The 135,100-nt window shown below is 51.4% G+C and overlaps 10 protein-coding genes and 1 long non-coding RNA gene across 33 annotated transcripts in view; 5 read left to right on the top strand and 6 right to left on the bottom strand.

The window, feature by feature from the left end:
• The window catches only part of SEZ6L2 (seizure related 6 homolog like 2), a 27,550-nt gene extending 15,689 nt beyond the window's left edge, over positions 1-11,861 (bottom strand). For all 3 annotated transcript variants that reach the window (XM_032243151.1, XM_032243152.1, XM_032243153.1), the window contains exons 1-6: positions 11,241-11,861; positions 10,167-10,298; positions 9,126-9,425; positions 8,338-8,477; positions 7,877-8,078; positions 326-511 (exon numbers count right to left, since the gene is read on the bottom strand). In XM_032243151.1, coding sequence (XP_032099042.1) covers positions 326-511; positions 7,877-8,078; positions 8,338-8,477; positions 9,126-9,425; positions 10,167-10,298; positions 11,241-11,319 — 1,039 coding nt within the window. In that variant the 5' untranslated portion in view covers positions 11,320-11,861. The remainder of the gene's footprint in view (positions 1-325; positions 512-7,876; positions 8,079-8,337; positions 8,478-9,125; positions 9,426-10,166; positions 10,299-11,240) is intronic.
• A 798-nt stretch (positions 11,862-12,659) lies between these two features.
• On the top strand, positions 12,660-18,237 carry ASPHD1 (aspartate beta-hydroxylase domain containing 1). The gene is made up of 3 exons (XM_032243154.1): positions 12,660-14,199; positions 17,059-17,172; positions 17,976-18,237. Exons 1-3 carry the CDS (start codon positions 13,365-13,367, stop codon positions 18,083-18,085), a joined length of 1,059 nt encoding a protein of 352 aa, XP_032099045.1. The 5' UTR covers positions 12,660-13,364; the 3' UTR covers positions 18,086-18,237.
• A 272-nt stretch (positions 18,238-18,509) lies between these two features.
• KCTD13 (potassium channel tetramerization domain containing 13) lies at positions 18,510-37,665 on the bottom strand. Of its 3 annotated transcripts, none has more exons than XM_032243156.1 (7): positions 37,215-37,665; positions 34,661-34,830; positions 32,130-32,192; positions 23,941-24,030; positions 23,798-23,850; positions 22,655-22,850; positions 18,510-19,281 (listed from the first exon to the last, which is right to left on the bottom strand). In XM_032243156.1, exons 1-7 carry the CDS (start codon positions 37,456-37,458, stop codon positions 19,045-19,047), a joined length of 1,053 nt encoding a protein of 350 aa, XP_032099047.1. In that variant the 5' UTR covers positions 37,459-37,665; the 3' UTR covers positions 18,510-19,044. The 3 variants fall into 3 exon arrangements, with proteins under 3 accessions (XP_032099047.1, XP_032099048.1, XP_032099049.1); XM_032243158.1 differs by lacking the exon at positions 18,510-19,281 and adding an exon at positions 19,300-19,592; XM_032243157.1 differs by lacking the exon at positions 32,130-32,192.
• A 13,458-nt stretch (positions 37,666-51,123) lies between these two features.
• Positions 51,124-77,562, top strand: TMEM219 (transmembrane protein 219). 6 transcript variants are annotated; one of them, XR_004258225.1, is made up of 7 exons: positions 65,240-65,347; positions 66,305-66,503; positions 66,605-66,794; positions 72,863-73,092; positions 75,615-75,782; positions 76,575-76,679; positions 77,463-77,558. XR_004258225.1 is itself a non-coding variant. In XM_032243145.1 (6 exons), the coding sequence occupies exons 1-5, from the start codon at positions 51,160-51,162 to the stop codon at positions 75,747-75,749; spliced, it is 846 nt and encodes a 281-aa protein (XP_032099036.1). In that variant the 5' UTR covers positions 51,124-51,159; the 3' UTR covers positions 75,750-75,782; positions 77,463-77,562. The 6 variants fall into 6 exon arrangements, 5 of the variants coding, with proteins under 5 accessions (XP_032099036.1, XP_032099037.1, XP_032099039.1 ...); XM_032243145.1 differs by lacking the exons at positions 65,240-65,347; positions 76,575-76,679 and adding an exon at positions 51,124-51,251 and having other exon boundaries at positions 77,463-77,562; XM_032243146.1 differs by lacking the exon at positions 76,575-76,679 and having other exon boundaries at positions 65,238-65,347; positions 66,302-66,503.
• Positions 57,542-65,170, bottom strand: LOC116526643. Its single transcript, XR_004258226.1, has 2 exons — positions 64,714-65,170; positions 57,542-57,828 (listed from the first exon to the last, which is right to left on the bottom strand). It is a non-coding gene; the product is annotated as an uncharacterized LOC116526643 (long non-coding RNA).
• Positions 77,563-78,355: 793 nt separating the features above from the next.
• On the top strand, positions 78,356-96,589 carry TAOK2 (TAO kinase 2). 5 transcript variants are annotated; one of them, XR_004258222.1, is made up of 20 exons: positions 78,359-79,155; positions 82,256-82,422; positions 82,596-82,667; positions 82,757-82,858; positions 83,303-83,348; positions 83,471-83,567; positions 83,718-83,831; positions 83,937-84,028; positions 86,136-86,229; positions 86,330-86,411; positions 87,206-87,373; positions 87,544-87,804; positions 87,975-88,136; positions 89,606-89,971; positions 90,052-90,255; positions 90,575-90,814; positions 93,884-94,096; positions 94,842-94,946; positions 95,083-95,265; positions 95,361-95,541. XR_004258222.1 is itself a non-coding variant. In XM_032243130.1 (19 exons), the coding sequence occupies exons 2-19, from the start codon at positions 82,291-82,293 to the stop codon at positions 95,781-95,783; spliced, it is 3,051 nt and encodes a 1,016-aa protein (XP_032099021.1). In that variant the 5' UTR covers positions 78,359-79,155; positions 82,256-82,290; the 3' UTR covers positions 95,784-96,589. The 5 variants fall into 5 exon arrangements, 3 of the variants coding, with proteins under 3 accessions (XP_032099020.1, XP_032099021.1, XP_032099022.1); XM_032243130.1 differs by lacking the exon at positions 94,842-94,946 and having other exon boundaries at positions 95,361-96,589; XR_004258223.1 differs by lacking the exons at positions 95,083-95,265; positions 95,361-95,541 and having other exon boundaries at positions 93,884-94,743; positions 94,842-94,886.
• A 707-nt stretch (positions 96,590-97,296) lies between these two features.
• HIRIP3 (HIRA interacting protein 3) lies at positions 97,297-100,367 on the bottom strand. Of its 2 annotated transcripts, none has more exons than XM_032243132.1 (7): positions 99,857-100,367; positions 99,658-99,778; positions 99,415-99,529; positions 98,204-99,153; positions 97,935-98,103; positions 97,754-97,852; positions 97,297-97,666 (listed from the first exon to the last, which is right to left on the bottom strand). In XM_032243132.1, the coding sequence occupies exons 1-7, from the start codon at positions 99,919-99,921 to the stop codon at positions 97,503-97,505; spliced, it is 1,683 nt and encodes a 560-aa protein (XP_032099023.1). In that variant the 5' UTR covers positions 99,922-100,367; the 3' UTR covers positions 97,297-97,502. The 2 variants fall into 2 exon arrangements, with proteins under 2 accessions (XP_032099023.1, XP_032099025.1); XM_032243134.1 differs by having other exon boundaries at positions 97,944-98,103; positions 99,857-100,005.
• A 95-nt stretch (positions 100,368-100,462) lies between these two features.
• On the top strand, positions 100,463-109,905 carry INO80E (INO80 complex subunit E). Of its 5 annotated transcripts, none has more exons than XM_032243144.1 (8): positions 100,463-100,704; positions 100,852-100,922; positions 101,117-101,169; positions 104,776-104,854; positions 104,946-105,057; positions 105,444-105,560; positions 108,696-108,785; positions 109,491-109,905. In XM_032243144.1, the coding sequence occupies exons 1-7, from the start codon at positions 100,624-100,626 to the stop codon at positions 108,762-108,764; spliced, it is 582 nt and encodes a 193-aa protein (XP_032099035.1). In that variant the 5' UTR covers positions 100,463-100,623; the 3' UTR covers positions 108,765-108,785; positions 109,491-109,905. The 5 variants fall into 5 exon arrangements, with proteins under 5 accessions (XP_032099035.1, XP_032099034.1, XP_032099033.1 ...); XM_032243143.1 differs by having other exon boundaries at positions 109,344-109,905; XM_032243142.1 differs by lacking the exon at positions 108,696-108,785.
• DOC2A (double C2 domain alpha) lies at positions 109,888-116,720 on the bottom strand. 5 transcript variants are annotated; one of them, XM_032243137.1, is made up of 12 exons: positions 116,232-116,720; positions 115,011-115,062; positions 114,106-114,383; positions 113,630-113,709; positions 113,362-113,436; positions 113,155-113,264; positions 111,330-111,456; positions 111,169-111,228; positions 110,923-111,086; positions 110,734-110,815; positions 110,544-110,640; positions 109,888-110,462 (listed from the first exon to the last, which is right to left on the bottom strand). In XM_032243137.1, exons 3-12 carry the CDS (start codon positions 114,368-114,370, stop codon positions 110,317-110,319), a joined length of 1,206 nt encoding a protein of 401 aa, XP_032099028.1. In that variant the 5' UTR covers positions 114,371-114,383; positions 115,011-115,062; positions 116,232-116,720; the 3' UTR covers positions 109,888-110,316. The 5 variants fall into 5 exon arrangements, with proteins under 5 accessions (XP_032099028.1, XP_032099029.1, XP_032099026.1 ...); XM_032243138.1 differs by lacking the exon at positions 116,232-116,720 and adding an exon at positions 115,452-115,610; XM_032243136.1 differs by lacking the exon at positions 116,232-116,720 and adding an exon at positions 115,617-115,639 and having other exon boundaries at positions 109,910-110,462.
• Positions 116,721-126,353: 9,633 nt separating this feature from the next.
• On the top strand, positions 126,354-130,809 carry CUNH16orf92 (chromosome unknown C16orf92 homolog). Its single transcript, XM_032243128.1, is given in 5 exon segments — positions 126,354-126,592; positions 126,894-127,052; positions 127,167-127,259; positions 130,198-130,274; positions 130,709-130,809. Coding segments are annotated over 5 exon segments (591 nt in total). The 5' UTR covers positions 126,354-126,408; the 3' UTR covers positions 130,787-130,809.
• Positions 127,598-134,394, bottom strand: TLCD3B (TLC domain containing 3B). Its single transcript, XM_032243127.1, has 5 exons — positions 133,514-134,394; positions 132,536-132,619; positions 129,729-129,963; positions 128,869-128,964; positions 127,598-128,634 (listed from the first exon to the last, which is right to left on the bottom strand). The coding sequence occupies exons 1-5, from the start codon at positions 133,636-133,638 to the stop codon at positions 128,350-128,352; spliced, it is 825 nt and encodes a 274-aa protein (XP_032099018.1). The 5' UTR covers positions 133,639-134,394; the 3' UTR covers positions 127,598-128,349.
• Positions 134,395-135,100: the final 706 nt, after the last annotated feature.

Raw genomic sequence — 135,100 nt, 5'->3', positions numbered from 1 at the left:
GAAGCCCTCTGAACATGAACCCTAAGAATGGCTTTCTCTAGGATGAGGTCGCTCCCCCAGAGGGGACCTCCAGGATGGTGACTCCCAAAATAAAATCTCCAGTGGGAACCCTGAGATGGAGACCACCCAAAGATGGAGATACCCCAAGGAGAGAGACCCTCTGTATAAAGAGTTCTGGCTGGAGACCCCAGAATGGGGGCTCCACAGGGTAGATGGACCCCTTTCAGTATGGGTTTTCCCCAAAGATGGACACCCCAGAGATTGGACCCTCCCAATGGGGTTACCAGGACAGATGCCCCCACCTACTGTGGCAGGAGACTCTCACCCATGCAGCTGGGGGTTTCACCATTCCAGGATGGGCGGGTGCCATTGAGGCAGATGAGGGTCTCCTCTCCCTGCAGCTGGTAGCCCGAATCACAGTGAAAGGTGGCAGTACCCCCAGGGTGCAGGTCCGTCACACTCACATCCCCATGGGCTGGCCGGGGAGGGAAGCCACAGCTCAGGAGGTAGGCTGCACCAGACAGAGCAGAGGGGAGCAGGACTCACTTTCCCATGCCACTCTCTCGTACCAATCCCCCAGCACTTCCCCACTCTCCTTCCAGGCCAGCCCGCCAGGGGCACACACTGGCTCTACACTGGCCCACATACTGAGGAATGAGAGCTCCTCACACTGGCACCTTGCCTCCCAAAGAGGAGATTCCAACATCCCTTATCTCCCCTACTCTTTGTAATTTACCCTTTTTGGCCCCCATTTTATAGATGAGGTATCTGAGGTTCAAACAAGTTATTCTAGACCCCACTACTCATTTACTGTGTGACCTCAGGCAAATGAATGAACTACGAACTACTGTACTCTGAACTTCAGCCAGCTCTAATAATAGCAGATGGTATCTATGGAGCTTTTGAGGCACACAGAGAAAGATTATATGACCTGGCTGAGTGCAGTGGTTCACGCCTGTAATCCCAGCACTTTGGGAGTCTGAGGTGGGTGGATCATGAAGTCATGAGTTCGAGACCCACCTGGCCAACATGGTGAAACCCCATTTCTATAAAAACACAAAAATTAGCTAGGCATGGTGGCAGGTGCCTGTAATCCCAGGTACTCAGGAGCTTAGGCAAGAAAATCGTTTGAACCCAGGAGGCAGAGTTTGCAGTGAGCCGAGATTGCACCATTGCACTCCAGCCTGGGCGACAAGAGCAAAACTCTGTCTCAAAAAAAAAAAGATTATGTGGCCTGTTTTGCAGATGTGGACACTGAGGCTCCAAGTTATTAAACATCTCTTTGCATTTCTCCCCCTTCCACACACACAGCAATTCTTCCACCTAGGTAGCCGTGGTATACCCTCAGCTTCCATGCAGAAGAAATCATCTGAAATTTTTTTTTTTTTTTGACACAGGGTCTCACTGTGTTGCCCAGGCTAAAGCGCAGTGCCATGATCATAGCTTACTGGAACCTTGAACTCCTGGCCTCACATAATCCTCCTGACCCAGCCTCCCAAGTAGCTGGGATTACAGGTTTGTACCACCATGGCCCACTAATTTTTTTTTTTTTAATTTGAGATGGAGTGTCACTCTGTAGCCCAGACTGGAGTGCAGTGGTGCGATTCTGGCTCAGTGCAACCTCCACCTCCCGGGTTCAAGCTATTCTCCTGCCTCAGCCTCTGGAATAGCTGGGACTACAGGCACGTGCTACCACGCCCACTTTTTGTTTTTTTAGTAGACATGGGGTTTCACCATATTGGTCAGGCTGGTATTGAACTCCTGACCTCATGAACCGCCCACCTCTGCCTCCCAAAGTGCTGGGATTACAGGCATGAGCCACTGTGCCCGGCCAGCCCCACTAATTTTTAATTTTTTGTAGAGATGATGTCTCAGTAGGTTGCCTAGGCTGGTCGTGAACTCCTGGCCTCAAGCAAACATGAAACTTCTTGAGGAAATTTGACTATTTTGTCTTCACTTGTTTATTTTTTTTATTGAGGAGGCATCTCACTCTGTCATCCAGGCTAGAGTGCAATGACACATGATCTCGGCTCACTGCAACTTCTGCCTCCTGAGTTCAAGTGATTCTCTGCCTCAGCCTCCCGAGTAGCTGGGACTACAGGCATGCACCACCACTCCCAGCTAATTTTTGTGTTTTTAGTAAAGACAGGGTTTTACCATGTTGGGCAGGCTGATCTTGAACTTCTGACCTCATGTGATCTACCTGCCTCTGCCTACCAAAGTGCTGGGATTACAGGGGTGAGCCACTGAGCCCAGCAGCTATTTGGTCTTTAAACGCCTTAATACTCAGTGGCCTCTAAATGAATCCCCCAGTGAAAGTAAAGTGCAAGGGAAAGCTTTGCTTTTCTTGAGGAACTTGTTTACCTTCTCCTTTCTTTCAGTGAGAACTATAGGATTTCCCTTTTTGCACTTGTTGCCAGGAAGCTTGGAACCAGATGAATGTTTGTCCCTAGCAAAAATGGTCAAGTTTTTTTTCAACTCTGATAAGCATTAGAGTTGGTGCTATTTTTTCTTACTTATTCTATATAATTGCATTGCTTGCCTACTTTTTGAAAGCCTCCTGAAATTCTTGTAGAAACAGATGGGAAATGTCAGGCGTGGTGGCTCACACCTGTAATCCCAGCACTTTGGGAGGCTGAGGTGGGCGGATCACCTGAGGTCAGGAGTCCAAAAACCACCCTGGCCAACATGGTGAAACCCCATCTCTAGAAAAAAAACAAAAACAAAAACAAAAAACACAGATGGGAAACAAGCAAACAAACAAACAAAGAGTCACTTGTTAGTAAACGATTTTTTTTTTTTTTTTTTTTTGAGACAGAGTCTCCCTCTGTGTCCAGGCTGGAGTGGTGTGACCACAGCTCACAGCAGCCTCAACCTCATGGGCTCAAGCGATGCTCTCACCTCAGCCTCCTGAGTAGCTGGGACTACAGGCATGTGCCACTACGCCCCAATACTCGAAAAGAAAATTAGGCCAGGTGCGGTGACTCACACCTGTAATCCTACCACTTTGGGAGGCTGAGGCAGGTGATCACCTGAGGTCAGGAGTTCGAGACTAGCCTGGTCAACATGGCAAAACCCCATCTCTACTAAAAGTACAAAAATTAGCTGGGTGTGGTGGCGGGCCCCTGTAGTCCCAGCTACTCAGGAGGCTGAGGCAGGAGAATCATTTGAACCCAGGAGGCAGAGGTTGTAGTGACTCAAGATCATGCCACTTCCCTCCAGCCTGGGTGAAAGAGTGAAACTCTGTCTTAAAAAATAATAATAAAATAATGATTTCACCATTTTGCCCAGTCTGGTCTCGAACTCCCAGACTCAAGCAATCCTCCTGCCTTGGCCTCCCAAAATGCCAGGATTACAGGTGTGAGCCACTGTGCCCAGCTAAGCTGTGTCTTGTAGGACGGGCAGGTTCTGGTTAGCAGAGGGCTCTGGAGACACTGGCTTGGCTGGGCCTTTGCTTTTTCTGTCTCTCTGGCCCTCAGTGATTCTGTAAGAGATCTGGTTTCTCCCTATGTCAAAATTCAACAAATATTTCCTTGGTTGGGCCCTGAGGACAAAGAGGTGAAAAAGACCCAGGCCTTGTCCTCAGAAGTCCATTGTCTACTGAGATAGACATAAGAACAACCTTCTGGAACACAGTGGTTTCAATACATGGTAGCCTTTGTAATGGCTGCCCATGGTCAACAGAATCAAGTCTGAATGCTTTAGTTTGACATTCAAGTCCCTTCCACAGTTAAATGCAGCCCAGCACATTCTACTTCTTTTCTTTTTTATAAATTTTTTTTTTTTTTTAAAGACGGGGTTTCACCATGTTGGTCAGGCTGGTCTTGAACTCCCAACCTCAGGTGATCCGCCTGCCTTCGCCTCCAAAGTGCTTGGATTACAGGTGTGAGCCACCGCGCCCAGTGCTCCCAAGACCAGTATAGCCTACACAACACAGTTTTGTGACTCCTCAAGTTTCCACCTCCATATTTTTGCTTGTCCCCTCCTCCCCCTACTTTCTCATCTTTTAAGAGATCAGATTAGGGGGCTTACGTACCACCTCTTCCAGGAAGCCTGCCTGACTCTACATCTCTCCAATAGTTATTTGCTCTCTTATCTATACACAATCCTGCATGCATGATTTTGTCATCACATTAATCACTGTTTTGTTATTGTTGTTGTTGCTGGTGTTTTGAAACAGAGTCTCACTCTGTCACCCAGTCTGGAGTGCAGTGGCTTGATTTCGGCTCACTGCAACTTTTGTTTCTCAGGTTCAAGTGATTCTCCTGCCTCAGCCTCCTGAGTAGCTGATATTATAGGTGTGCACCACCATGCCTGGCTAATTTTTATATTTTTGGTAGAGACCGGGTTTCACCATGTTGGCCAGGCTGGTCTCGAACTCCTGACCTCAGGTGATCCACCCGTCTCGGCCTCCCAAAGTGCTGGGATTACAGGCATGAGGCACTGTGCCGGGCCAAACCATGGTCTTTTACCACTGGCCCAAGCCTTATTTATTTTGTGTCCTAAAAGGCTAGTTATGAGGTCAGGAGTTTGAGACCAGCCTGGTCAACATGATGAAACCCCATCTCTACTAAAAATACAAAAAAATTAGACGGGCATGGTGGGACACACCTGTAATCCCAGCTACTCAGGAGGCTGAGACAGGAGAATCACTTGAACTCAGGAGGCAAAGGTTGCAGGGAGCCGAGATTGTGTCATTGCACTCCAGCCTGGGCAACAGAGCAAGATTCTGTCTTTAAAAAAAAAAAAAAAGGCCGGGCGCGGTGGCTCAAGCCTGTAATCCCAGCACTTTGGGAGGCCGAGGCAGGTGGATCACGAGGTCAAGAGATCGAGACCATCCTGGCCAACATGGTGAAACCCCGTCTCTACTAAAAATACAAAAAATTAGCTGGGCATGGTGGCGCGTGCCTGTACTCCCAGCTACTCAGGAGGCTGAGGCAGGAGAATTGCCTGAACCCAGGAGGCGGAGGTTGCGGTGAGCCGAGATTGCGCCATTGCACTCCAGCCTGGGTAACAAGAGCGAGACTCCGTCTCAAAAAAAAAAAAAAAAAAAAAAAAAAATGGCTAGCCTGGCTGATCAATGGGTGTAGCCGAGAGGCAGCATGGAATGGTGCAAAGACCACTAGACTTGTTGTCAGGTAGGCCCGAGTTCGTTCCAGCTCCAGAACTTACTAACTACATGACTTTGAGCAGGTGACTTCATCTCTAGGGGCCTCTCACCTATTAACAGCAATAATAATTCCTATCAGTGAGGATTTGGCCTGAAAATTAAATAAAAGAAACACGCAAAGCACCTGGCACATAGAAGCTGCCGAGAAAATGTTAATCACCCACCCCTCAGCCTCAATTAATGAATGACTGGGAGCCAGGGACTCGGGGATCTGGTGTCTGGCTGCAATAAACGTGCAGGTGGCTGAGCAATCTACATAACCTTTGAGTCTTTTTCTTCCTTTGAGAGATGCAACCAACAATGGCCACTCTCCAGGTTGCTGTGAGAAGCAAATGAAACAACGACTGGTGAAAGGGCTTTGGAATGGGAAAGTTTGCTGCACTTGGGGTGAGGGGTGAGGGAGCCTTTGGCTTTTCAGAGAAGCTAATGAGGCCACTCTGGACCAGAGGCCCCAGCTAGTGCAGGTTGGAAAGGGCTGAAACAGGGCCTCGGTCCCAAAGGTGCCCGGCACAGCTGCAAAGCAGGAAAGACCGAGCAATGAAGGCCAATTTATGCAATAGCCCTGCTTCCCCAAATGTTCCACTTAGCCTAAGGAGTCCTATTTTCAATGCCCTGGGGAAGTGGCTGCTTAAAGGAGCCAGTGGGGGGCCATATCTTCAGATATCGCAATAGCTGAAGTCCAGCACTCGCCCTGGCCCTCCAGGCAAGCTCTTGCTCCACAATAACCAGGTCCCTACTGCCAAATACGTGCCCCAGCTCCCTGCCCTCCCCCACCCATCACGAATAGGCACCTTTGCTATGCGCGCACACACACACACACACACACACACACGAGCCCCTGGGGCAGGTCCTGAGCAGAGGCCTCAGGAGAGGCTGGAGAGGACGTGAGAACAGGATTCAGGGTGTATCCCGGATGAGGCAAACAAGGCATCTGCAGTCAGCAGAGCTTGCAAGGAGGGCAGAGTGCATGACAGCAGCCAAGGCCATGCAGTGATGTGAAGGGGACACTGACCCGACACACTGTTCTTGCTGTCTCCATGAAGCGTAGGAAGACAACAGTCTCATGCACACACGTATGCTAGAACATACCCAAGTTGCAAATCTGAGGCTCTCACTTTCCTGCTTAAAACATTTCAAATTAGGCCTGGCGCAGTGGCTCACACCTGTAATCCCAGCACTTTGGGAGGGTGATGCAGGTGGATCACTTGAGGTCCTGAGTTCGAGACCAGCTGGCCCATATGGGGAAACTCTGTCTCGACTTAAAAATAGAAAAATTAGCCAGGTGTGGTAGCAGGTGCCTGTAATTCCAGCTACTTGGGAGGCTGAGGCAGGAGAATCACTTGAACCCGGGAGGCGGAGGTTGCAGTGAGCCAAGATCATCACCACTGCACTTTAGCCTGGGTGACAGAGTAAAACTGTCTCAAAAAAAAAAAAAAAAAAAAAAATTCAAATGTCTCCCTGTCACACCTGCAGGTTGAAGTAATCTGAACTCCTTACTGAAGCAGATAAGGCTCTTTATGGTCTGAAGCTGACCTGCCTCCCAGCCTGCTCTCTGGCCTGTTTCTCCTTCATCTCTTTCTGTGTTTTTACGGTAATAGCAGTGACTGACAGTTTTGAAGTCTCTCTGTGTACCACGTACTGTTTTGTTTTGTTTTTGAAACGGAGTTTCGCTCTTGTCACCTAAGCTAGAGTGCAATGGCACAATCTTGGCTTACTGCAACCTCCACCTCCTGAGTTCAAACGATTCTCCTGCCTCAGCCTCCCAAGTAACTGTGATTATAGGTGCCCACCACAATGCCCGGCTAATTTTTGTATTTTTAGTAGAGATGGGGTTTTGCCATGTTGGCCAGGCTGGTCTTGAACTCCTGACCTCAGGTAATCCATCTGCCTCAGCCTCCCAAAGTGCTGAGATTACAGGCATGAGCCACCACACCAGGCCACACACTGTTTTAAACACTTGATACGTATTAATTCATTTGATCTTCCCCATAATGCCAAGTATTGTTATCCCTATTTTTCAGATGAGATCATGAGGCACAGAAAGGTTAAGTAACTTGTCCCGGATCACACAGCTAGGACAGTTCTTTCATGCTGAACTCCTTCACCTCATCTGGGGGTCACAACTTCTCTTGCTGGGTCTTGGAGTGTGCTTTTTCATCCACCTAGCCATCTGCCTCCCTCCTTCTCTCCCTCCCTCACACCCTTTCCCTGGCGAATTTATCCTTCGGGTCTCAGCTTAGTCATCATCTCCTCCAAGAAGATGTCCCCATGTTCTTTGGGAGAAATTTAGGTCCCTTAGCTATGTGCTGCCCCCGCTGGTGTTTCCTCCATCATATTCCTTATCTCCTTGAATTATAACCACCCTGCTGACTCTTCTGTCTTCCTACCTAGATTGTGTGCTCGTTGAAGCCAGATTTATACCTGGTGTGTTCGTTCCTCCCCCAAGGCTAACACAGGGGCTGGTATGAAGCCAGCAGTCGATAAACATTTGTTGGGTTCAGTGGATGAATTGCCCCTTGGACATGTGCACGGATCTGTGAGTGTGTGAGATAAATGTGCCTGGGTCTCCTCTGAGGGCCCTGCCCCCCAGGGTTGCAGAAATGAGGAAAAGCTCCCCTCAGCACCCCGTGCTTCCGTGGTCCTTGGAGATGTCCCCTGTGTGCAGTATGGCCCCTGCCCTTCCAGCAGCACCCTCAAACTCCTCACCCTGATAGTGGATCCTGAAGCCACCGCCCCTTGGGACCCGTGGGCTCTGGAAGTGCAGAAGCAGCCGGTTGGTTGGGCTCCGAAGAACTTGTCCTTCTCCAAGCATGGACGAGTTGGCCAGGAGTCGGGGGGCCAGGCCTGGGGATCCCCCACCAGCCAGCACCAGGAGCTCCTCCTCCTGCGACAGGTTCAGTGTCTGCACCTAGAGAAGCCAGAGACAGACCCACCAGGGCAAGTCAGCCAGGGGTCTGCCTTTGAAGCCCCTCTCCTGTGCCTTTGCCCTGTGTGTAGCAGCCAAACGGCACCGTGCTGCTGCCCAAGTTGTAGAAATCTAGAAGAGTTTCTGAGGTCACCTGAATCATCAAACAGGTCCTTTGGCTCCCAGGCCAAACCTGTGCATACCCACAGGCCCAGAGGAAAAGGCTTGGAAGCCACACAGTCACATGCTTTGGTCCAGTTACCTGGATCTCAATGCCGTAGCCAGGGTAGACATGGATGCTGTAAGTGCAGTCGAGGAGTCCCAGGGTGCGGCTGGCGGGGCTCCCCAGATCTGGAGACTCCACATACCCTTCGCCCTCGGAGATGTTGTTATTACACAGAACTGAGGAGATACAAATGGCCGGGATGGAAGGAAGCTCTTGCCCTCCCAGCCAAGCAACTCTGAAGGCCTTCATCTGCCTTCCCCTCAGCATCTCTCACCATTTTTTGTTTTGTTTTGAGACAAGGTCTTGTTCTGTCACCCAGACTAGAGTGCAGTGAGGCAATCATGGCTCATTGCAGTCTCAAACTCCTGGGCTCAACTGATCCTCCCGCCTCAGCCTCCTGAGTAGCTGGGACCACAAGTGCGCGTCACCACGCTGAGCCAATTTTTAAAATTGTTTGTAGAGATGGAGTCTTGCCATGTTTCCCAGGCTGGACTCACACCTGCCTCAAGCAATCCTCCTGCCTCAGCCTCCCAAAGCACTGGGATTACAGGTGTGTGCTGCTGCACCCCCTCACCATCTTTAAGCAATGCTCCCTCTCCCACCTGAGCCAGAACTCCCTTCCCCAACTGTAATATAGCTGAAACACATGGAACGCTGTCTGCTATGTAGTAAGGGTACAGAAATGCTTCCTTTGTTATTATTAATCAGAAGTCCTCCCGTCTGTACCCAGGACTCCTTCCACAGTTCCAGCAGCCTCTCTCCCATCCTTCCCTAGCATGTACCTCACTGGTGCTCCCACCCCCATCCCCTTGCTGTTGCCTCACCTGGGCTGGTCACTGTAGTGGTAACAGTTGTCGTGGTGATGATGGTGGTTGTGGTCTCCTCCTCTCCTCCCACAGGCCCAAGGGGAGGCCCTGGGGAGGCAGAGCTGGGTGGGGGCGGGGCTGTGGTTCCTGGTGGTGGAGTCAGCAGCTCTGGTGCGGTGGGTCCGGCCCCCCTGACTCCCTTAGGGGTGACGGCAGTTGTCAGAGGCCCTGTCCCTGGCTCAGTGGCCCGTGGCAGGGAGGGCACCGCGAGAGTCTGGCCGGCCGGAGGGGTGGCTAGTGTGGGGTCCAGTTCAGATCCTGGGACAGTGGAGGGAACGTCAGAGCACAGGAGGAGCACATGGAGGACCTTGGGTGGGGAGCAGGGCTAAGGGAAACTAGGGGTTCCCCTGCCGTACCCCCAAAGCCTCCCCTACAAGGTACAGCACCCCACTTTTCCCTTCCCCACCCCAACCCCTCACATCCTCCCAAGGCTTCCACAGCCCGAGTTCCCCCTGTTTCTATTTCCATCCCTTCTCTCCACCCAGCCCCTTCCACCCTGATGCTTCTCTCCATGAGCCTCTCTCTGCCCCCTGGTCAGATCATTCAGATCGGGCTCTCTCTCTGGTTATCTCCTCTCTCCTCTGTCTCACTCTCTCTGGAACTCTTTATTTCCTCGTTTCCCTGTTTAGTATTCTGATTGCAGTCTGATTTCATGATTCAAGATCCACTAGTTTTTGTGTTTCATTCTCTCTCCCTCTGTCTTCCACCATTTCCCTGACTCTGGTTCTCATTTTCCATCTCCCTTTCTATGTGTCTGTTTTTCTGTCTGACCATCTCTGAATCATTCTGTCTCTGCTTCTCTGGTTCTGTCTGTGCCCAGGTTTGACTTTCTCTGACGGTCTCGTTCTGTGTCCCCTGAATCTTACCGGCCTTCCTGCAGGCTCTTGCCTCCTCTGCAGTCTCTCTCTGCCTGCTCTTCTCCAGCCTGGCTCGCCATCTCCCTGAACCCATGTCCCTCCCTCCACCTCTAGGCCACTCCTGCCACTCTGGGGCCCTCACCCGGCAGGTAGCCCATCTCTGGTCCCTTCCTCAGCAGGGCCCCATGGAGCAGTTCAGCCAGGGCCTCGGAGGCCACCGTGGGGGTCTCACTTCCAGGCTCTGGCAATATCTCCTCCTCCTTCAGGGGCAGACCTAGGAGGAGAAGTTGTGTGAGCTTTTCCACTCCCCCACATCCCTTCCTTCTCCAGAGAGATCTTTTCTAGAACTCTCCCTCCCTCCTCCATCAACTGGGCCTGCAGGGGCTCAGAGGGTCCCAGGCTCAGCTGAGAGCCAAGATCGGAGGAGGGGCTCCCAGCTGCCCTCACTCTCACACTCCCACATCTCTTCTCTCCCCTCCCCTCTCCTGGGGCTGGGTGAGCCTTTAGTGAACACCTTAGCGCTTATGAACCCTGGACAGCACCAGCAAGGCAGAAGGGGTGCTGGTACTGCCTTCCCTTTCACCTCAGTGGTGATCTCCCCCAAGCCCTGGGGCTCTGCAGAGGGTCTGGCAGCACCTCCCAGCCCTTGCTTCCGCAGTGCCCGGCTTTCTCTCTGGGCTTCTGTCTCTGCAGTGTGGCTGTCTTTTCTCTCTCCCACCCCACCCCCTCACTCTGTCTCTCTCTGGTCCTCTGCAGTCTCTGCCTCCTTCCCTGGAGTCTCACTGGGGTTCAGAGTGGAGGACTGAATATCTGGCCTCTGAGCGCTGCCTCTGCTAATCTGTCTTTGTCCGTACATCCAAGAACATTTGTGTGTGCAGAGCCTGGCATCTCTCTCAGCACCTCCATCTCCCACCCAGGTCCCTCCGTGCTTCTGCCACCTCCGCAGACATCCCCCCAACTTTCCCAGCCCTCCTTCATGGATCTAGCCCCTGAGACGCTACTAACAGCTTATCTCATTAATTTCCCTGGCTTCTCACTATTGAGGGTTAAGGGGCTTCGGGTTCAAGCCAGAAATCTCTGGCTTGCCCCTTTCCCAGCAGCTGTGCCTCTCCCCTCCCCCATGAGCTCGGAAGACCCAGGATGTTAAGAGAAAGGAGGGTGGAGGACCCCGCTGGGTGCCTTCCTGGGGCCCACCCCCACACTCTCATGTCCTTACCCTGGATCCAGGGACAGCTCAGCAGAATTAGGAACAGCAGCTGGGGAGGCGGCGGGTGCTGGACCCTGGGAGTCCCCATGGCGACTCACCCCGATCTCTCTCCTCTGTGCCTAAGTAATGTGGCTGCCACCTTTCCTCCGTCTCCTTCTATCTTTCCCTTTAAATCTTTTTCCCCCCCTCGGTAGGAGTCAGCAAAGAAAGACAATTTCTCTGCCCCTTGGGATGGAGGGGCCGAATTGGGCAGGGGTCGCCTGGAGCCCACCCCCCTTTGCTCAGTCTCCTCTGTCCTCTGCTCCAGGCTCTGTGGTAGAGGGGGCGCGGCTCCGGCTGCAGGGGGTGGGGCTGAGAGGGCCGAAGGGGCCGGGTGGCCTGGGTTACCCTCCTGTTCAGGCGCCTGGGTCCACCGGGCTGGCTGGACCCCAAGCTAGGGGACTGAGGAAGAGGAAGGCAGCTTCTGGGGGCCTAGGGTGGGGTCGAGGATTGGGGGGGTCCCCACTGGGCTCTAGCGGGGCTTGTCGGGGAAGGGAAGGGGTGGGTTGGGGAACTGGGAGAGCCGAGGCTCGGGCACTGGAGCTGAGGGAGGGAGAAGCTGAGAAAGGTATCGAGCCCACGTCAGATCCTGGGGACGGGCGAAGGGAGGGGCCTGGGATTTATTTGACGGGGAGGGAGGAGGAGGAAGTGCAGATGGAGGAGGGAGGGATCACACGAGCCAGGGCTGTAATCCTCACTCCCGCGGCCCCTAGGGGAGGCAAAGGAAACTCTCTGGTCCCAGCAGTAATTAGCCCCCTCCCCCTGCCATTCCAGCACATCTGGAATCTGAATCTCTTCTTCCCAGGGCTCCGAGGGGCTGCAAAGCTTGGTTCGCCCCTGCTCGGCCCCCCATTATGCCCCCTGTTCACATCCAGACTCCCCACGGGGCTTCCCTTCGCCTTTTATAGCAGCTCGGGTGGAATGGGCTCTCCTTCCCCCAGGAAAATGGCCAGCTTCAACGATTGTGAGAAGTCTCGTGGGTGACTGTCCGGGGTTTGGGAAGGAGAGTTAGACCCCTCCTCTTCCATACACCGTGACGCGGGCCAGCTAACAGGCGGCCTCGGCTCTGATTTTCCCTCTCGAGCACTCTTTTCAGCACCAGCGGCGCGCGGACAGCTCCCCTCGCCCAGCCGGGGCGGGTCCGGCCCGGCGCCGCCCACGATTGGCTGAGGCCGCTTTCGGTGTCCGCCGGGCTCGCGGGCTCCCGGACTGGCCCAGGGCCAGCGGGAGTCACAGGCCGATCGACCGAGGGACCGGCTGCCCGACGGACTGGACTTGGCGTCCTTGCCCGCAGTCCCGGGCGCTTGCCCGGCTGTCAGCCCGAGCTCGCCCCGCCCCACGGGCCCCGCCCCTTCTTTCGCACTGCGGGGCGGCTGGAGGATGGCACCGTGGCCCCTGCGCCCCACGTGGCGCCCTTTCCGGGCTGGGGGGGCTGGAGACACAACCTGAGACGACTCTCCCCCCCCCCGGCCCCCGGCTGACTTGCAGCGCCACTGGGAGGGGTCGGGGGTGGCTGAGCTGAGAGGGCTCCGGGAAGGAGTGACGTCAGGGTGAGTGGGAGCCAAGGAAGGAGCGAGTAGGAGAGAGGGAGCGAGAGCCAGGCAGGACCGCAGGGTCGGGACAAGTGAGGAGCGAGGGCAAGGAGAGGGCAGGAGAGAAAGAAGCAGGGAGGCAGGAAAGAAAGAAGCTGCCACGGAGGAAGACAGGCTGCGGGTTTTCGGGGCTGCAGGTCCAGGAGGGGTAGGAACAGCTGCCCAGGGGAGCTAGGAGGAAGCGGGGAGGGAGAGAGCGAACGAAAAGCGGGGGCGGGTGGGGGGAGAAGGAAAAGGGGAGACTGAGAAGGGAGAGAGAAGCAGAGGGAGAGAGAGGAGGCTGCTGAAAGGAAAAAGAAGAGGGAGAGGAGGCGACAGAGGGAGAGGAGGAAGAGGTAGAAGGAGAGAGAAGAGAGGAGAGAAAGGGAGCGGAGGGTTAGGAGGTGCATGAAGGAGGGGAGAAGGAGCTTCAGAGTGGAGAGAGGAGAGAGGACCGCGGAAGGAGAGAGCCCAGAGTGGAAGGTGGAAGGGAAACAGCCCAGCGGGGAGCCAGGGGACAGCCATGGAAGGCACAGGTGGGGACCTGGGAGGACAGAGGAACTGGGGTCTGGAGGACGCTCCAGGCCTCTTGGCCAGGGCCTCCCTGACAATGCTCCCGTGGCCACTGCCTCTGGCCTCCTCGGCCCTCACCTTGCTCCTTGGGGCCCTCACTTCTCTGTTCCTCTGGTACTGCTACCGCCTGGGTTCCCAAGACATGCAGGCCCTGGGGGCTGGGAGCCGGGCTGGGGGTGTTCGTGGTGGGCCTGTGGGATGCTCGGAGGCTGGCGGGCCAAGCCCAAGGGGTCCTGGGGAGCCCGGGGAAGGACCTAGGACAGAAGGCCTAGTGAGCCGGCGGCTTCGGGCCTACGCCCGGCGCTACTCCTGGGCTGGGATGGGTAGAGTGAGGCGGGCAGCTCAGGGTGGCCCAGGCCCCGGGGGAGGGCCAGGGGTCCTAGGCATTCAGCGCCCAGGCCTGCTTTTCCTGCCAGACCTGCCTTCAGCCCCCTTTGTGCCGCGGGACGCCCAGCGGCACGACGTGGAGCTCCTGGAGAGCAGCTTTCCTGCCATTTTGCGAGACTTCGGGGCTGTGAGCTGGGACTTCTCAGGGACTACCCCTCCGCCTCGGGGCTGGTCCCCACCTCTGGCCCCCGGGTGCTACCAGCTCTTGCTGTACCAAGCAGGCCGGTGCCAACCCAGCAACTGCCGCCGGTGCCCAGGGGCCTATCGGGCACTGAGGGGACTTCGAAGCTTTATGAGTGCCAACACCTTCGGCAACGCCGGCTTTTCCGTCCTCCTGCCTGGGGCCCGGCTAGAGGGCCGCTGCGGGCCCACCAATGCCCGGGTCAGATGCCATCTGGGTAAGTAGCTGCCGCCTACTGACCACCTTTTTGCCTCCATGATTTTCCCCCCAAACCCTCCTCTCCACACAGAGCTGTCTGCTCTCTGGTTCTCACTCTCTTCTTCCATGGCTCCCCATTGCCGCCCAAGGCAGCATTTCCTGAGCCTCTGTTATCTGCACACCATCTTCATAGGCTTTGCCGTGGTCCTTGCCACCTGTCCTACATTTCTTCACCTTGGCTATCCCCCGACCTTTTGTTTTACTTGCTTATTTGAAAGTTTTTTGTTTTTTTTGTTTTTTTTTTTTTTGAGACAGTCTTGCTCTGTCACCCATGCTGGAGTGTAGTGCACCATCTCGGCTCACTGCAACCTCAGCCTCCCGGGTTTAAGCGATTCTCCTGCCTCAGCCTCCTGAGTAGCTGGGATTACAGGCGTGTGCCACTGCGCTCAGCTAATTTTGTGTTTTTCATAGAGACGGGGTTTCCCCATGTTGGTTAAACTGATCTCGAACTTCTGACCTCATGACGCACCCGCCTTGGCCTTTCACAGTGCTGGGATTACAGGTGTGAGCCACTGCACCTGGCCTAAAAGAAATTGGGGAGTTCAAGAACAGCCTGACCAACATGGAGAAACCTCGTCTCTACTAAAAAAAAAAAAAAAAAAAATAGCCAGGCATAGTGGTGCATGCCTGCAATCCCAGCTACTTGGGAGGCTGAGGCAGAATTGCCTGAACCTGGGAGGCACAGGTTTTGGTGAGCTGAGATCGGGCCATTGCACTCCAGCCTGGGCAAGAGTGAAACTTTGTCTCAAAAAAAAAAAAAAAAATGCTGGCTATGGTGGCTCATTCCTGTAATCCTAGTACTTTCGGAGGCCCCAAGGTGGTTGGATTACAAGGTTAGGAGTTCAAGACCAGCCTGGTTAAGATGGTGAAACCCCATCTCTACTAAAAATACAAAAATCAGCCAGGTATCGTGGTATGTGCCTGTAATCCCAGCTACTCAGGAAGCTGAAGCAGAGAATCGCTTGAACCCGGGAAGCAGAGTTTGCAGTGAGCCAAGGTCCTGCCACTGCACTCCAGCCTGGGTGACAGATCGAGGCTCCGCCTTAAAAAAGAAAAAAAGAAAAAAAAAGCTTTAAACAGTCTAGAACATTCTAGTCAAGTGCTCTACTCTCTCTAAGCCTGAAGCCTACACTGTATATTTTAAAAGGGAGCAATGTTAGGGGGGTGTCAAGTTACAGTAGCACCAAACTTTTTTTTTTTTGTTTTTTGAGACAGGGTCTCACTCTGTTGCCCAGGCTGGAGTGTGCAGTGGCACAGACGTGGCTCACTATAGCCTTGACCTCCTGGGTTCAAGTGATCCTCTTGACTCAGCCTCCTGAGTAGCTGGGACCACAGGTGCCTACCACCATGCTCAGCTAATTTTTTAAAAATTTGTGTAAAGACAGGCTGGACCCAAACTCCTGGGCTCAAGTGATCCTCCTGCCTTGGGCTCCCAAAGTGCTGAGATTACAGGTGTGAGTCACTGCACCTGGCACTTTTTGATGCTTTAAAGACTCTGGAAAAGGAAATAATTTTCTGTTATTTGATGCCATGACCTTGTTTTGCCCTAAATAATCCCCTGCGCTGCCAGCTGGATGTGTCCTACACTTCAGGGCACACTGACCTCAGGATCAGTTCCAGATCCTTCCTCTCCTCCCCTCTCTCTGTGCTCTAAATCATGAAAGCCTTCTGGCTAATCCTAGCAGATGCCACACATGCTGTTCTTTTCAACCTAGAATCCCCTTCCCCCTTACCACCTCTTGACAAACTCCCATTCAGTTGCCAGGATTCAAATGTTCAAGTGCCACACCTCCTCTGGGATGTCTTCCTGTTGCCCCATCATTTGAGTTGGCTGCTCACTTTCCTCACCACACTCAGCCATGTGGTCCTTGGGCCAGGATTGTCTTTAATCTTATACCTTGTGGGGAGACAGAGCCTATCACACAGTAAGCTCTTGAGTCAAACTGTCAGAAAACCCAGGAGGAAACATCATTTCCTCCAGGAAGCCTTCTCTTTTCTCTAAAATGAGGGGTTGCAGCCAGGCACTGCGGCTCATCCCTCAAATACCAGCACTTTGGGAGGCCAAGGCAGGAGGACTGCTTGAGGCCAGGAGTTCAAGACCAGTGCTGTCTGTATAAAATAAAATAAAATAAAATGATGGGTCTGGCCAGGCACAGTGGCTCACACCTGTAATTCCAGCACTCTGGGAGGCTGAGGTGGGCAGATCACTTGAGCTCAAGGGTTTGAGACCAGCCTAGCCAACATGGCGAAGCCCCATGTCTCTATTGCAAATACAAAAATTAGCCAGGCGTGGTGGTGCGCACCTGTAATCCCAGCTACTCTGGAGGCTGAGGCAGGAGAATTGCCTGAACCCGAGGCAGAGGTTGCATTGAGTCGAGATTACACCACTGCACTCCAACCTGGCGACAGAGTGAGACTCCATCTCAAAAAAAAAAAAAAAAAATTAGCCCTGCATTGTGGCGCATGCCTGTAATCCCAGCAGTTTACTCAGGAGGCTGAGGCACAAGAAACACTTGAACCTGGGAGGCAGAAGTTGCAGCGAACTGAGATCACACCACCACACTCCAGCCTGGGTGACAGAGTGAGACTCTGTCTCAAAAAAAACAGATGGGGTCACACTACCCATGGCAGCATTTCCCCAGTCTCCTAGCACCTCCTCCTCCAGGACTGTATTGTGATTATACTGTGGCCGCCTTCTGGAAAGAAAGGAGGGACGACCACAAAACCTGGCATTTAAGACCCTTAGAGCTGCTGACTGGCCAGGACGGGCCCCTGGGTTGGAGGCAGGAGTGCTGGATGCCCGGGTCTCTTCTTACAGGCCTGAAGATCCCTCCTGGCTGTGAGCTGGTGGTTGGCGGTGAGCCCCAGTGCTGGGCTGAGGGGCACTGTCTACTGGTGGACGACTCTTTTCTGCACACAGTGGCTCACAATGGTAACAGGGTGCCCATTCTACAGGGGGGCGGTGAGGGTCTCAGGAGCAAAGGAGCGTAGACTAGAGGGCCACAGAATCAGGCCCAACAGACTTCCTGTCCTACCACCACCATCTTCCAGCTGCATGACCTTGAACAAGTCACAGAACTTCTCCAATCCCCTCGGGTCCTCACCTTCTTTATGAAGTGACTGCAAGGATTAAATAATGTTAAGTGCACAGAAAAGCGGTTACTAGCACAAGACTCTGGGTTCCTGTTCTACCTCTTGCACTTGGGCAAGTGACTTAACCTCCTTATGCCTCTGCTGTTTTGTATAAAATGGGGTTAATTATGGTAATACAACATAGTTTGTTTTGATGATTAAGAGTTGATACCTAACAGCTGGGCGAGGTAGCTCACGCCTATAATCCCAGCACTTTGGGAGGCTGAGGCGGGTGGATCACCTGAGGTCAGGAGTTCGAGACCAGCCTGGCCATGGTGAAACCTCATCTCTACTAAAAATACAAAAATTAGCTGGGCATGGTGGCATGTGCCTATAATCCCAGCTACTCGGGAGGCTGAGGCAGGAGAATTGTTTGAACCTGGGAGGTGGAGGTTGCAGTGAGCCGAGATCATGCCATAGCACTCCAGCCTGGGCGACAGAGCAAGACTCCATCTCAAGAAAAAAGATTTGATACATATAAAGAGTTAGTTAGAACAGGGCCTGCAACTTATTTACTGTTTGCTTTTCTGGTCTTTGGTGAGTGATCTGATGTGGAAGTACCTAATGTCAGTGGCTCTGCTGTTCCTGTCCCATGTGCCCTAGGCTCCCCCGAAGATGGGCCTCGAGTGGTCTTCATCGTGGACCTCTGGCACCCCAACGTGGCAGGGGCCGAGCGCCAGGCCCTCGACTTTGTCTTCGCACCAGACCCCTGAAGGAAGGTGCTCCCACACTCCTGGGCTGGAGAGACGCTGCGCTCAGGGACGGCTTCATGGTAGCCAGTCCATACTGCGGGGGGGTGGGGGGGGGGCGGAGGGTGGGCACTGGCTAGTGAGCACTGAAATATAAATTCTGAATCTTCTCCTAACTCCTGACTACTTCCTTCCCAGGGAGAGGCTGGGGCAAGGCCTCATGTCCTCCCAGTACAACCAAACTAGTACCTCCTCTTTTTTTTTTTTTTTTTTTTTTTGTAGAGTCAGGGTCTTCTATGTTGCCCAGGCTGGTCTTGAACTCCTGGACTCAAGTGATCCTTCTGCCTTAACCTCCTGAGTAGCTGGGATTACAGGTGTGAGCCACCACGGTTGGCTAGATACCTCCCGACACAGGAATCTCCCTGTCTCTCTCTCCAGGAACCAGCACCAGTTCCTCAACTCAACTTTATTCCAATAATTTAATAGAAAATTAAAATAATAAATAATATGAAACAGACTGAGAATGCTGAGCTGGGCAGGCCCAGGCCAGTCTAGTAGAAAGTTAAGGAGGTAGGGAGGATGGTGGGGAGGACGGGGCAGACTACCCTGCACAACGCAGGAGGCGGCTCAGACTGCGGTGGTGTTGGGAAAGGCAGGCCGGACACTTTGGCATGGAAGATGCACTGAGAAAAGAGAAAGGGAATTCTAAATCCCCCTCAACCAGCTGGAGAGGGAAGGACACAGGATGGGGACAAGTGTTGGCTTCGGAAGGCTCTGAGCAGCAGGGGCCGGAATGTACCATGTTGTTAGCAATGGGGTCAAGATGGATGGAGAAGGGCCAAAGTGAGCTGTGCCATGCAATGAAGGGACAGAGAAGGACCCACGACTTGACCAGCAGAGCCGGGGCAAAGGTCTGGGAAGGGGAGAGAAAGAGAGGGAGACTGGGTCCCAAGGCAGTAGGAAGGCAGGGGGAGGGTCAGAGGTCAGTCCTTGAAGACAATTTGTTGCCCATGAGGGCGCTCATCATGGGTGATGTGGCGCCGGACATGGATCCTGCGGACACGGTGCTCTCGGTTCTCTTCATCCTCCCCGCGGCCGGCCCCACCAGCTCCAGCTGCTCCTCCTGTGGCCTCCAGGAGGGCTGGGTCTGGGCCCCGGGGAGTCTCGTAGATCAGGATGTTCAAGGTCTCCTCAAAGATCCGGGCCTCTGGAAATTCCACCTGCAAAAGGCCAGCCAGCCCCAGCTCCTTCCCTCTGGTGCAGTCACATAGGGCCATCCCCCTGCCCAGGGCTCCTGCACAGATGCACCTCCTAGCCCTGCAATCAGGTCCTTGGGCCTGGCCTGGCCTCTCTGCCACTCTGCCACTCCTTTACTCGGCAAAGTCATACTTCAAGGCTCAGCAGAGCCTTGATGTCAGGCAGGCAGAATTTGTTTTCTCTCCTTCATCTCCTGCCCTGCCTAGTCTCTTGGTATATGTTTGCATTTGACAAATACTGAGTAAGCACACCACACCAGGTATTGTTTTAGGCACTGCAAAAACATCAGTGAACAAAACCAGGGTCCTGTCCTCAGGAAGTTACATTCTGGTGGGAGGACTCAGTCATATACTTCAGAAAATATAAACTAGCTGGTCATGGTGGCTCATGCCTGTAATCCCAGCACTTTGGGAGGGATAGCTTGAGGCCAGGAGTTTGAGTCCAGCTTGGGCACATGGGGAAACCCCATCTCTACCAAAAATACAAAAAATTAACTAGCTGTTTTCCCAGCTACTTGGGAGGCTGAGTTGGGAGGATCACTTGGGCATGGGAGGCAGAGGTTGCAGTAAGCAGAGATTGCACCACTGCACTCCAACCTGGGTGACAGAGTGAGACCCCATCTCGATAAAAATAAATAAATAAATAAATAAATAAATAAATAAATAAATAAAATATAAACGAAGTCAGATGATGATGTTTAGGAACAGATACAAGCTGGGTATGGTATCTCCTGACTGCAATGCCAGAACTTTGGGATGCTAAGGCAGGAGGATCGTTAGAGCCCAGGAGTTCAAAGCCAGCAAGGGCAATGTAGCGAGATCTCATCTATGTAAAAAAAAAAAAAAAAAAAGGGGGGGGGGGGGGGGGGAGAGAGAGAGAGACAGAGCAGGAAAAGATGTGATGGCCAGAGCCAGGAGTGTTAGAACTTTTAAGAGGGACTCCAGGGAAGGCCTCACTGAGAAGGTGACATTTGACCAAAGAAGTGGGGGTGGGGACTAGGCGCACAGCTAGAAAGGGCAGCCTGGGAAGGGCTAGAGCCAGCATGAGAGCTGTGAGTCAGGAGTGTACCCAGCGTCTTACAGGAATATATTACTGGAAAATCAATGCAATTGAGGCAGAGATGAAAGAGAGTGGAAGGGGATGAAGTCGAAGAGGTGACTGGAGCGTTCCCTTGTGTGGCCTTGGAAGCATCTAACACAGCTCTTAGCAAACTGTTTTCGTTCTTTGTTTCTGAGACAGGATCTGACTCTTGTTTAGTAGGCTGGGGTGCAGTGGTGTGATCATGGATCCTTGCAGCCTCAACCTCCTGGGCTCAAGTGGTCCCCTGCCTCAGCCTCCCGAAGTGCTGGGATTACAGGTGTGAGCCATGCACTCTAATTACTAATTTATCTTCCTATCTTCCCATTTACAGAGGATGTTTCTTAGAAGCTGGGTCACTGATTCATTCATTTATTCAATAAATGTTTCCTAGCTTCCACTGTGTGACAAGGGCCTGGCTAACTCTAGGGAGAAAGGAAAGAAAAAGACATGGCACTGCCCTCAAGAAACTAACACCCAACTGCTGACACAACCCCCTCCCCTCCACCCACACACAATAATAAACACTGTCAGGCCGGGCGCAGTGGCTCACGCCTGTAATCCCAGCACTTTGGGAGGCCAAGGCAGGTGGATCACCAGGTCAAGAGATCAAGACCATCCTGGTCAACATGGTGAAACCCCATCTCTACTAAAAATACAAAAAATCAGCTGGGCATGGTGGCACGTGCCTGTAATCCCAGCTACTCAGGAGGCTGAGGCAGGAGAATTGCCTGAACCCAAGAGGCGGAGGCTGCGGTGAGCTGAGATCGCGCCATTGCACCCCAGCCTGGGTAACGAGAGCAAAACTCCGTCTAAAAAAAAAAAATAAATAATAATAATAATAATAAACACTGTCTTTAGCTATGAAGGGAGTGTGACCAACTTTGGGGTTGTTGGGTTGAAAGTTCATGAGTGAAAGTGACCCAAAGAAAGTGATGCTTAGCTTGAGTGTTAACATTAAGTACAAGTTCATTAGGCAGATAGAAGGAAAGAATTCCAAGAAGAGGCAACAGTGTGTGCAGAGGTAAGGAGGGGTGAAACAGCACTGGGTGCTTAGAGGCTTGCGGTGACTGGTGTACCTGAGGCACATGGCTCACAGTAAGCCTGGAAGAGACCACGTGAGGAAGGGCTTGTACTTTGCTCAGCACTTCATTCACCTTGATTTCCAGCCTGGTGCAGTACATAGCACAGAGCAGGGGCTTGGGGAATATCTGCTGATGATTGCCACGTTAATAACTCAGGCTCTACAAACTCAGAGGATGTTCTAAGAGACATCTGGTCCTGAGGTTTTAAGAATCTATTTTTGGCAGTGGACCTTTCTGACTTTTTTTTTTTCTTTAATTAGGGCCTCACTCTGTCTCCTAGGATGGAATGCAGTGGCATGATCATAGCTCCCTGCTGCCTCAAATTTCCAGGCTAGGCCAGGTGCAGTGGCTCCCCCCTGTAATCCCAATACTTTGGAAGGCTGAGGTGGGCAGATCATTTGAGGTCAGGAGTTCAATACCAGCCTGTCCAATATGGTGAAACCCTGTCTCTACTAAAAATACAAAAATCAGCCACGCATGGAGGTGGGTGCCTATAGTCCCAGCTACTTGGGAGGTTGAGGCAGAAAAATCACTTGAATCCGGGAGGCGGGGGTTACAGTGAGCTGAGATCACACTGCTGCACTCCAGCCTGGGAGACAGATGGAGACTCTGTCTCAAAAAAAAAAAAAAAAAAAAAAAAATTCCGGAGCTCAAGCAATCCTCCCGCCTTAGCCTCCTGAGTGGCTGGGACTACCCGTGCATGCCATCACACCACCACGCCACCACAACTGGCTAAATTTTTTGACCTGTTACAGAGATCGGGTTGCGCTATGTTGCCCAGGCTGGTCTTGAACTCCTGGGCACAAGTGATCCTCCTGCCTTGGCCTCCAAGAGTCTAGAAATTACAGGTGTGAGCCACTATGCCTGGTCCCTTCTAAGTTTCTAATGACAACAATGGACCTCCTATACAGAAAAATGCATATACCCCCATAACCTGCACACTAATTCAGGAGTTGCAGACAGCCTCAAAACCCATCCAACAGGCCTAGGCTAAGCACCCTGCTCTAACCCATGACCCCAACTTCACTGAGAAACAGAGACCCACAGGGATAAGGTGGCTTGCCCGATGTTGCACACCCAGACCCCAGGATCTGGTTCCTGCCTCCTGCTTTTGTCCAGGGTCCTGGTCCTACCCACCCCCAGCCCCTCGTGCAGGCTCTGCAACCCCTCTGACCTTGGTCTGCTTCTTCTCCGTGGCATAGACAATGGAGGTGCAGCACACCTCGGCGATTTTGCGGCCCTGCCCGTAGAAAGACCAGCAGCAGATCTCATCCCCCAGGACATCCTTGAGGAAGAGTAGCCGCCCATGGAAGCGCAGGGCCAGCTTGTCGAACAGCTCGATGTTCTTAAGTAGGTTGTCGTCTGAGGTGCTGAGGACCAGGGGACCAGGAGGCCTTAGCACAGCTGGCACCCCTCCCTCTGTAGCCCCAGGACCAGGGCCTGGATGCATCCCCAGCCCTCTGCTCCTGCCCAGGATTTTGGTGCCCAACAGGGAGCCTCCTCCGCCCCTGGAGCCAGGCTAAGTGGGCCTCCGAAGGGAAGCTACATGCGCTGAGCAAATCCCAGCACAGCACAGTGGCTCCTGTGGGGGCCCTAGAGCCAGGCCACCTCCCTGGGGGTCCTGGTGCCCCCACCTTTTTTTGTTTTTTGAGATGGAGTCTTGCTCTGTTGTTCAGGCTGGAGTACAGTGGCATGATCTTGGCTCACCACAACCTCCGCCTCCCAAGTTCAAACAATTCTCCTGCCTCAGCCTCCCAAGTAGCTGGGACTACAGGCACGCAACACCACACCCAGCTAATTTTTGTATTTTTAGTACAAATAGGGTTTCACCATATTGGCCAGGCTGGTCTCGAACTCCTGACCTCATGATCCGCCTGCCTCAGCCTCCCGAAGTGCTGGGATTACAGGTGTGAGCAACTGTACCCAGCTGGCACCCCCACCTTTTAAACTGGGGGACAGTAGGCAAGTTACTTCACTTCTTGGTGCCTCGACCTCCTCATCTGTAAAATGGAGCTCACAACAGTCCTGACCTCAAGGGGGAGGACTCTGCCAGTTCCTAGAGAGAGAGCACTTGGGACAGGCTCGCCATTATCATTTTGTGCTCACCCAAACCCCAGGTTACTGATGACTGAGCTGAAGCTGAGAAGTGGAAAGGACCTGCCCAGGGTGCCAGGGGTAAGAGGCAGAGCTGAATCTGCGAGCAGGCAGGCAGGTGTTCTTGTAGGCCCCCCATGTGACCAGGGCCCTTGCCCTGGGCAGAAGCAGGGCTGTGCTGCATCCCAGGGTCCCGCCCAGTACCCCGCACCCCCGCGGTCACCTGGTGTAGGAGTACTTGTTGTTACTGCGGTTGTGCAGGAGCTTCACCACGGGCTGGTGGGGGAGAGAGGATGGAGGAAAGGGGTGAGACTGCAGGGAGAGGACCCCAGTGAGCCTCCACCCTACAGGGCTCAGGGGCCTCACCTTGGAGGTGCTGGCCAGGAGCTGCTGCTCCTCCCGGGGAGATGTCACCGTGGGGATGAGGCACAGCGGGGACAGCGTCTCCCTTTTTTGCTGGGGAAGAAGCGGAAGGTGGTTAACAGCATGACCAAAGCCACGTATTCCCCATTTAAAAGCCTTTAAAAGCTGCTTGGGAACAACTGCAGACTCCTCAGTGGTCTGCAGGGCTCTGCAGGCTCCGGGCTCCGCCGACTCTCTGCCACTCTCCCTTTGTTTGCTGGGCTTTGGTCCCACGGATGCTTTACTGCTTCACACATCCAGCTTGCGCCTACCACAGCTGCAGGCTGTGCCCCTGCCAGGCATGCTTCTTTGCTCAGCTGTGAGAGTAGCGGGTCTGTCATGCCATTCAGATCTGCAGCTCACACAGTGCCTCCTCAGGGCCAGCCCTCCCCAGGCCCCCTGGCTAAAACACCCTCCTCTCCATCTGCCTTTTATCAGTTCATTTTCTACACAGCACTTAGTGCTTGACTTTTTCTAAAATTTTTATGTATTTATGATCTGTCTCTTCCCACCTATCAATAACTACCTAGTAAACAGCTGATGCTCTGTATTTGTTGGATGAATGAACATATTTGTTGAGTGAATAAACCTCATTGGGTGGGGTGAGATTGGAGAAAGAAATCAGAAGCAAATGCATGGGCTTCTTTCTCTTCTGTCTTCTAAAATCTTCATGCCAAAATCTCTCTCACTTCTCCCAACCTTGAAAATTCAATGTGCAATTCTAATGCAAATTCCAGATTTTTTTTTTTAGAAACTCATAAGACTCTCTAAAATTAACACAGAAGAATAAAAGTCTACAATTACTTAGGTCATTTTTTTTTTTTTTTTTTTTGGGAAAGGGTCTTGCTATCACCCAGGCTGGGTGCAGTGACGTGACTATAGCTCACAGCAGCCTTGACCTCCTGAGCTCAAGCCATCCTCCCATACTTATGTCAGTTTTTAAAAAGAAGGGCAGAGGAAAGGCTGACCCTGCCAGATATTAAGATAGGCTGCAAAGCTGCAACAGTGAGAACAGTGTCAGTTCCGGAACAGAAACACAACAGAGCGCTCAGAAACAGACTGCCGTGTCTGTGAGGACTACGATTTTTAAAAAGACACCACAAACGAGCGAGGCAAATTATGGAGTACCAATTTGTTATCTATCACCATGTAACAAACTGCCCCCAATTTAGCAGCTTAAAATATTTATTTATTACTTCTGTTTCTGAGGGTCAGGAACTCAGCAGTGGCTCGGCTGGGTGGCTCTGGCACAGGGTCTCTTGTAAGGTTGTGGCCAAGATGTCAGTGGTGCTGTGGGCATCTGCAAGCATGACTGCCCCTAGAGGAAGCATTCTGAGAAAGCTGTTCATGTGGCTGGCAAGTTCGCGCTAGCTGCTGGCAGGAAACAGCGAATCTCTGCTTTGTGGATCTCTCCATGGGGTTGCTAGAGTTCCTCACAGCATGGCAGCTGGCTTCTCCAGAGCGCATAATTCCAGAGAGGGCAAGGTAGAAGCCTCATTCTCTACTTTTTTTTTTTTAAGATGGAGTCTTGCTGTGTTGCCCAGGCTGGAGTGCAGTGGCGTGATCTCAGCTTACTACAACCTCCGCCTCCCAGGTTCAAGCGATTCGCCTGCCTCAACCACCCAAGTAGCTGGGATTACAGATTATGTGCCATCACGCCCAGCTAATTTTTGTATTTTTAATAGAGACAGGGTTTCACCATGTCGACCAGGCTGGTCTCAAACTCCCGACCTCAGGTGATCTGCCTGCCTTGGCTTCCCACAGTGCTGGAATTACAGGTGTGAGCCACGGTGCCTGGCCCCTCGTTGTCTTTTACCACCTAGGTCTGTCGGCCCTATCCAGTGTGGAAGGAGATCACACATGGGAACAAGCCCCAGGGGATGAGAACCATCAGGCTGCCTTGGTGACTCGCTTCACAGGCCACTGCTGGCCCTCAGTGATTTCCTCCCTCCCACATGCGAAATACATTCACCTGCTCCCAGGATCCCCCATCATCCCATTACAGCATCAGCTCAAAATACAGAATCTCGTCATCTCAATCAGGTCAAGGTGGGGATGTGGCTCTAGTGAGCAGTTCCTTAACTACAGCTCCTTAAATGCATTTCTTTTTTGGGGGAATGGAGTCTTGCTCTGTCTCCCAGGCTGGAGTGCAGTGGTACCATTTTGGCTCACTGCAACCTCCGCCTCCCAAGTTCAAGCAATTCTCCTGTTTCAGCCTCCCGAGTAGCTGGGACTATGGGCAAGTGTCACCATACCCAGCTAATTTTCGTTATTTTTAGTAGAGACAGGGTTTCAACATGTTGGTCAGGCTGGTCTCGAACTCCTGACCTCAGGTAATCCACCTGCCTTGGCCTCCCAAAATGCTGGGATTACAGGTGTGAGCCACAGCGCCCAGCCCTTAAGTGTATTTCCTATCTGCAGACCTGTGAACTAAAGAGAAAGGTTATCTCCTCCACACACCCAGTGTGCAGTGGAAGAGGCAGGCGCAGGATAACCAGTAAGGTAGGACACTCCTGCTCAAAAGCGGGGGAAGCTAGGCATGGTAGCACGTGCCTGTCATCCCAGTTACTCGGGAGGCCAAGGTGGGAGGATCACTTGAGCCCATGAGTTCTAGACCAGCCTGGGCAACATAGCAAGACTATATCAAAAAAAAAAAAAAAGAAAGAAAAAATGGGGCAAGGGACAGGAGGCACATATAAGTCTGCATGAATTCTATAATCCAGTTGGAGAAATGCTGGAAACTCTGATGCCTACTCCTGTTCAGGAATGATTCTCCATGGATCTGCCTGAGTCATTCCACCTCTTCCAAGAAAGATGTTTGCAGCTCCACAGTTTCATCTGCCTGCTTCCTATAGAAGTTTGGGGGTGCAAAGGGCTCTTGTCCTCTTGCACCGGCTCTGTCCCTTTCATTCCAAGCTGGCAGTGTTTCTGCCAATATAATTCTCTTCACAACTTATTGGATATCTTGCATGTCTTAGGGTTCACTACATTAGAAAAAGCCACACCTAAAAATCTCTGCAAGTGGTCAGGTGTGGTGGCTCACTCTTGTAATCCCAGCACTTTGGGAGTCCGAGGTGGGTGGATCACCTGAGGTCCAGAGTTCGAGACTAGCCTGACCAACATGGTAAAACCCTGTCTCTACTAAAAACAAAAATTAGCTAGGCATGGTGCTGGACACCTGTAATCCCAGCTACTTGGGAGGCTGAGGCAGCAGAATTACTTGAACCCAGGAAGCAGAGGTTGTAGTGAGCTGTTTAAAAAAAAAAAAAAATCTGCAAGGTAAGCCCTTCTCTAGTTTGGGCTTATGCTGAGATGCTAAGACACAACACCTTTAAGGCTCTCAGAAGCGCTATTATTATTTGATTTGACTGGGAGGTTCCTCTGAAGCATCTTGTTGGTATTTCAGAGGTCTTAACAAAGGATTTTCATCATATCCTCAGCTTCGCCTTTAGACCACATTTTCCTGTATTTAATGCCTTGTATTTAATCTTTGCATGGAAGCCATTTGTTAATTTTAACATCACTTGTTATCTGGAAAGGCTGGGAATTTTCACACCCATCAACTTCAGGCTCCTTTTCATTCAAATGGTTTTTTCTTTAACTTACCCTCTCCTCTTCAATTTTACTAATAGTAACAAGAAGGCAGGTGGCACTTTCAACATTCTGTCTGGGAAGCTCCTTAGCTAGACCATCCATTCATTAGGCATATTTCCTACCCTCCACATTACTGCAGGAGACAGTGTTGCTAAACTTTCTGCCGCTACACAAGGATCTCCTTTCCATCAGTTTCCAATAGCATTTTCCTAACTGTTCTTTAAGCCTTCATTGCAGCCTCCTTAAAGGTCATTGGACTCTTATTAACAGACTCTTAAACTTTAAAAAAAATTTTTTTTTAGAGACAAAGTCTCACTATATTGCCCAGGCTGGTCTCGAACTCCTGAGCTCAAGTAATTCTTCCACCTCAGCCACCAAAAGTAATAAGATTATGAGCGTGAGCCACTGTGCCCCGCCAATACTCTTTAACAGTCCTTAAGCTTTGTTAGTGACACTTTCCTCAAAGACCTTCCAGCTTCTTCCCGCCTCTCAGTTGTAAAGTTACTTCTACATTTGAGGTTTCTGTTATGGCAGACCCCCATTCCAGAAACCAAAATCTGTTCTCTGTTGTTGGGTAACAAATTACTACAAACTTAGCAGCTTAAAACAATAGTCCAGGTGTGGTGGCTCATGCCTATAATCTCAGCATTTTGGGAGGCCAAGGCAGGAGGACTGCTTAAAGTCAGGAGTTCGAGACCAGCCTGGCCAACATAGCGAGACTCTGCCTCTATTTTTAAAAAATAAACAAAAATAAACATTTATTATCTCACATAGTTTCTGTGGGTCAGGAATTTGGGATGAGTTGAGCTGGGTGGCCCTGGCCCAGAGTCTGTCATGAAGCTGAAGTCTGGATTTTGGCCAAGGCTGCAGTCATGGTTTGCCTGGGCCTAGAAGCTCTGCTTCTGAGACAGGTCATCAGTATGACAGGGAGTCTGTGCTGGCTGTTGGCAAGGGCTTCAGTTCCTCACCAAGTGGACCTCTACCTAGGGCTGCCTGAGTGTCCTCACATAGCACTTCCCAGAGTGAGTGACCCCAAAGAGAGGCAGAAGCTGTAATGTCTTTTATGACCTAGCTTCAAAGTCTCGTGCTGTCATTTCTGCAATGTCCTATTGGTCATACACAAGGATCTCCTTGGTGAGGAACTGAATAGGTCAGCCCTATTCGGTGTGGGACAGGACTAAACAAGAGCCTGGACACCGGGAGGCAAGAAGCCCTGGTGGCTCTCATGGATGCTAGCTACCAGACTATGAAATAGCTGGCACCGGGAAAACTAGCTCACCCTACGGAAGACAAAAATGAGCTAAATCCCTTCACAATTCATATTTACAAAAGTGAGCTCCATTTAGATTAAAATACCCATATATGAAAAAAACCCATATTTAAAACTATAGGCCAGGCATGGTGGCTCATGTCTGTAATCCCTGCACTTTGGGAGGCCGAGGTAGATGGCTCGCTTGGGCTCAGGAGTTTGAGACCCACCTGACCAACATGGCAAAACACAGTCTCTACAAAAAAATACAAAAATGGCCAGGTGCAGTGGCTCACGCCTGTAATCCCAGCAGTTTGGGAATCTAAGTCAGGCAGATCACAAGGTCAGAAGTCAGGAGTTCGAGACCAGCCTGGCCAATATGGTAAAACCCTGTCTCTATTAAAATACAAAAATTAGCCAGGTGTGGTGGTGTGCACCTGTAATCCCAGCTACTCAGGAGGCTGAGGAAAAGAATCACTTGAACACGGGAGGCGGAGGTTGCAGTGAGCCAAGATCATGCCACTGCACTCCAGCCTGGGCAATAGAATGAGACTCCGTCTCAGAAAAACAAAAAAAATCAGCCGGGTATGGTGATGCACTCCTGTAATCGCAGCTATTGGGAGGCTGAGACACGAAAATCGTTTGAACCTGGGAGGTGGAGGCTGCAGTGAGCCGAGATGGTGCCATTACACTCTAGCCTGGGTGACAGATCCAGACTCTGCCTCAAAAAATAAAACAAAACTAGAAAGCTAACAAGAAACAGAGAATCAGAAAAAAAATTTTAAACAAGGCCATAAGGATATGTCATTAGGCAAAAAATGGTGAGGAATTGGACTACATCAAAATCAAAAATTTTTCAAGTTGACAATGGAAAGCATGACTTTACAAATAATCTCATGTAATAACGTTGAAGAGGTGATAAGAGTAATAAGTATTCTGTGGCACAAATGTAATTACTGGTTCAGGAAAGGATTATCAATTGATGTGTCACTGATATGGAACTGCCTTAATTCAGTGGCCAAATAATACCATATGCATTACTTCATAGTTGGCAACAAGGAAATATAACAATGATAGAGGGATCAAACCACCATCTCCTATATCCAGGGGCCAATTATGAACGTCCTTAATGACGAATCATATTAACAATATTAGGGGTTGCTCGATGTGACCTAATGTGAAATACATACATAACATTACTTAAAATGTATTCTAACCAAAATGTTTAACATCAGTAATTTTATTTTATTATTTTATTTATTTATTTTGAGAAGAAGTCTTGCTCTGTTGCCCAGGCTGGCGTGCAATGGTGCAATCTTGGCTCACTGCAACCTCCGCCTCCCAGGTTCAAGTGATTCTCTTGCCTCAGCCTCTTGAGTAAACTGGGATCACACGTGCCCACCACCACTCCCAGCAAATTTTTATATTTTTAATAGGGAAGGAGTTTCACCATGTTGGCCAGGCTGGTCTCAAACTCCTAACTTCAAGAGATCCACCCGCCTCGGCCTCCCAAAATGCTGGGATTACAGGTGTAAGCCACTGTGCCCAGCCAATATCAGTCATTTTAAATCTACAGTCTGGCTTATTGGAAATGAAGGGTAGGGTTGGGTAACAAACCAAATGATACAGGGAGTAAACAACCAGGCCAATTTGGAAAGAGGTCACTGTGCAGGACAACTGGCAGTCTCTTTAACAAGCCAGCATCGTGAGGAAAAAGGGACCCTTGGATTGTAATAAAGTAGCGCCTATGGTATTATTTGGCCACTGTATTAAGGCAGTTACCTATCAATGACGCACCAACTGATAATCCTTACCTGAAGCAGTAATTACATTTGTGCCACAGAATATCTCTAGCACTTATCATCTCTTTAACATCATTACATGAGATTGTAAGTCACGCACTCCATTGTCCACTTGCAGATAGCCAGACGCAACGTGAAGATCTAGACTGGTCCCTGGTTTGATGAACCAGGTATAAAAACACATTTCTGGAACAACTGGAGAAACTGGAGTATGCCCTGGACTGGGCATTAAATATTTATTGACACGTAAAGATGGCAATTATTAACAACAACAAAAAAGCAGATTATAAAACATTTCATACAACACGATTCTATTTTGGCAAGCAAAACACATACATGCATACATAAACTCACACACAGGAAAAGACCTGAAAGGATATTTGGTGCTTTTATTTTTTAGATTACTTGTATTTCTGAAATCTCTACAGTTAATAAATACTGCTTCAAAATAATAAATGGTTATTTGTTGCTTTGAAAAATCAAGGATTTCCACTCAATGCTAGATGCCATAAGCAGATAACATTCTAAGAGAAAATATTGGCAATATCTACATTGACTAGATATTTTTATCTAGAACAGACTTTTTCAACTGGAGTTCCTCATCTGAATCTCAAAAACCAGCATAGGTGGGCACGGTGGCTCACGCCTGAATCCCAGCACTTTGGGAGGCCAAGGCAGGCGGATCACTTGAGGTCACGAGTTCAAGACCAGCCCAGCCAACATGGTGAAACCCCATCTCTACCAAAAATTACGAAATAATTAGCCAGGCATTGTGATGTGCGCCTGTAGTCCCAGCTACTCAACAGGCTGAGGTAGGAAAATCACTTGAATCCCAGAGGCAGAGGTTGCAGTGAGCTGAGATTGTGCCACTGCACTCCACCTTGGTCAAAAGATCAAGACTCCATCTCAAAAAAAGAAAAAGCAAAACAAAACAACAACAAATAATTAGAGTATTTTCTGAAATTTGCTGAGGAGGGTAGGTAAACAGTCCCATTTTACAGGCTTAGAGGTTAATTTGTTATGTACAATCCATGCCCCAGGGCATGGATAAGACATGCTCATATGTAATAGGGCTTAATTATCCCTAGGAACTAAACTAAAATATGCAAGGATCTCCTGCTAAGCCACATGAAAAAGAAAATAGAAAATATGGTAAAGAACATGAATAAGCAATTCACAGAAAGGGAAACAAAAAAAATGCTAGTGAGTATATGAAAAGATGCTGAACCTCATTAGTAATCGGAGGCATGCAAATGAAAATGAGATCACTCTACACTCATCGGATTGGCAAAATTAGAAAGCTGGATGATGCCATGTTTTGATGAGGACATGCAGAAATGGGATCTCTTATGCACTGCTCATTATCAGGATAAAGTGCTATAACCATTTGGGGAGCAATTTGGTGATATTTACTAAAACCCAGTTTGCAGGTGTCCTGTTATCCAGCAATTCTACTCCCAGCTACAATCACAGGAGACTCTGGCACAGAGCCAGAAAGGAGCACGTACCAGGATGCTCATGGTGACACGGTTTGTAGGGCCAGGAGCTGGGAGGCAATCTAGGTCTACAACCTCAGGGGAATATATGAACAAAATATGGTGAATGAACACCATAGATTCCTCTGCAGCTGTTAGAGGCAAAGAACTAGATGTACTTGGAGCAGCATGAATAGATCTTGAAAAAAGTGCTGAATTAAAAAAACACAATGCAACAGAAACTGATTCACAGCTTCAATGCCATTTATGGACATTTCAAATGCACACATATGCAGAACAATGCTTTAGCTTTTCCAGCATATGTATCAAAACATTAGAATTGGATGGGTGCCCCTGGGGAAAAGGAAAGTAGGCAGGGCATTGGGAATGAAGGGAAAGAAATAAAATGAAAGAGAAAAGGTTTGCACAGACCAATAATGATGATGAAATGCCACACTGAGGAGTGTGCCAAGCTGTGTGGGGTAGGGAGGGAGTTTGGAAAGGAGAGAGCAGGAATACAGAAAAGCATTGCACTTGGGAGGCTGATGGTCAGATAGCCAGGTAACCTGGGGTCAAATCTGAGCTCTGCTGCTTCCAAGCTCTTTGACCTTGGATGCATCACCCAAGCTCCCTTGTGTTTCTTTTTATGTCAAACAAGGGTACAAGATATATACACAAGCAGATAGCAGAATCGCTCTTGACACACAGCAGATACATGATAAAATTAGTAAATTTAAAACTACAGGCCTCCCGCGGTAGCTCACACCTATAATTCCACCACTTTGGAAGGCTAAGGCAGGTAGATCACATGAGGTCAGTAGTTCGAGATCAGCCTGGCCGACATGGTGAAACCCCGTCTCTACTAAAAATACAAAAAAGTAGCAAAGCGTGGTGGTGGGTGCCTGTAATCCCAGCTACATGGGAGGCTGAGGCAGGAGAATTGCTTGAACCCGGGAGGCAGAGGTTGCAGTGACCTGAAATCATGCCATTGCACTCCAGCCTGGGAAACAGAGAGACTCTGTTTCAAAAAAGAAAAGAAAGAGAAAAAGAAATAAAGAGCAAAAATGTACTTCTAAGATCTAGTTCAGTGAGTGTTTCTCAAATGCAAGCGGTAATTTACTAATGGGTCATGAAATAAGTAACGGGTTCCAAACAGCATAAAAAGAAAGAAGATTATCGGAGCACATTTCACTAAAAGCATCTTTTTATAGAACTGTTATTTTGGTTATATATGAGTATTAAAATGCATTTTTTCCACTATGGGACGCAATGAAAAGTTTGAAAACATAGATATTGTCCAGAGGAGTTCTACACCTTTGGGTTTCAAGAACCAGTAAGTATTCCCTGAGACAACAGAAAGTTGTTCAGACAGGCTACTTTTTAATCTACAAAGGACATTCAAAAATAAACTTTTATGATCGGCCAGGCGTGGTGGCACATGCCTGTAATCCCAGCATTTTGGGAAGCTGAGGCGGGTATATTACAAGGTCAGGAGTTCAAGACCAGCCTGCCCAACATGGTGAAACTCAACTCTACTAAAAATACAAAAATCAGCTGGGCATAGTGGTGGGCGCCTGTAATCCCAGCTACTCCGGAGGCTGAGGCAGGAGAATCGCTTGAACCTGGGAGGCGGGGGTTGCAGTGAGCCGAGACCATGCCATTGCATTCCAGCCTGGGGGACAGAGCAAGACTCTGTCTCAAAAAAGAAAGAAAAATAAACTTTTATAATCTCCTCTTACTATTGTATCATAAAAGAAAGGACATTTTTAACATTGTAAAAATAGAACAGAATAACAGGCTTTATGTAAAACTCACTACGTCGTACTTATTTTTCTCCCTTCGCTATCTTTCCCAACATGAAAGAATGCCAGAGGTAGGAATGGACTCACTGAAGGTCACTGAGACAGCTGTGACAGGTGACACAGAACTCCTATGTCCTGGCTTCACTTTCCAAGCTCTGATCTTCAGAACCCTCAGGGGTCCACAGAAGTGGAGCCCAGCAGGTGGGGTCTCTAGAATCCCCAATCCTGTTTTACTAGGAGTGGCCCTGCTTCTGTGAGATTTCATTAGAATAAAGAATTTAACCGCTTAAAAAAAAAAAAAACAATTAGAAAGCCCCTGAGGGGTGGAAGCCATGGGAGAACGCTGCCTCCCAGGATAGGACCAGATCGCAGAGGTTATTATATTTCAATTTAAATTTAGATGTTTTTCCCAGGTGACATGAGAGAACGATTTAGGATTTCTGAGCAAGAGAGAGAATAGATGGGAGTTGTGGTTAAGGATAATTACTCAGGTGCGAGTGTAACAGCTGGAGTGGCTGCATAGGAACAGCGGGAAGCAGAGGGCAGCTAATTTAACCATTGTAATGGTCCTGGCATGAGGCTGGGGTGGGGGTGCTGCCTAGGCAGCAGGGATGCAGAAGATAGCATCCCAAATTCTCTGGGGTTATGGCCAATCAGAGGCAGGCTCTCTAGGCCATACCCCATATCTCATTTTTTCTGTCCTAATACCTGCTTGGGCATCTCTCTCAGGAACATAGGCGCAGGGACTCGGAAGGCCCTCACCTGCAGTGCCAGCTGGCAGTCGTCAATCAGGCCCTGAACCAGGTAGTAGCGTGCTTCGCCCAGCAGCTCTCCCAGTTCTCTGGTACTCTCCGGCAGTGGCACAGACCCGTCCCGCAGGTAGTTGAGGATTGTACCAAAGTGACGGCCGCTCCGGTCAATCAGCACCCAACCTAGTACGGTGGAAAGATGGCTTTGCTGGGGGACCTGGAGCTACTAAATCAAAAAAAATTTTTTGTAGCAATGGAGTCTCACTATGTTGCCCAGGCTGGTCTTGAACTCCTGGGCTCAAGTGATCTTCCCATCTCAGCCTCCCAAAGTACTTGAATTATAGGTGTTAGTCACCACACCTGGCCTAAATTATAAGAAAAAAAGGATTCCAGCTAGGCGTGGTGGCTGATGCCTGTAATCCCAGCACTTTGGGAGGCTGAGGCGGGCTCATCACCTCATTTTTTTAAGCTGTGAGGTCGGGAGCTCAAGACCAGCCTGACCAAGATGGAAAAACCTCATCTCTACTAAAAATACAAAATTAGTCAGGCATGGTGGCGCATGCCTGTAATCCCAACTATTTGGGAAGCTGAGGCAGGAGAATAGCTTAAGCCTGGGAGGCGGAGGTTGCAGTGAGCCGAATTGGTGCCGTTGCACTCCAGCCTGGGCAACATGAGGGAAACACCGTCACACACACAAAAAAAAAAAAAAAAAAAAAGGATTCCAAAGTCACAAAAAAGATTGAATACTAATCTGTGCCACAGTCAAAAAATCTCTTTAAAATATCTCTAGTGAGTTCTCCCATTAGTTTTTATACATATCCAGCCAGGGAATTAATTCTTCCATATCTGATCTACAGTCAGAAGGCTCTTACCACGTAAGTTCTTGCAGAATTAACTTATCAATAAACCTCTAACCCCCATGTTAATTCTGACCATCCTATTTAAAATGCCTACCTCCTCCCTTCAGTTCACTACCATTTCAACTTTTATATTATTCATAGAACTTATATAAAAAAAAGAACTTACTACCATCTGCAACTGCATATGCATATACATTTTTACTTGCTTATTGATCTCATCTCCCACCTCCTTAAAAAAAGGGACTTTCCATAATTTTGTCACGTTCATTTACCTATGTATCTCCACCACTAACTGATATTTTACAAATACTTATTGGACAAATGAATTTGTCACTTTTTTTTTTTTAATTTTTTTTTTTTTTTGAGACGGAGTTTTGCTCTTGTTACCCAGGCTGGAGTGCAATGGCGCGATCTCGGCTCACCGCAACCTCCGCCTCCTGGGTTCAGGCAATTCTCCTGCCTCAGCCTCCTGAGTAGCTGGGATTACAGGCATGCACCACCATGCCCAGCTAATTTTTTTTTTTGTATTTTTAGTAGAGACGGGGTTTCACCATGTTGACCAGGATGGTCTCGATCTCTTGACCTCGTGATCCACCCGCCTCGGCCTCCCAAAGTGCTGGGATTACAGGCTTGAGCCACCGCGCCCGGCCTTTTTTTTTTTTTTTTGACAGAATTACGCTGAGTTGCCCAGGCTGGAGTGCAATGGCACAATCTCGGCTCACTGCAACCTCCGCCTCCCAGGTTCAAGCGATTCTCCTGTCTCAGATTCCTCAGTAGCTTGGACTACAGGTGCCTGCCACCCCACCCGGCTAATTTTTGTATTTTTAGTAGAGACGGGGTTTCACCATATTGGTCAGGCTGGTCTCAAACTCCTGACCTCGGATGATCCACCCACATCGGCCTCCCAAAGTGCTGGGATTACAGGTGTGAGCCACCGAGCCCAGCCAAGTTCTTCACCTTTGATACTTGAAGGCAGATGTCCGCCTCCCAAATTTTATTCTCCTGTTCTCATAGTCCTTGTTAACTCCTCCCTTAAGAATCTCCCAGTTCCGAACTCCAAAACTTTAAGGTCTCACTTGGGCATGCAGGGTCCAAAGTTGAATGCGACACTCCAAGAAGGTAAGGTTCACCTGCCAAGGAGACCTGTCCACCCCTCCACTCTGGTGTCCCTGGAAAACCCAAAGCATCCTCCTTCTGTAATGTGTATCGACACGTGGATTGCTAGAGTGTACAGGGACCTGTGTCGGGGGAACACAGAGGCAGACAAGATCTCCCACCTCTCCAGGCTGGCTGAGCAGTTCTGAGGCAGAGAGGGAAACAAAAGGCTGGGCAGTTGGAAGAAACTGATGAAGGCTGCCAGGAGTAGAATTGCAGGCAGCAGGGCTAGTACCCAAGTCTTGAGCTGAGGGGAGAAGGGTGGGAGAAGTGTCATGAGGATTATGAAGTGACATGTTCAATCACTTACCACAGCGCCTGGCAGAGTTAGGGGTTCCGTAAATGTTGGTTATTGCTGGGGGTAAAGGACTGGGGAAGAAGGGAAATTATGAATGAGAAAGGGGATGTGGGCGCTGGAGGGAGCTGAGAATGAGTTGACCGGACAGTAGTGAGCAGAGGAGAAGGGGTGTGAAGAGCCCCGGTGGTGAGAGACTGTGGGGAACGGGAGTTGGGGGTCTGGGGATGGAGGCACGGTGGGGATGCTGCTCATACCTCCGGCGTCGGTCAGCACCTCCACGCGGCCGCTGAACATGGCCTTGAGCATGGTGTCCTGTCCCGTGAGGGTGCGCAGCGTGGTGTAGTGCAGCGAGCCGCCCACGTTCAGCTTCACGTACTTGCTGTTCGGGGTCAGCGGCTTGAGACCGTAGGCGGCGGGGCCAGGCTCTAGACCCGAGGGCTTAGGGGTTTCCAGGGACGGGGCCGCGGCGGACGCCGGGCCCGAGGCCTCCGCTGACATGCCGGGTGGCAGCGGCGGACGGCGATCCCAGGCTCTCTCCGCGCCTCTGGCCTTCTCCCGAAGACCCTCGGCCGCCCTCAGCCCTCGGGCCAGACCGCTAGGCGTACACGCCCACTCGCTGCTGCTACTCGGCGACACCTGCCCTCCGCCCCATCGCGCTCGCACCACCCGGAAGCCGGCGCCGGGCAGCTGCGCAGGCGCGGCTCCGCCCCTGAGTGGGGGGCGGGCTGCGAGTACGAAGCATGCGCAGTGGGCTTGCAGGGGGAGCCGGTGGAAGAGCGGCTTGAGGCCTGAGGGTTCCGGGGCGGGTCTTTGTGCGCTCCCCTCTAGTCTGTAGTATCCAAGACCAGATCGAGGATGCTGCCGACCCCTGCCCGATGTGGAAAGCGAAGTCTCCGCCTCGTGATTGGGTCTCTGCTCTCAGAGAGCTTCACGAGCTTGAGGGGAAACTGAGACCGAGATGTCTGGGCTTTGGGCAGTTTCCTGCCTCCCAGCCCTGCGCACTGAACAGACCGTGACGAGAACTGCGAACAAAGCACGGAAGGAAGCTCTTAAAGGAGGCCAAAGAGGCTGGGCGCGGTGGCTGACACCTATAACCCCAGCCTCTAAGCCCAGCTACTCGGGAGGCTGAGGCAGGAGGATTGCTTGAGGCCAGGAGTTGGAGGCTGCAGTAAGTTGTGATAGGACGACTGCACTTGGGCAACATAGTGTCAAAAAAAAAAAACAGGCCAAAGGGGTAGCAGTGTTGCTGCGCCGGCACCAAGGATGGAAAGCCTCCCAGAGGAGGTGATGCCAAGTTGAAGCTGGGAAGCGGCCATGTGGAGATGTGAGGGAAGAGTTCCAGGCAGAGAGAAGGCAAATCCAAAGATCCTCAGGGTGCGGTGGCTCATGGTTGTAATCCCAGCACTTTGGGAGGCCGAGGCGGGTGGATCACGAGGTCAGGAGTTCGAGACCAGCCTGTCCAATATGATGAAATCCCGTTTCTACTAAAAAATACAAAAATTAGCCGGGCGTGGTGGTGCACACCTGTAGTCCCAGCTACTCAGAGGCTGAGGCCGGAGAATCGCTTGAACCCGGGAGGTGGAGGTTGTAGTGAGCCAAGATAGTGCCACTTCACTCCAGCCTGGGCAACAGAGTGAGAGACTCCATCTTTTAAAAAAAAAAAAAAACTTCAGGCAGGCAGCAACACACTCTCCGTATTTGAGGAGCAGAGGGTGTGTCAGGGGTGGCCGCAGCAGCTGAACAAAGGTCTTAGAATCCCAGCTAATGTCATGGGACCTAGCACCCAACCCCAAAAGAAAGAAGAAAAGATAGGAACCTACTGTTGACAAGAAAGTGCACTGAGAAGTGTTTTTATCTGACCCAATCTGCATCCAGTTTAGACGCTGATACATCAGGGATTTAACAATCTGCCTTAATGTCTAGCAAGGGGGGGTGCTAGAAGGAAAACACAGAGTCAAGAGTTTTTCCGTCAACCCTGCCAGCAGGTCACTGGAAGACTTTTCTCTGGGCGTGGTTGATGTCAGGGATGCACATGCAGGAGAGTGCGGAGTGAAAATGAGTGACATGGGCCCGTTACTGGAGATAAATGAGGCTGTAGTGACCGGGAGCTCATGTTCTACCAAAGGGGTTGCCAGTTCTGATTTCGGTGGCGGTGAAAAAGAGAACAGCACCTGCTGCCAGCTGGGAGCTGGTTTGCACCCTCACTCCAGAAGCCTTGGTGTTGCTAGGAGCTGGCCTGGCACCAATAGCGAGGCTATGGTGGTGTCCTGTTGAGCATAATAGTTTCACAAAAAACATCAGACAAGGTCACTCTGACTGATGGATCGAGAAAAAGACCATAATTAAGCCTCAACACAGAAACAAGAACATTCTCCAAACCACAAAAATGACTAAGCACAACCCCCACCAAACATAGCCCCCTCTCCTGCAGCATGTCACTGCTGCTTTTTGTTGTTGTTGTTTTTGTTTATTTTGTTTTGTTTTTGAAACAAAGTCTTGCCCTGTTACTCAAGCTGGAGTGCAGTGATGCAGTCTCGGCTCACTACAGCCTCCGCCTCCAGGTTCAAGCGATTCTCCTGCCTCAGCCTCCAGAGTAGCTGGGATTACAAGCGCATACCATCATGCCTGGATCATTTCTGTATTTTTAGTAGAGATGGGGTTTCACCATGTTGCGCAGGCTGGTCTTGAACTTCTGACCTCTGGTGATCTGTCCGACTCAGCCTCCCAAAATGCTGGAATTACAGGTGTGAGCCACTGCACCCAGTCACTGCGGGTGTCTTTACCAAGCACAGTTTTAGCTTGATTCATTCCTCCCATTGTCTAGATGAGAATTATGAAGATAACCAAAAAGAATGATCCCTGCTTCCTGATAGCATCCCACCCAGAGCAAACACCCCCCTTTTTTAACCCACCTAGGAATTCGCCTAACACAAGCCCCAATCTTGTAGTAAGTCCTTTCACACATGCTCTTACTGACATGTCCGTGGTGTTTGGCCTCCCTTGTTCAACTATAGGTGCTTCCTGGCGGTCCTTGGTTGGAGGGTATCATCAGAAATGGAGGAGCAACAAAGACTCAGCTGAAGCCCTCACTGCCTTGACCTGAGACCTTTGCACATCATTGTGTGCACACCTGAAACCACTTATATCTCTGAGGTGCCATCCTGCTGATGGCTGGGAGATAAGTGCTCAATGAATGGAGTTCTGATATTTTGTTGATAGCCTTAAGCATTGGGTTTATTTATTTATTTATTTATTTTGAGACAGGGCCTCACTCTGTTGCCCAGGCTGGAGTGCAGTAGTATCATCTCAGCTCACTGCAACCTCTGCTTCCCAGCTCCAGTGATTCTCCAGCCTCAGCCTCCTGAGTAGCTGACACTAAAATTAACCAATGTCAGTTATTTATTTATTTTTTTTTTGGTAGAGATGAGGTTTCTTCATGTTGCCCAGGCTGGTCTCAAACTCCTGAGCTCAACATGGTCCTCCCATGTTGGTTTCCCAAAGTGCTGGGATTATAGGTGTGAGCCACCACACCCTGCTAAACATTGGGTTTATTTTTTTCAATTTTTTCACTCCTGTAATAAGGTCCCCACCCTGGATTTTTAGTTATCTGATCAGATTTTTATTTTGTCCTTGGTGCAATTGTTTTCTGTCCTTCTACACTCATTCCTGTGGTGTCTTCTTGTCTAGTATTTTGAATGTTGTTTGTCTATAAGAGGCAAAGTTGGGCTGGGTACGGTAACTCACACCTGTAATCCCAGCCTTTTGGGAGGCCAAGGTGGGTGGATCACCTGAGGTCAGGACTTCAAGACCAGCCTGGCCAACATGGTGAAACCTGTCTCTACAAAAATACAAAAATTAGCTGGGTGTGATGGCAGGTGCCTGTAATACCAGCTACTTGGGAAGCTGAGGCAGGAGAATCACTTGAACCCAGGAGGCGGAGGTTGCAGTGAGCCCAGATCGCACCATTGCACTCCAGCCTGGGTGAGAAAGCAAGATTTCTGTCTCAAAAAAAAAACGCTGGGCACTGTGGTTCCTGCCTGTAATCCCAGCACTTTGGGAGGCTGAGGTGGGTAGATCACCTGACGTTGGGAGTTTGAGACCAACCTGACCAACGTGGAGAAACCTCATCTCTACTAAAAATACAAAATTAGCTACGCATGGTGGCGCATGCCTGTAATCCCAGCTACTTGAGAGGCTGAGGCGGGAGAATTGTTTTATCCCAGGAGGTGGAGGATTCGGTGAGCAGAGATCGCGCCATTGCACTCCAGCCTGGGCAACAAGAGCAAAAGTCTGTCTCAAAACAAGAAAAAAAGAGGTAAAGTCGATATGAAAAGGTTGGATGTAGGTCGGGCTCAGTGACACAGGCCTGTAATCCCAACACTTTGGGAGGCCGAGGTGGGTGGATCACCTGATACCAGGTTTTCAAGACCAGCCTGGCCAACATGGTGAAACCCCGATTCTACTAAAAGTACAAAAATTAGCCAGGCGTGGCAGCAGGTACCTGTAATCCCAGCTACTTGGGAAGCTGAGGCAGAAGAATCACTTGAACTCAGGAGATGGAGACTGCAGTGAGCCGAAATCATGCCATTGCGCTCCAGCCTGGGTGACAGAGCAAGACTCTGTCTCAAGAAAACAAAAACAAATGAAAAAAAAAAAAACAGAAAGAATAAGAATAGGAAAGATGAGCAGCCTCGAATGTCTAAGGGTATCACAAATCTATTATTGCTGAATCTCTGGTGACTAAACACAACTTGTCCCTCTAGAAAGGTAGGGATGCCAACTGTTGAGGGGTTGTGCAACTAGTTAGCATCCCAGAGTCTTATTTGTCATCAGAATTAACTGGAGAAATCACTCCAGCAACCAAGAGCCAGTGAATCTGTCCTACGACCACCCCAGAAACTGTACAATTCAGAAGCTGTTCTCAGACTAAAGTCCTTTGGATAAACTTTGCCCAGGTCACCATTTCTTTTTCTTTTTCTTTCTTTTTTCTTTTTTGAGTTGAAGTCTTGCTCTGTCACCCAGGCTGGAGTGCAGTGGTATGATCTCAGTTCACTGCAGCCTTTGCTCCCAGATTCAAGTAATTCTCCTGCCTCAGCCTCCTCAGTAGCTGGATTATAGGCACGCACCACCATGCCCAGCTAATTTTTGTATTTTTAGTAGAGACGGGGTTTCACCATGTTGGCCAGGCTGGTCATGAACTCCTGACCTCAAGTGATCTGCCTATCTTGGCCTCCCGAAGTGTTGGGATTACAGGCATGAGCCACCGTGCCTAGCCTTTTTTTCTTTTTTTTTTTTCAGACAGAGTTTTACTCTTGTGGCCCAGGCTGGAGTGCAATAGTACAATCTTGGCTCACTCAACCTCCGCCTCCTGGGTTCAAGCGATTCTCGTGCCTCAGCCTCCCGAATAGCTGGGATTACAGGTGCCCGCCACTACACCTGGCTAATTTTTTTCATTTTTAGTAGAGACAGGGTTTCACCATGTTGGCCAGGTTAGGCTCAAACTCCTGACCTCAGGTGATCCGCCTGCCTCGGCCTCTCAAAGTGCTGGGATTACAGGCATGAGCCATCATGCCGGACCCCAGGTCACCATTTCAAAACCTTGATAAGGATTTCTTTGGTTTTGTCTATGTCCTTGCAAACTGCTTTGTTTCATTTCTTCTGCTCAGAATCAGGAGACTTTCTCTGGCCTCTGATCAGCGATGGTGTTTGGCCACATTCTAGAGATACAAAATTGTACAAGCACCATTCTTTTAGACCCCAGTCTCAACTAAAACCGAGCCAAAGACCTGCTTCCTTATGTTTTCTCATGATTTCAATAACTTGTACCCATACATCCGACAGAATTTCCTCAGGGACGGTTTGTAATTGCAGTAGCCATTTGGTGGAACTTTTGATAGTAACAAGATCGTTCATTTGAGAGGTGCCTCAGAACACAAAGGGAAAAAACCTTCGTGAGATTGTTTGCCTTGTTTGTTAAAAACAGATTATTTTGTTTAACATAAGCAGTATTTCATTTAGTTATTTTGCGTATTAATAAATGATGCCAGCTGAGCACAGTGGCTCACACCTATAATCCCAGCACTTTGGGAGGCTGAGGTGGGCAGATCACTTGATGTCAGGAGTTTGAGACCAGCCTGGCTAATATGGTAAAACCCTGTATCTACTAAAAATACAAAAATCAGCTGGGTGTGGTGGTGCACATCTGTAAGTCCAGCTACTTCGGAGGTTGAGGCAGAATTGTCTGAGCCCAGGAGGTAGAGGTTGCAGTGAGCCGAAATTGTGCCATTGCACTCCAGCCTGGGCAACAAGAGCAAAATTTAGTCTCAAAAAAAGAAAAAAAAAACAACTATCTTCCTTCTCCTTGCAGAGGGAGTATAACCTGAGCCTTTTGGAGTGATAATTTTATGTTTGTCTGAAGAAGCTTCTTCTCATATTTTCTTGCTGTTACATTTCACTCTCTTTTCCCCCACCTCTCTCAGAAAGCTTTAAAGATTAACTAATCAAAAAATTGTTCAGTTGTATGTGCACATTCTAGGGAAAGCTAGTCCTAAAAGAAATAGGAATGTCTAAAAGAAACATAAAGTCATATATATATACACACATATATATATATATAGTGCCTGTATATATAATCACTGAAAAGTGTATTTATGTAGCCTTTGGTATCCCAGCTATAAGAAAAGGTCTATCATGCCTATAATCCCAATCCCAGCACTTTGGGACACTGAGGAGCGTGGATCACATAAGGTCAGGAGTTCAAGACCATCCTGGCCTACATGGTGAAACCCTGCCTCTACTAAAAAAAAAAAATCAGCTGAGTATGGGGTCAGACACCTGTAATCCCAGCTACTCAGGAGGATGAAGCAGGAGGTGGAGGTTGCTGTGGGCCGAGATTGTGCCACCGCACCCCAGCCTGGGCAACAAGAGCAAAAACTCCATCTCGAAAAAAAAAAAAAGAAGTCACCTTTGTTCCAAGATAAAAGAAGAGGTTTCGGCATGACTCAGTTTAAATTTTTATTCACCCATGTAAAAACGATGCCAGCATATTTTGATTTGTACAGGAATAGGGCTAATTCTCTCTCTCTCTTTGAGACAAGGTTTCACTCTCTCACCCCAGCTGGACTGCAGTGGCATGATCATAGCTCACTGCAGCCTCAACCTTCTGAGCTCAAGAGATCCTCCTGTCTCAGCCTCCAAAGTAGCCAGGACCCCAGGCACACACCACCATGCCCAGCTAATTTTTAAAAAATATTTTGTACAGACAGAATCTCACATGTTACCCAAGCTGATCTTGACCTCCTGGGCTCAAGCAGTTCTCCCACCTTGGCCTCCCAAAGTGTTGAGATTACAGAGGTAAGCCACTCACTGCTCCTGGCCCTCATGATTTAAGCCTTCTCAATGTATTTATGTTGATCTTATGAGTTAAGTAAATTGTGATGGTTTTCATAAATTGTTTAAGTTAAATGAAAAATATACACAGACATTCCTTGTTTTATTACACCTTGCTTTATTGCCCTTCACAAATATTGCATTTCTTACAAATGGAAGGTGTGTGGCCACCCTGTGTTGAGCAAGTTCATCGGTGTCATTTTTCCAACTGCATGTGCTCTCTTAATGTCTCTGTGTGACATTTTGGTAATTCTCACAATATTTCAAACTTTTTCATTATTATTTTATCTCTTGTGGTGATCTGTGATCAGTGATCTTTGATGTTACCACCGTAATTGTTTTGGGGCACTGTAAACCTCACTCGTATAAGACAGCAAACTTTTTCTTTCTTTCTTTTTTTCGAGACAGAGTCTTGCTCTGTCACCAAGGCTGGAGTGCGGTGGTGTGATCTCGGCTCACTGCAACTTCTCTGCCTCCTGGGTTCAAGTGATTCTCCTGCCTCAGCCTCCCAAGTAGATGGGACTACAGGCGTGCACCACCATGACCAGCTAATTTTTTTATTTTTAGTAGAGACAGGGTTTCACCATGTTGGCCAGGCTGGTATCAAACTCCTAGCCTCAGGTGATCTGCCCGCCTCAGCCTCCCAAAATGCTGGGATTACAGGCGTGAGCACTGCACCTGGCCTAAGAGAGCAAACTTAATTGATAAATGTTGTGTGGTTTGACTGCTCTGCCAACCAGCCGTTCTCTTGTCTCTCTCTCTTTCTTCAGGCCTCCTTATTCCCTGAGATGCAATGATATTGAAGTTAGGCCAATTAATAAGCCTACAATGGGCTCTCACTTCAAGTCCAAAGCTAGAAATGATTAATCTTAGTGAAAAAGGCATGTCAGGCCCGGCGCGGTGGCTCAAGCCTGTAATCCCAGCACTTTGGGAGGCCGAGGCAGGTGGATCACGAGGTCAAGAGATCGAGACCATCCTGGTCAACACGGTGAAACCCCGTCTCTACTAAAACTACAAAAAATTAGCTGGGCATGGTGGTGCGTGCCTGTAATGCCAGCTACTCAGGAGGCTGAGGCAGGAGAATTGCCTGAACTCAGGAGGCGGAGGTTGCGGTGAGCCGAGATCGCGCCATTGCACTCCAGCCTGGGTAACAAGAGCGAAAACTCCGTCTCAAAAAAAAAAAAAAAAAAAAAAAAAAAAAAACGAAAAAGGCATGTCAAAAGCCAAGATAGCCTGCTTGTACCAGTTAGCCAACTTATGAATACAGTGGAAAAGTTTTTGAAGGAAGTTAAAAGCGCTGCTATTCCAGTGAAGACATGAATAATAAAAAAGCGGCCAAGTGTAGTGGCTCATGCCTGTAATCGCAGCACTTTGGGAGGCTGAGGTGTGTGGATCACCTGAGGTCAGGAGTTCGAGACCAGCCTGGTCAACATGGTGGAAACCTATCTCTATTAAAAATACACAAAGTAGTGGGACATTGTGGCACACACCTGTAATCCCAGCTACTCAGGAGGCTGAGACCGGAGAATCACTTGAATTCGCGCACTGCACTCTAGCCTAGGCGACAGAGGGAAATTCCATCTCAAAAAAAAAAAGAGGAAAGTGAAACAGCCTTATTGCTGATATGGAGAAAGCTTTAGTGGTCTGAAAAGACCAAAACAGCCACAACAGCCCTAAATCTCTTCATTACTATGAAGACTTAGAGGGATGAGGAAGTTGCAGAAGAAAAATTTGAAGTTAGCAGAGGCTAGTTCATTAGGCTTAAGGAAATAAGCCATCTGCAGAACATAAAAGTGCCAGATGAAGCAGCAAGTGCTGTGTAGAAGCTGCAGCAAGTTATCCAGAAGATCTAGCTAAGATAACTGATGAAACTGGCTTACGAAACAACAGATTTCCAATGTAGACAAAACAGCTTTCTGTTGGAAGAAGATGCCGTCTAGGACTTTCATAGCTAGAGAGGAGAAGTCAATGCCTGGCTTCAAAGCTTTGAAGGACAGATTGACTCTCTTGTTAGGGACTAATGCAGCTTGTGACTTTAAGTTGAAGCCAATGCTCATTAACCATTCTGAAAATCCTAGGGCCCTGAAGAATTGTGCTAAATCCATTCTGCCTGTGCCCTATTAATGGAACAAGAAAGCCTGAATGGCCACATGTCTGTTTATGGCATGGTTCGTGGAATATTTTAAGTCTACTGTTGAAACCTACTGCTCAGAAGGAGATTCCTTTCAAAACATTAAGACAGTTTTTCTGATCACTCAAGAGCTCTAATGGAGATGTACAAGGAAATTAATATTGTTTTCATGCCTACTAACACAATATCTGTTCTTTAGCCCATGAGCCTGAGTAATTTCAATTTTCAAGTCTTCCTGCAGTTGACTCTTGCACATTGTGGGGGTTAGGGATGCCAAGCCTAACACAGTTGAAAATCCATGTATAACTCTTTTTTTTGGTAGAGATAGGGTCTTAATATGTTGCCTGGGCTGGTCTTGTACTCCTGGCCTCAAGCAGTCCTCCCATCTCAGCCTCTCAAAGTCCTAGGATTATATGTATGAGCCACTACACCCAGCCTCATAAAACTTTTTTTTTTTTTGGACTGAGTCTTGCTCTGTCACCCAGGCTGGAGTGCAATGTCTCTATCTCAGCTCACTGAAACCTCCACCTCTTAGGTTGAAGTGATTCTCCTGCTCCAGCCTCCTGAATAGCTGGGATTACAGGTGCACATCACCACGCCTGGCTAATTTTTGTATTTTTAGAAGAGATAGGGTTTCACCATGTTGGCAGGGCTAGTCTTGAACTCCTGACTTCAAGTGATCTGCCCACCTCCACCTTTCAAAGTGCTTGGATTACAGGCAGGAGCCACTGTGCCTGGCCTCAGCCTCATATAACTTTTGACTGCCCCCAAACTTAACTACTAATAGCCTAATGTTAATCAGAAGCCTTACCGATAACACAAACAGTCAGTTAACACATATTCTGCCTGTTATTTTTATTTATTTATTTTTTTGAGATGGCATCTCACTCTGTCACCCAGGCTACAGTGCAGTGGCTCGATTTTGGCTCACTGCAATCTCCGCCTCCCAGGTTCAAGCGATTCTTCTTCTGCCTCAGCCTCCTGAGTAGCTGGGACTATATGCACATGCCACCACACCCGACTAATGTTTGTATTTTTAGTAGAGACAGGGTTTCACCATATTGGCCAGGCTGTTGTCAAACTCCTGACCTCATGATCCGCCCTCCTCAGCCTCCCAAAGTGCTGAGATTACAGGCATGAGCCACCGCGCCTGGCATTCTGCATGTTATATATATTATATATTCAGTCTTGCTACAAAGTAAAATAGAGAAAGGAAAATGTTATTAGGAAAATCATAGGAAGAGAAAATATATTTACAGAACTGTACTGTATTATGAATACCATAAGTTTACATCATATGTTTATAAGATGAAAATCATCTGTCTGAAATGGTGGGCAGCCACAGCTGCAGACCTCAATCCACATTACATATCAAGCAGTTCAACTTTTTCTTGTAATATCATGACTTTTCCCTGCTTCTTGGAAGCACTTCCAGCGTTACTAGTGGCACTTCACATGGGTCCCATGGTGTTATACAAAGCTTACAGTATTGCATTAAACAGAATGAAGAACCACAAGATATCACTTTTTACTGTGATACTTAATTCACTGGAGAGATAAACTGCTCATGTGGAGATGATTAGCATCAGGTGGCATTTTTAAAAATTATTATTTTTTGCTGTTAAAAGAAAGTCAAAGGGGGAAAAAAGAACAAAAAAATTATCATTTTTTCTGCTGTACTTTAACAAATTCTTTAATTTTTTTATTTTAAATTGTTATAGGTGTATTAGTCCAGTTTTATACTGATATGGTGAATTACGCAAAACTGGGTAATTTATAAAGAAAAAGAGGTTTAATAGACTCAAAGTTCCACATGGCTGGGGAGGCCTCACAATCATGGCGGAAGGTGAAGGAGGAGCCAAGATATGTTACATGCCGGCAGGCAAAAGAACTTGTGCAGGGGAACTGCCCTTTATAAAACCATCAGATCTCGTAAGACTTATTCACTATCATGAGAACAGCCGGGACCATCTTGGTTCACTGCAACCTCTACCTCTCAGGTTCAAGAGATTCTTATGCCTCAGCCTCCTGAGTAGCAGGGATTACAGGTGCCTACCACCATGCCTGGCTAGCTTTTGTATTTTTAGTACAGACGGGGTTTCACCATGTTGGCCAGGATGGTCTTGAATTCCTGACCTCAGGTGATCGGCCCACCTTGGCCTCCTAAAGTGTTGGGATTAGAGGCAGGAGCCAAATTTTTTCTTGAGTAACAAAAGACAATAGAGAGTCAAAGGTAACAGGATGAAGATAAGGAAGATCAGGCAAAGAAAACCTTAGTTAAAGAGGAAATTAAAGACAATAACAGGCAATATGAATAACAGAACAAAGGGTAGGAAAACGGATAATGCACAGCCATAGAAATGAAGGAAACCATGTCCTTTGCAGCAACATGGATGCAGCTGGAGGCCATTATCCTAAGCGAATTAACACAGAAACAGAAACCCTAATATCGTATGTTCTCACTTGTAAGTAGGAGCTGAACATTGGGTACACACGGACATAAAGATGAGAACAATAGATGCTGGGGACTGCAGAGAGGAGGGAGGGAGGAGAAAGGACTGAAAAACTGCCTATTGTTTTCTGCTTGGTCGATGTGATCAATAGAAGCCCAATCCTTAGCATCATACAATATGCCCTGGTAACCCCTTTATCTAAAATTAAATTAAATTGAAAAAAAGGATAAGGGCCAGGTGTGGTGGCTCACATCTGTGATCCCAGCACTTTGGGAGGCTGAGGCAGGAAAACTGCTTGAGGCCAGGAGTTCAAGACCAGCCCAGGCAATACAGCAAGACCCTGTCTCTCAAAAAAAATTTTTTAATGGGTTAGGTGTGGTGATATGTGCCTGTAGTTCTAACTACTCAGGAGGCTGAGGTGGGAGAAAATCACTTGAGCCCAGGGGGTTGAAGCTACAGAGAGCTATGATCACCACTGCACTCCAAACTGGGCGACAGAGTGAGATGAACCCATTGCCCACTCTCCCCATGCTAAAAAAAAAAAAAAAAAAAAAAAGCAGAAGAAAAAAGGAAGAAAACAAAAAAGATACTGAATAATCAAATAACTAATCTTGTTCTGTTATATTCTGCAAGAGGTGACATATGTCTTTTCATTTGGGAAATGTGAATCCAAGGATCAACAAACAAGTTTTATTATGGTGCCAGTTATCTGTTTTTGTTTGTTTTGTTTTGTTTTTGAGACAGGGTATAATACTCTTGGCCAGGCTGGAGTACAGTGGTGCAATCATGACTTACTGCAGCCTCAGCTTCCCAGGCTCAGGTGATTCTCCCACCTCAGCCCTCTTGAGTAGCTAGGACTACAGGCACAAGCCACCATGCCAGCTAATTTTTTGTATTTTTTTGTAGAAATGGGGTTTCACCATGTTGCCTAGGCTAGTCTCAAACCCCAGGTTCAAGCAATCCTCACAGCTTAGCCTCCCAAAGTGCTGGGATTACATACATGAGCCACCACACCCAGCCTCCCAACTTTGTTTTAAAACTTTCTTTTTGGTGTGTTCTTGGTGGCCCTTAACAGAAGGACATTGACACTGGAATCTGGATTTCTGTTTGCTTGTTTGTTTTGGACGCCGGGTCTCCCTCTGTCACCCAGGCTAGAGTGCAATGGCATGATCTTGGCTCACTGCAACCTCTGCCTCTTGGGTTCAAGTGATTCTTTTGCCTCAGCCTCCCGAGTAGCTGGGCTTACAGGTACCCGCCACCATGCCTGGCTAATTTTTCTATTTTTAGTAGAGAGCATTTCACCGTGTTGCCCAGGCGGTCTTGAACTCCCGGTCTAACGTGATCCACCCACCTTGGCCTCCCAAAGTGCTGGGATTACAGGCATGAACCACTGCACCCGGCCTGGATTTTTTTTTTCAGTGAAAGATACTGATTCTTAAAAAGTTGACTCAAAACAAGTTTTAAACACTCTGCGTCCATTTCATATTGCTATCACAGAATATCACAGTCTGCGTAATTTAGAAACAATAGACATTTATTTGGCTTACAGTTCTGGAGGCTGTGAAGTCTAAGATACTAGAGCTGCCTTTGGTGAGACATCATCACATGCCAAGAGAGCATGAGAGAGAAGAAGAGGGGGCTGAATTTGCTTTTATAACAAACCCATTCCTGAAATAATGGCATTAATCTATTGACCTAATCGCCTCTTAACGATCCCACCTCTCAACAGTGTTACCTCAGGAATTAACTCTCCAACGCATGAGCTTTGGGGGACTCATTCAAACCACAGTACTCTGAAATCAGATAAATAGGTCTATGGGTGAGATTCCAGCTGAGGGTTGCCATTTTGCAGCTTTTCAGTTGAATGGTCTCCCTTCTGGATGTCAAAGTTAATACTGCTATGAACAGATATTATGCACCTAAGTTGAACCAGGACGAGAACACACCCTTCCACATGTACTGTATTTTATTTAATATTCTTTTCTACTAAGTCATTTAGAACTCTCTGGACTGTCTTCGTGCTGTGTCATTTGCAAGGTTGCCTGCTGCATGTTTGGTTATAAATGAGGTCAAATCCCAATTTTGCAGGAGGATGTGGATGTATGCCCATTCCCTTCGCGCTGTGAGCCAGTAGCCATGGGAACTGCGATCAAGTACACAATTACTCCTCCATGAACAAATCCTCAGGGAACAAAGTTCATTTGAATGAAGCTGGCTTGACCACAGATGAATCTGGGGGACTTTCTGAGCTTCTCGGCCTTGTGCCGCCTCCTGACTTTAAGCTGGCTCTGGAGGAGGAGGAAGTGGAGGTGTCCCAGGTATGGACCTTTTTCTGGGAGCTAGGACTTGGACCAGGCAAAGAAAGGAGGCAGTGGGGAGAATTCCCCCAGAGAAGGCAGGAGTAGACCCTGGATACCAGCTCCACAGGTCTCTGAGGGCTTTCCTAGTTCTGGGAGTGTGTGGATTGAGCCTAAAGTCTAGAAGGAATTCCAGCATCACCCAGGGCATTGGCTGGAATATCTTTAAGGACCCTTCCAGATCGGGAATCATAGTAGCAAAGGACCCAATTGTATGACGGCTGCTTTGGCCCGTGAAGATGGAAAGACCAGGAAAAGCTTTAGGCTAAGCGATGGAGTTCATACCCCACTAATTCACCTCCCTTTCTGCATCCCTGACATTTCCCACACAGTATGTCCTTCACTCTGTTCTCCAAAATGCCCAGGGCCATTGCCTTCCTCTAACAGCCTGAGATGAGCCCTGGAAACCCCATTGCCTACCAGACCCCTGACTTTCCTCTTCTCCGCTCTGTGGGCCAAGGCCTTGGTTGGCCTGTCTGACGATACAGATTCCCTAGGACTGGAGCTAACCCTGGCATCCTAGAATCCCTCACAGGTGCTAGCCCCTAGAGTTAGGACTGTCTTTCTGTGCCCCTGTGCTTGTAACGTCTCAGTGGGCCTTGCTGCAGAAGAAACTGATTACTTGTAACTACCATTCTGAATATAGTCACTATCAGGAATTGCCGGCAACCTGTGACATACCATCTAGCATGATACCACAGCACCTGGCCCAGCACTTTGGGAGGCTGAAGTAGGAGGATCGCTTGAGGGCAGGAGTTTGAGACCAGCCTGGGCAACAACCCCATCTCTACAAAACATTAAAAAATTAGCCAAATGTGGTGGCAACATGCCTGTAGTCCCAGCTACTTGGGAGGCTGAGATGGGAGGATTACTTGAGCCCAGGAGGTGGAGGCTGCAGTAAGCTATGACTGCACCACTGCACTCCAGCCCGAGTGACAGAGAAAGATTCTGTCTATAAATCAACAAATACATAAAAAACAAAGGAGATGGTTTTTCTACAAGAGAGTTAACATGCAGGGTGCTATGCACTGTAAGGGGTGGAGACTTACTGAGGTTCAGTGGGAATGACAGCTCAATCCTGAGAGTGGGGGAAGGAATTACAGAGGCTGTGATCTCTGAGACTGGTCTCGAAGAATGAGAAAATGTGTACAAGGCAGAAAGAAGGGAGAAATTTCCCCAAAGAGAGAACTGCACCAGCCAAAAATATGGAGGTATGGAGTAGGTAGAATTGTGAGACATTTATGTGACTGGAGTGAAAAATGAGAGATGATGCTGGAAAGAAGGGTTAAGGACAGGTTTTGAAGGATCTCTTAAAAGTAATAGGCCAGGCATAGTAGCTCACACCTGTAATCCCAGCACTTTGGGAGGCTGAGGCGGGCAGATCACCTAGGGTCAGGAGTTCAAGACCAGACTGGCCAACATGGCAAAACCCTGTCTCTGCTAAAAATACAAAAACGAGCTGGGCGTGGTGGTGTGTGCTTGTAGTCCCAGCTACTAAGGAGGCTGAGGCGTGAGAATCACTTGAACCTGGGAGGTGAAGGTTGCAGTGAACAGAGATTGTGCCACTGCACTCCAGCCTGGGTGATAGAGCAAGACTCTGTCTCAAAAAATTAATAATAATAATAATACATTAATTTTGAGACAGGATCTTGCTCTGTCACCCAGGCTGGAGTGCAGTGGTGTAATCACAGTTCACTGCAGCCTCAAGCTCCTAGGCTTAAGCGATCCTCCTGCCTCAGCCTCCCAAGTTGCTGGGACTACGCCATGTGTCACTGACAGAGCAGTAGCACCATTATCTTGGACAAACACCACCACTTTTTTTGTTTGTTTGTTCGAGATGGAGCCTCGCTCTGTTACCCAGGCTGGTGTGTAATGGCATGATCTTGACCCACTGCAGCCTCCACCTCCTGGGTGTGAGAAGTAGAAAAGTTCCTTTTTAAAGTTTCCTTTCTTGTTAAAGAATAAGTGTGCTAATAACTTTGTTAAGCCCTATCCTATGTAGCTGTTAGACATACCATGCTTACAGGCACGTAGTACTTTAACCAAGTACTATGCCCTTGTACTTTAACCAAGATATCTGTGCTAGACGTGCTCATAGGCATGTCCCAGCTCTCCATTGCTTTTACCTGTTTAGAAAAGTTTTAAGTTGTCAGCCAATCAGGTTTTAGTTTAGATTGTAAGGTCTGGCTTCAGCCAACGGAGATCAGACACAGCGGTAAGGACGACCCCAAATGCATAAAGGATAAATTTGTGTGTTTTCTTTTGTTCATTGTACTCTCATGGCATGATGGGTAGTGAGGGTACCCTTCCTGCAGTCCAGGGAGTAAAAATTGTGTTGCTGAAAAATCCTTTGTCTCAGTGCTAATTTTTCTCTGTGGCACCGAGCATCTATTTCCAACATGGGTTGAAGCGATTCTCCTGCCTCAGTAGCTGGGACCACAGGCATGTGCCACCACACCTGGCTAATTTTGCGTATTTTTATTAGAGACAGGGTTTCACCGTCTTAGCCAGGCTGATCTGGATCTCCTGACCATGTGATCCGCCCGCCTCAGCCTCCCAAAGTGCTGGGATTACCGCCTCAGCCTCCCAAAGTGCTGGCACAAGCCACTGCACCTGGCTGGAGGATCATATCTGTTTCAAAAGGTGGAACTTTCTGCTGGAGGCGGCAGAGGTCTTCAGGCAGAGCAGCTGAGTCTTGAGGTTGCTCTTTTTGGAAACAAACTCAGCAGGCGTTGTGGAGGATGCATTGAATGGAAGAGAAAGTGGAGGCAGCGAGGAGACGCTGCTGAGTCCTGATGAGAGACAAAGAAAGCCTGAAGGAAGCAATGGCAGCAGGAATGGAGAGGCGGGGAAGGCTTCAGGAAGACTGTGTGATGCACAGATTGCGTGGGATAAGGGCAGAGGGTGGAGTCCAGGCTGACTCACAGGTTTCTTGCTTGGGAGACTGGGTAGATGATCACACTGTTACCTGAGATGAAGATACAGTAAGAGGAGTTTATATTTAGAAAAAGTAGGCCTGGTGCAGTGGCTCATGCCCATAATCCCAGCAATTTGGGAGGCTGAGGAGTGTGAATCACCTGAGCCCAGGAATTCCAGAACAGTCTGAGCAACATATCAAAATCTCATCTCTACTAAAATTCAAAACAATTAGCCAGGTGTGGTGGTGCGGGCCTGTAGTCCCAGCTACTTGGGAAGCTGAGGTGGGAGAACCACCTGGGCCCAGGAGGTCGAGGCTGCAGTGAGTCATGATCACACTACTGCACTCACAGCTTGGGTGACAGAGCAAGACCCTGTCTCAAAAGGAAAAAATAGAAAAAGTAATAAGCTCAGTTTTAAAAAAGAAATTGTAGCAAAATACATACAACATAAAATTTAGCATTTTAACCAGTTTTGAGTGTACAAATCAGTGGCATTAAGTACATTCACAATGTTAGCAAGCATCACCTTGATCTAGCTCCAAAACATTCTCATCACCCCAAAGGAAACCCCTGAACCCATTAGGCAGTGATTCCCTATTCCCCTGTCCACCCAGCCCCTGGCAGTCCCTAGTCTACCTGTAGATTTGCCTATTCTGGACATTTCCTATGAATGGAATTATATAATATGTGACTATAGTTTATGTCTGGCCACGTTCACTTAGCACAATGTTTTCAAGGTTCATCCATGTTGTAGCATATATCAGAATTCTTTATTTATTTATTTTTTTGAGACAGAGTCTCATTCGATCACCCAGCCTGGAGTGCAGTGGTGCAATATTGGCTCACTGCGACCTCTGCCTCCTAGGTTCAAGTGATTCTCCTGTCTCCCAAGTAGCTGGGATTACAGGTGCCCGCCACCATACCTGGCTAATTTTTGTATTTTTAGTAGAAACAAGGTTTCACTATGTTGGCCAGGCTGGTCTCAAACTTCTGACCTCAAGTGATCTGTCTGTCTTGGCCCACCAAACTGATAAGATTACAGGTGTGAGCCACAGCGCCCAGCCAGAGTTATTTGTTAGGTACAAGTACATTATCAGATGTAGGATTTGCAAATACTTTCTCCCATTCTGTGAGTTGTCTTTTCACTTTGTGGCTGGTATTCCTCAAAGCACAAAACTTTTTATTTTGATGAAGTCCCATTTATCTATTTTTACTTTTGTTAGCTGTGCTTTTGGTATCATATCTAAAAAATCATTGCCAAATACAATATAATGAATATTTCCCCTATGTTTTCTTCTAGGATTTTTATGGTTTTTGCACTTAAGTTTAGATCTTTGATCCATTTTGATTTAACTTTTGTATGTGAGTTAAGCTTTCTATATGGGGTACAGAAAAGGTCTAACCTCATTATTTTGCATTTCCCCCCTCACCCGCCCCAGACCACCACCATTTGTCAAAAATACGAATCCTTTCCACATTGAATGGCCTAAACAACCTTGTTGAAAATCAATTAACCATATGTGTGAGGGTTTACTTTTGGGTTCTCTATTCGACTCCATTTTTTTTATCTACCTACCCTTAGGTCAGTATCACACTAGGTTTTTTGTTTGTTGGTTTGTTTTTAAATTTCTCATTTTTAATTTTTGTAGGTACATAATAGGCATATATACTTACGGGGTACATTAGATACTTTTGATATAGGCATGCAACTCATTATAATCACATCACGGTAAATGGAGTATCCATCTCCTCAAGCATTTTTCCTTTGTCTTACAAATAATCCAGTTATATTCTTTCAGTTCTTTTAAAATATGTAATTAAATTATTATTGACTGGCCTGGCTTGGTGGCTCACGCTGTAAGCCCAGCACTTTGGGAGACCGAGATGGGGAGATCATTTGAGGCCAGGCGTTCAAGACCAACCTGGCCCACATGGCAAAACTCCATCTGTACTAAAAATACAAAAAAAAAAAAAAAAAAAAATTAGCCATGCATGGGGGTGCATGCCTGTAGTCCTAGCTACTTGGGAGGCTGAGGCAGGAGAATTGCTTGAACTAGGGAGGCAGAGGTTGCATCGAGCCAAGATTGAGCCACTGCACTCCAGCCTGTGTCCAGCCTGGGTGACAGAGCTAGACTCTGTCTCAAAAAAAAAAAAAAAAAAAGTATAATCATATGGCTAAAAAAAATAGTTTTTCATTCTGTCTATATGTGATAAGTGAGATGACCTGCACTCCCTAGGAATATGTGTCCATTATTTGCACCATTAGAATGAATTAAGGTGCTTGGCATGACTGTCCCATTTATTAGTTCTTAATTTTTAATTAAAAAATTTTTCTTTTCTTTTTTTTTTTTTTTTTTGAGACCGAGTCTTGTTCTGTCACCCAGGCTGACGTGCAGTGGTGGGATCTTGGCTCACTGCAACCTCTGCCTCTTGGGTTCAAGCGATTTTCCTGCCTCAGCTTCCTGAGTAGCTGGGATTACAGGCATACACCATCATGCCCAGCTAATTTTTTGTATTTTTAGTAGAGACGGGGTTTCACCATGTTGGTCAGGCTGGTTTCAAACTCCTGACCTTGTGATCCACTCCCCTCGGCCTCCCAAAGTGCTGGTATTACAGGTGTGAGCCACTGCGCCAGGCCCCCCTGTTTATTAGTTCTAATAGTTTTTTGGTGGAGTCTGTTTTTCCAAATATAAGATCCTGCCATCTGCAAAGGAGAATAATTTTTACTTCTTCCTTTCCAATTTGGATGCCCTTTGTTTCTTTCTCTTGCCTAATTGTTCTAGCTATGGCTTCCAGTACTATGTTGAGTAACAGTGGGCATCCTTGTTGTGTTCTATCTTAGAGGAAAGCCTTTCAGGTTTTCACCACTCAGTATGATATTAGCAGTGGGTCCATCATATACGGCTTTTATGATGTTGAGGTATGTTTCCTCTATATCCAGTTTTAGGGTATTTTTGTTTGTTTGTTTTTTGTGTTTTTTTGAGACAGGGTTTCACCATGTTGGCCAGGATGGTCTCGATCTCTTGACCTCATGATCTGCCTGCCTCAGCCTCCCAAAGTGCTGGGATTACAGGCATAAGCCACCACGCCCGGCCTATGTGTTTTCAAATAGCCTGTCTTCAAGCTCACTAATTCTTTCTTCTGCTTCATCAATTCTGCTATTAAGAAACTCTAATGCATTCTTTAGTATGTCATGTCAATTACATTTTTCAACTCTAGAATTTCTGCTTATTTTTAGTTATTTCAATCTCTTTGTTAAACTTATCTTATAAAATTCTGAATTCCTTCTCTGTGTTATTGTGAATTTCTTTGTTTCCACAAAACATCTTTTTCGAATTCTCTGTCTGAAAGGTCACACCTGTGTTTCTCCAGGATTAGTCCCTGGTGCCTGATTGGGTTCATTTGGTGACATCATGTCTTCCTGGATGGTCTTGATGCTTGTGGATGTTCATCAGTGTCTGCACATTGAAGAGTTTGGCATTTACTGTAGTCTTTGCAGTCTGGGCTTATTTGTGCCCATCTTTTTTGGGAAGGCATTCCAGGTGCTCAAAGAGACTTGAGCTCCAAGTCCAATAACACTGTGGCTCTTGTGGACTCACAGACGTATTGCCTTGGTGGCCCTAGATAAGATCCAGAAAAATTCTCTGATTACTAGGCAGAGACTCTTGTTCTCTTTCCTTACTGTCTCCCAAATAAACGGAGTCTCTGTCTCTGTGCTGCACTGCCTGGAGCTAGGGGTGGGATGATGCAAACATTCTTATGACCACCACCACTGGGACTGTGCTGGGTCATACTGAAGCCAGTACAGCACTGGGCCTCACCCATGGCCCACTGTAACCACTACCCAGATACCACCTATGATCACTCAAGGCCCTAGGGCTCTACAATCAGCAGCTGGGACCACCAGTCAGATTTATATCTTTCCCTTCAGCGCAGCGAGTTTCCCTAGGCCCTAGGAGGGTCCAGAGATGCTGCCTGGGAGCTAGGGATTAGAGTCAAAAACCTTAGAAATCTACCTGGTGTTGTATTCTACTGCAGCTAAGCTGGGACTCAAACCACAAGACAGAGTTCTTCCCACTCTACTGCCCACTTTCCATGGTTAGAGGAGCCTCTCCCAGTGGCCGCCACCACCACTGGCCCACAGAGAATTCTGCCCACAGAGAGTTCTGAACACTCACTTAAAGCCCAACGGCTCTTCAAGCCAACTTGTGGTGAGTGTTCTCAGGCCTGAGACTTACCCTTTAGGACAGTGGGCCCCCCTCTGGCCCACGGCAGGTCCAAAAATGTTGTCCAAGAGCTTAGATCTGGACTCAAGAACCCCAAACATCTGTTTGGTGCTCTACCCCACTGTGGCTGAGCTGATACCTACGGTGCAAGACAAAGTTCCCTTTACTTATCTCTCTGCTTTTCTCCAGCAGTAGTCTTTCACGAGAGCCACCATAGCTGGGAATGTGCCAGGCCTCCCCTGAAGCCTCCCCTGAAGCACAACTCAGACTCTCATCCAAGGCCCACAGATACTACCTGGGTATTGCTGTTGGCTATTCACGGACCAAGGGCTCCTTGGTCAGCAGGTGATAAGTCCTGCCAGGAGTGGTCCTTCCCTTCAGGACAGCAGGCTCCCTCCTGGCCCAGCATGTGTCTAGAAATGTCATCTAGGAGCTAGGGCCTGGAATGAGGGCCTCATGACTCTGCCTGGTGCTCTATCCTATTGTGGCTGATCTGGTATCCAAGATGCAAGACAAAATCCTCCTTACTCTTTGTTTCCCTCTCCTCAAGCAGAAGGAAGGAGTTACTCTCGTTGCTGTGAGTGATGCCTAGGATTGGGGAAGGGTGGTGCATACCTCCCTTGGCTACCCCAGCTGGTGTCTACCTAGGTCCTGTGCCACCCTAGTCTACTGATTCTAAGCCCAGCCCAGCACTAGTACTTGCCTAAAGGTTCCAGTCCTTTATCCTAAAATGCCTTTCAAATTTACCTAGGACCCCAGAGCATTTTAGTCCACAGTGGCAAGGCTTGGCACAACTCGAGTTCTGACCACTGGGATGGACGATTCCCTCTGGTCCAGGCTGATACAAATGCTCCCTCCTTGGACAGGCACAGGCTGAGTCCAGCATGGCTTTGCTCTCCACTGTGACAGGGCAGCACCGAGTTCACTTCCAAGTCCCCTAGATCATGCGCTCTCTCTCTCTTCCAAGTGCACAGTTTCTCTCTGTGCCATGCAGCTACTGCTGGGGGTGGGAGAGGAGTGGTGTCAGGGATTCAAGACTGTCTTTCCTGGCCTAGGCATGGTGGCTCATGCCTGTAATCCCAGCACTTTGGGAGGCCAAGGAGGGCAGATCACTTGAGGTCAGGAGTTCAAGACCAGCCTGGCCAACATGGCAAAACCCCATCTCTACTAAAAATACAAAAAAATTAGCTGGGCCTGGTGACACGCGCCTGTAGTCCCAGCTACTAGGGAGGCTGAGGCAGGAGAATCGCTTGGACCTGGGAGGCGGAGGTTGTAGTGAGCTGAGATTGCGCCACCTGCACTCCAACCCGGGCAACCAGAGCGAAACTCCGCCTCAAAAAAAAAAAAAAAAAAAAAAGAAAGAAAAAAAGAAAGAATACGTAAATAAATAAAAAAGAGAAATAAACAAAAATATTAGGCGAACATGCATTTTTCTAGGGAAAGAGTCCCTAGCCAGATTATAGTTTCAGGAGCCCAGAGATCACGAATACTTTGTCCACCACCATATTCCCAGCCCACAATACAGCCTGGCAGCCAACGGACGCTTATCAAATGAACAAGCCTCAACCAGGCTTTCTTATTCCCACATGCTAGGCTGTGGTCAGGCTTCAATCATAACCCAACTTCTGCCACCCAATATATGTGTGACCTTGGTTAAATTACTTAAACCAGCAGTCCCCAAATTTTTTGGCACCAGGGACCAGTTTCATGGAAGACAATGTTTCCACCAGGGAAGAATGGTTTCGGAATGATTCAAGCACAGTACATTTATTGTGTACTTTATTTCTATTATTATTACATTATAATGTATGATAAAATAATTATACAACTCATCATAAAGTAGAATCAGTAGGATCCTTGAGCTTGTTTTCCTGCAACTAGATGGTCCCATCTGGTGTTGATGGGAGACAGTGAGAGATCATCAGGCATTAGATTCTCATAAGGAGCAACCTAGATACCATGCATGTGCCATTCACAATAGGGCTCATGCTCCTAGGAGAATCTAATGCCACCACTGATCGGACAGAAGATAGAGCTCAGGCGGTAAAAAGGGATGGGGAACAGCTGGAAATATAGATGAAGCTTCCATCATCAACCATTCACTTCCTGCTGTGTGGCTCAGTTCCTAACAGGCCACAGACCAGTACTGGCTCCACAGCCCAGAGTTGGGGACCCCTGACTTAAACTAAGGGCCAGGTTTCCAGAGTGACATCCACTTTAGAGGCTTGTTGAGTGCATTAAATCAAAATGTTGGTATACTTGGCCTGGCGCAGTGGTTCACACCTGTAATCCCAGCACTTTGGGAGTCTGAGGAGGGTGGATCACCTTAGGTCAGGAGTTCAAGACCAGCCTGGCCAATATGATGAAACCCCATCTCTACTAAAAATACAAAAAATTAGCAGGCGTGGTGGCAGTCACCTGTAATCCCAGCTACTTGGGAGGCTGAAGCAAGAGATTTGTTTGAACCTGGGAGGTAGAGGTTGCAGTGAGCTGAGATTGCACCATTGCATTCCATCCTGGGCAACAAGAGTGAAAACTTCGTCTCAAAAACAAAGCAAAACCAAACAAAAAATGTTGGTATACTGTTGGAACATTATAATGCACAACTAATTTTGTTTCTTGTCCTGCTCTCCTTCTACCACTTACTTTCTCTATGTAAGTCATTTTTTCCTGGGCCTCAAGGCAGTTCCTTGCTCTAACCAGTTTGCCTCTACTAGTCCATAGAATTGCTTGGTGTGGCCGAATGAGTAAATATCAATTATGGTCATTTATAAGAACCATTACCCAAATATGCCTACTTATTCTGTGGGAAGTAGAAAAGTTCCTTTTTAAAGTTTCTTTTCTTTTTTTTTTTTTTTTTTTTGGGCGAAATTTTTCCTCTTTTTTCCCAGGCTGGGGGGGAATGGCGCGATCTCGGCTCACGGCAACCTCCGCCTCCTGGGTTCAGGCAATTCTCCTGCCTCAGCCTCCTGAGTAGCTGGGATTACAGGCACGCGCCACCATGCCCAGCTAATTTTTTGTAGTTTTAGTAGAGATGGGGTTTCACCGTGTTGACCAGGATGGTCTCGATCTCTTGACCTCGTGATCCACCCGCCTCAGCCTCCCAAAGTGCTGGGATTACAGGCATGAGCCACTGCGCCCGGCCTAAAGTTTCTTTTCTTGTTAAAGAATAAGTGTGCTAATAATTTTGTTATTATGTAACAAACTAAGGAAGGAGATACCACCTTATACCTATATATTGGTAACTCCTATGTAGTTGTTAGACATGCCATACTTACAGGCACGTAGTACATTCTATGTCCTTGTACTTTAACCAAGACATCTGTGTTAGGCGTTCTCACAGGCATGTCCCAGCTCTCCATTGCTTTTACCTGTTTAGAAAATTTTAAGTTGTTAGGCAATTGGGTTTTAGTTTAAATTGTGAGGTCTGGCTCCAGCCAATGGAGATCAGACACAGCAGTAAGGAGGACCCCAAATGCATAAGGGATAAATTTGTGTGTTTTCCTTTGTTCATTGTACTCTCATGGCATGATGGGTAGCGAGAGTACCCTTCCTGCAGTCCAGGAAGTAAAAATTGTGTTGCTGAAAGATCCTTTGTCTCAGCACTAATTTTTCTTTGCGGCACCGAGCATCTATTGCCAACATATTCCAAAGCATAAGAATCATGAGGGGCAGTTCACAATTCTTGACCTCCCATGCTGTATGGGTCCTATGCCTTAACCCACAAATTAGGCTTGTCCTTAAGTAGAAGCATTGACAAAATTTTTGCTACATAGATAGTAATTTTGTGCCTGGATCACAGCAATCTTAAAAATATTGCTGACTGAATAAACTCTGTTTAGTTTTTATTTATTTATTTGTTATTTGAGATGGAGTCTCGCTCTGTCACCTAGGCTGGAGTGCAGTGGCACCATCTCAGCTCATTGCAACCTCTGCCTTTCGGGCTCAAGCAATCCTCCCACCTCAGCCTCCAAAGTATCTAGGACCACAGGCACATGCCACCACACCTGGCTAACTCTTGTACTTTTGGTAGAGATGGGGGGTTTCTTCATGTTGGCCAGGCTGGTCTTGAACTCCAGAGCTCAAGCAAACTGCCTGCCTAGGCCTCCCAAAGTGCTAGGATTACCGGTGTCAGCCACCACACAGGCCTTTTTTTTTTTTTTTTTTTTTACAAACTGCCACACTGTTTTCCGTAGAAGCTGCACTATTTTACTTTATTTCATTTTATTTTATTTTGAGACAGTCTCACTCTGTCACTCAGGCTGGAATGCAGTGGCGTGATCTCGGCTCACTGCAATCTCTGCCTCCAGGGTTCAAGTGATTCTCCTGCCTCAGCCTCCAAAGTAGCTGGGATTACAGGTGCCTGCCACCAAGCCAGGCGAATTTTTGTATTTTTAGTAGAGACAAAGTTTCTCCATGTTGACCAGGGTGGTCTCGAACTTCTCACTTCAGGTAATCTGCTCGCCTCGACCTCCCAAAGTGCTGGGATTACAGGCATGAGCTACTGTGCTGGGCCAGCTGCACTATTTTATATTCCTACCAAGAGTGCACAAGTATTCCGATTTCTCCACATCTTCACTAACACTTGTTATTTCCTGATTTTTTTTTTTTTTTTTTGAGACGGAGTCTCGCTCTTGTTACCCAGGCTGGAGTGCAATGGCGCGATCTCGGCTCACCGCAACCTCCGCCTCCTGGGTTCAGGCAATTCTCCTGCCTCAACCTCCTGAGTAGCTGGGATTACAGGCACACACCACCATGCCCAGCTAATTTTTTGTATTTTTAGTAGAGACGGGGTTTCACCATGTTGACCAGGATGGTCTCGATCTCTTGACCTCGTGATCCACCCGCCTCGGCCTCCCAAAGTGCTGGGATTACAGGCTTGAGCCACCGCGCCCGGCCTATTTCCTGATTTTTGATAGTCAACATCCTAATGGGTATAAGGTGGTATCTCATTTCGGTTTTGATTTTCATTTACCTAGTGGTTAGTGTGGTTAAGCATCTTTTCATTTGGTTATTGGTCATTTCTACAGTATGGTATATATTTCTTTGGAGAAATGTCTATTTTCAAGTCCTTTAACCTTTTGAGTTGCTTATTATTAAACTGTATGAGTTCTTTATATATTATAGATATTAACCCTTTATCATATATATGATTTGACAATATTTTCTCTCATTCTGTTGGTTGCCTTTTCACTGTTGTCCTTTGTTTTTGGGGGGTTGTTTTTTGAGTTTTCTTTTTTTAGAGAGTTTTGTTCTTTTGCCCAGGCTGGAGTGAAGTGGTGTGATCTCAGCTCACTGCAACCTCCGCTCCCCAGATTCAAGCGACTCTCCTGCCTCAGCCTCCTGAGTAGCTGGGGTTATTATGGGCACCCGCCACCATGCCCGGCTAATTTTGTACTTTGAGTAGAGGCAGAGTTTCGCCATGTTGGCCAGGCTGTTTTTGAACTCCTGACCTCAGGTGATCCACCCACCTTGGCCTCCCAAAGTGCTAGGATTACAGGCATGAGCCACCATGCCCGGCCTATTGTGTCCTTTGATGTACAGAAAAGGACTGATGCACAGTCCTTTTCTGAATGTTCACAGCACCCTTGTCAAAAATCATTTGACTATTCAGGATGTGGTAGCTAATGCAGTAATCCCAGCACTTTGGGAGGCCGAGGCGGGAGGACTGCTTGAGGCCAGGAGTTGGAGACATGCCTGGCAATTTCTCCATTGTGTCTACACACAATGTAAAAATTAGCCGGGCATGGTGGGTGGCGTGCGACTACCAGATGTCTTGACTACCCAGGAGGCTGAGGTGGGAGGATCTCTTGAGCCCAAGACGTCCAGGTTGCAGTGAGCTATGATTGTGTCACTGAATTCCAGCCTGGGCGACGAAGGAGCAGACTACCTCAAAAAAAAAAAAAAAAAAAAAAAAAAAAAAATCATTTGACCATTTGACTGTATATGCGAAGGTTTTGTGCCATAAACTTTTGTGGCTGGTGATACAAACGACATGGTCTCTGCCTTAAGGAAGCCACAGTCAAATTAAACAGATTCCGTTTCAAGTAGCATCTGTCCCGTGTGCTCAATCGGCACTGGGCCCATGTTTTCCCACACTTTGCCCCTTAAGCTTCTGATCTAACCAGTGAGATAGGTAGGATGATCCTCTTTAGCAGAGGGGTAAACTTAGTCCCGGGAGAGCGCAGCTGTCGCTGATGAGAGGGCGCAGACAGTCAGGATTTGAACCCAGAGTTCCTAGCTCCATGTGTCATGCTACCTCAGGTTAGATGTTCTCACCTCTAAAACGTGGGCAGAAGTAAAATGAGATGCTCTCTACTGAGCAGCTCTTCAGCTCCATGAACCTATACTTTAAAGAGTCACCAGAAGCTAGGGTAGACGAGAAAGGTGCAGGTATTAAGCATGATCGGGGTGCACAGAAGAGCAAAGCTCAAAACACCACTCCCAGCCCCGGAGGACAGAGTACTAAAACTGCAGCTCTGCGGAGCTGAGTGGACCCGGAGTCCTCAGCCGGAACCCGGACTCGGCTGGGCTGTGCTATTGGTGCGGGTGGGGAACGCGCAACCCAAAAATGCCGGCGACGAGCTTCTTGGGACAGTTCTCGCACACAGTTTCTCTGGAGGGAGCTTGAGGGCTTCTGAGACGTCTCTAGCACTCGCCCCCTAGCATCGCTCCCATTTCCTCCCCTTCCGCGGAGGTTATTCTTCCCGGTGGCCCCTTCATTGGGTGTCCCTTTGGTACACCCCCACCCTGGCGGGGAGTGGCGCTGCGAGCGCCCGCGTAGCCACTGCGCATGCGGACCAGGCAGAGTGTAGGGTGGGCCGGGGAGGGAAGCGCTGAGCACGGACCCCGCCCCTTCGCGGCTCGGTGCGTGACGTCGCTAGGGGCGCCGGCCTCCGCCCGGCCCCGAGGGGTAAGAGCGAGTGGCCGGAGCATCCGTCGCGCGAGACCGGGAGGGGACGAGGGTGTTGCGATCGTTCGGCTGGGGGGCCTTCTGGGGAGGGGGTGCTTAGGTGCACCGGCGGCCGTGGACCCCCAGGTTCTGCCCTCCCCTCCCTTTAATCCCCTTCCAGCCGGACGGGAGACGGGACAGGGGTGAGCATTTGTGACACTTGCATTTCCGTGGCTCCCTCCTCCTCCCCGGCCCCTGTTTATCTCCTTGCCTTCCAGAAGTTCTTTCCCATCAGACTGTCGTTCCTTGCGTGGAAGCAGGAGGCGGGGTTCGACCAGACCTTGGCCCTACCCCTCCTATGTTAAAGTCCGCAGGCCTCAGTTTCCCCCACAGTATTTTTTGCCTGGCCTTACCTAGTTTTGAGGATCCTTACGGGAAAGAGAAAGGAAATGGACATTTGTTGAGTTCCTGCATGGCTAAATACCACGCAGACAGCTTCATCCGCCACGTTTAATCCTTATTTCTTGGTGTTCTCGGAAGTCCCATTTCACGGATTCCTAAGCTCACAGAGTGAGTAGCAGAAAGGGATTCATATCTAGCCATTTAGCTGCGAAGTGGAGTTCTTCTCCAGAGTCTTCCCTTGTCTGGGCTCTGGCTGGAACTGTTCCTCAGCTAAACCCTCGCCCCAGAACAGTGCTTCCTGTTTCCCTACCTGAGAAGTCTCCCTTTCGGGTTCCTTTTTCCAGCACGGAGTGCCCTGCTCTGCCTCCACTTAGGTTACTTCAGAAATGAAATGCAGAAAATATGTATCAAGCAGTATAGGGAGGTGAACTTTTGGAGTCGAGAACCTTGGATTCTTGTTCTGGCTCTGCCACTAACTATGAGGCCTCGGGAAGTCCCTTGCCTTCTCTGAGCTTTCGCTTCTCTTTGTGTATAAGAGGTGCTCTTGTCCCATTCTCCCTCCCTGTCCTCCAGCAGGCTCTCCCTGGAGGCCCAGGCCCCTCTGCTCCCCATGGGCAACTGCCAGGCAGTGCACAACCTGCACCTTTGTCTGGCCCACCACCCACCTCTGGTCTGTGCCACTTTGATCCTGCTGCTCCTTGGCCTCTCCGGCCTGGGCCTTGGCAACTTCCTCCTTACCCACAGGACTGGCCTACGCAGCCCTGACATCCCTCAGGTAAGTTCCACCCCCTCCAAAACCCACTCTTCCTTCCAACATAGACAGGCTTTTGCTGTTAATCTCATCTCACCTGTCTCCCACCCTCCTTTTGCTTGTAGGACTGGGTCTCTTTTTTGAGATCTTTTGGCCAGCTGACCCTGTGTCCCCGGAATGGGACAGTCACAGGGAAGTGGCGAGGGTCTCACGTCGTGGGCTTACTGACCACCTTGAACTTCGGAGACAGTCCAGACAGGAACAAGACCCGGACATTCCAGGCCACAGTCCTGGGTAGTCAGATGGGATTGAAAGGTGAGATCAGAGGCTGCGGTGGCTGACACCTGCAAGTAATCCCAGCATGTTGGGAGACCAAGGTGGGCAGATCATGTGAGGACAGGAGTTTTAGAATAGCCTGGCCAACATGGTGAAACCCCATCTCTACTAAAAATACAAAAGTTAGCCGGGCATGATGGCAGCCACCTGTAATCCCAACTACTCAGGAGGCTGAGCCAGGAAAATCGCTTGAACCCAGGAGGCAGAGGTTGCAGTGAACTGAGACTGTGCTGCTGCACTCCAGCCTGGGTGACAGAGTGAGACTCTGTCTCAAAAAAAATTAAAAATTGGCCAGTCGCGATGGCTCACACCTGTAATCCCAGCACTCTGGAAGGCCAAGGAGGGCGGATCACGTGGTCAGGAGTTTGAGACCAGCCTGGCCAACATGGTGAACGCTGTCTCTACCAGAAATAAAAAAATTAGCCAGGCGTAGTGGCGTGTACCTGTAGTCCCAGCTACTCAGGAGGCTGAGGCAGAAGAATCACTTGAACCTGGGAGGCAGAGAGGTTGCAGTGAGCCGAGATTGTGCCACTGCACTCCAGCCTGGATGACAGAGCAAGACTCCATCTCAAAAAAAAAATTAAAAAAAATTAAAAAAAAATAAAAAATAAAAACAAAAATTAGCCAGGTGTGGTGGTGGGTGCCTATAGTCCCAGTTACTTAGGAGGCTTAGGCAGGAGAATTGCTTGAACCCGGGAGGCAGTTGCAGTGAGCAGAGATCACACGACTGTACTCTAGCCTGGGTGACAGACAGAGAGAGACTCTGTCTCAAAAGAAAAGTTAAAGGTGGGATCAGAGAGGACTGTGGGGTCAGGCATCAGAACACTCAGGGCTGGGACCTGCCTCTGACCCCACTAATGATGACCTTGGGCACATCCCTGGCCTTTAGTCACTTCTGTGATTAGGGCTTTCAGTGAACATGCTGCCAACAAGGTAGGTTTTCTACAAATACTTTCTTCCTCTGCCAGTTCAGACATTCTCTGAGTCTTTTCCTTGGAGGGCTGATGAGATAGGCTAGGTTTGACCTAATGTTTCTCATCCTTTACCCACCTCCTTTTAGAGACACCTTCTTTTTCCTCAGGGATATCAGAGAAGCATAGTCTGTTCAATTAAACTAGTGTCATAAGGGCCTGCTATGTGCTTAGTATACTCTATATGCTACAAAGGATGCAGAAAAAAATTAGACACCACCAATTTCCAAATAGCTTATAGTCTTCTGGGAAAATGACAAGCGAGAGAGACAGAAAGTAAAAATGTCAGTAGATGCCATTAATTCCTGTATGACATTTGGCCTTATCTAAAATATGCAGAGATAAAGAGGGAAGGAAGAGAGAGGGTGGTATTTTCTGATTTCTGATGTCTTTTACAACACTCTCATTCTAAGATTCTCCTATGAGTACGTATGTGTTGAGGTGGAGTGGGCCTATGCATGTCTAGGTGTACATGTATGTTAACAAAAATAAAGAATGTGTCTGATATATGCAGACTTGGGACAATTTTTCCCATTCTTTTTACTCTTAAGTAGATATATAATAGTTTTATTGAGATATGATTCATATACCATTCAATTCACCCATTGAAAATATATGGTTAGGGTTGGGCGTGGTGGCTCACGCCTATAATCCCAGCACTTTGGGAGGCCAAGGCAGGCAGATCACTTGAGCTCAGGAGTTTGAGACCAGCCTGGGCAACATGGCAAGACTCTGTTTCTACTGAAAATACAGAAAAATAGCCGGGCATGGTGGTGCACACCTGTGGTCTTAGCTACTCGGGAGACTGAGCTGGGAGGATTGCTTATACCTGGGAGGTAAAGCTTGCAGTAAGCCGAGATCATGCCACTGCACTCCAGCCAGGGTGACAGAGTGAGACCCTGTCTCAAAAAAAAAATAAATAAATGTACCATTAGGCCAGGTGATGGCTTGAGCTCAGAGTTTGAGACCAGCCTGGGCAACACAGTCACAAAAGTATGCAGGCATCACCACAGTCAATTTTAGATCATTTTCATCACCCGAAAAAGAAACTCTGTACCCATTAGCAGTCACTTCCTGCCACACTCCCATCTCCCAGCCCTAGGCAACCATTCATCTACTTTCTGTCTCTGTAGATTTGCCTAGCCTAGACATTTCATATAATTTCATATATAATGGTCTTTTGTGACTGGCTTCTTTCACTTGGTATGATGTTTTAAAGTTTCATCTGTGTTGTATGTATCGGTATTTCATTTTTTTAATTTAAAAAAAATTTTTTTTTTTTGAGACAGTTTTGCTCTTGTCACCCAGACTGGAGTACAATGGCAAAATCTCAGCTCACTGCAACCTCCACCTCCTGGGTTCAGGTGATTTTCCTGCCTCAGCCTCCTGAACAGTTGGGATTACAGGCGCACATCACCATGCCTGGCTATTTGTTTTCATTTTAGTAGAAATGGGGTTTCACCATGTTGGCCAGACTGGTCTCGAATGCCTGACCTTGTGATCCACCCACCTCAGCCTCGCAAAGTGCTGGGATTACAGGCATGAGCCATCTTGCCCGGCCAATGTTTTATTTTATTTTTTACTGCTGAATAACATTCATTGTATGAACATTTCACATTTTCTTTTATTCAATCATCATGTGATTGACAGTGGGTTGTTTCCTTTTTCACTATTATGAATGATGCTGTCTTGAGTGTTCCTCAGTGTTTGCATGGCGTGTTTAATTTCTCTTGAGAATATACTTACAAATAGAATATATAATAACACTATGTTTAATCTTTTGAGAGCTACCAAACTGTTTTCCAAAGTGACTACGCCATTTTATATTCCCACCAACATGAGGCTTCCGGTTTCTTCACATCCTCACCAACACTTGTTATTATTCATCTTTTTTATTATAGCCATCATAGCATGAAGTCTGTGGTTCTGATTTGCATTGTCTTGATGGCTGAGAAGAGTTGATAATGATTTTTCATGCATTCAGTGGTCATTTGTGTGTCTTCTTTAGAGAAATGTATTCACAGTCTTTGTCCATTTTTTAAATTGGGTAATTTGTCTTTTAGTTATTATAAGAGTTTTGTGGCCGGGCATGGTGGCTCACACCTGTTATCCCAGCACTTTGGGAGGCCGAGGTGGGAGGGTCACCTGAAGTCAGAAGTTCAAGACCAGCCTGGCTAACATGGTGAAACCCTGTTTCTACTTAGAAAAACTGAGCCAAGCATGGTGGCGTGCACCTGTAATCCCAGCTACTCAGGAAGCTGAGGCAGGAGAATTGTTTGAACCTGGGAGCTAGAGGTTGCAGTGAGTCAAGATCACACCATTGCACTCCAGCTTGGGCAACAAGAGCAAAACTGCATCTCAGGAAAAAAAAAAAAAGAGTTTTTTATACTTTCTAGATACAAGTCCCTTGTCTGAGAAATGATTTACAGATCTTTTCTTCCATTTTGTGAGTTGTTTTTTTCATATTGTTGATGGTTCTGTGAAACACAAAAGTTTTTAATTTTAATTTTAATTTTTTTTGAGACAAGAGTTTTGCTCCATTATCCAGACTGGAGTGCAGTGGTGCAGTCTCAGCTCACTATAACCTCTGCCTCCCAGATTCAAGCATTCACCTGTGTCAGCCTCCCAAGTAGCTGGGATTACAGGTGTCCACCACCACACCCAGCTAATTTTTTGTACTTTTAGTAGAGACAGGGTTTCATCATATTGGCCAGGCTGGTCTTGAACTCCTGGCCTCAAGTGATCCACCTACCTTGTCCTCCCAAAATGGTGGGATTACAGGCATGAGCTACCATGCCCAGCCAAAAGTTTTTTTAATTTTGATAAAGTCCAATTTATCTATTTTTCTCCTTTGTTTCTTGTGCTGCTTTTTTGTTTGTGGGTTTTTTTTTTCCGGATTTTTTTTTTTTTTTTTGAGACAGGGTTTACTTTTGTTGCCCGACTTGAAATGAAGTGGTGCATTCCCACCTCACTGTAGCCTTGACTTCCTGGGCCCAGGTGATCCTCCCAACTCAGCCTCCTAGTAGCTGGGACCACTATCCTGGCTAATTTTTACATTTTTTTAATATAGATGGGGTCTCACTATGTTGCCCAGGCTAATTTCAAACTACTGGGCTCAAGTAATCCTCCTGCCTCAGCCTCCCAAAGTGCTGGGATTACAGGCATGAGCTACCAGGGCTGGCCTGTTACCCAATTGTTTTATTTATTTACTTATTTATTTATTTATTTTTCTTTTTATTTTTTTATTCTTTATTCTTTTTTAACCTACTAGAGAACAATACCCAATTGTTTTAATTTACTTTCTCCTGATTGCTAGTAGCATTGAACCTCGTCTTATGGTTTATTGCTCATTTTCATGTTGTCTGTGAATTACCTGTTTGTTTCCTTTGCTCATTTTTCTTTTAAGTTATTTGTCTTTTTCTTCTTGATTTATAGAAGGTCTTTATTCTAGATAATAAAACTTTTTGTCATTTAAATATATTATAGGTATTTTCAACCAATATGTTGCTTGTTTTTTTAACTTATCTTTTATTGCATAGAAGTCCTTTTATGAGGTTAGGTTTATCACTCTTGTCCTTTATTAAGACCTTTAGATTTTGTGTCTTTCATAGGAAGGCCTTCCTCATTTTAAAATTAGAAAATATTCTTTCCAGGCACGGTGGCTGATGGCTGTAATCCCAGCACTTTGGGAGGCCAAGGCAGGTGGATCACCTGAGGTCAGGAGTTCAAGACCAGCCTGGCCAACATGATGAAACCCCAGCTCTAACTAAAAATACAAAAAATTAGCTGAGTATGGGGTTAGGCACCTGTAATCCCAGCAACTCGGGAGGCTGAGGCAGGAGAATCACTTAAACCCGGGCAGTGGAGATTGCAGTGAGCTGAGATCACGCCACTGCACTCCATTTTGGGCAACAAGAGTGAAACTCCATCTCAAAAATAATAAAATAAAACAAAATATTCTTCTGTATTTTAATTCTTAAGATTTTTTTTAGTTTGTATAGTTCTTTAACACATCTGGACTTTATGTTATGAGATAACAGATGCTGTGATTTTTTCTACGTGGAAATTTTCCCAAGGCCATTTACTGAGGCCATCTTCTCCCCACTAATTTAAAATAGGGTGAGAACCTTTTAATGGATTTTGATACCAAGTGGGAAACTGCTTTCTTAAAAAGGATGAGCTAGTTTTTGCAAACTGACATTGGCAATGTGTATCTGCCCATTTCACTGCAGCCTTGCGAGTATTGGTATCATTGTTGTATTGATTGTAATTTAAGTTAATTTAAATTACAACTTAATTTGTGTTTATATTGATACAAAGTTATTTTCACTTCTCAGTGATATAAATAATGGTATATGGAATACTTTATTGAATAGAATCCATGCCAAATCACCTGGTATTATAGAAAGCCTTAAAAACTGAGTAGGGCCAGGTGCAGTGGCTCATGCCTAGAATCGCAGCATTTTGGGAGGTCAAGGTAGCAAGATTGCCTGAGCCCAAGAGTTTGAGTCCAGCCTGGGCAACACAGTGAGACCCTGTCTCTACAAAAAATTTTTAAAATTAGGCAGGCAGGTGGTGTATGCTTCCCACCCACCCCCACCCCGGGACAGGGTCTCACTCTGTTGCCCGGAATGAAATGCAGTGGTGCAATCACAGCTCACTGTAGCCTTGACCTCCTGGGCCCAGGTGATCCTCCCAACTCAAACCTCCTGATTAGCTGGGCCACTAAGCTGGCTAATTTTTGTATTTTTTATAGAGATGGTGTCTCACCATTTTGCCAGGGCTAATCTCAAACTTCTGGGCTCACATAGTCTCACCTACTCAGGAGACTGAGGTGGGAGGATCACTTGAGCCCAGGAGGCTGAGGCTGCAGTGAGCTGTGATTATGCTACTGCACTCCAGCCTGGGCGACAGAGTGAGACCCCATTCAAAAAAAAAAAAAAAAAGGAAATACAAGAAAAGAAGTGTGAAAGTGTGAAAATGTGAAGAAATACAAGAAAAGCATGAAAGTGTGAAGATGGAAGCTCCCGCCTCACCCCTCATTTTCTTCCATCTTCTCTTCTGTGCCTTTCATAGGATCTGCTGCAGGACAACTGGTCCTCATCACAGCCAGGGTGACCACAGAAAGGACTGCAGGAACCTGCTTGTATTTTAGTGCTGTTCCAGGAATCCTGCCCTCCAGCCAGCCACCCATATCCTGTTCAGAGGAGGGGGCCGGAAATGTCACCCTGAGCCCTAGAATGGGTGAGGAGTGCATTAGGGTCTGGAGCCACGAAGGCCTTGTGCTAACCAAGCTGCTCACTTCGGTAAGAGCCTCAGATCGGTCGCTAGGGTTTTGTAGACTCCATGCTGACTGCTATATCTTGAAGGTTCCTGGAAGCAATTCTACCTTGTAGAAAAAGCACAGGTTTTATAACCCTGCCTTGGGGGCTGTGTGACCTACAGCAAGTGTCTAAACATCTCTGAGTGGCAGCTTCCTCATCTGTAAAACAGAAAACATGACCCTATCTCTTAATTCCACCAAATAAGGATTAAATGAGAATGACTGTGAAGTGTCCAGCACAACATAGAGATTTGATAAATGACAGCTATTATTATTGACTGTTGTCTTTCAAACATTATCTCTTCCTCAAAGGATTTCAGAAGCTGTAATAAGAGGCAGATGGGCTAATTGCTATTAGACAGATGTGAGCAGAGTGTTATGCAAACACAAAGTAAGGAGCCATTAACCCTAACTTGAACATTTATGGAGAGTGCTTCACAGAGGAGGTGTCGTTTACAAAAGAGCATTGTGTACAGTAGTTTAAAATGCACAGAGTGCTCTCAGGGTTCATTAACTCATTTGATCTTAAAATAGCCTTTTGAGGTAGGTGTTATTCCACTTTACAGATGAGGAAACCAGTTTAGAGAGAGGGAGTGAATTGCTAAAGGCCAAACAACTGGTTAAGTGGCAGAACCAGGGTTGCAACTCACACCTTCCGTGTGGTCAGGATGATCCTTGAAGAATGAGGAATATTTGGACAGGGATTGCAGTAGAGAAGTTTCAGGAGATGGGGAGGCACACTCCAGACAAAGGCACCAGGATGGGTGTAGGTCTAGGGATTGATAAGTGTTGGTTGGTGTGGAGCCTGTAATCTCAGCACTTTGGGAGGCCGAGGCGGGCACATCACCTGAGGTCAGGAGTTCAAGACTAGCCTGGCCAACATGGTGAAACCCCGTCTCTACAAAAATACAAAAACTAGCCAGGCATGATGGCAGGTGCCTATAATCCCAGTTACTCGGGAGGCTGAGGTGGGAAAATCGCTTGATCCCAGGAGGTGGAGGTTGTAGTGAGCCAAGATTGTGCCACTGTCCTCCAGCCTGGCGACAGAGCGAAATTCCATCTCAAAAAAGAAAAAAAAAAGAGAAGTGTTCAGTTAGGTCTCACACCTGTAATTCCAGCACTTTGAGAGGCCAAAGCAAGGAGAATGCCTGAGGTTAGGAGTTCAAGATCAGCCTGGGCAACACAGCAAGACCCTGTTTCTTAAAAAACATATATATATTTTTTAAATTAACAGGGTGTAGTGCTGCACTGCACACCTGTAGTCCCAGCAACTCAGGAGGCTGAGGTGGAAGGATCCTTTGATCCTAGAAGTTCGAGGCTGCAGTGAGCCATGATTGTGCTGCTGCACTCCAGCCTGAGTGACAGAGGGAGACCTTATCTCAAGAAGGAAAAAATAAGAAGTGTTCAGCCTTTGGGAACACTCCATGATGAGAGGCTTAGGAAGGAAAAAGGCAAGAGACCCCAGGGATCTGATTGACAGGTGCTATGAATGCAGTCTAGAGGGCTATGACCTGATGCTGAAGGTTGTGGGGGCCTCTGAGGAGTTTCAAAGAGGAGAGAGACCTGCTTCCCTAGTACTGGGTAAAGGAGACTGTCTGAGTGGAGGGCTATCAGTCAGGAGGCTGCTGCACAGTCCAGTCTCACCTTTGAAGAGATCCCATGAAGTGCGGTGGCTCACGCCTGTAATCCCAGCACTTTGAGCGGCCAAGGTGGGTGGATCCCTTGAGGTCAGGAGTTCAAGACCAGCCTGGCCAACATGGTGAAACCCTGTCTGTACTAAAAATTTAAACATTAGCCAGATGTTTTGGTGGGCACCTGTAATCCCAGCTACTCTACGGGGAGGCTGAGGCAGAATTGCTGGAACTTGGAAGGGAGAGGTTGCAGCCAGCTGAGCTCATGCCACTGCACTCCAGCCTGGGCAACAGAGTGAGACTCCATCCCCCAAAAAAAGAAAAGAAAAAGACCCCATGAGGAGCACGACCTGGGAGCTGGAATCAGAGATGCGGTTTCTACATCCAGCACTGCTGGCACATCTTTAAAAGGTGGATCGTAATGAAGTTTCCCGTCTCACGGAGTCATGATGAGGGTTCAGGTTGATAATTGGGTAAGAAAGTTGTTTTTAAACTATCAAGACAAATGTTCCAGCCTGGGCAACATGGTGAAACCCCGTCTCTACAAAAAATCCAAAAAAAATTAGCCAGGCATGGTGGCATACACCTGTGGTCCCAGGTACTCAGGAGGCTGAGGGGGAGAATTGCCGCAGCCCAGGAGGCGGAGGTTGCAGTGAGTCGAGATCGCACCACTGCACTCCAGCCTGGGTGACAGAGTGAGACCCTGTCTCAATGAAAAAGAAAAAAAAGACAAATGTCAGCTTATACGAAAATAACATTTTCCTTTCAGTTGTTCCCTAGATGTGGAGAGCTGTCTCCCTCATGGAGGCTCCCTCTATGGCCCTTGGGCTGGGTTCAGATGTCGTCCTCCTCTCCTCCCTGTACCCCTCTCTAGGAGGAGCTGGCTCTGTGTGGCTCTAGGCTGCTGGTCTTGGGCTCCTTCCTGCTTCTCTTCTGTGGCCTCTGCTGTGTCACTGCTGTGTGCTTCCACCCGCGCCGGGAGTCCCACTGGTCTAGAACCCGGCTCTGAGGGCACTGGCCTAGTTCCCGACTCGTTTCTCAGGTGAGGCTCTTTGCTCCAGTCCTGTGGGAGCAGGGAATGGGGCGGGGGTGGAGGTTGTAACTGGGGTAGAGCAGATCCTTGCACTTATCCTCAAGTGCTGCTGCTTCTGAGTCCCTGAGAACCTCTTCAACCACAGCTGTCCCTTAGGGACTGGGAACAATTTGACACCGTCAGCATTCAATATTTTTCTAATTACTTTTACTTTTTTATTATAAAATATTTAACACTCATGTAGAAAAGTCCAAAAGCATAAAAGGACAGCTTGGCAAATTGTTATAAAGTGGATACTTACAAATACCACTGAGGGAAGGAAGAGAATATTACCAGCAGTCCAGAAACCCCCCATGGTCCCTTCCTTCCTGACAATGCCCTCCCTCCCCTTAGAAATAACTACTGTCGGCCTGGCACAATGGCTCATGCCTGTAATCCCAGCACTTTGGGAGGCCGAGGCGGGTGGATCATGAGGTAAGGAGTTTGATAACAACCTGGCCAACATGGTGAAACCCTGTCTTTATTAAAAATACAAAAAAATTAGCCGGGCGTGGTAGTAGGCGCCTGTAATCCCAGCTACTCAGGAGGCTGAGGCAGGAGAATTGCTTGAACTTGGGAGACAGAGGTTGCAGTGAGCCAAGACCGCACCACTGCACTCCGGCCTGGGCGACAGAGTGAGACTCTGTCTCAAAAAAAAAAAAAAAAAAAAAAAAAATAATTACTGTCCTGCTTTATAATTTATTGCCAGGTATGCCTTCCTAAATAATATGGTTTGGTTTTACTTTTTTTGAACCTATATAGACAGAATTATACATATTCTTTTGTGGCTGACTTCTTTCAAGAAACATTGTGATTTTAAGACTCATCCATAACTCTAGTTCACATCCAAGCATTTGGGTAACAATGGTGAGTTAAGAAAGTTCTCGTTTGATGATTCGTCCTGGATACGAACCATGTTTGTCTTGCTTTTGTCCTGAAATCCTGATACCCAGTTTTACGATGGAAATTTTGTAAAATTCAACTTGAACCTCTCAGAAGAGTCTAATTGATGATGCCCATTTACTGAGGACATACATATTATGTGCCCAAGAACTTGACAGGCACCTTCTCTCTTCCATTTAGTCATCATTACATTTAGAAAAAGTTGATTTCATTGACAAGATCTTTGGAGGGAATCAGCTTCATAAACGTAGCAGCGGGTGGGGGACATATTGGTTAACTAGTTCACACGTCAGCTCACTAAAGGAAAAAATATTTCTGCAAAAAATCTTCACTTGTCAGAGGGGGCGCATATAATTTCAGAGCCCCATGTGTTATGCATCCAGCTCTTGAACTGGTCTCAGCTTGAGCTGGCTGCAGTCCCCTAGGAAGTCACTATGGGAGAAGTAGAAACAGTTCAGGCCCAGGGAACTGATCAGGCCAGAGGAAATGGAAGCTCAAGATCAACTCTGCTTATTTTGCTGATGGCTGTGCCTAAAGGCCCCAACCACCTACTTGGGACAGGAAATGACAGGACCCTCTCAACCTTGGATTGGGAAACGAGGGCTTCCTGGCCCCTGGCAGACCCCAGGGTCCTGAGGCTACCCGAGTTGAGATTAAATGCCTGTATTGGTCTCTAGCTGTCACTCCCTCTGCCTTCCCCTAGCATCTTTCTGACTTGTTCTGTTGTTTTATTTTCTTTTTCCTTAGGTGTGAATCTTCTTTGGCCTTGGCTCTGAGTTGGAAAAGGTTTTAGAAAAAATTGAAAAGCTGGAATGTGGGGGAAAATAAAAGCTTTTTTGCCCAGTGGTGTATAAGGTGTTTATTAGGGGTTGGATTGAGGTGGGGATTTTAGGGTAGGCAGGCTTAGAAGTTTTGAGAGACTCTTTCCTGTTGACTCTCTAGTTTGGACACAGGTTTGCATAGGGCATAGGTTACTTCAGCCCTCCCACGGTTGACTTGGCTTTGGAAAACACCTGTCTTGTTTTCTTCTACGAAATAAAATGGATAATTACAGTTAGTTGGGCGGGTGGGGTGTCATGTCATGGTGATGCTGTGCCATAAATGCACTGTGACCTTGGCATGTCATGCAACCTGCAGCACCTCAGATTCCTTAAGAGATCTAATCAACTGAGTTTTCCCAGCGTCGATGCGCAACGATTCCTCGCACTTGGGGTCCCTCGTCCAGTCTAGACGGTTGCTAACGTCGGAATAGTCCATTTTCCCGCCTTTTCCTCGCCCAGCGGCAGCTTCCCTTACCCCTCCCAACTTCCATCCTGCGCACACGCGCAGATCGCCACTGCTGTCAGTCCACCCGCGCCCCCTCAAAGCTTCCCCTAGCAACAAGCTCAGGCTAAGCGCGACGGCGGGACGGGCGCATGCGCCGCAGCTCTTTCCACCGCCAGTCCTGGGACAGAGTGCCGGGCTCCTCCCCTTCCAAGCCTAGCCCTTCTCCCCGCCTACTCCGGCCCGGGGTCCGCGTGGCGCGGCGCGCGCGCACTCGGGCTCGGCAGTTGCCGGTCTCCCGGGCCGCGGCAGTGAGGAGAGAGGGCGGGGCTGAGTCCTCTGCAGCCCCGCCCCCTTTGGCCCGGCGTCCCTACCGCGCCTGCGCGCTCCCGCCCGGTCTCCATCTTGGAATTGGGAGGAAGAGGGAGAGGGAGGCCGGGACAAGATCGGGGCTGTGGTACGGAGAGAGGCTGAGACGGAGAGGAGGCGAGGCAGAGAGGGCGCGGGGACCGTCAGCAGCGCCTTAGCTACAATCTTCCAGCTATTCTCGGAAGAGAGAAGGGAGAGGGAGGAGGCCGGGCCGGGAGTGGGGGGCTGTCACCCTCGGACCCCTGCGTGAGAGGGGCCGTGCAGCCGGACGTCCTCGGGGTGGGCCCCCAGTCGGTGGCCGAAGACCTAGGACTCAGGCCCCTGGGTCCCAAATTTCCGGGCTTTGTCCCTCGCTTCTCAATTACCCGGGTATCAGTCCCCATAGTTCAGAAATCCGGGACTCGAGTCCCAACCTCTCTAAACCTGGGTCTCTATTTCATTGAATTTCAAATCTCGGGTTCAGGCCCTTTCGTGCACCAGTATCTGGGGTTCATTCCCCAGGCATTCAAATATCAGATTCGATCTCCCTCCCGTTCAAATATTCGGGGTTCAGACCCCACAATCAGAAATCCGGAATTCGGCAACTGTCGCCCTCGAGGAGGGGGAGGACTGGACCGCGAGGTCAGATCAGGTTGTCACCCCCTCCCCTCGAGGGGAGGCTTCCCAGGCCCGCCCCTCAGGAAGGGCGAAAGCCGAGGAAGAGGTGGCAAGGGGAAAGGTCTCCTTGCCCCTCTCCCTGCTTGGCAGAGCCGCTGGAGGACCCCAGGCGGAAGCGGAGGCGCTGGGGCACCATAGTGACCCCTACCAGGTGAGACATGGGGTGCAGGGGCGCGGGTCCCTGTGTCTAGCTCTGAGAAGAAAGGGTGCGCCTTTCTGAGAAGCTGGACTTCGGTAGGCCCTCTCCTCAGGATGGGGAAGCCCAGCTGAGCCAGTGGTCAGCCTCTGGCCAGCCTTGCTTCTGTTGTCTCCCTCTTCCCCTTCCTCTTCCCTTCATTGTGTCTGGTTGGTGGGGGACCTCAGGTGACAGGGTCTCTGATGTCACCGGGGTTCACACCCTAGGGTGCTTCAGCTAATCAGATGGATTTGCACTTCAGTCTTCTTGCCTTCACTTTGCCCCTCACAGCCACCTCCTCCCTGATATGCCCCTTTCTCCTGACTGCTTTGCGGTGTTGATTCCCATACCTCTGATTCCCATGGTGGGTCTGCTTATCTGCTTTTCAGGCCTGGTCTGGTTGGATTTCTTGTCCTTGCAAGGAAGTGTGTGTATGTGTGTTTGTGTGTATACGTGTGTGTTTTGAGGTGCCTGGCAATGTTTCCCCTTAACTGCAGTTACTTTCCAACCTCTTGCTGTGATGGTGTCCATAATCGCATCCATTTGTCAAACGATCTTTTACAAAGTGCTTTGATAGCCATTCTCTCATGTGACATCCCCCTCATTCACCCTGTGGGTCTCTTTTATTGGCATCTTCCCATTTTACAGTTGAGAACGTAGAGGCCCAGAGAGGTTGCCCAAGATCACACAGTGGCAGAATCAGAATTTGAACTCAGGTCCTCAGTCACATCTTTCCCTGATGCATGCCTGGTTCTTGCCATCTCTTTTCCTCTGAGTTTGGGCTCAGCCTAGGGGTCCCTAGGAGACCAGGTTGGGGTCAGATTTAAGAATGGGAATGAGATAAGCTTCCTTTCCAGGAGGGCTCTACTCAGAAGTTTTTTCTGATGGGAGGCTCTGGCTTTTGCTTCTGCCTCATGGAGTTTTCTATCCACTGTGACCTTCATCTTTACCCTGATCCCAGAGTTTGGCCTGGATTCCTGAGAGGGCTCTCTGTTGACAAATGGTAGCCTTAGTGCATCTTTGAACTGCTCAAGCCAGGCTGTTGGGGTGGAATGATCTCCCAAAAGATTAAAGCTTTGTGGGGACCTTGGAAGCAGGGAAGGAAAAATCCATATGCTGAGTGTCTGCATGGTGTTCCTAAGTATGAAATCTCATTAAAATCTTACAAAAGCTCCATGCTGTAATCCATTTCACTGAAGAGAAGACCAAGAACTAGAAGGAACTTACTGAAAACCCTGTTGCTGTACATTGCAGATGGGATGTACTGGTAGTATGGCTTAGGAACAGATAGATACAGGTTTCCTCATCTGTAGATTGGAGATGACATTACCCGTTTTGGAAGGTGGTTATGATTTAGCACAGACCTTGGTCATTGTTCAAGTATTTGTTGTTATTATGAGGAAGGGGACCTGCATGATATTTTGCCAGTGGATGGCACCCCTTCCATGTGGCCTAGGGTCCTAGATTGGCATTCTGGGGCCCTGTGTTGGTAAAGAGGTCAGGAAGATTCTTTTGGCAAGTTGAGAGCACCTGCCTTTGTGTGTGGGTGTATGGTGCGGGTGAGGGGTGCTTGGCACTATTGCTGGCAGAAGGAAGAAAAGGGCCTGCTTTGAGCAGCAGCCTGGGAGCTGCTGAGGGCTGAGCAGAGAGCAATCAATCAGTCTCCCAGGTTATTCTGAGCCCTCTGCACCCTGGGGGCCCACTGGAGAGTCAGGCTCCCTCCTTGCCCTCCGGCTTCCAGTTGGGCTGAGGAGACAAAATTAATAACACAACAGGAAACAATGCATGACAGAATAAATTACATGCTAAAATCGTTAGGTGCTTTTAAGTAGCTAGAACTCTGCCCCAGGAGTCCAGCTCTGCTGAAGGCTCCTTTGTGCCTAAATTCTGACAAGTGCTTAGGCTGGAACCTGTCTTAGAATCTCCTTGAGGGTCCTGGTTCTGGCATCCTGCAGGAACTTTCTCCGGGTGTTTGGCTGGGTGCCCTAGGAGTGCTTCCCAACGGCTGAAGTGGTCAGGACAGGCTTCCTGTGAGAGGGAAGCTGAGCTTGGGGTGACAGCCAAGAGAGTAATGGGCACACAGGCCTAACCAGGGAGCAGAAGGTCCTGTTCTCTGACCTTGGAGAAGTCCTTTTTCTTTTCTTTGCCTCAGTGACCTCACCTGGGAAATGGTGATCATGACTCTGCCCTGCCTATTTTGAAGGGATGCTCTGAAATCATACTGATGGAGGACCAGCTTTGGACAAGGCACTTAACCTTACCAAGCCTGTTTCTTCATCTGTAAGATAGCGGAAATCATAATACTTGCTTCATAAGGTTGTGGTGAGGACTGAATAGAGATAATGCATGTAAGGTGCTTATTGTACCTGCTCAATAAATGTTATTTGTACCCTGTAAATGTCCTGTACCTGTGTGTGATGCTTATGCATTTGGACTGGACAAGTAAGGTAGCCCAGACCACAGAGAGGCCCTCACAGCCAGATGCCATTTATATCCCTATTCCCATCTTAGATCTCCCCCATCCCCTTTTTGAGAGTGAGTCTGCTGGCCCCTCTGGGCCAGTACCCACTTGTAACAATGGCCGGATTTCCACCGCCTCCGGCCTGGCCATTTCCTGTTCTCCAGGGTGTGAGAGGTTGAGGGAGGAGGGGGCCTCAGCACCAAGGGGAACAGGAAGGTGCCTGGAAACAGTTGGGGTATGGGACTTGTGGGACAGGACACTTGGGGCTCTGGAGTGCTGCCTGGGAGGCAGAATGTTTTATCCTTGAGGGGAGATACAGGGGCTGTAGGGAAATGGGAACTTGTTGAGCGCTGAAGCGGGTGGTGAGGATGCTTAGCCTCCCAGAATCTTCCTAGCAGTTTTAGGGACTCCAGGGACCTAGCCCGCGTGATCTGGTTGCCCGGGCAACTTCATTTTTTGGAGCTTTGATGTTGTTCCTAATCTCCCCCTCCCCTTCCTCAGCAGTGCCTCCCCCTCATCAGGGAATGAGGGGAGGAGATGGCAGAAACTTGATGGGTCCCTTCCTCTCCCTAAAGGCCTGATCCTTGCTCTAAAGGTCCCATTTCCATTCCCCAGGCCAGGCCCCACTCTCAGGGCCCCCAGGGGCCACCATGCCAGCTGGGGGCCGGGCCGGAAGCCTGAAGGACCCTGATGTGGCTGAGCTCTTTTTCAAGGATGACCCAGAAAAGCTCTTCTCTGACCTCCGGGAAATTGGCCATGGCAGCTTTGGAGCCGTATACTTTGTGAGTTGGGTCTTGGGGAGGGTGTAATAGGGATGGGGATTCTTCCTATTCCTGTGGACCTCCCAGCAGCCCTTGCACACCACGCCCATCATACTGGCCTTTCCTGTCCTCTCCTCCTTTCCCATGCCTGGCTGTCACTGGGGCCTTCAACACCTTCTGGTCTGGTCTTCTAGGCCCGGGATGTCCGGAATAGTGAGGTGGTGGCCATCAAGAAGATGTCTTACAGTGGGAAGCAGTCCAATGAGGTGGGCCAGGTGCAATACAGCCAGGTTGGGGGCAGGGGACTTGTCTCAAGATGCAAGCTAGGTAACCTCCACCTACCCTGACCCCCTAGAAATGGCAAGACATCATTAAGGAGGTGCGGTTCTTACAGAAGCTCCGGCATCCCAACACCATTCAGTACCGGGGCTGTTACCTGAGGGAGCACACGGCTTGGGTGAGCTGGTGCCAGACTCTGGCCTGATCTTTACCCTGTTCACGCCTGTCCTTATCCTGGTCAAGTCTCTTAGGTTGGCCCTGTTCATGGTGCTGTTATGGGATCTTGGGAAGGAGGTAGTTTCTTTTGACCACTTTAGTCCTCAGACATACCCTCTGAGCAAAAGCCTGGCTCAGTGACATGGGCTATTAGCTGGTGGGACAGGGCGCTGTGGGCTGGAGGAGGTGGAGACTGAATGGGAGTTTGAAGGGATTCAGATGGATGGTGGTGAATGTCTTAGGCTTGGACTCCAGGAACTCTCCCACCACCCCCTCATTGTCTCCAGTTGTCCTTCCTCCTTGTCATCACCCCAGGGACATAGCTTGAGTGCAGGATAGTCAAGGAAACTCTGTTTTGAGTCTCTGCGCAGCAGATTCTGATCTCTGACTCTTGTCCCTTCCTTAGCTGGTGATGGAGTATTGCCTGGGCTCAGCTTCTGACCTTCTAGAAGGTAAGTGACTCATTGGCCAATAAGTGAAGAAGGGTGAAGAACAGAGGGGAGTGGTTAAGGGGAGCTTATTCCAGACCCATGCTTGCGCTCCCTCAAATTGAAGTTCTTCCCTCACTTTCCAGTGCACAAGAAACCCCTTCAGGAGGTGGAGATCGCGGCCGTGACCCACGGGGCACTGCAGGGCCTGGCGTATCTGCACTCCCACAACATGATTCATAGGTATGAGCAGCACCAGTGATGCCTGGGAGGGGAGTACTATCTGCACCACCTGTCACTTAGCTGGGCTGTAGTCCTCCTGGAAGCTCTGGCCAAAGCCCCTGCCTAGCTTCCTGAGACATGTGTCTCATCCCTGTACTTTGCCTCTGACAGGGATGTGAAGGCTGGAAACATCCTGCTGTCAGAGCCAGGGTTAGTGAAGCTGGGGGACTTTGGCTCTGCATCCATCATGGCACCCGCCAATTCCTTCGTGGGCACCCCATACTGGTGAGTGAGAGTGGTGGTGAGTGGAGAGAGCTCCCAGGATATTGGGAGTAGGCATGGTAAGGTCTCAGTGGGTGATTCATCTCTCTCTCCTGACCGTTCTCCCAGGATGGCACCCGAGGTGATCCTGGCCATGGATGAGGGGCAGTATGATGGCAAAGTAGACGTCTGGTCTTTGGGGATAACCTGCATTGAGCTGGGTAAGAACATCCTCCTCTCTGCTCCCTCATCCTCTTTTCCACTCTTTTCCACTTCTCCTAGGGATGGGATCCCAGGCCTCCAACTTCCTGTCCATTGTGACTCTACCCTGGAGCCCCTATATAGGCAGCTGTCAAATTCTGCCAGTTCTTAGGCCTAGAGATTTTGTAGCATTCATCTCTTCCTGTCCACTACCCTCGTTCTAAATCTTTTCTGAGTGCCCACAATGTGCCATGGACTGTGATTCTGGAGGGATAGCAGTGAATGAGAATCCTGCCTTCATAGAACTTACATTTGAGTTAGGGAAACGAGGCAGGCATGTTTTCTTTCAGTGTGGTGAAAGCTGAGTGGAGAAGTTACAGGAGCGGTTCAAATGTAAAATAAGAGACTTGACCTAGTTTAGGGGCTGAAGAAGGCCTCCTTGTAGCGGAATGTTGAAGCTGACCCACAAGATAAATAAGAGCTGTTTGAAGGATATAGGGAAGAGCTTTCCAGGCAGGGAGAACAGCATGTGAGAAGCCTAGAGGTAAGAGCAGGCCTGGGGAACTGGGACTAGCTTCAGTTGTCGGGAACATAGCATGTCATGTAGAGAATAGTGAGGAATAATGCCAGAGAGTTAGGCCCAAATGAGTTCTTAAGGCCTTGAAGCCATGCTAGGGTTCTCATCAGCACTATTGAAACAATTCTGTAATGAGGTCGGTAACCTTTATAAGGTTTCCAGCACAATGCCAGACACAAAATAGTTGCCTAAGAAAGAGTTGCTGTTAGTTTCTCTTATCAACAGCCTCCTGCGGTGATCTCTCCAGTCTCTCCTCCCTTCCAGTGTGTCTGAAATACTGATGCCAGAGAGGTCTGCCTAAGCTCAGTGCTGTTGTTTCACTCCCTGTTCGGAGCCATCAGTGCCCTACTGTTGCCTTCAAGACTGAAGCCATCTCTATCATTCCTTGCACCAACCTAGAGGCTCTGCTTCCTAAAGGCTGGCACTTTCCTTCATGGGCTCCACCTCTGAGTGTGTCATGAACTTTTCCACTTCCTTGCTTTGGTTCATATTGGGTCCCCTGCCCGAGGTCAGAGATTTGGATGAGCCGTTTTCCTCCATCTCCACAGTCTGCATTTACCATTTGAGGCCAGGCCCAGACAGTTGATGAAAATGTAAGAAACAGACTCAAGTATAAGAAAAAGCTAGATCTGTCCATGTTATTTCTAGTTTTTGGAAGAGATGGGGATACAGAGAAGTATTACTCTACTATTGAAAAACAACACAAGTCTGATTACAAATGTCAGCTCATAGTATCCGGGAAGCAGTGTGGAGGAGGCTGTGGCAAACTGGAGATTGCTGTTTCCGTAGAAAGAGGGCAGCTAGTGCTTAGCTCCCGACCATTGTTAGGCAGTAATGTAGACTCCATTTCACCAGATCTAATTCTTAAGGAGAAACTGGAAACATATTATATGATTATTACTATTGGCAATTAATTTTTAAAATCATCGTTTAGGCCAAAACAACATGACTTTTTCTGCACTACAAGGGATTCTTAGGGACTCCTAGCTTGCAATTTCTAATCTCAGGTCTTTTTACAAAGCCCTTCCCTGAATTCCCTGAAGATGTACTAGCTTGAAGGGCCACTGCAAACTCTCAACTTCCCAGCCACTTTCCTGTCTCCTTCTTATACCAATTAGTACTTTGATGTTATTTTTTCAGTCCTATTTAATCTTATCTTTTAGACTGGGAGTTCCTTGAGGGCAGGGCCTAATTCTTGATTTTATCTTCCCCATAGCAATTAACAAGTTACCTGCTTGCTCCCTTTGGCATCTAAGAAGTATTACTTGGGGTGATAACCGAATGGCCGTCCTTCTGTCTTGTTAGTGCTTTTGTATATGTTATTTTCTTTGACCCCTGTTCTACCCATGTGCAGCGGAGGATGAGTGTTGTATTTTACAGAGGAAGGAATTAATTGAGACGTAGCAGGATCATGGGAACTTCTCAAGGTCACGTGGCAAGGCAGTCAAGGAGCTGGGGCTTTAACCCAGGTTGTCTCAATTCCATTCCATTGTCCTCTAACCCCCTTCCCCACCTCCTCTCACCTTCTTCCCTTTCACCTTTCTCTGTAGCGGAACGGAAACCACCGCTGTTTAACATGAATGCGATGAGTGCCTTATACCACATTGCACAGAATGAATCCCCCGTGCTCCAGTCAGGACACTGGTGAGGACTGAGATTCCTGGGACCAGAGGTGAGGCCATGGGGTATGGCTGCCTGGCTCATGCCTTCCCCACTCCTCTCCCAACCCTCCTGTGACTTTCAGGTCTGAGTACTTCCGGAATTTTGTCGACTCCTGTCTTCAGAAAATCCCTCAAGACAGGCCAACCTCAGAGGTTCTCCTGAAGGTGAGGGCCTGCTAGCCTAGCGTTCTCCTGGAACTGTAGCTTGTTGGAGCCTCAAGAACCCCAAGGGAAATTAGTGGTTCCCAGTTCCTCCTCCGTCAAGAGCTTCATTGATGAATTCCCACCCCATCCCCAATGCCCAGTGGACTCTGTGTTTTAAAAGATTGTGTCTACCAGACTGCCTTAATTTATTAAGTAATAATCTGTTTTCCCATCTTTTATTAATCAAAGATGTATATAATTGCCAGCCAGAGCTTCTGGTCAGCGTGCGATAACCAGGGTTGCCCCACTGATCTGATGTAATGCAAGCCAAAAGCCTGTGTAGCCTTATCATGGGTAAATGTATGATTTCCCTTAGGTGTTTTTTGAGTTATCAAAAATAGAGGGGCCCCATTCACTTCACAGACCCATGGGGGCTTAAGGAGCCCTAGTTGGAAACTTTAGATTATGTAGTTGGACCCCCTTGTTTTGTAATTGTGGGATCCTGTATGAAGCCCATGTCCATCACATGTCCAAGGTTACATAGCCCTTTAGTAGAAGAGCTAGATGAGAATTCAGATCTCCTGACTGTTCCTGTCTGTCAGCCATGCCTGGAGGAACAAGAATCTGTCTAGGGAGTAGGTACTGGGTGGTGCAGAAAATTGCTGTGGGAGAAAGGCTTGGGACAAGGCCAGCATCAACCCATGGTGGGTGTGGGCCCCAGAAGAATGCCTCAGGCCAGAGGGAATGCCAAGGGCTGTGGGTTATGGAGGGCGGGAGGGGAGTTGGCAGCAGGCCTCAGCATCCTCTTCCCCCAGCACCGCTTTGTGCTCCGGGAGCGGCCACCCACAGTCATCATGGACCTGATCCAGAGAACCAAGGATGCTGTACGGGAGCTGGACAATCTGCAGTACCGCAAGATGAAGAAGATCCTGTTCCAAGAGGCACCCAATGGCCCTGGTGCCGAGGCCCCAGAGGAGGAAGAGGTGACCCAGCTTGCTCTGACACCCATCTTTATCTCCCGTGTGTCTCTGCCACCTGCAGCTTTTTGGCCCTTTCCTCAGCCCTAGTCACCCCACCATCTCCCTGTGCTCCCTCCATGCATACACCCCAGGGCTTCCCCTTCCCTGCCCAGCAGCCTACGCCCTGTTCACAGGAGGCCGAGCCCTACATGCACCGAGCCGGGACCCTGACCAGTCTCGAGAGTAGCCACTCAGTGCCCAGCATGTCCATCAGCGCCTCCAGCCAGAGCAGCTCTGTTAACAGCCTAGCAGATGCCTCAGACAATGAGGAGGAGGAGGAGGAGGAAGAGGAAGAGGAGGAGGAAGAGGAAGGCCCTGAAGCCCGGGAGATGGCCATGATGCAGGAGGGAGAGCACACGGTCACCTCTCACAGCTCCATTATCCACCGGCTGCCGGTATGCAGCTCACGCTTGGGGGGCCCAAGCCTCCTGGTCTAGAACCGCCTGGGTCCTCACCCTCCCTCCCTAAGCTCAGCACTCCTCTGTGTCTGAGTGGCTCTCCTCAGGTAGCTGTCTTTGGGCTCAGTGTCCTCTGAGCCTTGGGTGGTCCTTCTACCTCCCTCTAGGGCTCTGACAACCTGTATGATGACCCCTACCAGCCAGAGGTAACCCCCAGCCCTATCCAGCCGCCTGCAGCCCCAGCTCCCACCTCCACCACCTCTTCCGCTCGCCGCCGGGCCTACTGCCGCAACCGGGACCACTTTGCCACCATCCGAACTGCCTCCCTGGTGAGTGCAGCCATCCTCACTCAGCCTGCTCACTGTCTGTTTTTTAAGTCTAGAAATTATTTCCTCCCAGTGGCCTGTGATTGAGTCTGGATTCTATCCTCACTTTCTGTTGCTGTCTCCTGCCTGCTCCCCTTAACCTTCCCACCTCCCTCCTCCTCCCAGTGGACTGTTATGGTCACATGGCCCAATCTGGGTGTTTCTAGCTTGGCAAACTCTTATTCCATTTTCATGGCTTGACTTAACTGACATCTCATGGGCTGCCTTCCCAGGCTCCTCTGGTGAGTCAGGTGCTTCACAGCCCTGTGCTGGGGGTGCCCTGTCCTGGGGGAGCCCTGTGCCGGGAATGCCCTGTGCTTGGGTGGTCCTGAATAGCAGCATGTTAGGTTTGTCGGATTCTGTGCCCCAAAGGGCAGGGATGGTGTTCAGGTGTCTGTCTCCTACCAGCAGTTAGCTCTCAGGCTCACACACAGGCCTGTGTTAACCCTTCCAGCTCCCTGGGGACAGGGAGAATAGGATCCCATTGGAGAAATGAGGTACCTGTGGCTCAAATGAGCCACTTGCCCCACTGCGTTTGGTGGCTCTCTGCTCCTGTAAGCAGGCTCTTAGTTCTCTCCAAAAATCAACTCACGGCAATCTTTTTCTCAGTTCACAGGGAAAAGTGGTTAGGCTTTTCATAAAACATAGCTTTTCATCCATCTTTTTAATAAGCCTTTAGATCACATTCCTGCTCAGCTGCATTTGACTATCAACGATCCCCTTAGAGGCCATTGATGCAGTCTAGTATGTTCTTACAGCCTCTGCTTGGGGCTGGTTGTGTTCCAGCAACTCTTCAGATCCTGTGGTGCTCTGCAGTACTGTGCAGCGAGGTCTTGGCTGCCCGGACTAGTTTGAGAGCCACTGACAGAGTCATTTGAGAATGAGATCTGAGATCAGACTTTTGGTGAGGGTGTCCAAGCCCAGTGTTCTTGTTATTCCAGCATCATGTGGCCCCATCCCAGCTTAGTACCCACCATGTTTGCTGAAGAAGGAAGCCAGCACTTATTAGATAGATTCCAAACGTACTCCACAGCCTGTGTAAGGAGGTATTATTTCCCTGTTTAAGAGATGAGGGAACTGGTGCTTTGAGAAGTTAACTTACTTGAGATCACATTGTTGGTAAGTGGCAAAGCTGAGATTTGATCCCAGATCTGTCTGACTCACTGTTTCAAATTAGCATGCATTGTTCCTTCTTTTGTGCCAAGCCCTGTGCTTGCCACCTTTTATCCTTTGGTTAGACCAACCTGTGAAGTAGATAATATCGCCATTATCAGATCGAGAAAACAGGCTAGAGAGGGTGCGTGTGAGAAAGGTGCTAAAGGAGAATGAAACCAATGAGTTGAAAACCCATGTTCTTCCCCGTGGAAGACCCTCTGTGTTAATTAACTGGGGGCCAGGCTGAGCCTCAGCTCTCACCCTCTCTCTTGCCCCAGGTCAGCCGTCAGATCCAGGAGCATGAGCAGGACTCTGCGCTGCGGGAGCAGCTGAGCGGCTATAAGCGGATGCGAAGACAGCACCAGAAGCAGCTGCTGGCCCTGGAGTCACGGCTGAGAGGTGAACGGGAGGAGCACAGTGCGCGGCTGCAGCGGGAGCTCGAGGCACAGCGGGCTGGCTTTGGGGCAGAGGCAGAAAAGCTGGCCCGGCGGCACCAGGCCATTGGTGAGAAGGAGGCTCGAGCTGCCCAGGCTGAGGAGCGGAAGTTCCAGCAGCATATCCTCGGGCAGCAGAAGAAGGAGCTGGCCGCCTTGCTGGAGGCGCAGAAGCGGACCTACAAACTACGCAAGGAGCAGCTGAAGGAGGTGGGCTAGGGCTGCTGCAGGGGTGGGGTAGATGGCGGGCCTGGTGGGCCCTGACCCTGCTCCCCTCTGCCCTCTCCCAGGAGCTCCAGGAGAACCCCAGCACGCCCAAGCGAGAGAAGGCCGAGTGGCTGCTGCGGCAGAAGGAGCAGCTGCAACAGTGCCAGGCGGAGGAGGAGGCAGGGTTGCTGCGGCGGCAGCGCCAGTACTTTGAGCTGCAGTGTCGCCAGTACAAGCGCAAGATGTTGCTGGCTCGGCACAGCCTGGATCAGGACCTGCTGCGGGAGGTAGGCGTCCCAGTCCCCCCTCTCCCGCTAGCTCACGGATCCCAGGGACCCACCCTTTTCCGTTTGCCTCATTCTTGTCTTCTTTCTCCTTGGCTCTTGTGGTGTTAAAGGTTCAGCTTTGCTTCAGTGCCCCTTTCATTTCCCATCCCCAATAGACCCTGCCAGAATTTCCTTAGGCCTCTGTTCCCAGGCTAGGCAAGAGCTTGGCTCCCCTACACCCTCATCTCTTGCCGTCCCCAGCCCCCTCTGTCAAGGAGCCCTGGCCGCTCACTTCTTTGACACTGACTGGGCCTCGGGCCCCGCGTTTCTTCTGCCTCAGGACCTGAACAAGAAGCAGACCCAGAAAGACTTGGAGTGTGCGCTGCTGCTTCGGCAGCACGAGGCCACGCGGGAGCTGGAGCTGCGGCAGCTGCAGGCCGTACAGCGCACTCGGGCTGAGCTCACCCGCCTGCAGCACCAGACGGAGCTGGGCAACCAGCTGGAGTACAACAAGCGGCGCGAGCAAGAGTTGCGGCAGAAGCACGCGGCCCAGGTTCGCCAGCAGCCCAAGAGCCTCAAAGTACGTGCAGGCCAGCGCCCCCCGGGCCTCCCGCTCCCCATTCTTGGGGCTCTGGGCCCACCCAGCACAGGCACCCCTATAGAAGAGCAGCCCTGCTCACCTGGCCAGGAGGCAGTCCTGGACCAAAGAATGCTGGGTGAGGAGGAGGAAGCAGTTGCAGAGAGAAGGATTCTGGGAAAGGAAGGGGCCACTTTGGAGCCTGAGCAGCAGAGGATTTTGGGGGAAGAATCAGGAACCCCTAGTTCCAGTCCACAAAAACATGGGAGCCTGGTCGATGAGGAAGTTTGGGGTCTGCCTGAGGAGGAGATAGAGGAGCTTAGGATGCCCTCCCTGGCACCCCAGGAGAGGAGCATTGTTGGCCAGGAAGAGGCTGGGACATGGAGCATGTGGGGGAAGGAGGATGGGAGTCTGGATGAGGAGTTTGAGCTTGGCTGGGTCCAGGGTCCAGCACTGACTCCAGTCCCTGAGGAAGAGGAAGAAGAGGAAGAGGGGGCTCCGATTGGAACCCCTAGGGATCCTGGAGACGGTTGTCCTTCCCCAGATATCCCTCCTGAACCTCCTCCGACACACCTGAGGCCCAGCCCTGCCAGCCAGCTCCCTGGACTCCTGTCCCATGGCCTCCTGGCTGGGCTCTCCTTTGCAGTGGGGTCCTCCTCCGGCCTCCTGCCCCTCCTGCTGCTGCTGCTGCTCCCATTGCTGGCAGCCCAGGGTGGGGGTGGCCTGCAGGCAGCGCTGCTGGCCCTTGAGGTAGGACTGGTGGGCCTGGGGGCCTCCTACCTGCTCCTTTGTACAGCTCTACACCTGCCCCCGAGTCTTTTCCTACTTCTGGCCCAGGGTACCGCACTGGGTGTTGTCCTGGGCCTGAGCTGGCGCCGAGGCCTCATGGGTGTGCCCCTGGGCCTTGGAGCTGCCTGGCTCCTAGCTTGGCCAGGCCTGGCTCTACCTCTAGCGGCCGTAGCAGCAGGAGGCAGGTGGGTGCGGCAGCAGGGACCCCGGGTGCGCCGGGGCATATCTCGACTCTGGTTGCGTGTTCTGCTGCGCCTGTCACCCATGGCCTTCCGGGCCCTACAGGGCTGTGGGGCTGTGGGGGACCGGGGTCTGTTTGCACTCTACCCCAAAACCAACAAGGATGGCTTCCGCAGCCGCCTGCCTGTCCCTGGGCCCCGGCGGCGTAATCACCGCACTGCCCAACACCCATTAGCCCTGTTGGCAAGGGTCTGGGCCCTGTGTAAGGGCTGGAACTGGCGTCTGGCACGGGCCAGCCAAGGTCTAACATCCCACTTGCCTCTGTGGGCCATCCACACACTGGCCAGCTGGGGCCTGCTTCGGGGTGAACGGCCCACCCGAATCCCCCGGCTACTACCACGCAGCCAGCGCCGGCTAGGGCCCCCTGCTTCCTGCCAGCCGCTTTCAGGGACTCTCGCCGGGCGGAGATCCCGCACCCGACAGTCCCGGGCCTTGCCTCCCTGGAGGTAGCTGACTCCAGCCCAAATCTAGAGCATTGAGCACTTTATTTCCCACAATCCAGTGAAGTTTCTCCAGTCCCCAGTCCTCTCCTTTCACCCACCTTCCTCAGTTTGCTCCCTCACCCCAGGCCCAGCCCTTCGGACCTCTAGACAGGCAGCCTCCTCCGCTGTGGAGTCCAGCAGTCACTCTGTGCTCTCCTGGCACTCCTCCCCTAAGTTATTGCTGCTCTCCCGCTGTGTGTGCTCATCCTCACCCTCATTGACTCAGGCCTGGGGCCAGGGGTGGCGGAGGGTGGGAAGAGTCATGTTTTTTTTCTCCTCTTTGATTTTGTTTTTCTGTCTCCCTTCCAACCTGTCCCCTTCCCCCCCACCAAAAAACGAAAAAGACAAACACAAATAAAATATCTGAGCGGAACTGTGCCTTTGGCCCAGGCTGCCTCTGTCTGCTTTGTCCTGCCGCCTAGCCTCCCCGGTATGCCCCCAGGCTGACCCTTGGCCCGGCTCCATGACCTCTTCACCCCGCCTCCGTTATCTCAGCCCCTCTCCTCAGCCTCATGCTCTATGCCTTCATAGCTTCATTGTACCATGACCGCCACCGGCTCTGGGGCCTGGGCCCCAGGCCCCTGTAGAACTTCACTGAACTTCTTGATCCCACAGAGCCCCTGTTTGTGGGTTCCTTCCAGAGCCCTTAGTTTCCAGGCCCTTGGTCTCCTCATCCCTTGCCTTTTCTCCCAACTCGTTCCCTCCGTGGTTCCCGGCTGCTGGGGGCCAAATTGCTCTCCTGCATCAGGCATTACCCTAATGGGTTGGGGGCCCTCCATAGTAGGGGGTGCTGAGCTGGGGGCAACCAGGCGGAGTATGGGGGCCGTGGCAGCAGGATCCATTGTGGGCCTGAAGTGGGAGTGAGTATGTGAGGGGCTGGGTTGGAATGCGGATCTGGTCAGGGTGGCAGCTCCTGGCCGGTTGAACTTGTCAGGCCCTTTTTGGCCACCTCCTTTGCCCCCTTCTTTTCTGTGGCCCAAAATGGGGCAGCCCCTTCTTACCCCTTTCTAGCTCGGTGCTTCTCCTCCTTCCCTGCCTTCCTCCCTGAGGTGCTGGACCTGGGACTTCCTGTGTCTGTCCTTAGTTGTGTTGCTTTCTTCATGGGTGTTTTGTGTGACTGGTTCTTCTTGCTTGTTATTGTGCACGTTCTCATATTTGCTCACGTGCTTCTGTCTCTAGGTCACAATCTCTCCCTCTTTGCCCGGTCAGAGCTTCCACGATCCTCAATTCCCTGTCCAGTAACTGATGTTCTTTCTCGTGGGTATCCCACCCAACTCCATGCACGTGCTCTTGAAAACTTGTCTTCTTTGCATCTCTTGCCCATCGAGACCTTCCTGATCTCTCTCTCTTCAACATGAACCCACCTCTCCATGTCTGTCTGTATACAGCTCCCCCCACCCCCTCTGTCTAACATGTTTTCTGTTTCTCTCCCTCTCCCTGTCTCTGCTTCTGTCTCCTCTCCTCTTCTCTCTCTTCTCCCCGTTTCCCCTGGTTGTTCCTCCTCCTCCTTTTCCTACTCCTCCCCCTGCCCCCATCTCCCCTTGATCCGTCCACTGCATAGTCTAAGGAGCTGCAGATCAAGAAGCAGTTCCAGGAGACGTGTAAGATCCAGACTCGGCAGTACAAGGCTCTGCGAGCACACTTGCTGGAGACCACGCCCAAAGCTCAGCACAAGAGCCTCCTTAAGCGGCTCAAGGAAGAGCAGACCCGCAAGCTGGCGATCTTGGCCGAGCAATATGACCAGTCCATCTCAGAGATGCTCAGCTCGCAGGCGGTGAGGCCTGGGGCCCAGGGAGGGTGCGTGGTAGAGGCTGGGCTCTGTACTTTGCTTTAGCGAAGTAGACGGTGTGGGGCATGCACAGAGCTAAGGCTTTTTTACTTGGGAAACTCACATACTCTTTCTTGGTTAGTGTTCTCCACGGTGATTTGATTATTTCATATTCTCCTCAATGGTTTTATTCTTTCTCTTAGCATTTTCTTAAGGTCTTGACAAAGCCATGTGCCTACTCTCCCAAGAACCACGAAGGAAAAGAGTGGCTATTATTTTTTCCTGGGCCCGAGTTAGTTTAATGGGTAAACAGGGTGCAGATTAAAGTGTCTTGCCCTCAAGCCCATTTACTCAGACTTCTGGAGGATTTTGAAAGTTGCTGTTCTAAAAAAATGACCACACCTAACAATGGAGTGGGCCACTTTAAAAAAATAATGTACATAGAGAGTAGAGAGTGGAAACGCCCCACCTAAGGCTGTTCACTCACCTAGTCCCACTTCTCACAGGTAACTTGTTAATAATTAACTGTATTCTGTGTTTTTTCAGTGCACATTTTGAAAACATATGAATTTTAGACAAGATGGAATCATACTGTACATTTACTATTCTCTAACTTCCTTTTTCCACTTAATACTTCTTGGACATCCTCCCCTGTCAGTACACCCATCTCATTTTTTTTACAGCATAGAATTTTCCATAGTATGGCTGTACCATAATTTATTTAACCCATCCCTTATTGGTGGACATTTAGGTTGTTTCCAGTATTTTGCTATCACAACGCTTCCGTGAACACCTCGAACACATGTGCAAGTATACCTGGGGGATAGATTCTGCAGTGTAATTGCTGTGCCACAGGGTATGACCATCTTCCATTCTGATAGATGTTGAGACCGCTGCTTCTTGAAACCTTAGGGCCCAGGCCTACCTGGGGCAGGGGAGGATAGTGGGGGTTGGGGAGGAGATCCCTACAACTGGTTCTTTGTCTCCTCCAGCTGCGGCTTGATGAGACCCAGGAGGCAGAGTTCCAGGCCCTTCGGCAGCAGCTTCAACAGGAGCTGGAGCTGCTCAATGCTTACCAGAGCAAGATTAAGATCCGCACAGAGAGCCAGCACGAGAGGGAGCTGCGGGAGCTGGAGCAGAGGGTCGCGCTGCGGCGGGCTCTGCTGGAGCAGCGGGTAAAGGGCCCAGCCTCCAGGACCCGGGATGGAGGGTAGGCTCCTGCCCCCCTGCCCCCCACCCGACTCTCTAACCTTTGTTCTGGGTGCCCCAGGTGGAAGAGGAGCTGCTGGCCCTGCAGACAGGGCGCTCCGAGCGAATCCGGAGTCTGCTGGAGCGGCAGGCCCGGGAGATAGAGGCCTTCGATGCTGAAAGCATGAGGCTGGGCTTCTCCAGCATGGCTCTGGGGGGCATCCCAGCTGAGGCTGCTGCCCAGGGCTATCCCGCTCCACCCCCTGCTCCTGCCTGGCCCTCCCGACCCGTTCCCCGTTCGGGGGCACACTGGAGCCACGGCCCTCCTCCACCAGGCATGCCCCCTCCAGCCTGGCGCCAGCCGTCTCTACTAGCTCCCCCAGGGCCCCCAAACTGGCTGGGACCCCCCACACAGAGCGGGACACCCCGAGGCGGAGCTCTGCTGCTGCTAAGAAACAGCCCCCAGCCCCTGCGGCGGGCAGCTTCGGGGGGGCAGTGGCAGTGAGAACGTGGGGCCTCCTGCTGCTGCAGTGCCTGGGCCCCTGAGCCGCAGCACCAGTGTTGCTTCCCACATCCTCAATGGTTCTTCCCACTTCTATTCCTGAAGTGCAGCGGGGAGGAGCAGGGAGTCATTCTACTCCCTTCCTAAATGGGCAGGGCAGGGGTGGGTGGAGCCTGACCCTGGAGGGCACTGAGCTGGAGGCCCAAGCAAGGGTAGGGGACAGGATGTTGGCTCCAGCTCCCCTCAGATCTCATCTCATGAGCTTCTTGGGGCTAGCCAGTGGCCCAGGGCCAGCTTGGGCATAGGTGCCCCAAGGTTGCCCGGGAGCCCCGCCTCCCCACCATGGTGCCAGGGTCTCCCTCCGCCACCTCCTGGGAAAGGAGGGAGATGTTTGTGTCAAATATTCATCTAGTCCCCTGGGGGAGGGGAAGGGTGGGTCTAGATATATTATATTCAGAGAACTATGCTACCCTCACAGTGGGGCCCTCAGACCTGCCGTAGGGCAGAGCAGGTCTGGGGCCTGAGGCGGGGAGAATGAGAGGCACCTTACTGGCAAAAAGGATCAGGATGGGGTCTTGGGGTCAGGATGCCTGGGTCTCCCCATTCCCCTGTTGCTGTCTGACGTCCTGTGCCGTCTTGTCCTTTATCTTTTTTTTAATTGGGATCAGGGCTGGGGCGGGGGAACAAGGGAAGGACCTTGGAAGGGGCTGCTCCCGGGCCTGGGGGCAGTCGTGGGAGCCCCTCTCAGCTGTGGGGCTGGCACAGAGCCCCAGGCTAGCTTTTAATAAACTGTTGGTTATTCTAACAGACTTCAAGACTTACCTTTCTGTCTACGGTGTGCGTGAAGGACTGCTCAGTGGCTGGTGAATAGTACTGCTTATGTTTAAAAAAGAGAATTTATTGGGCTGTGTATCTAAACACTTCAGTGATTTTAATGACTTCAGGTATGACCAGATCTCAGCTATCAAAGGTCTTCAATCCCTTGACCTGTAATTCCTGTTTTCTTTGCTTTGGCTTCAAAGATTCATAGAAGGTTTGCCTCCTACACAGATCCCGGGCAGCTCCATGCTCACATCTTCCTGCAAGCCTCAGCAGCCAAGAGTCCAGTGGAGACTTGATATGACTGCAGAGACTGGGCCTGTAGCAAGAGGCCTGGAGGGCTCGGACTGGCCCAGGATGTCTAGGCTTTTCCCCAACCCTTCGAGGCTAACGGCCCCTGGACAAAGTGGCTGTTTCCAGAAGGGGGAAGGCTTAAGCACCAGCTGCCCTCAAGTCATCCTACTCCCCTCCTAAATGGGCATTAGGTTATCAGACTGGGCTAAAAGCAGAGGAGCCACACACCCTTCTCCAATAGAGTCTGGTGGCTGCTGGATGACAGGGTCGGGAGGCAGGGACTTTAGGAACCTGGTGGAAATTAAAGGCAACCAGGCCAAGGGAGTGGGGGGTGGAGGCAGTAGCTACTAATCAAGTTTTCTGGCCCGAAATACAGGAGGTGAGAATGGGGGACCAGATTTGATGAGGTGACTATAAACACTCCTTTTATTGAGTCTTAAAAAATAAACACCTTAAATGGAGAGGGTGAAGCTGCGAAGTAGCATCCCAACAGCTTATGTCCTTGGGGGCTGCAGTCTTCTCTGAAGAAAGCTGCTTCTGCTCTGCAGACACAGGGTGATATGTATGCTTTGTATTTGTGTCAAGGGTCCCTCCTGGGAGGGGTGGAGCTCAGTTACTCTCGCCATCACTGCTGATGATGCCACGCATATGTGACCAGTCTGGAGGTGCAGGACGGGGCCGTTCTTCCTCTGAGTTCAGGGTCCGTTGGTATAGCTCCCCTGGAGGGGCTGCTGCTCCTAAAGGGTTCCAGGCCGTACGTCTGCGTGGCCGGCCTAGAGGAAAGGGGAAATGAGAGATCAGATATCTGAGAATGACCAACCTCACCCATCTGCTCCTGGCAGTGAGAGGAAACCCCTTACCTGAGCCACTGATGATGTTGGCAACATCCAAGGCAGCCACCTCAGCGGCCTCTTCCCGCTGTTCCTTCAGGGCTCGACACTTCTCTAGGGAAGGCTTACCTGGAGCAGAAGAAGCTAGTGATCCTCTCCTCCCCAGCAGGAAGGCCCTCTCTTGCAGCCCCCAAGGCATGCCTGGCCTCACCCTTCATGCCTAGGGCTTCCAGTTCTGCCCGGAGGACACTCAGGCGCTCCTTGTGTGAGCGACAGGAGCCCAGCAGCTTCTTGTAGTTGCGATGAGCACCACAGGCCCGAATGTAGCGCTTCAGCCTCATCACAGCCGGGTGGTCCTCTCCACGGCGACCTAAGCCAGCCTGGCAAGGAAAGAGCAGCAGCTGAAGGCCAAGCCTGCTGGGCCTGACACAGGGTCTCCCTCTTCCCCAGTGGTGGCTTCCCAGCCCTCCACAACCTCACCTTCCCTCCTTTGGCCTCTGGACTTCCATCTGAGGAGGAAGATGAGCTTCTTGTCCTGCCTTTCCTGGTGCTCTTCTTGGAAGAGTTGTTCTTCCTCTCCCCCTGGCGGCCTCCCCCTGCCTCGCTGTCACTCACCTCCCTCTCCAAGTCACTCTCCTCACCACTGGTGCTGCCCAGTCTGGCCATCTTTCTAGTGCCTTTAGCTGTGGGTTCCCCCTTCCCACTGTCTTCCTCGTCCTCGCTGCTTCCATTCAACCCCTTCCCACCCTTAAGCTGGGTCCTGTCCTCGATCTTTCTCTGCACTAGGGGTTCTTCTTCTTTCCCACTGTCATCCCCACTGCCTGCTGCCTTTTTCTCCTCTTCCTCGCTGTCCGGGTCTCCCATGAGCATCCTTGCCTGACTTTTCTGCTTACAGCTCCCCTCCTCCCTGCCTGACCTCCTGCCATTGCTCCTGACTCTGGGTTTCCAATCTTTCTCCTTTTCCTCCTCCCCTTCTTTCTCTTCCTCCCCCGATTCCTCCTCTCTATGCTCTTTCTTCTTGGCTAGGATCTCCCCCTCCTCTTCACTCTTCTGTTCCTTTTCCTTCAGGCTTTTAGCTCCTTTGCTTCTCTCCACCTTCTTTGCTGTCCTCTGAACGGGTTCTTCGTCGATCTCCTCACTTTCTTCCCTGGCCTGCTTTCTACCGACTGAGACCTTGCCTGATGCCTGCTTCTTTGCCACAAGTTTCTTCCTAGTCTTCCCCTTCTCTCCCTTTTCCTCCTCCTCACTGCTTTCCTCTCCTCCCCTCTGTGCGGGCAGGTCTCTCCAAAGTTCCTCATCACTGCTCTCCTCAACTGCCTCCTTTGAGGCTCGCCTTGGATTCTCCTCCTTGGCTGGGCTGACTTCTGTTGCCACCCCATTCTTTTCTGGGGGTCCAAAGTAGTCTGGGCTGGAAGCTTCAGAGCCGGACTCTGGAATATGGAAAGGAGAGAAAGTTGAGACAGGCTCCTCCTGTCCCTTCTCCCTTCACATCGGATAGGTTGTCTCGAGGGCTGCCCTGACAGAGGGAGGGGCAGCAGGAAACAGCTATCTGTCCTCGCTGTCCCGGTTCCTGACTCATTGGCCTCGCTCATTCATTTAACACCTGGGGACATAACAGATGCGAGGTGAATGCTTCTTGAGTGAAACACTAACGATGTAGAAGGCCCCCATAGCAGGGAGGAAGCACTAACCCGACTCTGAATTGAAGCGGGACCTTTTCCTCTCCGGGTCGCAACAAGGGGTGGGAGGCCTCTTGCCCTTCTTGGTAAAGTCCAGTTTGACTTCCCTGGAAGAAGCTTCATCCACCTGTGTGTGCGCCAAGAGGGCGAACTATGCACCAAGGCTGCGCTCACCGCGCCCCGTCAGGCCCCTCCTCCTCGGCGGCAAGCCCCGCCTCCGCCTCCACCTCCCGCGGCCCAGGCTCCGGCCCACACCTGCATCTTCAGCAGCTCCTCCTCCACCAGCTGCTTCAGCGCTTGCTTGTCCTCGGGCTCCAAGTGGTCGCGACCCGAGTGAGCCAAGTACCTCCGCCGCACAATGGAGTGCGTGAGCGTGCTGCGGGGACAGGATGTCAGGACGGAGTCCCCATCCCACGCGTGCCCTTTCCAACCCCACCTCCAACCCCCTGAGCACCTGAGGTCCGGGCGGCCTCGGAAGAAGCTACGGGTGAACTCCTGCATCTCCTTCTCCCGCGCCATTTTGCTCCATCCGGGATTGGCGGCTCCCGCCTTTTTTTTTTCTCGGCCTCCGTCAGCGCGTTTGACAGCGGCTCGCGCACGCGCTGTGCTGCGGCACCGTGGGGCGAGGGACCGTTGGGCCGGGGACCGCTTGAGCCAAGAACTTTGCTGGACAAGACTTGTTTTCCCTGGGCAGTTAGAGGGTCTCGCGGCTCCTACCCTTTCCTATAACGAATCGTTTTAAAAGTTCTCGTTAGAAACTGATTCGGCGCCGGCACCCTTTGGGTGTATTCAGCCCGCGACACTACCTTTCTTTCCGGTCATGGGCACCAGCTAGGCCGCCGTTATTTCACAAGGCAGAAGAAAAGGCCTTCTCGCCAGGAGACGAGGAACCTCGGGGGAAAATCTTTTTGTGGCTTCAAGTATCTAAGCACATTAGAGTAAGGAACAGCCTTCCAGCGTCCGCCATCTTTGTGGCGTCACCGCGTCGCTGCTACGCCATCCCCAGCGCAGCCACTGGCCTCCGCATTCCTTTCCCAGTATACCCCCCCCGCCGGGAGGGCCGCTCCTGCCGTAACTCCGCCTGGGCGCGGGGTACGCTGGGAGTTGTAGTTCCGGCGGCACAGCCTTACAGAGTCTCCGGAAGTGTAGGCGTGAGCGGCGGGGCAGCCCAGGCTTTGGGTAGCGGAACTGCAGAAGCTGGCTGCCGCTCCCGGGCCGGTCATGAACGGGCCGGCGGACGGCGAAGTGGACTACAAAAAGAAATACAGGAATCTGAAGCGGAAGCTCAAGTTCCTCATCTACGTGAGTGCTGCCACGGGAAGGTTGTGGGGGGTGAGGCCTGGCGTGGACAAGATCTCAGGTGTAAAGCGGGTGGGGCGAGCGGCCGCGGGGTTCCGGGGCCCTTCGCGGATGACCGTTGGCCCAGCGCCCCCCTTGCCCTTGATGCAGGAGCACGAGTGCTTCCAGGAGGAGCTGAGGAAAGCGCAGAGGAAATTACTCAAGGTGTCCCGGGACAAGAGGTAAGGCACGTTGCAGGGGCGGGGGGCGATGTGGTTCCTAGCGATCTACATTCGGACCCCAACCCCGAGTAGGGCCACAAGTGCATGGACTCTTTCAGGGATCCCATGGGCCAGCTAGGAGGGACAGGGGCCCAGGAGAACATTGCTTCGCTGGGAAATCACTGTCCATCTCCCCTCTTCTGCCTTCCCCTCAGTTTCCTCCTAGACCGACTTCTGCAGTATGAGAACGTGGACGAAGACTCTTCAGGTGAGCGAGTTCTTGAAAATTTGGTGGAGGGCATGGTTCCTGGCACTTAGCAAGCTTCCTGGGCCCCCACCTTTTAGGCAGTGGCGGCTGATGGAGCCTCCAGTGGATCTGAAGCCTAGTTGCCTGCCTTCCACCTCCTGAGCACCTATTGTGTTTCAGGCACTGTGCTTGGCACAGGGGATACCGGCGGGGGAAAAAATAGACAAAGCCCTTGGTCTCTTGTAATTTATATTCTAGTTGTAAGTAAATGAAGAAATAGACTAGAATTTTAGGTCATGGTAAGAACTAGAAGATAATGATAACAGAATTGTGTGGTAATGATTGTAGCAGAACAAGGGTTAACGAACTGTTTCTGCAAAGGGCCAGATGGTAAATAAGCTTTCTGCAACATACAATTTTTGAAGCATCTACTGAATTCTGCTGTTATAGTATAAAGCAGCCATAGCCCAGATTCAAATAAATGAGTATGGCTGTGTTTCTATACAACTTTATAGCCACGGAAATTTGAATTTCCTATTATTTTCACATGAAAAAAATTTTTTTTTCAACCGTTTAAAAGTTAAACAGCCATTCTTAGCTTGCAGACTACACAAGCAGACAGCAGGCACTGTCTGAATAGAGTACTCAAGAAAGGCCTTTCTTGAGTTGGGACCAGATTAAGAAACCAGCCTTCCAGCCTGGGTAACCTAGTGAGACCCCCGTGTCAATTAAAAAAAAAAAATAGCCATACATAGTGGTGTACACATGTGGTCTCAGCTACTTGGGAGGCAGAACCAGGAGGATCCCTTGCCTGAAAGGTTGAGGCTGCAGTGAGTCTTGATTGTGCCATTGTGCTCCAGCCTGGGAGACAGGGCAAGACTGTTTCAAAAAAAAAATAAACCAACCTTGTGAAGAAGTAAGCTAGAGCTGTCCTGGAGGAATAACACATTCAGGTACCCTGAGCTGGGCTTGGTTGAAGAGCAGAGGGATAAAAAACAGCACTGTTTTCCTCCCATTATTTGAGTATTGTCTGCATTTAACTATATTTTACATCATGACCAGGGCTCAATATACATAGCTACAAAACAAAGTTTAACAAAACTTTTTTTTTTTTTTTTTTTTGAGATGCAGTCTCGCTCTTGTCGCCCAGGCTGGAGTGCAGTGGCATGATCATGGTTCACTGCAACCTCTTCCTACTGGGTTCAAACAATTCTCCTGCCTCAGCCTCCCAAGTAGCTGGGATTATAGGTGCCTGCCAGCATGCCTAGCTAATTTTTGTATTTTTAATAGAGATGGGGTTTCACCATGTTGGCCAGGCTGGTTTCAAACTCCTGACCTTGTGATCCACCTGCCGCAGCCTCCCACAGTGCTAATGATTACAGGTATGAGCCACCACACCCAGCCAAAACATTTTTAAGATCACTGTACCAGTTCATCTGGATACCTTTTTTTTTTTTTTTTTTTTTTGCCTTAGGAAGACTTCACCTAAACCTGATACTTTTTAGACTGCTTTTTTTCCCTTCTTTTAGTGTGGTTGCAAACCAATACATTGATTTCATGACTTCCACTAATGGATTGAGACCCACAGTTTGAAAAATCCCTGAGCTGGGCCTTTGTGGGCCTATTCCTGGGTGGGACCCTCATAGGCCACGTCACGTAGAATCACCTCTCCACAGTGCCTTTGAACATTGGTCTGAGGCAGGGACCGGCATGTAGCAGCCGGCCAAGTTTTGGGTCATAGTGCTTTGTTGGAACACATAATACACATTTGCTTGCTCTGGGAGTACTTGAAGATGAGGTTAGGGAAATAGGCAGGGGCCCACTCAGGTAGATCATAGTAGGAGGTTTGGCTCTTACTGTAGCCTCTCATCCCCTGCCTCTCCCTTCCCTAAGGGCTTCCAGTTAACATCCTATTTGAGGGGATTTCAGGGCTCCTGCCTTGTAGGAGAGAATCCAGCACGTTCATGGCCAGAGTGGGTGGCATCTGAGAAGGAAGAGCCAGCGATGTGGGCCCCACTCCTGTCATGGAGGTTTACAGCTTGGTCAGGAAGATACAAACGATGCTCTTCAGCACAGTGTGGGGGTAGCCATGACAAATGAGAGCAGAGGGTTCTGGGAGAGCCTGCAGTTAATTGGGCTTGAGGGATTCTAGAAGACTCCTAAGAGGAGGTGGCATTTAATCTGCTCCTTAAAGGGTCTATCTGAGCAGAGGCATTGGCAACAGCTTCTATGCGTAGCAGTCGTTTGTTCAGTGAAAGATGGCCCCTCTAGGCAGAAGCACTGAACTAGGGAAATACATTTCTTTTTTAAGGAAATAGGTCAGTGTGCTGTAAAGAATACAGTTATGGGCCAGGCGCGGTGGCTCACGCCTGTAATCCCAGCACTTTGGGAGGCGGAGGCAGGTGGATCATGAGGTCAGGAGTTCAAGACCAGCCTGGCCAATATGATGAAACCCCGTCTCTACTAAAAATAGAAAAATTAGCTGGGCGTGGTGGCGAGTGCCTGTAGACCCGGCTACTTGGGAGGCTGAGGCAGGAGAATCACCTGAACCCGGGAGGTGGAGGTTGTGGTGACAACAGTACAGTTATGTTAGTTGACCAGAAAGATATGTTGAAGCCAGATTAAGAAGCACTAAGAATTCATCCAGTTAGTGGGGCATATCATCAAGAAGGATGTGACCAGGTCGGTTTTTGGTTACTCTGGAGTTGGAGTTGGACCGTGGGTGGCAGAGTGAGGTGAGACTACTCAGCAGGTGATTTTTGACATGCTGGTGGCCTGACCTGTGGCAGCTAGCCTGAGGAGTAGTAGATGAAGGAGAGGATGAGGGGTGGGTGAACAGGCCTTGGTTATGGAGAGTGGAGCTGAGGCAGGAGCTGAAGACGGCTCTGCTCAGAGGCAAGGAATGAGTGGCATCAAATAGCCAGGGAGTCACAGACCTGGGTTGGAGTTGCAGTGTCATGCCTTACCTTCTGAGCCTTGGTGACCTCATGTGACAAGTGAAGGTACTGCCCTTTCCATCCTCCTTGGATGGTCTGATGACAAGGAGAGGTGGTAAGTGGGAAGGAGGCTGGCACCCTGGCCATGCATGGCAGGTGTGTCGTGGAGGAATGAGAGCGGGAGGGAGGCTGGGGAGGCTTGAGAGGCTGTGGACCTCCCTGGGACGGCATGGGTGTGTGTGTGCGTGGACGTGCCCATCAGCTGGTGAGTCAGATTCCCCCAGGGGCCCTTCTGTTGGGTTTTTGGTTTGTTTGGTTTTTTTGAGACAGGGTCTTGCTCTGTCTCCCAAGCCGGTATACAGTGTTATGGTCATGGCTCACTGCAGCCTCGATCTCCAAGCAATTCTCCTGCCTCAGCCTACTGAGTAGCTGGGACTAGAGGCACACACCACCATGCTTGTATAATTGTTTTTGTTTTTAGTAGAGATGAGGTCTCGCTAGGTTGTCCAGGTTCCTCTTGAACTCCTGGCCTCAAGCAGTCTGCCCACCTTGGCCCCTCACAGTGCTGGGATTCCAGGCGTGATCTCCATGCTTGGTCCTCTGGTGCCCTCCTGTAGTGTAGAAGAGGTTATACCCTTCTGGGATGGACTGGGATTCCCCCACCCTTACTGACTAGCTGTTCCTGTAACAGACTCAGATGCCACTGCATCATCAGATAACAGCGAGACAGAGGGGACACCCAAGTTATCTGACACTCCAGCCCCTAAGAGGTGAGAAAAAGATGCATTCCTCTCGCTGGGGAGGGTCAGGTGGACTGCCTGGGCTCCTAGCCACCTCTGACCCCTCCTGTCCTTTCTCCAGGAAGAGAAGCCCTCCGCTGGGGGGGGCCCCCTCTCCCTCCAGCCTCTCCCTGCCTCCTTCAACAGGGTTTCCCCTTCAGGCCTCCGGGGTCCCCTCCCCATACCTGAGCTCGGTGAGTTGGGGTCAGGGGTGGGAACTGTCGAACCAAAATGCCTGGGAGTAAGGTGGCGTCATTTGGGCAGAAGGGCTGGGCCTCGGGGCAAGGTCAGCCCAACTCTGGGGACATCTGTCTGGGTGTGGCCAGCAAGTGTCCCATGGAGGGTGTGAGTGGGGGCTGCCCCCTTCTCTCTGGTGTAGGAACGGGGCCAGGCGTGATTGAGGAGAGCAGAGTCCAGGACAGCGTCCTGCTGCTGCCCCCACTTCTGTGCTCGGGAGCCCCGGGAGCCACACTCATCACCATCTCTTTTGTTTTTCCATCCTCCTTTTGTTTGCATTTCTTCCCCCAACCCTCACCCTGTCCACTCCGCCTCCCATCTCCATCCCTACTCCTGCCCACAGCTGGCCTCCCCCCGCTACCCCTCATTCCCTTCTGACTACCTGGCCCTGCAGCTGCCTGAGCCCAGCCCCCTGAGGCCCAAGCGGGAGAAACGGCCCCGCCTGCCCCGGAAACTCAAGGTACCCTGACGTGGGGGCGCTAGGGAGGGGCAGGACGGCAGGAGGACAGCCACCTGAGGGAGGCTCAAGGTGGGGTCCTGTCAGAGAACCCTGAACGGTTGATTTGGGGCTGCAGGGGATCCAGCCATCGCTCTGCACTGTGAGGTGGACCAGAGGAGTCCCAGCTCACAGGCCCGTGTGGAGACAGATCAGGGCAGAACCAGCCTTGGGGGACCCCGCGTGTCAATGCCGGGGATCTGCCCTTTCACGGCTGCAGCGTAGCGGGGCCAGGCTCGTTTCCCCAGGTGGGCATGTTCTGTGATGCCCGGCAGCCCCAGGGGGCAGGATTATGGGCTCTAGAGTCAAGTCAAGACTGCCCGTTAGAAACCACGTGGCTTTGAGCAGGTCTCTGCTACCCTCTACGCCTCCTAGACTTGGCACCTGTAGGGCGAGTGGTCCCACTTGATGTGACCAACAAGTGCCCCTGGAGTGCCTCCCATGGGCCACACACTGTCCCGGCTGTGGCAGATAGTGGCAGTGAACAAAGCCGACCAGTCCCTGCCCTCATGGAGCTCACATTCTAGCAAGATAGGCAGAAAACATACTAGAAAAATAGGTACGTGTGGAGAAGAACGGAGTGAAGTACGAAGTGTGGGGACCCCCGGGGACAAAGCTGACACTTTGGGCCCAGCAGTCTGGGATGTTCTTTGATCAGAGACACAGGAAATGACCACGCCGTGTCGCTCCTGGGCCATGTTTCTGTCGGGCAGAGACCCTGGGAGGGTGCGAGCTGGGCTTGTTGCAGGATCTGGAAGGAGTCTGTGTCAGGGAGGAAAGTCAGCAGGGACATGGGCCCTGGAGCAGGTCAGTGGCGGGAGCTCCTGAGGTGCCACTGAGCAGGCTTCACTGTGAATGAAGCCTTGGAGAGGGCAGTTCCCCGGCAGGGCACAGGTTGCAGGCATGGGGAGTCTGATCTCATTGCATCTTAATTAAATTTCAGATACCAGTGGTCATAGAACAGACTGGGTGAGCGGTGGGGTGAGTCGGGATGGGAGTGAGGAGGCCCCCTCGGTAAACCAGGCAGAAGGTCCAGAGGGGACTGCAGACCCATTTCAGAGAATGAGCCTCGGGAGTTCCTGGAGGACCTGGTGTGGGCTGTGCGGGAGAGAGGCCAGGATGCCTGCAGGGCTGTAGCCTGAGTATGAGTGGAGTCACCCTCCCTCAAGATGGGAGTGCTGTGGGAGCACAGGCTTGGAGGGAAGCTGAGTCTGGCCGCAGACGCATCAGTTACCATCTGGAAAGCAGCTAGACAGTGGCCCGTGAGGGGCTGCGCATTTGGAAGCCGCCAGGCTGCGCATTTGGAAGCCGCCAGGCTGGCAGTAGATGCAAGCCTTAGGAGAGATGGGGATGGGCTGAGGGGCCGAGCTGAGTGGGGACCAGCTGGGCAGCTCTCAGGTTCTGGAGCCAGAAGCAGAATGAGGCCGCGTTTGCGGTGGTCTGGAGTGCGGGATCTGGAGCTCGAATCCCAACTCTACCCTTTTCTCTGTGTGACCTTGGCCCTGTGAGACTTTACCTCTTGAGCCTGAGAAGCAGAGGTGACAGTACTGGCCCTGGTTCTTAGCAGGGGGGTGGCAGGCAGGGTGGGGTTGGCATGGCATGGGGGGCACTTTGAGGCTTTCTGGCTGGGCGTTGAGTCCTAAAGTGGAGTCTCTTCCTAGAGCAAAGTTCTGGATGTTCTGGAGAGAAGGTTTGGGAGGGCAGCTCAGGTCCATGGCTGTGCAGGGAGGCAGGGAGAAGCCAGGAAAGGCCTCAGCGAGGAGAAAGTGTGAGCCCCGGGTGAGTGGATTTGGATATTCCCGGCTGAGGCCATGGTGGGAAGGGAGACGGGCACAGTAACAGTGCAGCTTGGGCCAGAGCAGGAGTGGTAAGAGACACGACCTTAGCAAGATGAACCGGGTGGGGCGGGGTCATGGAAGGCCTAGACACCCATCTGAAATGGGAGTTTGCCTGTGACTCTCCGGGGAGTGGGGGTCCCTGAAGGATCTGGGGGACTTGGTGTGAGGAGATAGAAGGAAGGGAGTTAAAGCAGAGGAAGGACAGCTGTGAAGACAGAAGCAGGTTGGTTCTGTCAGGCCTAAGTCGGACTTGGCCGGGTTTGAGTCCCAGCTCTTCCAGTACTCACTGTGGGACCTCGGCGTGTCATTTCATGCCTGGAGCCATAGTTTTCTTCTCCATTCACTAGTGTCGTTGTGCAGAGAAAGTGAGTGAAGGGATGAAAAGCGCTGGCCCCATGCCTGGCCCTTAGTAAGCCACAGAGAATTGTGAGCTGCTGCCAGTCAGGCTGAGGATGCCACTGAGGAAGTCCAGGCCAGGGTGGGATGTGCTGCGCACAGCGGGGAAGGAGAGGTGGTAGGCAGAGGAGGGGGACGGTCCTCGTGCAGCAGGCTTTCCAGTCGAGCATGCACGCCTGCTCCTGTGTGTACTCATGTACACACAGGCGGCCTGGGACAGGGCAAGGGGGTGCTGTTCAGAGCTGGGCCCCCATCTGTTGTCCATCCTGCCGGCCTCCTATATCCTGAGGCCTAACCCACCCTGGCTCTCATGCCACCCCAGGAGCAGAGGTGAGGGTGGGGACTCCTTAGAAAGCAAAGAAGAGGCCACAGGGCCAAATGTGACACTCAGAAGGGCCACTGGAGACCACGCATGGCATTTCCTGCCAGCTCACCCAGCACCTAGCCCAGGGCCAGACTGGACATTGCCCCTCAGGACTCAGTAGGACTGTGCTTCAGCACCTCCGTGTCCATGCCAGGCTCAGCCTCCTCTGCTGGCAGCTGACCTCTTCCCGCTCCCCAGTATCCTGAAGCTAGGAAGGCATTAACAGAAACCACCTGGCACACAGCAGGTGCCCAGTTTGTGCCCACAGACAAAGCATGGGGACTGCAGAGGAGACCCATAGAGCTCTCTGGGGAGGGTCTGTGAGGACCTGGCAGTGGGGGGATGGAGAGTTGGGCAGGTCACATCCCAGCCTCAGAGGACAAAGGACTTCTGACAAATAGAGCAGGATGCCCAGGTGGAGGGGCCACCTGTCATCTGGCAGGCGGCACTCCGTCCTGAGGCCCCGAGTGGCGCGGTGACGCGCTCAGGTCTGTGTTTTAGAGCTCGTGCTCTGGCTGCAGTGCGGAGGAGCTGGATCTGGGAGAGGCTGCAGGCAGGGAGTCCAGTTAGGAGGCTGGGACCGCAGCCCAGGTGAGCCGAGAGGAGGGCTGGGCCTAGGCCATGGCTGCGGGGATCCCGAGGAGGGGCCCATCCAAGACATAACGGGCAGAGAAGCCGCCAGGGCTCCAGGCTCAGGCAGCCTGTGATACCCTCCACTGAACCAGTGAGTCCCGCAGAAGAGGAGGAGGAGGGAGAGGAAGCCGGTGACGGCAGGTGGCACCAGGTGGCACCTTTGGGACCCAGCAGCAGGCAGGCAGGCACTCCAGGCCAACTCCGCCTCTGGCTTAACCCGCCTCAGGGCAGCCCAGGCGCCTCCCTAGAGAGGGCAGGGCCGGGCCTTTCCCTCCCGGTTTCCTGTGAGACACCCCCATCCCCTCATCTCACGTCCATCACCACCCCCAGGCACTTGCTGCTTTGAATTTCCTGAGGGGCTGAGGGTGGGCAGACCCTGAGTGCAACATTGGCTGGCCCGGCTGTGCCCAGGGCCCCTTCCCTTTCCCCAGAGCTGCCCTGGGGGGCAGGGCCCGGTCCCCTGAGGCCCCAGTGCCTCCCTGACTAGCCCCCCTGTGTTTCTTCCCCCTGCTGCAGATGGCGGTGGGACCCCCTGACTGCCCTGTGGGAGGGCCGCTGACCTTCCCTGGCCGGGGTTCTGGGGCCGGGGTCGGGACAGCCCTGACCCCCCTCCCGCCCCCCAAGATGCCCCCCCCCACGATCCTGAGCACAGTCCCTCGGCAGATGTTCAGCGACGCAGGTAGCGGGGACGATGCCCTAGATGGGGATGATGACCTGGTGATCGACATCCCGGAGTGACTACAACCTTGCACCACGCCCACCGCAGCCCCACCCGGCGCCTCCCAGTGCAGCACACACGAGCCCAGCTTCCCGGAGGTGTTTATTGATACCCAGCTGCCATGCTCCGGCTACTGACACAACCAGAAAAGGCGTAAACATGCACGGGTGTCCCCCAGGAGGGTGGCAGGGGCCCTGCCTTCAAACCCTGGCCCCATCCAGGGGACAGTTAAACGAGTGGCTGGGAGCATCTGCCACCTGCTGGAGAGGCAGAGACGCTGCGATCGCCACCCCTTTAAAAGGGCAGCTGTACGGGGCTAGGTTTTTTAATGAAGTTTCTGTATTAAAGGAGTGGCTCTGGGTTGGTTTTTTTTGTCTTCTTTCTTTTTTTTTTTTTGAGACATTCTCCTCCTCTGAACCTCCCCTAATCCGACCTCCTCCCTGTCGGGGGAGAGGGACGGGGCAGCGTGGAGAGGCCGGAGTGAGGAGCTCAAGGGCCTGGGGCCGGGCTCTGAGCACTGCCCAGGTATGCAGAGGATGGGGTGTTTGCATATTTGCAGGGACTAGCGAGTCAGGCAGGAGGTTTGCATATGTGAATATAGAACTCCACAGCCCCTCACGAGCAGACAGACCTGGGTCACTGAGACTCACAAAAATAAGACAGGTAGTGCAGAGTGGGGGCCGCCCACCCCGTGTAAACGTGCAACACACTCGTGCGAAGGTTGGGTACTGGGCCCGGCCCGATGGGCCTGTGCAGGGCACTGCTGTCCACTCAGGCTAAGGACAGAGCACCGGCCGCAGGGGGCAGCTCGCTGGTCAGGGTGTGCCAGCGCTCCAGGGCTGCATCCGGCTGCTGCAGGCAGTCGCTCCAGTGCTTACGGGCCTCGCCTCGGGCACCTGGCCCGAGGGACACGCCACCTGGGGGAGCAAATGGTGGAGTCAGGGCCACCTCCCTGGCACTCACCCTTTCCCGGCACCCACAGCGAGCTCATCCCTCACCGATGAAGTCATTGGATTTGCCAATGTCATAGTCCCAGACTGTGACTTCCAGGGTCTTGGTGGCCAGAGTGGAGAGCTCTATCTCGTAGAAAAACTCCTGGGGACAAGGCCGGCCGCCCATTCGTGAGCTGACTCCTCAGCCCCCCAGCCCCTCCCTGGCCTGCTTCTGCGTCCAGTCCCACCCGGGTACCTCGTTAAATTCTGGGTTGAGAGTCTTCTTCTTCACAGACGTCTTATGCTTGGATTTCTTGTCCACGTCAGGCCTCAGGTACCTGGGAGTGTGTTGGAGGGAGAGGAACCAAGGGGTCAGGGACAGGCCATGCCCAATTCGGGCAGGGGCAGGCTCCCAGGGGAGGAGAGGCTCAGCGCAAGGGCTCACGTCTTGACGTAGGGATCCGAGTAACCGTTGACGTCCATGGCAGCCAGGTGGGCACAGCGCAAGATGCCTACCAACAGTCCCCGGCGCCGCGAGCTATAGCTGAGACTCAGCAGGATGCGGCCACGCTCCTCCAGCAGCCCCGGCCCCTGCTCTGCCTGCTCCAGCTGCAGGGCACAGGCGCAGGGTCAGCCTGGGCCCGCACCGCCTCCCACCCACATGCATCTCTGTCCCTGTGAGGTGCCTCACCTCCTTCAGGTAACAGGAGATGCCCCTCAGCGCTGCCGACATGGAAGAGGGGGACGCCAGCTGAGGAAGCAAAGAGAAGGTTCTGGAACCCTGGCCTCCCCTCCGGCACTCCTGCAGGGCCCCCTCCTCTGGCACCCCTGCAGCCCACCCCCCACACAGACCGGGACCTGGCGCTCGAGGCAGATGTTAAAATGCTTCTTCTGCGAAGGCTTGAGGCGGCGGAGTGGCACTCGGATCTCCCCAATAAATTCATTGTGGCTCAGCTTGTCCTCGTCACACACGGCAATCCTGGGGGGGAACGGCAGTGTCAGTACCCCAGGGGTACCTGAGCCCTGTTCCAGCCTGGAGGAAGGGCCTCCGACCAGCACAGCTCTGCCCTAAACACTCCGTCTCATCTGGAAGACGGGCTGGCACTTGAGAAGGACAAGCAGATTTGCCCGGTCCTCTGTCCCTCCCTCAGCAGCCATCCAGCTGTCCCTGGTCCCTCAGGAGCTGCTCAGCCTCTTCGGGAAGCCCTCAGAAATCTTGGAGCACCGCTCACTGCCTCCATTCAGGGCCTGGGGGCAGAAGCCGAACACCAAGGTAGATGTGGCCACAGACACAGGCCATGAGAGCTAGAAGGACCTTGGAGCCTTGGGCAGCCAGACAAGGATCCCATGCCTCCTCAGGACGCCTGTCCTTTCCCTGCATACGGCACAGAGCCAGCCCCGCAGGGATTCATGAGCCCAGCGACTAAGAAATGACTGTTCTCCGGCCACCCATCCTCCCACAGCGCTTGCTCTGCCTCTGCTGTGACCCACTGCCACATCGGCCATCTGTGGCATGGAGGGCTGGCACATCCCAGCCCTGCCACTTCTGAGCCACCCGTGTGACCTGGGGCAAGTCACTTAATCTCCCTATGCCTCAATTCCCATCTGTAAAATGGAGAAAATCAAGGGAAAGAAAGGTGAAAATGCTTAGTCCAGGCTGGGCACTGGGGAGTGCTCAGTCATTTTGAGGTTCATTCTGGTTCCGGCCTCTGGCCTCCCTTCCATTCCACCCACATACCCGACACCAAGGTGGCCTCTCCGCCACACAGCCCTGACCATCAGGGAAGGGTCCCGGCTGCAGATCTAAGCACAAAGGCAGAGGTCTCTCTGGAGCCTGGGTTTTGCTGCCCACTGCCTGACTCGAGGGAATACTCTCCCCACATCTCCATCTCCTGGGGTGATGGAGTAACTTCCCTGTCCCTGAAGACTTCACTCCTTAGAGATTTTAAGGGAACTCAGGGCACAGAAGGGGCAGACCAAAGCTGCAGGGTTCTGAGAAGGGGTCTCAGCGACCCAGGTACACTTTCAGGAGTGGGCAGAGCTTGGACTGAGCCCCAGATGAGTGGAATTTAGGCTAGCCAGGAGGAGCTTTCCAAATAAAAAACAGAACAGGAAAAGCAGGAGTTGTGAAACTGGTCAGTTGGAAGGGAGTCCTCTGTTTGAGAGGTAGGAAATACTTGTTTTTGTTTTGTTTTGTTTTTGAGAGTCTCGCTCTGTCACCCAGGCTGAAGTGCAGTGGTATGATCTCTGGTTACTGCAACCTCCACTTCCTGGGTCAAGCAGTCCTCCTGCCTCAGCTTCCCGAGTAGCTGGGATTACAGATACATGCCACCATGCCCAGCTAACTTTTGTGTTTTTAGTAGAGGCGGGGTTTCACCATGTTGGCCAGGGTAGTCTCAACTCCTGACCTCAAGTGATCGGCCCACCTCGGCCTCCCAAAGTGCTGGGATTACAGGTGTGGGCCACTATGCCCTGCCTGCAGGAGATATTTGGGGGGCAGGAATGGCAGGGAAATATTTTGGCCTGCTGCCAAAGGGGATAGGGAGCCACTGATGGTTCTTGAGCATCAGAGAGATAGGGGCTTCATGGGATATAGATCAACCAGTGGTTACAATGACAGCTGTCCCCGAGCTGCTGCTGGACCTGGATCCTGGGTGGCAGGGAAGGGGGCCCTCACCTGAGAACCTTGTGTGTGATGTCGTCATCCGTGATCCCGCTGTATGTCAGGTCCTCATTCCACACAGGATTCAGCGTGTTCCTCTGAGTCTTCGTTTTTAGCTTATTGGCCTGGGGTGTGGGGATAAAACGTTCTAAATACCTGTCCTCCAGCCACAGGGCAGCTGAAGGCATGGGCAGCGGGCTGGGAGGGAGAAGAAGCTATTACCTTACAGGCTCCAGGCAGCAGGTGCAGCTTGACATAGGGGTCTGCAAGGCCATTGAAATCCATGGGCTTGAGGCCCTGGAGCGGAGGGGAGGGGAGAGAGGGCTGGAGGCTCCCGGCACCTCTCTCCCTCCCTCTTGTAGAGCTGGACCCTGGAGGGGCCCAGAAGGAGGGTGCAGGGGTGAGAGGAAGGAGCAGGCCTGGGAAGGGAGGGATGGAAACCCACGCCTCTGGGGACCGCACGTGGGCTGGGGAGGCAGGGAGTGCCCACCTTGGCCCTGAGGATGCTACAGTGCAGAGTGCAAGAGGCCTGGTCATAGAGAAGGTCAAACTCCAGCGTGCCCAGGGCGGCTGGAGAGAGAGGAAAGGCAGCGTGGGTCTGTTTGGAGACAGGCGTGTGCGAGAGGCCGGCAGGCAGGCACTGGCTGTGTGTGTCTCCCTCTCTGCCCACCTGTGAGTGTGTGTGCAAGAGGCTGAGTGGGCCCGTGCGTGTGTGTGTCTGGGTCCCTGGCTCAGCCGCAACTGGGGCTGTGTGGGTGGTGGAGTGTCTCAGCAGAAATATTGAATATTGAGTCTTGCTGAAGCTGTAATCTCCACGCCGACTGCAGCTGTGTTGGCCATCCCTGCCACCCCCCCCCAATGCCCTCCTCCCCTACATGCACACCCAGCATGGCTCATCCCCCCACCCCCCATAGCAAGCCTGGAGACGCCCACCGGCATGTGGGGCCTCCAAGCCCCCAGACTCACTGCCATCATCCGAGTCATAGCTGTCCACCTCTGCACCATCCTCAGGCGTGGTGGCCCCAAGGAGGGCTGCAGGGGGGGCCAGAGCCAGTGGGGCCAGATGGGCGGGGGCCTCCCCACCGCCCCCGCCGCCCCCTTCAGGTCCTGGTCCCCGGCGGGGGAAGTAGTCAGAGATCTGGCGGATGGGCCGGATGGGCCCGGGGCACACGTTGATGGCCATGTGCTCCTGGATGTTGATGGTCATGCGGTCGCCCCTGCGGCCCCTCATGCAGCACCCCTGGCTGGGGGAGGCCGTGTGAGCCAGTGAGCCCAGGGCCAACTCCTCATACCTAACGGTCCTGGCTGAGAGCCAGGCAACAGCCTCCTGGGTCTGCAGGGCCCTCACTGGCCTCACTTCCTAGGTCGAGGGAGAGGGTGGCCTGTGCCAGCTGGTGGCAGGCGGGAGGCCTGGGCCCTGCAGACCCCAGGCCGGCTCCACGGGGGCTGGGATGCCAACCCACTCCCCTCAGAGATTGAGGCTGCACCACCCCGTCCTCACCCAGTCACCTCTAGGTTGTCCCTGTACCATCTTGCCAGCTCCTTCCTCTCCTCCCGGGCTCCCATCTGCTCCTATGCCTGCCGGTCCCTCAAGGGGCCCTGCAGGGCCCCGCCTCTGTTTCTCGGAGGCTCTGTCCTCTGCAGCAGGCGCTGGTCTGGTCAGGGTATCACCCACCCTTCTAAGCTCCCACTCCCCACTGTCCCTTCATTCAGCCCCAGGACCTGTCTGCCTGCCTGGTTCCCCTGCGCGCTCACCGCAGCCCACGGTGGAGACCCCAGCCTCAGATGCCACCTCAGGCTCCCCGGTAGCGCACACAGGCTGGCACGCTCCCCCGCACCTTCACGCCCCCGGCCTGCCCAGCCCCCTGCACCTGTCTCTGCCTCCAACAGGTGCCCAGGCACTGGGGGAACGGCGGGCGCAGGCTGAGCGGCGGCGGCCGGCGATCCCCAAGGCGGCGGGCGAGGAGAGCGCGGAGTCCGGCGGTGTGAGCCGACAGGGAAGGAGAGCCGAGAAAGTCAGGGGAGGAGGGGGTGAGCGAGGTGGAGGCGAGGATGCAGCCGGCGCCGCCGGCTGGGGGCAGGGAGGGGCGCCGGGGCTGGGGAGGGGGCGGGATCTCGGGCTCCCACCCAGGGCCCGCTCGTAGCGCACGCGAGGGCACACACAGACACGTGTGCTCGCGCGCGCACACTCACGCAGGGGCACACACTCGAGTGTACACATCCAGCCGCGCACCCCCGCGCGCACACGCCTGTGCCCACGTGTGCACGCTCACAAGCTTGCACACCCTCCAGGCGCGCGCTGGCACACTCACCCGGAGAACTTCGCACGCACACGCACTCGCAAACACGCGGGATCCCTGCGCCACCGGGAAGCGGCCGGCAGAATCGCCGGGTGTTCCCCAACTCCTCCTGGGAGACCCGGGCCCCCGCTCCCGCCCGCGCGCGCGGCTACGGCGCCTCCTTCCCTCCTTCCCTACCTCCCTCCCTCCCGGGTCCCCAGAGCCGGACCACCGGCCTTGTTGCCATGGCGACGCCGGCTCATCTTCCCCCCCCCCCACCCCCGCGCGTCTTCACTCCCCTCCCCTGCAGGGAGCTAGGGCCTCCGCCCTCCCCTCTCCAGGTCCGTAGGGACCCAGGGGCGGAGAGGGGCAGCAGGTCTAATCCAGGTCAGGGAGGTCGAGGTCCCCGAGCCGGGCTGGGGAGCCTCACGGTCTGAGGGAGGAGGCAGAGGTCTGAGGCTGCCGCTTCCCCACGCCCCCTCCCTTTGGCCGTTCAGGCCTCTCTCCTTGCGGCCCAACCCAACTTCCAGGGTCCTGTGTCCCCTTAACGGGGATGGCATCTCCTTTGGGAACCAACCTCCCTTACCCTGTCCTCTGCCTTCTCCAGTTTTGCACCGCAGATGGGGAGGGGTGTAGGGGCTTGGCTCTGAAGGCCCTAGAGCCCTGCCGTGGCAATTCCCCATGGGCTGCCATTTCTCACCCAAACCCTGCCACCCCCAGGCCGACCCCACCCTGTGCCCTGCCCTGCGCCTGCCATCGGCTGTCAGTCCACCCATGGCCTGCGATCTTCACTCTCCTGTGCCCCAAACTTACCATCCCGAAAACACGAAAGGGCTCATCACCCCCACTGCCCACCACTGACTCACCCAACCGTTTCCTGCAGTTCCTGGGACACAGCTAGACAGCTCAGGCCTAGGATCTTGGCTCACGTGCACTCTACCTGGGAGCCGTGTTTCCTCAGGGAGTCACCCTGGGTCCCCTCTTTCTAGGAGCCTTCCTGGGGCATCCCGCTCTGCCTCTCAGCTCCAGCGCCGTCAGGACTTCGCTCTGCCCGCACCGTTTCACCAGTGACTCCCCCACCAGCTGGGAGTTTCACTGGAGTGGCTGATTCATCTGGGAGTCCCTAGTGTCCCAAACTGGGCCTGGCACGAAGTCGGCATCTCTAAGCGCTGTTATTTAAAACAGAAATCTGGTTGCACAACAAAGCGAGCATATCCAACACACCTAGCCTTACCCTTAAAAATGGTCAAGATGGTACATTTCGTTATGGGTACTTCGCCGCAATTTTTTTTTTTTTAATAAAAGAAATGGAACCGAGCGTGGCGCGTGTAATTCCAGCTACTCTAGAGGCTGCGGCAAGAGGATTGCTTGAGTGAAGCCAGCCTGGGCAACATAATGAGAAGCAGTCTCTTTAAAAAAACAAAAAAAAAAGTAAGAGAAATGTGAAGTCAAGAGAGAGGGGCCGTGTGCAGTGGCTCATGCCTGTAATCCCAGCACATTGGGAGGCGGAGGCGTGTGGATCACTTGAGGTCAGGAGTTTGTGCTCAGCCTGGTCAACATAGCGAAAACTTGTCTCTACTAAAAATACAAAAAATTAGTCAGGTGTGGTGGTGCATGCTTCAGGAGGCTGAGGCAAGAGATTTGCTTGAATCCAGGAGGGGGAGGTTGCAGTGAGCCAAGCTGGAGCGACGGCACTCCAGCCTGGGCAACAAGAGCAAAACTCCGTCTCAAAAAAACCAAACCAAACCAAAACAAAAACACTGAGATATCACTTACTACCCATAAAATGGGCAAAATCAAAGTGTCTGGGCCGGGTGTGGTGGCTCACACCTGTAACCCCAGCTCTTTGAGAGACAGAGGTGGGCTGATTTCTTGAGCTCAGAAGTTCAAGATTAGCCTGGACAACATAGCAAGGCCCTGTCTCTACGGAAAAAAAAAAAAAGCCAGGCGTAGTGGTGTGTGCCTGTGGTCCCAGCTACTCAGGAAGCTGAGATGGGAGGGTCTCTTGGGCCCAGGAGATCAGGCTGCAGTGAGCTATATAATTGCTCCACCGAACTTCAGCCTGGGTAATAGAGTGAGACCCTGTCTCAAAAATATATATATATATACATCCTTAGACCCAGAAATTCCACTTTTAGGATTTTATCTTAAAGATATGCCGATCCATGAGCCAAATAATAGAAGTTCAAGATTCTTAAATGCAGCATGTTCCAAAAGATTGAAAACCACGAAGATTCCCAGAATCAGGGACCAATTAAATCAGTCACGATGTAATTCCATACAGTGAAATAGTATGCAACCACAAAAAAGGAGGCTGTTTTGCTCTTGTTTAGAATCATCTATTTTTTTTTTTCAATATGCAAGGTCTCACATGTATATTACCACCCAGGCAGGCTGGTCTCAAACTCCTGAACTGAAGCAATCCTCCCACCTCGTCCTCCCAAAGTACTGGGATTACTGGTGTGAGCCACCATGCCTGGCCCTAGAATCATCTTCACAGTTTCATTTTAACTTAGAAAAGCAAAGTGCAAGCCAGATGTGGTGGCCCACGCCTGTAATCCCAGCACTTTGGTAGGCTGAGGTGGGTGGATCACAAGGTCAGGAGTTCAAAACCAGCCTGGTCAACATGCTGAAATCCTGTCTCTACTAAAATTACAAAAATTAGCTGGGCATGGTGGCACGCACCTGTAATCCCAGCTACTCAGGAGGCTGAGGCGGGAGAATCGCTTGAACCCAAGACGCAGAGGTTACAGTGAGCCGAGATTGTGCCACTACACTCCAGCCTGGGCAACAGAGCAAGACTCTATCTGGGGTGGGAGGGGTGGGTAAGCGGGTGCACAGAGAATCGTGCTTGGAATACTGCTGTTTGAGAGGGAAAGAGATTAACCATGTTTGTTTAGTTGTTCATACATTGTTTCTAGAAGCTGCACAAGAAAATGGTAACTGTGTCTCTTGACAAGCTGAGAGAGTGAAAACATTTAAAAATATATAAATAAGAATAAATACACAAAAGAAACTATAACTATGGTGAGCTGTGGGGAGACAAGTCAGGAAGAGGAGTTACTTTTCAAGTACATCCCTGTGTATCTTTTGAATTTCATGCCACATACATAGGTTACCTGTTCCAAAGAATACATTAAAATATTTTTGTCTTTTCTTCGTTTTTTTTTTTTTTTTTTTTTTTTTTTCTTGAGACAATTGTCTCACTCTGTTGCCCAGCCTGAGTGCAGTGGCAAGATCATAGCTCACTACAGCCTTGAACTCATGGGCTCAGGTGATCCTCTCGCTTCAGCCTCCCAAGTAGCTGGGACTTTAGGTATGCACCACCATTCCTGGCTAATCTGTTTCTGTTTATTTATTTATTTTATAGAGATAGGTCTTGCTATGGTGCCCAGGCTGATTTCAAACTCCATCCTCCTACCTTGGCCTCCCAAAGTGCTGGGATTACAGGTGTGGGCCACTGTACCCAGCAAAATAATACAGTTTTTTTTTTGTTTTTTTTTTTTTTTGTTTTTTTTGAGACAGAGTCTTGCTCTGTTGCCCAGGCTGGAGTGCAGTGGCACGATCTTGGCTCACTGCAACCTCCACCTCCCAGGTTCAAGCCTCAGCCTCCCAAGTAGCTGGGATTACAGGTGTGCACCACCACACCTGGCTAATTTTTGTATTTTTAGCAGAAATGGGGTTTCACCACATTGGCCAGGCTGGTCTCGAACTCCTGACCTCAAGTGATCTGCCCGCCTTGACCTCCCAAAGTGCTGGAATTACAGGCATGAGCCACCACACCAGGCCAATATTTCTATAGTAAAGGCAAGCATTAGGTTTCCTTTGTGGCTTCCCAGGATAAGAAAGGAGGCAGGACGAAGGGAGCCGGTGAGTTTAGCAAGGTTGTTCATGGCCTGGGTACAGGGGGCCTGCAGTGGGAGGAGGGGGACAATCTGGTCAAGGACCTGGCCGAGTCCTGTCTCCTGTGCTCTCTTCTCATGGTGCTTGCTCAAACCCAGCCCTGCTTGCCTCCAGAAAGACTTGTTGAAGGCAGGTGATAGTGAGGCTGGAGCTCAAGTCAGTTGCAGAGGAAAATGACAGACAGTGCTAGCCCTGGTTTGTCTAGAGGCGGGATGCTTTTGCAACAGTCACCCAGTTATTCAGTAAATATTGACTATCGACTATAGATTGTAGGGATAGGCCGGGTGTGGTGGCTTGTGCCTGTAATCCCAGCACTTTAAGAAGCCAAGGTGGGTGGATCACGAGGTCAGGAGATGGAGACCAGCCTGGCCAACATGGTGAAACCCTATCTCTTCTAAAATATAATAAAGCCAGGCTTGGTGGCATGTGCCTGTAGTTCCAACTACTAGGGACGCCGGGGCAGGGGAATCGCTTGAACCTGGGAGGCGGATGTTGCAGTGAGCCGAGATCACGCCACTGCGCTCTAGCCTGGCAACAGAGTGAGACTCTGTCTCAAATAAAGTTAAAAAAAAAAAAAAATTGTAGGAATATAACCAGGACCAAGGTCGATGAGCTGTGACTTCACAGCCTCATAGGGAAGATAAACAAATACACAGACAATCCCCATTCAGAGTAACAGACATGGGGACAGGGGACGGCCAGAAAGCCATCGGAACTCAAGATCCTATGAGGCAGGAGGGAACGAAGATTAACACCTCACTTCCCAGAGCAGGTGTTGTCTCAGCTGAGACCTGAAAGATAAGGTGGAGTTAGCCAGGTCAAGCATGGGGGCAAGAGTATTCCAGGCAGAGATGTATGCCAAGGCTGGGAGGCAGTCCAGAGTATGGCACATTCAGAAAAGAAATCGTTGTACCAGCCTGGTCAACATGGCAAGGCAAAGCCATGTCTCAAAAAAAAAAAAAAAAAAAGGAATGGTGGCATGCACCTGTAGTCCCAGCTACTCAGGAGGCTGAGGCAGGAGGATCAATTGAGCCCAGAAGTTTGAGGCTGCAGTGAGCTGAGATCAAGCCACTGTACTCTAGCCTGAGTGGCAGAGTGAGACCATGTCTCAAAAAAAAAAAAAAAAAAAGAGAGAGAGAAAGGAAAGAAAGAAATCATTCTACAAAAAATACACCCACACTTGTGTGTTTATTACAACACTATTCACAATAGCAAAGACACGGAATCAACGTAGGTGCTCACCAACAGTGGACTGGATAAAGAAATTGTGGTACATATATGTCGTGGAATACTATGCAGCCATAAAAAAGAATAAAATTATATCCCTTGCAGCAACATAGATGCAGCTGGAGGCCATTATCCTAAACAAATTAAGGCAGAAACAGAAAATCAAATGCCACAATGTTCTCATTTGTAAGTGAGAGCTGAACACTGGGTACCTATGTAAATAAAGATGAGCATAATAGACACTGGGGACTCCAAAAAAGGAGAGGGAGGGAAAGGGTTGAAAAATTATCTATTGCTGGGTGCAGTGGCTCACGCCTGTAATCCCAGCACTTTGGGAGGCCAAGGCAAGCGAATTGCTTGAAGCCAGGAGTTCGAGACCAACATGGCGAAACCCCATCTCTACTAAAATACAAAAAAAATTTAGGTGGGCTTGGTGGCACGCACCTGTAATCCCAGCTACTCAGGAGGCTGAGGCACAAGAATCACTTGAACCCAGGAGGTGGAGGTTGCAGTGAGCCAAGACTTCACCACTGCTCTGTAGCCTGGGTGACAGAGTGAGACTGTCTCGAAAAAAAAAAAAAGAAAAAAATTAAAAAGAAAGAAGAAAGAAAATTGAACCAACAGGTATTTTTATTCTTATCTTTTACAGAAGGGATTCTGTGTCACCCAGGCTGGAGTGTAGCAGCATGATCATGGCTCACTTCAGCCTCGAACTCCTGGCCTCCAGTGATCCTCCCACCTCGGCTTCCCAAAGTGCTGGGATTACAGGCGTGAGCTCCCGAACCTGGCCTAACAGGTCTCAATTTGGGGTTAATTAGGTGAGAGATAAGGATCCGGGATGATTCTTAGGTTTCTGTGTTGGGCAGACCATCTAGAGGAAGGATGGGGCCATCTGCTGAGATGAAGAGATAGGAGAAGAGCAGGCCTGGAGTAGCAGAACCAAGGACTCCATTTGTGATCCATCGCCTTGGAGATGTTTTTGGCCATCACAAACAGACATCAAGTAGGGAGCTGGATACAGGAGTCTGGAGCTCCGAGGAGAGGTCTGGGCTGGAAATATACATTTGTGAGTCACTGGCATATAGATGATATTTAAAGCCACGAGTATGGATGAGATCACCTAGGCAGCGAATATAGATCGCACGACAAGGCCCCAGTCTGAGCTGCTGGAGGAGTCCCGAGAATTGTTGAGTGCGTCTCCGGGACTCTGAGTCAGGGACAGGTGCCGCTGCTGGGAGGCAGACGGAATGGAAAGAGAGGGAACCATTCGATTTGGCAGATTATGAGCTCATTCATGGACTTGATCAAAGTAGCTTCAGTGGAGTGGTGGGGATAAAGCCAGATTAGAAGATGCTGAAGAACTGGCCGGGCATGCTGGCTTACAGCTGAAATCCCAGCACTTTGGGAGGCAGAGGCAGGCAGATCATCTGAGGTCAGGAGTTTGAGACCAGCTTGGCCAACATAGCAAAACCCTGTCTCTACTAAAAATACAAAAATTAGCCGGGCGTGGTGGCAGGTGCCTGTATAATCCCAGCTACTCAGGAGGCTGAAGTGGGAGAATCACTTGAACCCAGGAGGCGGAGGTGGCTGTGAGCATAGATCATGGCACTACATTCCAGCCTGGGTGACAGAGTGAGACTCCATGTCAAAAAACAACAACAACAAAAAAAAAAAAAAAGAAGAAGAAGAAGAAGAGGTAGAAGAGTCCATTAAAGGTGACGGAGTGGAGACACAGGCATAGATGACCCAGAGTTGCCTGTCTACACTAGAATGATGCACATCTGTGAGTTCCTTCTCTTGTCATTCCTGAAGGCAGGGACGGTGCCCTGATGATTTCTGAGCCATAAATGGAGTCCAGCCAGTGCATAGCGGGAGCTCAGCATGTTTATTTCATGGTTGGATAAATGAGTCAATGGATAATGCATTGTTTGGGTCAAAACAGCCTTTTCTGGGAAAGACAGTAGCCGTATGTTTTGAGGCATTTGCGGAAACAAAAAGTCAACCCCAAAGGCGATAGGCTCTGTGTCCCTTCTCTGAGCTAACCCAAGGAGCAGTTGCACATGGGCCTGGGGCACGAGCCCTGGCCCAGCATCAGGAACCGGGTTATTTATTTACTGAGACACAGTCTTGCCATGTCGCCCAGGCTGGAGTGCAGTGGTGTGATCTCGGCTCACTGCAACCTCCACCTACTGGGCTCAAGCAATTCTCCTGCCTCAGCCTCCTAACTAGCTGGGACTACAGGCGCGCATCACCACATCCAGCTTTTTTTTTTTTTTTTTTTTTTGAGACAGAGTCTTGCTCTGTCACCCAGGTTGGAGTGCAATGGTACCATCTTGGCTAACCACAATCTCCCCCTCCTGGGTTCAAGAGATTCTCCTACCTTAGCCTCCCAGGTGCCCGCCACCACACCGAGCTAATTTTTGGGGTTTTTTTTAAGTAGAGATGGGGTTTCACCATGTTGGCCAGGCTGGTCTCAAACTCCTGACCTCAGGTGATCCGCCCACCTCAGCCTCCCAGCGTGCTGGGATTACAGGCGTGAGAGCCACCTCGCCCAGCCTTTTTTTTTTTTTTCTGGAGACAGTTTACTCTGTTGCCCAGGCTGGAGTGCAGTGGCGTGATTTAGGCTCACTGCAACCTCTGCCTCCTGGATTCAAGAAGTTCCACTGTCTCAGCCTCTCTAGTAGCTGGGACTACGGATGCATGCCATCGCGCCCAGCTAATTTTTGTATTTCTAGTAGAGACGGGGTTTCACCATATTGGTCAGGCTGGTCTGGAACTCCTGACTTCAGGTGATCCACTTGCCTCAGCCTCCCAGGGTGCTGGGATTATAGGTGTGAGCCACCACACTCAACTTTTTTTTGGATTTTTAGTGGAAATGGGATTTTGTCCTGTTGGCCAGGTTGGTCTCAAACACCTGGCATCAAGTGATCCACCCATCTAGGCCTTCAAAAGTGCTGGGATTACAGGCATGAGCACCACGCCTGGCCCAAAAACCAGGTTACTGAGTTTTCTGCCATCTCTCATATGCCCTGTGGCTTTGGATAAATCCCTTTCTCTTTCTTAGAAGTGACCCACATGGTGGTTCACACTTGTAATCCCAGCACTTTGGGAGGCCAGGGTGGGAGGATCACTTATGCCCAGGAGTTTGAGACTAGCCTGGGCAACATAGCAAGTCTCCATCTCTACAAAGAAAAAAAAAGGTAGGCTGGGTTTGGTGACTCACACCTGTAATCCCTTTGTAAACACTTTGGGAGGCCGAGGCAAGCAGATCACTTGAGGTCAGGAGTTCAAGACCAGCCTGGCCAACATGGTGAAACCCTGTCTCTACTAAAAATACAAAAATTAGCTGGGCATGGTGGTGGGCGCCTGTAATCTCAGCTACTCGGGAGGCTGAGGCAGGAGAATCGATGGAACCCAGGAGGTAGAGGTTGCAGTGAGCCAAGATTGCACCACTGCACTCCAGCCTGGGTGACAAATCGAGACTCCATTTCAAACAAAACAAAACAAAAATAGACAGGTGTGGTGCGTGCCTGTGGTTCCAGCTACTCAGGACGCTTAGGTTAGAGGATCGCTTGAGCCCAGGACGTCGAGGTTGCACTCCAGCCTTGGGTGACAGAGGAATACCCTGTCTCAAACAAACAAAGGAAAAAGGAAGCCACCAGCACAGCACAGGGGAAGCAGCCATTTGAGCCAGTCCCATAGATTAGTTTCCCTCCTCTTCCCCGCACCCCCTTTTGTTTAATATCCCTGGGCTTTTTACTTGTTTAGGAACTTGAAGCGGTTGATGGCAAGTACCCCGAGTCCTAGCCCACCCGTTCTCTGCACACAGTTGCTGCGGAGGACGTCACACGCGCACAGACACACGCCTGGCTTTGGGGGAAGTCGTGGCACTGGGTCTGCAGAGTCCGCTGAGCATGCATCTTCGCAACTCCGTCGTGAAACTTAGGAGACCCCGGAGTGTCCTTGGGCTTGGGTGGGGTGTACCATGCCCGTCACAGACAGGCCCACCTGCCAATCAGAAGGGAACTGTCCTGACCTGAGATGGGGCCTCAGGAGTGGAAATGGCTGGTGGGGAGTGGCAGAGACAGGAGATGGGGTGGCCACGGGGGAGCCGCCGGCCACAGAAGGGGAAACGGAGGTGCAGGGAGCGGAGTCTGCCAAAGCCGCGTGGATGGCCAAGAGATATGCCTCGGTGAGGGCCGGGGGACTTCCTCTGACAGACCCCCGACGGCCATTCCCAGCCATCCGTTTTCGTGCAGCCGCAGATGCAACCTGTGGAAGAGGCGGGAGGAGGCCCGTGAGTCAGCCCCGCTGCGCCTTCCCGCGGGTGGGAGCCGGGACTCAGGCGCGGACGCTGCTGCCATCTAGTGGGAGATGCCTGCTACTCCTCTCGGTTCCTAACCCCAGGGTCCTTCCCGGCTGAGCACTGAGGCAGGTTTGGGGGAGGATGGCGGAGACCCCTGTGCCCCTGGATCTGGAGACACAACGCAAGGAGGAGCCTCAGGAAGGAATAGCGCCCCCAGGAAGTGTGCATTGCCCACACTGCTTTTCCCCACTGTGCCGTGATTCCCTCCGGTGTATAAGGGAGACAAGAGTACCTGCCTCTGGATTGGGCTCAGTGGCTCACGCCTGTAATCCCAACAGTTTGGGAGGCCGAGGCGGGTGGATCATCTGAGTTCAGGAGTCAGAGACTAACCTCACCAACATGACGAAACCCCGTCTGTACTAAAAATACAAAAATTAGCCAGAATGTGGTGAGCGCCAGTAATCCCACTATTCAGGAGGCTGAGGCAGGAAAATCGCTTGAACCCAGGAGGTGGAGGTTGCAGTGAGCCGAGATTATGCCACTGCACTCCAGCCTGGCCGACAGAGTGAAACTCCATCTCAAAAAAAAAAAAAATGGAGTACCTGGCTCCAAGGATCAGCCCAAGGGTAAATGAATCAATCTGTGCAAGGGACTTGGTCATAAATGGAGTCCAACCGGCATAGTAATAAGTGTTCAATAAATGCTATGTGCTGGGCATCATGGCCCATGCGTGTAATCTCAACATTCAGGGACACTAAAGCTGGAGGATCACCTATCAGGAGTTCAAAACCAACCTGGGCAACATAACAAGACCTTATCTCTACAAAAAATGCAAAAATTAGCCAGGCATGGTGGTGCATGCCTGTGGTCCCAGCTACTCAGGAGGCTGACGTGGGAGGATCACTTGAGCCCAGGAGTTAGAGGTTGCAGTATGCTGTGATCACACCACTGTACTCCAGCCTGGGTGACACAGTGAGACCCCGTCTCTGAAAATAAATAAGCCAGGCGTGGTGGCTCACTCCTATAATCCCACCACTTTGGGATGCCAATGCGGGCGGATCACCTGAGGTCAGGAGTTCGAGACCAGCCTGGACAACATAGTGAAACCTTGTTTCTACTAAAAATACAAAAATTAGCTAGGCGTGGTGGTGCGTCCTTGTAGTCCCAGCTGCTTGGGAGGCTGAGGCAGGAGAATCGCTTGAACCAAGGGGGCAGACACTGTAGTGAGCTGAGATCATGCCACTGCACTCCAGCCTGGGTGACAGATGGAGACCCTGTCTCCAAAAAAAAAAAAAAAGAAAGAAAGAAAGAAAGAAAATAAATAAAACAAATATTACTTGTGGCTGATCCAAGCAAGGGGTCATTGGAGGCGTGTGGCCCTGTGCTGCCACCTCAAACTGTGCCTGCTGTCCAAATGAAGCTTCCCTTAGTTCTGGCTTTCAGCAAGATGGCCCTGCCACCATCCCTCCTCTTTGTAAATGCTGGGGCTGACACCGTTATGGTTTTATCATCAGTGACATTTCAGAGGATGAAGGCCTCTCCTGTCCTCTTCTGATGAGGGTGAGGGATGAGGGGGGGCTCCCAGCTCCTAGCACTTTCTCCCCTCACCCCGAAGTGCCATCAGAACAGCTCTGGGCTGTGACATCACAGAGCCCCCACCTCATGATAGGAGTCATGAGGCTGAGACCACAGCTGCTGGTGTGGGCGTGGCTGGCTGCGCTAGGGGCCATCGAAACTGGTGAGAAGGCGTCTTGGGAGCAGCGGGAAGGCAGGCAGCTCTGGGACATAAAGAGTGATGCCCGCCTAGGGACTGAGAACCCAACCCTCTCCACTCTTCTCTCCCATCCTGCCGGTCCCACCCATCCCCCAACAACCAAGGGCCTTGTCATGGCGCCCTCAGCTGACTCTGAGGGAAATCAAGGCCCTCCACATCCACAATAAGGCTGGGTGGTCTTACAGGGTCCCAAGTCAGCCCCTGCCTTGAGAATTAAAGGCAGGGGTCTGCTTGGCCGTTGTCACAGACTTTGCTTGGGTCCTAGCACCCAGACCCAAGCGTGCCAGGGCATCGGCCCTAAGGACAAAGTCTCCAAGCTTCTTGGACAGACCTGACTTCTTTGATTATCCAGACTCGGACAAAGCCAGGCTCCTGGCTGTGGCCCAGTTTATTGGAGAGAAACCTGTCGTGTTCATTAACTCAGGTATGAACCAGCTTGAGAAGGAGCCTCCCTCCCTGCTGGGTCCTGGAGGAGAGCAGCCCTGGACCCATCCATTGGGCCATCAGAAGGGAGTTAAGGGTCCTGCTTGTCTAGCAGGTTCCAGCCCTGGACTCTTCCATCACATCCTGGTGGGCTTCCTGGTGGTGGTGTTCTTCTTCCTCCTTTTCCAGTTCTGCACCCACATGTAAGGCCTGCCCCCTTCCTCCGACCCTACCCACCTCCACCTTCCTTGGGAGCGTCTGAAGACCCCAGTCCTAGCGGGGCAGTGTGTGACCTCCCCACTCTGATCTCCATGCCCCACAGAAACTTCCAGAAAGGGGCCTAAGGAGCCAGACAAAGGCCCCGGACTCAACCTGAGCGCCCAAACGCATCTCCTCTCCTGTCGATGAATAAAAGTCCCAGCTTTCCTCCTCCCTAACTGCCCAACAGGCAGCAAGGGGGGTCCTACCCCCTCTGTGTTTCCCATAGCCCAAGCCCCTCACCTCCTCCCTTCCCGGCCCCAAAGAACTTAGTGACGAGGGCCTTGGTGGCGTTCACGTTCACGCAGATCGTCTTTTATTAGCGGTCTGTAAAGCACCTCCCAGGGTCCCCCGACCCCAGATTGGAGGAAGCCTTGAGAGGTCAGTAGCACCAGGGACATGCCAGGGCTCGAGGGCACGATGTGCAGCTGATGGTGAGGGACGGGGTGCCCCTCGCCTGCCCCCGGGGTTGTCAGCACTGGGAAGGCTTGCAGGTAGCAGCCACCTTCCAACCCCAACCCAACAGACTAGTTCAAATTTGGGTAAATAAATAAAATAAATAAGATTCCTCAAGCTGACCTAACTGGAGAGGAGCCACGGGTCACTTGGGAGACCCGAGGGCCAGTGGGGGTTAGTTGGGGCGTCCTCTCCTCCCAGGTGATGGGGAGCCTGGGTGGGGGGTGGCAGCGGAGGGGCTGGGATGGCCTTGGCAGCAGTGCCTTCCGACATCCTGACTCCTGGTTCCCCTTGAAACCCTGTCGATCTCCCCCCCAACAAGCCCTCCCACCCTCAGTGGGTGGGAGGTGGTGCCCCCGCCCCTCCTCCAGCGCAGGGGTGTGCAGGAAGTGGGCACGGTGGGGAGAAGAGGTCCCCTGTCTCCTGCCCTCAGCCCCTGAGAGATGGCGCCTCTTCCCTTTCGGGCTCTTCATCAGTCCTGGGGCTCTCCGGACAAGAGGGCCCTGGCTCCCACACCCTGCCAGCAGCCCCAGAGCCCTAGAGCCCTGTCCCCGTGGGGCTGAGGGTGGGGAGGGGGAGGGTCCTCAGTCCTGGGTCTGGCAGGCCGGGGGCGGCCGGGAGCGGGGCCAGAAGAGCCGGCAGGCCCCGCGGCAGATGAGGAAGAACCAGTAGAGCTGAGGTGCCAGGAGCAGCGCGGCGCCCAGGTTGACATGGGCTGGGATGGCCAGGGGCACTGCCAGCAGGGGCAAGCCGGCATGGCGCCCGTAGGCCCAGTACAGGTAGGGGAAGAGCAGCACCCGGCAGCACAGGAAGCTGAGCAGCATCAGGGCCCCGTTGACCTTGTGCAGCAGCGTGTGCTGCTGCTTGTACTGCAGGGACACAGACGTGGTGGCAGCGGCAGCAGAAGGGCTCGCCCCTTCCCCGCCCGCTTCCCAACTCCCCACTACCCCAGCAGGCAGCTCCTCCCAGACCAGACACTTTGCCAGGACACAAGCACCAGCTCAAAGGGCATGGAAAGGATGACAGAGGGGCCAGAGCCCTCGGCAGCAGCCCTGGAGGTCCCTCCCCTTCTTGGGCTCCCACACCCTCCCCTGCCCACTCACCTGGATGAGGATCTTGCCAAGGCAGACGAAGGGCGTGCTGACCTCTGCCATCAACATGCAGCCCAGAAAGAAGTCTCCCTTCCCCTGTCGCCACACCTGAGCAGAGAAGCTGGAAGGTGAGGGGCTGGGGCTCTCCCTGGGTTCTTGGGCAGCCCCTGCCCTTCCTCTCTCCCCTCTGTCGCTTTTGGAGATGCTTGACTGTGAACATCAGAACACCTGGGTGCAAAGCTTGGCATGATGACTCACGCCTGTAATCCCAGCATTTTGGGAGGCTGCGGCGGGCGGATCATGAGGTCAGGAGTTTGAGGCCAGCCTGGCCAACATGGTGAGACCCCGTCTCCACTAAAAATACAAAAACATTACCCAGGCGTGGTGGTGGGCACCTGTAATCCCAGCTACTCGGGAGGCTGAGGCGGGAGAATTGCTCGAAATTGGAAGGCAGAGGTTGCAGTAAGCTGAGATCGCACCACTGCACTCCAGCTTGAGCAACAGGGTGAGACTCCGTCTTGGGGTGGGGGGGAAGAAAGAACACCTGGGTGCAGGAGCAGGTCATGACTTGGCTGCCTCCCTCCCATAGTCCTGCAGAAAGACTGTGTTCCCTACATCATGTGTGAGGAAACTGAGGCTCAGAGACATGCAACCACCCATCCAAAGCGCCACAGCTGGGCATCGTCCAGCCCGGGGCCAGGCTGCCCCCACACTCTGCTGCCTCTTGCAACTGGGCTGGGCTGTGAACCCTACTGGTCCACAGCTTTCCCTGGGAACACGCTGGGTCTGCTTGTCTGCTGGTACACAAACCCAGGGCTTCCCAGGCTCCTGCTGGCACCCGCATCACACCCGCCCAGCGCTCCGGAACTCACCACCGACAGCGGGAAGCACACCAGCACCATGGCGGCGTGGTGGAGCACCATGAGGAACTCCTTGTGCAGGTAGCCACGCGCGATGGCCCATGTGCTGCCCGGAGCTCTGGCCGCACCGTCGTCCCCTCCATGCCCTTTCACCTGGTGCTTGTGCCAGTGACAGAGGAACATGGCGTAGATGTCATAGATGAAGTAGGGCACAGCAAACTGCGTGTAGGCAGAGGACAGCCAGTGTCTGTTGGGCAGAGGAGGTGGGGAGCAAGGAGGAAAGGGGTGCCAGTGAGCGGGGGTGGACCTCAGGGGTCAGCTGGGCAGCCCTGGGCATGAGCGGAGTCTCGGGTACAGTGAGGGATCCGGAGGGTCACACAGTGATGCAGGTCAGGCAGTCACGCAGCTAGTAAGAGATGGTGCTGGGATTCAAACCTGTGGCCTCAGAGCCCACCCATGTTCCTCTCTCTCTGCTGTACAGTGAGGGGAAAAGAAGAGACCAGAAGATGCCCACAGACAAAAGGGCACAGATAGAGTGCCAAAATAAGCCCAGGCCAGGCAGGTGGGACCTTGCCATGGTTATTTGTCCTAACCTTACCCTGAGGTGAGGATCAGCAACAGCTGAAGGGGCGAGAGTGCTAGAGAGAGAGGTCTCAGGAGTGGATACCTGTTCCTGCCTCCCAGGGCAGGCGCTCTTCCAAACCTTCGCATGCATGCACTTATTTACTCCTCCCAAAACCCTGTAAAAGGTAGGTGTGGCCATCATCCCCACTATACAGATGAGGAATTGAGTCACAGAGGGGCTAGGTAACCTGACCAAGGAGGGGACACGGGAAGTCTGGCTCCACAGCCCTCACCCTCAGCCCCACTGTCCCCAGAAGATCTCAGAGGCATCAGAGGCCCTGCTTGCTGGCAAGTGAAAGGTCTTCTCAGTGCTGTTCGCCCTGCCCCAAAGTGACCCAATCTCTTGTCTGTTTTGTGTCGTTTTTCAGGGACAGCCAAGCGTTAAGGGGAAAATGCAGAGCAAAAGGAGCCAAGGACAGAGAAAGTTCCACATACTTGGAGAGTAAACAAAAATGAGAAATGGAGAATATGAAAGACAGCATTTTTCTTCTGGAGTCAGCACATTGGCAGTTTCTCTTAAATCCTGTAGTCCTGAGACTGGTCTGGGGTGGGGGCAGGAGGTCAGAGAGGCAGGCCCTGGGGAGCCTGTCCCATGAGGGGGAGGAGGGATGAAAGCAGAGTCAGCCAGAGGCCACCACCAAACATGAGGTGCATGGAGTGAGCCGTAGAGAAGCTGGGGCTGAGGCCTCTGAGGCTGGGGAGCCTGGGGCAGCCAGCTTGTGAAGGGAGCCAGCCCACTCTCCAGCAGGGACAGTACCAGGGAAAAGAGAACCGGAGACCGTGGTGCAGTGGTGCGGAGCTGAGGCCAGGAGCGATGAGAGGGGAGGGATAGCTTTGGAGAACATGAGGTGGGAACACAGGGAGAGAGGGTCCAAGTGGCCTGGAGGAGTCAGGGCAGGAAGCAGCCCAGCAAGCTGGCCCAGGGGATGAGATGGGAGATGGGAGCACTGGGCTGGGGCAGGAGACCAGGAGGGGCCACCAGGCCCTGGGCTGCAATGTGAGGTGTTAAATCCCATCCCCACCCTGTCAGCAATTAGGTGCTCAGAAGTCAGAACAGCTGCTGCCCTGGATTAACCTGGATCCCCCCCCACCTACCTGAGGATTAAAGTGGGGAGGAAGGACAGGAACAGACACAGGGGGGCCTGGGGAGCAGCGGGGGTGCAGAAGCCAAAAGGTGACCTCTGTGTGTGAAGGCTGGGGAGGAAGCACCGGATCCCAGGCTTAGCTTGGAGCAGGGATGGGAAGGGGCGGGCAGAGGCCTAGAGGCAGCCAAGTCCCTGGGCAGGGTCTGAAGAAAAAGTTAAACCAAGAAGTATCCTCCAAGGCGGCCACCTAACTCAATTACTCTCACTGAAGCCCTTCCAGGAAGGGCCAGCGCCTTACCACAGAGGAGGCGACTAATCTTCAGGAAAAGAAGAGGCAAACAGAAACACCCCCCACCGGGGGCATCTGGAGAACGTCCCCTGGGGCTCAGTGGCTGCCAGGGAAGGGAAGCAGGGCTGAAAGCTATGAGGAGGGCGTTGTGGATGCCTCCCAGACAACTTGCAACGGGCCGACTGTGGGTCACCTGGAGTGTCCGTCAGCACCACGGACAGGGCACCTCTCCTCCCCATCCTCCGCCTCCTTGCCTGCACACCTCTGAGCCTTTTTGGCAAGCACCAGACACTGCAGCAGCTGCCCAGCCACAGTTTGGCCTCCTCGCCCTCATCTCCTCCCCCACTGCCTGGCGCGTGTGGCCTTGTGCGTGTCATCTCTCCCATCTCCTCTCCCTCACGTGTGGAGCAGGTGCCGAATGCCTGGATTCTGGGAGGGGCTACAGGGTGAGGGTGAGCCTGGCATGAGGAGGGGGCGCCCCACCTGGGTGCTGGCTGGAAATGGGGTCTGCCTCCTGGGGCAGAAGGCTGGAAGGAGGTGGGGAACCCGCCACACCACAGGAGACCTGGAAGCTACTAGGAAGTGCTTTGAGGATCCTGTCTGATCCCCACTCCTTCCCCACTTGGCGCTGCCCTTTAAGGACAGGACGGGATAAATTCATCCCCAGGTGCTGAGTTGCAGCTATTGCAGTCAACTTGCTCCGGCCCAAGTTCAGAGCTTAGGGACCCCGGACAGAGTTCCCTCCAAGATGTGGGGTCTTCCGGGGTCACTCGTACACACCAACCACTGGCACCTGGGCAGAGGGGTCTCGAGGCACTTACTGGTCATCGATGATGTGCTTGCAGGAGGTGGAGACGATGTAGCCGGCGGTGGAAGCCATGATGGCCTGGACAGAGGACACCAGCCTGGGGGAGAGAGGGGCACGCTAGAAGCACCGAAGGGAAGAGGAGTGTGCCTCTATTTCTCCTCGTTGCGAGTCTAGAGACTGCGCTTTGAGCTCAGCCACTGCTTGGGCCAGTCCTTGCCCGCCTTCTCCAAGGCTGGGCTAGCCTGAGATGTGCCCCACCACCGCCACCTCACAGCCCTCTGGCCTGCTTGGCTGCTGTTCCTCAGTCCGCCCCCCTCCTCGCCACCTTCTCCCTTCCCCTTCCCTGTGTGTGGAAGCCGAGTCTCCCTCTTCTCCAGTCGGCAGGGAGGCTGTCCTGAGGTGAGACTCTGCCAAGAGTGAGCTGCTGGTTGGGCCTCTCCCCAGAGGGGACTCTGGGCCAGTTCCTGCCCTGCTCAGCTGCCCCGTCATGACTCGCGCCTCACTCTGGCCCCTTCGTGACCCCGAGCTCCCCAGTCAATGTCCCACCATCTCCTTGACTGCCACCAGCCTCCCCTCCACACTCCAGCCCTGTTTAGGGCTGTTTAGGGCTACCATCCATGCCTCCATCCCTGGCCCCCAAACACTCGCCCTGAATGACACCTAGCTGTCTGGCCCAGGCCTCGGTCCCCAATGTCTTATAGGAATGTCTTCCCTACCTGCTGGCCCTGTTTTGGAGGGTGGGAGGGTCTATGGGGAAGGAGAGAGAGGCAGGCTGAACACTAGTAGACTAGATGGCCCGGCTGGACGAGGTCTCCCAGGACAGCAAGCAAGGCAGGCAGTGAGGAGGGAGGAAGCTTGGGGGTAAAGCCCCAGATCCCCGCAGGAGCTCCCAGTCCCCACCCACTGAGGGGCCAGGGAAGTGCTGGGTCCCTTCCATCCCCTGAGAAGCCCAGGAAGCCGAGAGGGGCTGAGGTGAAGGGAAGCCGTTTACCTGGCTGAGACAATGACCGCGTCGGCCTCCTCCCAGCGCAGCTGGGGCAGCCTCTGGAGCGTGCTCTTGGAGAGGAGGAAGAGTCCGGGGAACACCACCCCCCCGGCCACCATCGGGGTCAGCATGGTGGATCAGGACTTGGGCAGGGAGGCAGGTGGGCCGTGAAGGGGCAGGAAGGCCAAGCGGAAGGAGTTAGGGGTGGAGAAGGGACGCCAAGCCCAGGAAGGACGGAGAAAACAACGGGTAGGGGCACAAAGGGGACAGGGCGGGGACGGGATGGGGCCAGGGCACCAGAGCCGAGAAGGGAGTCCGATGACACTGGGGAGTCCGGAAGGGGCCGGCTGAACAGAGACGGGGGGAAGGGAGGATGGGAGAAGGGGAGCAGGAGCAGGCCAGTGAGGGATGGGGAGAGGCGAGGAGGGGACAGCTTGCTGAGGGACAGAGGAAGAGGGGACAGGAGGAGGAGGGTGCAGATGGGGGAGGGGAGGGAACCACCAGGCAGGTGGGGAGGGGAGGCTTACGTGAGAGGCTGGGAGGGCCCGAGGAGGCGGGGAGGGGGTGGGGGTGGGTCCGGGTGCCAGCCCCGAAGGAAGGAGGTGGGCGGGAGGGAGCGGAGGAGCCGCCGGGCTAGCGGTCAGCGGTCACCGCCACTGTCCCGGCTTCACTGCCTCCTCTTGCTGCCGCCCTGGCCCCGGTCCCCGCCGCCCAGCATCGACACATGGCACCATAGAGACTTCGTGCCCAGCCCCCTGCCCCCTCGGTGGGGAGGGGGGGGGGGAGGGGAAGTGACCAGCTTGGGGAGGGCGGGGGAGGGGCGGGGAAATGGCACCGACCAGACACCAAGAAATCGGACCTGCAGCAGCGTCTCCCCATGCAGCTCTGAGCCACAGCCGCGCGGCTGCGACAGAGATGGGGGGAGCAGAGAAAGAGGGAGGGGGAGGCCCTTAAAGGGACAGCAGCTGCAGTGGCACAGGGGGCTGCTGGGGACAGGGCCCTGGGGAGGGCCAGCTCTTCTCTTGGGATTAAAGGGGGCCTGAGGCTCCTTGGCCAGCTGGGAGGGGGCCCTGAGCCCCCACCGGGGCCTGACCCTGTTTCCCATCAGCACTTTGCAAATGCCTGGCATCTCCCCCCTCGCCAAGGCATCCCTCTGTGGCCTGCCCCGGGTCCGGCTTCGGGTGCCCACTCCAGCGGAAGAGAGGGTTCCCCAGGAGAGGGAGCAGGAGCAAGTGGTGCTTTCTCAGAAGGCTGAAGAAGGGAATGGGAGCAAAAGCATCTCAACGTAGCATCCTCAGACCCAGAGGCCCTTCACTGGCCGGCAGGAGAGGAAGCTGGCACTGGCCAGAGGGGACACCTGACTGCTGCCAGGCTGCCTGGGTCCTGTCTGCCGCAGAAGCTCCCAGGGCGCTGCGCCTGTCCTTCCCACAGGGCCAGCAGCGGCCCTGAGGCTCCTCTCATTGCAGGCATCGGAGCGGCAGTGAGAATGGAAGAAGTGCTGGGGAATGGGGGAGGCTGCCTCTCAGGAAGTTCCAGGGAGCCCCAGGACTCCTGGCCCTGTTCTTCAAGCTGCCCGCCCCTCCTGGCCTCCCC

This window comes from Sapajus apella, unplaced genomic scaffold (assembly GCF_009761245.1).
Source record: "Sapajus apella isolate SASKATOON/1434 unplaced genomic scaffold, GSC_monkey_1.0 scaffold51, whole genome shotgun sequence".
NCBI classification, from domain to species: domain Eukaryota; kingdom Metazoa; phylum Chordata; class Mammalia; order Primates; family Cebidae; genus Sapajus; species Sapajus apella.
Note: the sequence above shows the minus strand (reverse complement) of the source record. Positions and strands in the feature narration are given on the sequence as shown.

Excerpts from the sequence above, each read along its gene's own strand:
- HIRIP3 (XM_032243132.1), bottom strand. The coding sequence starts at position 99,921 with ATGGCGCGGGAGAAGGAGATGCAGGAGTTCACCCGTAGCTTCTTCCGA. Across the intron at positions 99,530-99,657 it reads AGGAGCTGCTGAAGATGCAG|GTGGATGAAGCTTCTTCCAG; the intron begins GTGTGGGCCGGA and ends GCGCACACACAG. Across the intron at positions 97,853-97,934 it reads GGAAGCCCTAGGCATGAAGG|GTAAGCCTTCCCTAGAGAAG; the intron begins GTGAGGCCAGGC and ends CTTCTGCTCCAG.
- KCTD13 (XM_032243156.1), bottom strand. The coding sequence starts at position 37,458 with ATGTCAGCGGAGGCCTCGGGCCCGGCGTCCGCCGCGGCCCCGTCCCTG. Across the intron at positions 34,831-37,214 it reads GGTGCTGACCGACGCCGGAG|GTTGGGTGCTGATTGACCGG; the intron begins GTATGAGCAGCA and ends CCACCGTACTAG. Across the intron at positions 24,031-32,129 it reads GTGTCACCATGAGCATCCTG|CAAAAAAGGGAGACGCTGTC; the intron begins GTACGTGCTCCT and ends CTTCTTCCCCAG.
- TLCD3B (XM_032243127.1), bottom strand. The coding sequence starts at position 133,638 with ATGCTGACCCCGATGGTGGCCGGGGGGGTGGTGTTCCCCGGACTCTTC. Across the intron at positions 129,964-132,535 it reads AAGCACATCATCGATGACCA|ACACTGGCTGTCCTCTGCCT; the intron begins GTAAGTGCCTCG and ends TCTGCCCAACAG. Across the intron at positions 128,965-129,728 it reads TGTGCTTCCCGCTGTCGGTG|GTGTGGCGACAGGGGAAGGG; the intron begins GTGAGTTCCGGA and ends TTCTCTGCTCAG.
- TAOK2 (XM_032243129.1), top strand. The coding sequence starts at position 82,291 with ATGCCAGCTGGGGGCCGGGCCGGAAGCCTGAAGGACCCTGATGTGGCT. Across the intron at positions 82,859-83,302 it reads TGAGGGAGCACACGGCTTGG|CTGGTGATGGAGTATTGCCT; the intron begins GTGAGCTGGTGC and ends TCCCTTCCTTAG. Across the intron at positions 83,349-83,470 it reads AGCTTCTGACCTTCTAGAAG|TGCACAAGAAACCCCTTCAG; the intron begins GTAAGTGACTCA and ends CTCACTTTCCAG.
- DOC2A (XM_032243135.1), bottom strand. The coding sequence starts at position 115,360 with ATGTGTACACTCGAGTGTGTGCCCCTGCGTGAGTGTGCGCGCGCGAGC. Across the intron at positions 113,265-113,361 it reads TGCTGCCTGGAGCCTGTAAG|GCCAATAAGCTAAAAACGAA; the intron begins GTAATAGCTTCT and ends CCCACACCCCAG. Across the intron at positions 110,641-110,733 it reads TCAACCCAGAATTTAACGAG|GAGTTTTTCTACGAGATAGA; the intron begins GTACCCGGGTGG and ends CCTTGTCCCCAG.
- ASPHD1 (XM_032243154.1), top strand. The coding sequence starts at position 13,365 with ATGGAAGGCACAGGTGGGGACCTGGGAGGACAGAGGAACTGGGGTCTG. Across the intron at positions 14,200-17,058 it reads CCGGGTCAGATGCCATCTGG|GCCTGAAGATCCCTCCTGGC; the intron begins GTAAGTAGCTGC and ends CTCTTCTTACAG. Across the intron at positions 17,173-17,975 it reads GCACACAGTGGCTCACAATG|GCTCCCCCGAAGATGGGCCT; the intron begins GTAACAGGGTGC and ends CATGTGCCCTAG.
- TMEM219 (XM_032243145.1), top strand. The coding sequence starts at position 51,160 with ATGAATCTGGGGGACTTTCTGAGCTTCTCGGCCTTGTGCCGCCTCCTG. Across the intron at positions 66,504-66,604 it reads GCAGCCCTGACATCCCTCAG|GACTGGGTCTCTTTTTTGAG; the intron begins GTAAGTTCCACC and ends TTTTGCTTGTAG. Across the intron at positions 66,795-72,862 it reads TAGTCAGATGGGATTGAAAG|GATCTGCTGCAGGACAACTG; the intron begins GTGAGATCAGAG and ends TGCCTTTCATAG.
- INO80E (XM_032243140.1), top strand. The coding sequence starts at position 100,624 with ATGAACGGGCCGGCGGACGGCGAAGTGGACTACAAAAAGAAATACAGG. Across the intron at positions 104,855-104,945 it reads GACACTCCAGCCCCTAAGAG|GAAGAGAAGCCCTCCGCTGG; the intron begins GTGAGAAAAAGA and ends TCCTTTCTCCAG. Across the intron at positions 105,058-105,443 it reads CCTCCCCATACCTGAGCTCG|CTGGCCTCCCCCCGCTACCC; the intron begins GTGAGTTGGGGT and ends TCCTGCCCACAG.